The 144,179-nt window shown below is 39.0% G+C and overlaps 2 protein-coding genes and 1 pseudogene across 2 annotated transcripts in view; 2 read left to right on the forward strand and 1 right to left on the reverse strand.

Annotated features, from left to right (window-relative positions):
• FRMD7 (FERM domain containing 7) overlaps positions 1 to 7,906 on the forward strand; it is a 24,743-nt gene extending 16,837 nt beyond the window's left edge. The window contains exons 6-10 of the mRNA XM_065916386.1: positions 1,623 to 1,718; positions 3,063 to 3,226; positions 4,622 to 4,690; positions 4,809 to 4,884; positions 5,957 to 7,906. Coding sequence (XP_065772458.1) covers positions 1,623 to 1,718; positions 3,063 to 3,226; positions 4,622 to 4,690; positions 4,809 to 4,884; positions 5,957 to 7,051 — 1,500 coding nt within the window. The 3' untranslated portion in view covers positions 7,052 to 7,906. The remainder of the gene's footprint in view (positions 1 to 1,622; positions 1,719 to 3,062; positions 3,227 to 4,621; positions 4,691 to 4,808; positions 4,885 to 5,956) is intronic.
• Positions 7,907 to 9,004: 1,098 nt separating this feature from the next.
• On the reverse strand, positions 9,005 to 78,227 carry STK26 (serine/threonine kinase 26). Its single transcript, XM_065916175.1, has 12 exons — positions 78,105 to 78,227; positions 77,852 to 78,002; positions 31,351 to 31,581; positions 21,078 to 21,134; positions 16,275 to 16,383; positions 16,031 to 16,188; positions 14,985 to 15,170; positions 13,732 to 13,880; positions 12,550 to 12,643; positions 12,091 to 12,153; positions 11,872 to 12,008; positions 9,005 to 10,791 (listed from the first exon to the last, which is right to left on the reverse strand). Exons 2-12 carry the CDS (start codon positions 77,891 to 77,893, stop codon positions 10,767 to 10,769), a joined length of 1,251 nt encoding a protein of 416 aa, XP_065772247.1. The 5' UTR covers positions 77,894 to 78,002; positions 78,105 to 78,227; the 3' UTR covers positions 9,005 to 10,766.
• A 23,689-nt stretch (positions 78,228 to 101,916) lies between these two features.
• Positions 101,917 to 101,996, forward strand: LOC136155013 (U4 spliceosomal RNA; annotated as a pseudogene).
• The last annotated feature ends 42,183 nt before the right edge of the window (positions 101,997 to 144,179 follow it).

Consider the following 144,179-nt stretch of genomic DNA (forward strand, 5'->3'; position numbering starts at 1 on the left):
ACCAGAGCTGGCAAGAAGGCTTGCATGGGGAATGAGGAGACCTATGGGGGCAGTGGGAAAGGTACAGAGTTGGATGGAAAGGTGCTTTCTGGGAGTAATGGGATCAAAGTTATAGTCAATATAAGGGCAAGAAAATCCAGCCAAAAGAGTTTCAAGTTGATGCAGGCCGTGAGTGAGGAGCTATTGAAGGTCTTAGAGTAAATGAGGTGGCAGGATAAATGGGATTTTTTAAAGCAGTTCAATCTGGAAATACAGGAAGGAGTGAGATTAGAGAAGCTATTCAGTTCAGTTCAGTCCACTCAGTTGTGTCCGACTCTGTGTGACCACATGGACTGTAGCACGCCAGGCTTTCCTGTCCATCACCAACTCCTGGACCTTGCTCAAACTCATGTCCATCGAGTCGGTGATGCCATCCAGCTATTTCATCCTCTGTTGTCCCCTTCTCCTCCTGCCTTCAATCTTTCCCAGCATCAGGGTCTTTTCCAATGAGAAGCTATTGAAATGCAGGTTTCCCCTGCTTCGAAAATAGAGCATTCCTATGAAACCTTTCCTAACTGACATGGTGTAAAGTGAAGAAGCATTAACCTGAGGACACACCTTCCTAATGGATGCAGAAGATAAATCGAGATAAAGTACTGACTGGATGCTAAGCTGCTGAGTGGAGTGTAGTTCCTGGGGAAGGAGCATAGAGATTCCACTCTTACTTCTTGGAATGTGCACTACTTTATAACACCTTGATGCAAAACAAATGCTGATTTTTATTTTTGCCTTTTTTTTTTTTTTTTTTTTTTGTAAGAGCAAAATTCCTCTTTGGATTTCTTTCAGTCAGTGAAAACAGGTAATAATGTGGGTTTTTCGTGTAATAAAAGCAAACTTTTTAAAAGCAGGGAACCCCTCAATTCAGTTCAGTCCCTCCATCGTGTCTGATTCTTTGTGACCTCATGGACTGCAGCACACCAGGCTTCCCTGTCCATCACCAACTCCCGGAGTTTACTCAAACTCATGTCCATCAAGTCGGTGATGCCATCCAACCATCTCATCCTCTGTCATCCCCTTCTCCTCCTGCCTTCAATTTTTCACAGCATCGGGGTCTTTTCCAATGAGTTAGCTCTTCACATCAGGTGGCCGAAGTATTGGAGCTTCAGCTTCAGCATCAGTCCTTCCAATGAACACCCAGTACTGATCTCCTTTAGGATGGACTGGTTGGATCTCCTTGCAGTCCAAGGGACTCTCAAGAGACTTCTCCAACACCACAGTTCAAAAGCATCGCTTCTTCAGCGCTCAGTTTCTTTATAGTCCAACTCTTACATCCATACATGACCACTGGAAAAACCATAGCTTTGACCAGACAGACCTTAGTTGCCAAAGTAGTTTTTTCTGTGACCTCCCTATTCTGGTTAGAAACCTTTCCCTTTTTACTTGCATTTCAGAGCAGGTTTGTGTCCCACCTAGAATGCCTTCTCTGGCCATAGCTTCTACCTAATACAACTGGATCAGTCTATACAAGAGATAGATCAAGGATAGCCCTGTTCATGTGATATATTTTCCAACAGGTTCACACTGTCTTACAAACCAGCCTGTGCTGATATTCATCCTGAAATCTGCCATGTGTTTTGTTATAGGGAAATACAAAGATCAATACTTTCAACTGGGCTAAAATCCGAAAATTGAGTTTTAAGAGAAAGCATTTTCTCATCAAACTTCATGCCAACATCTTGGTAAGTAGCTTTTGAATAAATTCTTTTACTTTCTACTCACTTGAGATTTCTTGGTTGTTTCTGCAAATGGTTGGATTGTGAGTGGTGAAAGCTGGCTGGCCCCAACCGGTGATGTGCTTCCTCTTTTGCCTCTATATAAATAAACCAGAGCTTTGGTCAGATTTTCACTAAAGGCAGAACACTAAGAAATCCTATTGGCAGTTCAGAATGAGTAAAGCGATAGGAAAATGGGGTGGCTGGGATGAAAGACAAGTCTCCTTGACATCATTTTTCAGGGATTTGATAAGTCAAATGAGGGTGCCCAGATCTAAGACTGTGCCCATATTCATTCAAAGTTATTTGCTTGATTTTATAAAGTATTTTCATCTTTCCTAAAGCAAAAAAAAAACAAAAACAAAAACAAAACCTACTATGTGCCAAATAACTGAACACCTACTCTTTCCCAAAGCAGGATGTGGGGATTGGGTATATATTAAGCCAAAGAAGCAATTATTGGGCAAGGCTGCATTGTACAGGGTGAGACAAAGGGGCTAGAAAGAATTTTTTTGACTATAAAGGAAATGGAAGATACGTATCAGCTACTTTTTTGACCTAAAGATAAGTCATGCTCCGGATCTTAGCCTTGGATAAAAATATTCATGTGAGCAGTTCAGAAGACTGAATCTAGTGTGAAGCTTGTGGAGAATCCCAGGGCTGTATCCAGAGACCTGGAGAGGAATGGGAGAAGGGGAGGAGCAAAGTGTATTGGGGATATATAGTAAGTCAGGGGATGTGGCAAACTTGTATTTTAGGTCTATAAGACCAAGCTCCTCTGCAGCAGATAAGGAGATGCTAAATGAGCATCACAAGAGCATCAAAGAACAAGGCAGCATAAAGAGGGAGAAATGTTTCTAGCTGGTATGTTACAAAGACTCGTGTATATGCAGTCATCCTATAAAGCCTACCATTTGTAAGAAAAATCTCCGCCCACCCCCTTTCCTGTTGGTCATTTATAACTTCTTGTCACCTTGAAAGGGTGCCCTTTGATGTTCATTTTAACCTAATTTACAACTTCATAAAATGTTCCTGGCAGAGAAGAGGGGGTAAAAGGGGGTGTGAGGTGAGGAGGGTGTGCAGAGTAAGGCTTGCTTCATAGAGAAGGCTCTGTTTTTGAGCAGTGGCCCTGTCTGTTCCTCGGAAGGTTGCCAATCATTTGATTTCAGTATGTGTGAAGCCTAAAGGGAGCCAAGTGGAAAATCAGAAGCTGGATGTGGACCCTGGACCAATAGTTTGGCAGGCGTTGGGATTTGAAGGTCTTTGATATTCTTGAAGGATGTTTTGCTTGATGGAAATTGGTTTATACAGGTGTTGTGCAAAGATACTTTGGAGTTCACCATGGCCAGCCGAGATGCCTGCAAGGCTTTCTGGAAAACCTGTGTGGAGTACCACGCTTTCTTCAGACTTTCTGAAGAGCCCAAATCAAAGCCCAAAACCCTGCTCTGCAGCAAGGGTTCCAGTTTCCGCTACAGGTAATTAAATATTGCACATAAGCAAACTAAACACACAACTTCTTTTCAATAACAGGGAAGGCAGTAGGAACAGCTTGAATTCTAGAAGCAATAAAGAATCCATTTCAATCACATAAAGGATGATATCCTTAACTGATCATTCTCTGGGTAACTCATTAAGTCAATATTTTCATACAGAGAGGTAGGGGGAGGAGTGCACCCCACTTATGGGGTTAGATTAGAATTTCTGCAAGGATAGAGGGGCATATACTGTGGAGAAAATGTAGTCAATGAACCGACTGTTTTCCTTATGTGCAACTTACATGCTAGCCATGGGAGGGCTAGTTCAACAACATCCTTTTGGTTATGGTTAGGCAAAAGCTAGGGTGAGAAAGCCCTGTAGGGCCTAAGGGATTAGAGAGGTTGAACAACATAGTAGTAGAGGCTCCATACTACACGTTAACACCTTGGAGAAAAGGAAGCGAGATCGAAATAAGAACTTGTTTTTACTTGAACCCACCAGCCTAGGAATTCTTTGAAAGACACTTTCAAACTCTTAGCTAAGATAAGAATTCTAATTCAATGCTTCCCGTAAAGGATTTTTCAAGTAGTAGAAGCCTGCCTCAGTAAAAAGTGGGATTTTTACAATGTATATATTTTTATGGAATCGTTCCAAAATGTATTCTACAAATCGCTGTCTTCTTAAACAGATGATACGAAGCATGTTTCGCCCTTTTCTTAATGACCTGAGTTATTATCAACAGTGCTTATTATCCTCTGCCAGCAGCTGCGGTACAGCGGCGACCTCAGGGCCGGGGTAGCATGTCAGAGCCTGCACCAGAGTGATAAATGGCCCTGACTTTCGGGGTTTTATTATGCTCATGATTTCTTTTTTGGTTCTTGTGTTTCTCCCAGCAGTCAGCTGGTTTTCTTTGCTAGTGTATGTCTGACTGGAGCAACTTGCTTCTACTGTTTAGTTAGGTGTTTTTCTCCTGTCATGGGTAGGGAAACCAGCATAGCCTCAATAGAAACTACGTGTAAATTTGGAGGAAGGGGAAAGGCCTTTAAAGGAAAGTATATTCGTTTTCAAGGCCAGAGTTTGTACCTATTAAATAGGCCTGTTCAGACGCTTTTAAAAATTTTCTGGCTTCTGAGTAGTTGAGGTTGCTCTGCCCGATTCTTGGATAAATGAGTATTAATAGCATACTGGTCTGGCGCGCTACAGTCCATGGGGTCGCAAAGAGTCATACATGACTGGACTGCTAGGCACAGCACAGCAACGTGGTCAGAGATTCATGACATATGTCACTCATCCAGACTCTTTTGGTTTCAACAATAAATGATGCTTTTGAGTTTTCGTAGCCTACTGGCTTATGAAGAGCATCCATAAACTAGTTTATCTCATTTTTCTCACAGTGGAAGAACCCAAAGGCAACTTTTGGAATATGGAAAAAAAGGGAGGTTGAAGAGCTTGCCATTTGAAAGGTAACCTGGTTTTGTTTCTCTCTGTGATGGTAATTTTTTAAGTTGAATTTAGAGTGTTAGAGGGGTCCTGTATTCATGTGAAGACTATTTCAGTTCCTTCTCTGTTTGGGGATTTCAGGAAACATTACCCATCCCAGTACCATGAACGACAGTGCAGGTCCTCCCCAGACCTCCTCTCTGATGTGTCAAAACAAGTAAGGTTTTTGAAAATTTCTTCTTCTTTACGTAAGTGTAATGCATCCACATTTCAAATGCTTCCAAGAATTGACTGTGCCAGAATCTCCCAGTATGTAAAAAGGTTACTGTGATCAAATAGGCTAACTTCCTGGAGTCTGTGAGCTAAATATCTCCAGCCAATAGAAGACTGTTGCGTACACTGCTGTGTGTACTGTATGGACTGACAAGATCTGGTACAACTTCATATTGCAACCTGTATTGCTAACATCTTGCAAAATGCAGATCCAAATGAATTTCTATGGCTTTGTATTTTTGAAAATAAAAGCTTTGCCTTTTTACCTATGAAAATCTTAAGGCTTAGAGAAGGCTATGAGATCTTGGGTTAAGATTTTAAAGTACTTTTGCTATGTAATTTTGTTAATTTAAGAACAAAGTGCTATTCTCTTGGAACTGTGAGATGATGGCTTCATCTGAGTTTTATAGTATGAACTATGTTCATTTTTCTTTTGCTCTCCCTAAAAAAAATCTAATTAGAGGTCTCATAAACTCTGTCTTCATTCAAGTCAGAGGCAGTTTTTATCTGAAAGGCATCACAGAGTTATAATGCTGGAAGTTACCATCAAATGTTTAACCATCTCCTGCCATTCACAGCCCTCCTCCCCACTGTTTTACAGAAGGGAGGGAGGAGGCTGGAACAGGGAGGTTAGGAGACTTACTTGAGGTCACACAGCAAGTAAAGACAGAGCCAAGCCAAGACCAAAGGGCAGAACTCCTGGCTCGAGAATATAGCTACTCAGCCATACTGCTTGAAGTACAATGCTGGGGCTCAAGTAGATAGAGAATGTGGAGGCTGGGAGTGTGATGGTGTTGAGAAAGAGTAATGTTGCATCTATTTTTCAGCACATATATTGGGATGCGGTCCAAATTAGAAGCTTTTATGTATGTATTTATCAACCCTGGCAGAGAACATGGGTTGAAATGACTTTGTGAAAAACTACCTTTGCGAAGTCAAAGGCTGATTTAGACCCCTGTCCCCACCCCAACCAAATGGCTCTTTCCTTCTTTCACCTGCCTGTCCTTTCTCTCAAGGTGGAAGATCTGAGACTAGGCTACGGCAGTGGGTACTGCAGAGCTGTGAATGGAGTGCACGCCTCTGAGCCTGTGCTGGATAGCAGGAGGAGAAACTCCGCAGTGGAGGTGACGTTTGCAGCTGAGCTGGAGCATCCCAAACCAGAGGCAGATCCCATATCATTACATCAGTCCCAAAGCAGTTCCTCGTTCCCTTTTATTTATACAGACCCAGTCTTTACCACTGATCGTGATCCTGACACTGATCCCAGAGACTACTTTGAGGAAAGGAGTCCTCTAAGCTCCTTCCAAACAAGCTCTAAGTTTGCTGACAATCCCATGAGCACATCTTCTGGTCTTACAAGCAAAGTGAGTCCAGCAAGGCAGCTTACTTACACAGATGTGCCCTATATTCCTTGTACTGGTCAGCAGGTTGATATTATGCCTCCCCAAGTCTTCTTTTATGTGGACAGACCACCCCAGGTGCCCAGGCGGTCTCCAATCATGGCAGAGGAAAGGGAAGGACCAGACAGCTGTCTACAGTCTACTGCAGTGAAGTCAGCCAAAAGAAGCCCAAGGAACATCAGAATGAAGAGCTTTCAGCAAGACTTTCAAGAACTCCAAGAAGCTATGGCCAGGACTACTGGTAGGAGCAATGTGAATGTAGATGTAGAAGAGCAAGATCCAACTATAGGAGATGCATTTGCATATAACATTCAAGAGCCAACCCCTAAACGTTCCCAGAGCCAATCAGACATGAAAACGATCCGATTTCCTTTTGGGTCAGAATTTAGACCCTTAGGGCCTTGTCCTGCTCTCAGTCGTAAAGCTGACCTGTTTACATATATGTTTGCAGAGCAGGAGTTTCCAACAGTTTTAATGGATCAGAGAGCTACAGAAAGGTATGTGCCTAGTGAATCCAGTGATTCTGAGTCAGAGATTCTTAAACCAGACTACTACTCTTTATATGACAAAGGAATAAGGTCACCCATGGCCAGAATCCGCTTGTCTTCTGGTAGTCTACAGCTAGATGAAGAAGATGAAGATGTTTCTTTTGATACATCAACTACTGAAGATAGGACTTTGCAAAAACCATGTAATTACTTTTTAGCCTAAAATGTGAACCCTATGAACATGTCCAGACCAGTTCCATGTTACTCACTTAGGTGAAACATAAGGCACTTTCTGCAAAAACCATTTTCTTTGTTACTATTCACTAGTATTAAGGGAATCTTCTAAGCTTGGGCACCTAGCTTATGAAAGATCCAGCTACTGCCTCATTCCTCAAGCCTCTCTTCTATTCCCTCTGAATCATTCTGGAACATGCCCTTTTCTCACCAGCCCTGAGGCAGAGTGAGGTGGGTATTTGTCATCTCTATTATACATTTCCCCATAGAGACATTATAAATGAAGGTCAGGCTCCTCAACACCGAAGAACAATAAGAACAGTAACAGTATGGACTGACATACAAAATTGGCTTCTGATATCATTTAGTGATAACAGACTGACTGTGTTGATCATTCTGTTCTTAAACAACACTGCAACTAAAGGTTTCAGTCCTCATTATTTGTGTGGGGCCCAGTAAAAATGGTTCTGTTTTATGTTAAAAGATGTCAATTTTTATAACATATATTAGGGGGAGCATGGCTCTCTTGTACTTCAGGAACAGAAGGAACATAGATCCTTTCAACAGAATACAAGTTTATAGTTAATCTAGGACATGGCAGAATTCTAAACCTTGGAATTCATGAACTGATCAGTTTCTAAAACCAGACATCTGCTGATGAGGACAATATGATGTTTGACTTATTCTCTATTCTTAACTAGCTATAATATGTAGTGAAAGATAAAAGTTAACATGTTGGTCTGTTAATCTAATTTCTTCTGCAAGAACTTATTTTTTTTCCCATATCTTGTTGCATGCATGTAGGCAAGGAAATGAGATGAATAGCATTTTAATAAAGAGTGATGGAAACCCATTTACTTAAAAAACAAGTTGTAAGTATGAACTTCCTTTTGTTTTAATCAATTTCAGAAGTGATTGGCTCTAGCCTATAATTAAGGGAAGGCACAGTTAGAGAACAAGGAAAAGGAGGGAAGCAGGTGAAAATGTATAGTCAGGGATGGAGAAGTGGCAGAAATGGGGTTTAAAAGAAAAAGGATAATACTCCACATGAGTTAATGAATCAAAATTCTATTCCTGACCCATTTGGGATTTCTCTATTATTCCCCCTTGGAAGGTATAGCATTCTATTTGAGAACTTTATCTTCTTTTTTGTGTTTTAATGGTCAGTACACCATATTTACAAGATAATGTTAGGTAATGACATCAAAGAAATGATGCAATTATATAAGCAAGTTATTTTTATACATGACTGAATGGATAAAAGGTAGATGGAATAGTTTTCTTACTCTCCTAGTCCTTACACCAGAAAATCCCTTTTAATAAACCTCACTTTTCTGCTTTTCAACATTCCAGCACTTTCCTTCCTGCTCCTGGAACCAAATCCAATAACTCACAATTCTACAATAGCTATTTCATAATAAGAATATATGAAGCCCAATCACTTATGTATTAATCATATACATACTCAAAACTACATTAAGTTTATCTCTGACCTTTTCTATAGGAAAAACCCAAACTCCTTTACAATTATATGCTGTTTCTCATCTCAATTTCCAGAAATCTTTGCACAATTTGTTTCCCCCAGAGAAATACAGGGTTCAAATCTGTATAAGATTTCCTAATAAAACTATATTAGGGTGACCATATAATTTACTGTCTAACCTAATAAGGACATTTTTGAGTAAAAGAGGACTCATCAAAATTAATAATTTTGTCAAGACAGGAGGCAGAAATCATGTCAGATATTCAAGCAGGACGGAAATCAGATATTCAGATTATAGTCCATTGGAGCTATAATCAATGCATAATAAAATTGTGAAGAATATCTTCTAGTTTCCAATGGAAACTCTGATGTTAAAGTTCCAACAATAAATGAAAAGAGAAAGAAGAAATAATTTGAAACAATTAAAATACCATACCCCTCAAAAAAACAAACATTAAGGACCATGAAATTTAAATATTTATTTTTAAATCCCTCTAAAACACTGAAGTATGCTTACCCACAAACAGTTTACAGGACTAATAACTAAAATGAATAAGCAATACGATTTTCTATTCATAATGCAGTTGTGCTGAAAGTTTCAAATAATCAATTTAAAAATTTGTTGATTTTACTTTTATAAAAATATTCATTTAATACATGATATGAGTTGCAAAATTATTACCAGGCCTCTACAAATTATAAACTGTGATTGAGTTTCAGTTAGTTAGCAGGTGAAAATTTTCACTGAACTATTACTTCAAAATACAATGTGTTAAAAGTAATTATTACAGTATAGGCACCAATGAAAACATTTTCTTGGCATATGACACAACAACAACTTATTCAAGTGTCTGTATTATTACAAAAGAGGAGGAGGTAATGGCCACTTTGACTAAAAACTTATTCTTCACTTGAAGAACATCTTCTAATATTTGGCAGTTATTGAGCTTTATTAAAATGACTTTTGTGCAAAACCCAAATTGTGCAGACTCAAACAATAAAACATAAACTATCAAAACTAATTAATATCAATAATTCTACAACTACTGAAATACAGCCCCACTTCAGAACTTAGGCAGGCATAATATATATACTGGGCTTATAAGAAAAGGGTATTACCCACGTAACAGTACCATAAATATAACTGAAAATTAACTGTACAATCTAAATTACCTTTGTACGGACAGAAATCATCCGGTACTATGATTATTTTCATATGAATTAGAAAATGCTTATTTAAATACCCTATCAAAAATGAACAAATGATGCTTATGTATTGGATAATTATGAAGAACAAAAATGTATAAATAGTTTATAGGACATTGTAAGACCATGACAAAAATATGCTGGTGTAAATTATATTCATACCTATTGACCAGGTATTTATAATCACATGATAATCAGCTTCTTTTAAGCTCCCCAAATTCACTCATATAATATGCGATTTGAGTTGATTTTTTAAATGAATCCTTATCCTTCCAGTATTACCAAAAATCCATCCTTGGCTAATTGGTATTGCTTTAACTTCCCAACCATGTTAAATAAGGATCAACCATCTCTTCTATAAGAGAAAGGAAATACTGCACACAAGAGGTACCTCTGTTGCTACATGTTGCCTCTAAACACTACAGAGGCAGGGCTCTCAAATGTAATCATTATTGAGCTGCCTGGAATATCATACCCACTTCGTAGAAACATCAATACTTTTCCAGGTTTCATTTCTAAGAGCTTATCAAAAACTTCTGTTTTAAGAATGTGTGACTTGTTTCTGCTTCCCCACCAATAGTCATTTTTAGAATATGCTGTGTTTAAAAAAAAAAAAGCTTTTTGAAGCTTGATGATTATAAAAGTTGAATATTTACGATGACTTTGAACAACCTGTATGTTTCATGAGTGTACAGTTAACTAAAGATCAAAACATGAAAAATATTCATCCTAGTAACTTAATTAATAATGATACCTAAAAGCAAAACTGTCTCAACATTTACTAGAATACAGGTGAAACTATAGTATTAAAAGTTACTCCATACAAAATAATCTCTTTAAAATAGAAAATGATAAACACCATCACAAAATAGTTGAATAGCTTCTTCCACATCTTCAGTGTTGCAAAGATCCAAAAGGCACATGGAGCTCATGAGTTAAGCATTGTTAAGCTTGAAGTAGCTTTGGTGGGTTTCTCTGGGTCCATATGAAATAGAAGCCAATAACGAGAAGTTTCTTAGGGGGATTCATCTGTTGAACACCTATAAAATTAGGAAAAACTTAAATGATATATAAGTATGCATGTGTCTATCTTATATCTGTATGAACTCTCCAGTGAAGGAAGTGATTCAGCAGACAAAACTGTTTTGGGTCTCATCATACAGATGCTAAAATATAAGGAAGTTTAAAAAAATCCCTTCTGTGTCTGATTTTACAACTTCCAATTGATTTGTTTGCAAATTGGAAAAGAGAAGGGAGGTTTTCATTAAAAATTAAGGGATTTTAATTAGCCTCCAATTAAAATAAATAAATAAATTAAAGAAAAACTAAGGGATTTTAAGAGGGGTTTTAGTTGATGAATATAAATAGGCTTTATCAGCTAAAAAAATCTAGGAGAGTATGTTTTACAGCTGTGTAGTTTGTTCCAACTTGATCCCAGCAGCATCACAAATACAAAGAAATATAAAGATACACCGAGAAGCCATATAATGGGATTAAGGCTAAGATTAGTATTGCTTTATAACTTGCTTGAGCTAAGAAGTTGTGTTTGTATATGCATTTTAAAAGGGAATTTAACAATTAAATGTAAGAACTTGACTGAGTGTGAACAAAGTTAAAGCAACAGTTCAAGAGACAGTATAGAAACTGAAATCAACCATAAGAACTTTTCAGAATCTTCATTTTAGTTTCTCTACCTAAAATCCTTTCCTTAACTTTTCCTATGGGGGTTAAACTTAATGAACTATAGCACTGAAACTGTGAATAGCACTGTGATAAGAGCGGCAAGAATGAAAGCATTCCTAAATGGTATTTACAAGGGTCCAAATAAGAATATGCCCCCTCACCTTTTGTCTATACTCCTACTAAAAAAAAAAAAAAAAAAGGAGAAAAACAACCAGGCCATTTCATTCAGTGGAAAACTACCTTGTAATGTGTGCAGATAATTTCAAGAGCTAACATTTCAGATGGGCAGCAAACAAAAGTTTTCAATTATATGACTACTAAGAATTGACTTTGTTAGGAATAACCAAAATAAGTAGGTAATCATATTATCACATCATAAATGAACATCCAACAGAAAATGTCAAAATAGTTTTTTAAAAATGACATTTCAAGCTTACTTTTGAAATTTTTCAATTAATTTCTTCACCATTTTATCTGTAATGCCAGGACAGGCAGCTTCGGCCACGGCAATACTTTTCTCCAGTTCTTCGATTGCCTGATTCCTGCTTGCATTATTCTCATCCTGCTGTTTGAGCTGAGAAAGATCAATAGCTATAACATTTAAAATTACTAAACTTCTTAAAATAGATAGCCAAAGCTGATGAATCTGTACTCACTTCAGCAAATGCAGGTGTTATTATCATAGACAAACAGCTCAGGGTTTGTACAAGATCTTGCTCCTTTGAACAAATATTATAGATTATATACATGAAATTAAAATAATCACTCATGTGCATTCATTGGAGTCCTCCCCAAAAAAGACCCAATATAAGGCAAGTCTCCATACTTTCTTCTCATCACTCATTCCCATCCATTGTCCAGAGGCCTCTAACTTCTAGGATTACAATTGATATGCACAGTTCTATTTTAAAACATACCAATGGTCACTTAAATGACTTCTATGACCTTTTCTTAATTAGTTTGAAATGAATGGCAAATGAAACATACTGTGGACCACAGTGAGGTAGGCAAGCATTTAGGGGTATTAAATTCTAACAATTTCTGGCCATCACACTGTCTCACTTTAAAGTTCAAAAAAGTCTACCAAAAGGAAGTGATCATCTCTGTATACATACGGCCCCATTCTGCAGTTTCTTAGGATCAGGCTTCTTTCGCACAGTGGTAAAGCTCCATTCAGGATGAGTATTATTTTCTCTGCTGGTGGACTCCCTAAAGAGATTGCCAAAGATATTTCTATAAGTTCCCAAATGATACAGCTTGGGGAAAATACCAAACCAGTGCAGACAGGTTCTGAATGGATAATTGTCCCAATGTATAAAAAAATCATTTGATCTCAGTTTCAAATACACACTGCTTTCTGCCAAAGAGTAGCAATGTACCCAGCTCTCAGTGTGTATCAGAATCACATGTGAAGGTCTCTTACTGTATATAAAGCCCTGGCCCAATCCCTTCCCACTGACTAGCTCAAGATCTCCTGTAGTGTGGCTTGTGGTTTTTTTCTTTCCCATCTTATTTTATATTGGAGTATAGTTAACTTACATTTTTAAAGGCTCCATGAGTGACTAATGGGCAGCAAAGGCCAACAACCATTAGAACAGAGCAAAGACAACTACCCTGGTACTTTCTAGACCCTTCAAAAGTTGGACAATTTCTCATAAATGCATGCAGATATTATCTGAAGAGATTTGGTTGTTGCCTTTGTGTCAGTTCAACTAGCAGAGGAGTAAATTCAGGTGTAGCCTACAGACTCTGTAGTCTAAATTAAGTTAAGGAGTTAGAAGCACAAATGTTAGTATAAATGCTGCAGTTAAAGAATAATGCAACTTTTTAGGGGGTACAAATCAGATATAAATGAATATTTCAATGTACCAGTCTGATCACAGTTTGGTACATGGCCAGGAGGTGAGAAATGTTAGTTTTCCAGAGGGGTTCTGCAGGTTCCCAGGAAAGTATGAGAAGACATTGCTCTTTATCACTTTGGGCAAGCTAATAAAACACCTTAAATGCAATCTTGTTCCAAAATTTTGTAATATACTCAAGTATCCACTAGGGGTTAGACTGAGACCATTTAAAACTAAAGAAATTCACTTCTAAGGAGGAAAAAAAAACAAACAAAACGTGTTTCCAAATTCATTGTACTTCACAGACCGCGATTTTAAAAGATTTTCACAATTTCTAAAGTCACATTTTAGAATAAGGTTTATATTTTATGTGAGAGAAAGCATATCAGCTCACAGTAAAAGATATGAAATACTGAAATGGGCTATCTACATAAAAAGTAAACAATTGGTACGTACGAATCAGATCCGTCAGAATCAGATTCATCATCGCTGTGTCCTTCTGCCTTCCATCTCTTAAATCGATCTATCAGTTCAGTCAGATAAGAAGTCTTCTTTGAATTTTTTACAATGAATTTATGTTTCAGAAGTTCTTTAGCTGTAGGACGCTAAGGAACAAAAAAGGAAGGATGCACCAATATTTCTAGGTTTTTTATGATTGCAAAGAGTGATATGAAATCATTATCAATTATTAAACTGAAAGGTATAAAAGTTTGTCTATAGATATGAAGATAACTAAAATGCCATAGGACAATAGCTAATTCTATTTCCGAAGTGGCTCAAGGCAACCAAATTAAATTCACTACTTTGGTATCAATTTGCTAAAATTCAGTGGGCAAAAGGTGGCTTAGGTACCAGCAAACAGGCAGGCAGGGCTTTCTTCAAAGCAGAGAAACACATGACAGGACTTGGATAATTAAGTAAAAATTTTAAAACAAAATTGTGCTTTAAAATACTTTTATTATATTTACTGTAAATTGGGGGAAAAAAAGGATGAAAACTAGCAAGGCTATAACTTTCTTATTATCTGCACGCATCATATGACCCCCACATTAATTCCTTCTCCATCACACATTAATTCATATTGCATCTAAATAAAAATACCGTGTGTTGTGGAGGATATTTCCTCCCTAATAATTAATTAATATTCATTAGCAACCTACAATAGTTACATCCAATTGAGATAGTTCTTGTATATTTCTAGTTTCTCACAGTTATCAGGCAGCTTTATTTTAAAAACAAAAAAACAACTGTAATCAAATTTGCCAACTCAATGAATGGAGCTCACTAGACTTCAAGAAAAGTATACAACTTCATATTGGAATTTCTGAACATTAAATAAAAAATCGTGAAACACCAACAACTTTTCATGAAAAATGAAAACAGTTGAATAAAAATCATTGTACATAGTTATACTTTCTTAATGACATCCTAGAAAATGAACTTTATTTCCCCTTGAAATAGGAAACGATCAACAGAATGAGGAAGATGCTAGGGAACATAGCAAAAAGAGAAGATGCAGAGGAAGGAGAGAAGGAACTACGGATCTTGTCAACAACTGAAAAAAATTAATGACACCGACGGGACAGTCAGGTTCCTGGATGGTCTGTAGACAGTTTCCACAGGCATTGTATTCCTTACTGTTGAACAAACCACATTGGCTCTATGTATATCTGATCACAGAAAACAACGGTCATAGCACATATACTCACAAATGATGGATCTTTGTTCAGGCAAGCATCAATAAACTCCTTAAAGGATTTCGTAAAGTCTCCGACAAGAGTTGGAGGATTGTTTTTTGGAATAAGAAACAGAACTCTCATTGGATGCATGTCGGAGTTAGGTGGCTCTCCCTTGGCTAGTTCAATAGCAGTAATTCCCAGTGACCAAATGTCAGCCTAAGGTAAGGAGGAAAGAACAATTACCTTGAAATTTCATTCTAACATTCTGCCACAAAATAACTTGTGGAGTCTAATGGTCATACAATGTTAAAATGTCTCAAGAAATGTGGTGCTAATAAATTTTTGATAGAATTCATTTTTTTAGAAAATTATCAAATTCCCTACTTTGTGCCAGGCATTGCTTTCCAAGCACTGAGAATTCGGATGGTGACTAAACCAGACAAAAATTCCTGCTCTCAAGAGGCTTATGTTCTAGTAGAAGAGAAAGATAAATGAGTAAACAATAAGATGTCAGATGGTATTAAGTTCTGTGAAGAAAATACAAAATCAGGATAATGGAAAAATGAATGATAAGTTAAAAGGGCTGCAAATTTATATGGGATGGCGAGGGAAGACTATTCTGTGTCCCTAATGTTTAAGCAGAGACCTGATTGAGAGGAAAGTTATTCCAGTTAGAGGGAGAGGCAAGTGCAAAGGTCCTGAGGCCAGAGGGGATTTGCTGTTTTTATGGACCAGTAAAGAGGCCACTGTGGCCGAAATGGGTAGAAAATGGAGGAGAGTGGTAGGAGATGAGGAAGAGGTAGTCAAGGGCCAGACAGTAGAGAGCCATGTATGTGATAGTAAGGACTTTGGGTTGTATTCCAAGTAGGATGGAAGGTCATTGAAGGGAAGAAAAGATCCAAATATTCAGTATTACCAGCATCTAGGGAACTTATGATTTAGCAGCAAAATTTGACATGACTCTAGTTTTAGAAATACTCTTTAAGAGGAAGAAGAATTATGGCAGTTTATTAAATAGGATAGGATGCTATGCAAAACAATATTAAAAACAAAATAGTTTATAGGTAACACTTCACTTTTGAGTCATAAGCTGACTGCTGGATAACTTCAGGAGCCATCCAAAATGGTGTTCCCACAAAGGTATTTCTTTTAATTTGTGTATCCGTCAGCTGGCCAGCCACTCCAAAGTCAGCGAGTTTCACATCTCCTTGCTCTGAGAGCAAGACGTTGGCAGCTAGGAGGGAAAAGGAAACAAACAAAACCCTCAGCTTCCTCAGAATGCATCTGTTTTTCCCAGGTTCATATTAGACTCCTGTATACCTTTTATGTCTCGGTGAATTTTCTTTTCAGAATGCAGGTAGTCCAGACCTTTCAAAATTTCCTTTAGCATGGTAGCGATCTGGAACTCATCAAATGGACCAGCTCGCAGCTTAGGGGGAAAACACAAACACACACACACATGTAAAAGTTTGGAACAATGAAGTTCAAACTTAACATTATCTTTGAAATAAAGATAGCATTATCTTTGAAATATATATTGCTTATATATAATGAAGCAGTTCTATTTATTAAGCCAGTATTTAAACAATGAGAAAATTCTTAAGGGTGAAAAGAGTTAAGTCAAAGGGCTTTCAATGATTAGATTTTAATGATTAGATTTAATCTTGAAAGATAACATAACTATATATTAGCTTCAAATCTTGAGGTTCTTAAATATTTACATTAAAGATCTAAGGAATATGCTTAAGTAATGACAGATAGGAAAAATATATCAACTACTTAAATTTTGGCATTTGCTGTTTAAAACATTAAATATTTACACTGAACTGATTTTTAGATCAGATGGTCCATAAGATTTCTGCAGCAACCCAATTTGATCATATGGGTCAGCTGTAGCACAGTTCTTAACATTTACATATTTCAAAAACACTGTAAAGCATAGAGCCTTTTTGGAGACTCAGATTTAAGTTTTAGCTAGGAATATAATAATTAAACTATTCAAACTTTCATTGTAAAAAGAAATTCAAATCATGGAAGGATACAGTTTTTCAAATAAACGGAACACATTTCCCTTTCTTCCCCCATCCCTGTACTAAAGCCAGTGGTTTCAACTGCAATACAAGGAAAGCAATGATTAAGTTTCAGGAGAATTTGTAATGGAATATCTGAAAATCTCTCTTTAAAATAAATGGTTATTTTAAAATTCTGGTACCTCATAAAGCACAAACAGTGGACTGTATAATATTATTACAGGAAAGGGTGGGAATCTAAAGTCAGAGCTGAGGTAGAGTTCTGTTTGCTGGAAGGAGGGAAGAGGTGGTGAAAATCAAATATTGCCCACTCTGCCTCACACTGGGAGGGATTCACAGCTCTTTGGCACCTTCTGTATTTCATCTTTCATGAATGCCATATTTATTCTGAATAAAGGGCACTTTCATGTTGAAATTTAACAGCTTAAAATAGAACCCATACTTCGGTCTCACTATTTAATATTAACTATGCTCTGGATATATAGTATACTTCAGGGATGTTTATAGTTCAGTAGGTGCCTTTCCTAGGTAACATTATCTATTTACTTTCAAATGTATCAACTTCCACCCCAAAGTATCTATTTAAACACCAGTGATTAAAGTCATCTAAAAGGTGAAAATGGCATAATATTTTATTGATTGCTGGTAATGAAATTCTGAGGTACTATCAAACAACTTAAATGTCAAGTAATACTACTTAAGACTAGTACTTTAGTATCATTGATTATAATGTTGACAGGGCCAGAGGAGGTATATTCTCAGTCATTTAGAAAATTGGGCAAGGTCCATATAAAAGGTACTAGCTATCATTCTGAAGGATTTCTAAAAGTGGTCTGAATAATATAGAATTTTAAAAATATACTTAAGTAAAAACAAATGGGAAAGTGGTCCTGCAGACACATTAGCTTATCTGGTATACTTAGGTCCAGTTTAAAATTAAATGCACTCTCACTTAACTGGGTACTGGAGGAGGATGGGAAGGGCATTTCCGTGGCAGGGAAATGGGAGTAGGGTGGTGGCAGAGTTGGGTTTTTCTTGTTCATGTCAGACAGAAAACTATCCCAAACCTTGTGGTTATAATGTTTCCTTAGCCATGATGATAATGATCAGAAAAGGAGAAAAAAGGGAACTGGAAAGAGAAGGAAAGTAAATAGATGGAATAGAGGTTGCTTTTTAAAAATTTCCAATGCAGCCTTGGGAGAGATGATGCCAAGATCTTGGTCCACTGTCCTTGGAGTGTACAATGGAGCTTCTCTCCAAAGACTGAAGACGTTACCATGTCTCTAATAGCTAACACGTCTACCCCAGGGCAGGGTGCTGGCGTTGTATGATTTGCTTTGTTGTCAACTGAGGATACTCAAGAGAGGGACATTTGCAGGCTTGGGGGTGTTCTCCCACACTCCTTTGACTTCCAGCCAGTCCCTAATGCAGCATGTTTTGCTATGCTTTCTCTTACGGTTAGCATATTGTTTCCAACTTTTTCCCCTGGTACTCATGTTTTATTCTCTTAACCTTATTATATATGTTTTTGTTGTAAGTCACTTCAATTTTTATTGGAAACAAGTGAGGTATAATCAATTCAATAAAATAACGTACAGTATGCTCAAAGTCTGTTCACACACAACTAGTTTTTTTTAAGAATGGGAGGGAATCTTGAGGTATATATTGTTGTTTTCAGTTGCTAAGGCGTGTCTTATTCTTTGCATCCCCATGGACTGCAGCCTGCCAGACTCCTCTGTCCATGGGATTCTCCAGGCAAGAATACTGGAGTAGGTTGCTGTTTCCTTCACCAGGGGATCTTCCTGACTCAGGGATTGAACCCGCATCTCTTGTATCTTCTATATTGGCAGGCTGGTTCTTTACCAGCTAAGCGTTGGGGGAAAGTCCATATACTATATAGTGTTGAACTTAATTACTGGTCATAATCACATTACACTAGTCAGGCACCAGTTTAATGGGATGAACACTTTTTGCCCAGCATTCCTTTTAATTTCTATTGTCCCTGGTAGCAGTGCCCTCCTCTAATCCTGATCCTTTCTTATATTCCTCCAAACAATAGCACTCTCCTAAATGAAGAATAGTGCATTCTCATCATTTGCTCTTCCAAGTCGAGCCAATGAGGTTTATAATTAAATCACAATAGTATTTAGTGTTAAGGCTAGAAAAAGAAAACTAGAGAGATTACTCATCTAATTTCTTATTTGAACATTTGAGGCACAGGTTAAATAGTCTGCCCAATATGAGCCAGTTAGTCAATGGCAGAACTGGGAATAGGATCTAAGTCTCTTGATTTTTAGCCACTACACAGCTAAGAAAATCTTAAGTTCATTGAATTTATGCTAATTGTTATTTTTTGACTTAGGCAGAGCTTAGAATGAGATTAAGATCTCACAATCATTTCATTCAGAGGTTTCATAAAACTGCCCCAACTACTCTTGGGGGATACAGATTGTATTAGTTAGGGCTGGGCCATTGTCCAATGCTTCCCGTCACTATCAGAGATCCTGATGAAAGCAGTGCACTTGTCTTGCCAATGCCTACAAAACAGGGAAGTGACATGGTAAACATTTTGGGGGGCCAGTTAAGGTAACTGTGATAAATTTGGAAATGACTCTTAATATTTAAAAAGTAGGAGGAGGCTCCTAGAGCAATTGTGAGGCTTCTTGTGGAACTAATGAATAAACTATTGTTTAATCAAACTACATGACAAGACAAATAGAGCTGAGATCATTTAATAGTGAGAATGAGACCTGACTCCATATGCATGAAGGACTATTAGCCAAAGAAACACCAGTTATGTTCTCTCACTAGACAGGAGCGAGAAAGAAAAAAAAATGAAATGGAGCTTTAGGATGTAAGAATTAGATTAGACACAAAGAAGGATGGCCTAGCTCAGCAACTGATTAAGCTGAGATGAATTCCTAGAAGATAAGGCTCTCCATCAAGTTTAATTACCATTTCTTTTGAATGGTTTAAATATGGTTCTGTCTAAAGGAAAGAAAAATCGCTTATGGTCATTTCTGTTCGTAGGATTATTTGAAACCTTGGAGGTACTGGCAGTCAATATTAAAGCCTTTAAAAAATATTTGATCACTTTCAGTCAGAAAAATTCATCTCTACTTTAAAAAAAAATAAGAATTAAAACATTACTCGGTGATCTTAATCATCAAAACATTTTATTTTTAGAAACAGCAGACTCCAATTTCAAAGGCAGAGCATATTATATAAAAGTCATATAATATTAAAGATGGAAGAAAACTTTGTGCAACTTCTTTGTTTTATAGGACGTCAAAGCCCAAGGAATTTATGTGTCTGGCTTACAGTCACAGACTTAGTTATAAACAGAAGCAGCCCTAGAAACTCAAACTCCCATAAGCCAGTCCAGCAGTCATTCTATTACACAAAGTTGTCTCTAGTCATTCACATTGCATTTTAAATACAATGTCATATTAATAAAAAATTTAAAGGGGGAGGGACAACACTGATAGAATCAAACCACATGGGGGAAAACAACCAGTGTTTCTCAATAACATTTTGTGCACAAACACATCTTCATTGATTAGAACTTTTCCCTCACACTGCAGGATTTTAGCAGCCTGGCCTGCTAAAATGGCTGTGGCATTTCCAAGTCATTTTGACAAAAATGCCATCACATTTCCAAGTCACTTATAGAGAGGCAGAGAGAACTCTGCAGAGAGCTGGGTCTGTAGGGCTTCTTGGTCAAAACCCAAGAACCACATTTAGAAACAGTTATCTGGATGATATCTCTTCAAAAATCTAAGAACATTCAGTTTTCTCAGGGATAAGCATGTAAAGTAAAACATGAAACTGATGGCAGCTCTCACACACTCATTCCTCATTTGGGGGGAATTTTATTAAGCTGTTTGCATTTCTTATATACTTTAAGAATGCCAGCAATGTGCAGAACCTGCAATACAGCTGAATTGATGTTAAGAGTAGCAGTCCTGAAGATAGAGTGAACATGTTAACGAAAACAACCACCTAGCTTGCCCAAAAGCCAATGCTCACTCCAATTAAAAGAAAAAAGTGAAAGTATGGATGTGTGTGTGTGTAATTGTTTAAAAATACTTACAAGATCCAGCGCTGAACCGCCACCCAGGTATTCCATTATTATCCATAATTTTGAACCCTGTGAAAACCATGAAATAATTTAATAATTATAAACTTGAGACAAATAACATACTAGCATAAATGTTCAATCTGACATACTAATGTACTAGTTCTAAAATAAAGGTTTAAAATTAGTTGTTTGAAACTCAATATATTTTTCCATAGAATATTACAAATGACAGTCAAGTCCTAAGTCTTGACTCTCCCTGAAACCTATTGAATGTATGATAGCTAAATACTATAAATGACACATTATTGTTGCTTATTGTTGAACTATTAGCAACTTCAACAAAAGTTAGGAAAAAACCATAGCTTTAAATTATTATTTGAATGATGATACTGAAAGGAAATGAATGAGGAGGTAAATGGAGACTTGTAGAAGTTTTGAATGGGACTTCTGAGTGCTTCCCATGTGATTTGAGAGTTTGAGGACACTGGATACTGTACCTTATTTTGGTTTTTGTTTTAATCTACTTTACAACTTTTATCAGCCATGATTAATGGGCATTTTTTGTACAAATGTAGAAACTAGTAAGAACACTGTAGCCCCCTCTCCCCCAAGGTAAATGGATAAGAGAAAGGGAATGTGTAGCTTGAAAAGCATGATGATTAATCCAGGTAGAATTAACTTCACTGTAAGTTGTACGAGAGGAAATGGAGCTCATAGAGGGAACACACATATTTGAATTACAAAACAGGTGTATACACACACACTATTCAGCTGTATCAGACAAAATTTGGAAAACATTAAATTTTCTTTCAGCTACAGTTTGAAATACTGGAGACATCTGTCTCTTTCCATACATTTCATGAGTGGTATTCTCTGAATTTTTTTAGGACCACAGAATTGACTGGAAGCATAATGGTTGGTTTTATTATACTGGCAAATAGCCAAGCTGTGAATGGATTGTATTCTAAAAGTCCATTTTTTTAAGAAACATGTTTGGGATTTGGAAAGCAAGCATTTTGCCATAAAAATAATGCCTAGATTCCTGGAGCTGCCGCTGCTGCTGCAAAGTCACTTCAGTCGTGTCCAACTCTGTGTGACCCCACAGACGGCAGCCCACCAGGCTCCCCCGTCCCTGGGATTCTCCAGTCAAGAACACTGGAGTGGGTTGCCATTTCCTTCTCCAATGCATGAAATTTCCCTTTTCGGGAAATTGAAGTCACTCAGTCGTGTCCGACTCGTAGTGACCCCATGGACTGCAGCCCACCAGGCTCCTCCGTCCATGGGATTTTCTAGGCAAGAGTACTGGAGTGGCTTGCCATTGCCTTCTCCTGTTTCCTGGAGCAGTCCCCTCCAAAAGACAATTTAACACAAAGGTATCCAGAGTATACCTGAAAGAACACCAGAGAAACTACTGTTTATACCATAACAACGTTTCTAGGGGAAAAATGGATTCAGTGTCATGCCTCATGTTGGGATTCCGGGAACACATTTCTCACCTTTACAGTCCCAGCTGCAGGATAGAGATTCTCAAGCTATTGCTGGTAGTCCTGAAACTCTCAAATCCTTGGGAAGGAGGAGTTCCATTCAAAATTTCCAAATGTCTCTGTGAGGCTGGGGCTTTATGATGGCAGAGAATGGACTCCAGTAAAATGATGATGGGTGTTTAGGGGACACTGTCGTGGGGGGAATAGGCTGTGGTCAAGAGTTAGGGACTGGGGAGGGGAGGTTCCACTAAATTAAGGTGCTGACACTACGTAGGACGTCCGAGAGAGAGGAACAATGCCCTCTGCCCATCTTGACACCTGCTCTCTCCTGTCACAACAAGCTAGCTTGAGCTTAGGAGAGAGAGTGGCATCTATAGTAGGAACGAGAGAAAATAAATCCCCATAACAGTGAGAGGGCAGAAGAGTTCCAGTATAGAAATTAGACACTCAGAACATGAGAACTGTGGACTGTTCCTCACAATGCCATACAGCCTGAGAAGCTTGTCTTTTGCCACAGTTTGTTTCTAATAAGTACTGTATTCTACCTCAAGAATTCAGAATGCTTTCCATGCATGTGACATTTCAAAGAAAAATTAAAAGATCTTACAAAACATGTTTATCTGTTTTGCAGTTCTGCATGAATGAGAGCACCTGTTTTCCAAGTTAAAAACAAGGTGTGGCTTTTTTTTGGGGGGGGTACCAATTGAAAACAGAAACTTAGCAACTGACTGCTCGTCACTAAAAAGTATTCATAGAAAGCTTAAAAATGTCATTAACGTTATGACTAAGCAACTTCCAGGTCTGAAATGCTTCCTCTTTGCAAGCGAGCTATTTGGTGGAACTAGGATTCTTCCGAAACAGGCAGGGAACCAGAGCTGTCTGATAGGTTTTCTGGGTGCTTCCTTCTGACCGTCACTTCTGCAGACAAGTGTCGCTGGAGGACGGTTATATGTCTGGACATTCAGACGGCTGTGAGGCAGGCAGAGGAACTGAAGCAAAGTGCGACTGGGCACAGGCAGGAATGGCACGCCGGCGGGGCTCCTGCCTACTCACAGATGCTTAATCCACAGGCTCTTACTCGTTCCTTGTCCACAGTGGGTCTTAATGAAAACACCAATCACAAACCAAACCCGACCAAAACTCCCAGATCCTGGGTTTGTATTCTTTTGGGGAACTATAACTATTACCTTTGATTTCTGGTAAAAAACGTTTGCGTTTGAGAATGCAAATATTTGGTCTATTCTTAAATAATTTAAAAGCCTAAGATGATATCTACATACTGGTTTACAAATCCAAAAGAGCCAAGTGGCTCTAAACGATAACCATATCTCCGGTACATTTAAGCATAGGAAGACCCTGCAGGGAAAATGCCACTTTTCTAATTATAAAACGGCCCACACGTTTTAGCAATGGGTTGGAAGGAGTAAGGGTAAAGCCCTGCATCAACATGGGTGGTAAGTTAGGGGTCAGGAAATGGCTCTCTGTTTCAAAATGCAGAAAACCTAAAGAGTAAGTACTTCAGAGTTATACTGTTTACCAGGGAGAAGTTGGAGTCTACTTTTAACAAATCACTGGTATCTGGAGTATCAACTCCATCATCCCATGTGACCTTTGACCCCACTGTGTGCCACTAAAGCAGACATTTGGCCAAAGGGGGCAGAAATGCTACTGTGGACCTTGGGATTCATTTGTTCACAGAAAAACAAAAATTTAAAAGAAAAGAACATGTAAAATACCCATGATATGTATTTTCAAGATAACAGATCATACATCAAGTTCATATACATGAACATAGATCAAGTATATTTTGAACTAAGCAGGTTGGTCTATGAAGCAAATAGCCAAATATAACACTGACCACATAAACCAGCATATGCAAGTAAGATAAACAAGTCACCACTGGGCAAATGTTGTATGAGCCCACTGATCTGAGGAGTCTAGGGTAGGGAAACCAAAAACAGAAATTAGAATGGTGGTTACCAAGGACTATGCTGAGGAGAGAATGGGGAGTTACAGATTAACGGGTACAGAGTATCGGTTGAGGAAGGTGAAAGCATTCTGGAGATGAATGGTAGAGATGGCTGCACAGTCACTTGAGTTTATGAAATGCCACAGGACTGTACATTTAAAAGGGTTAAAATGATAGCTTTTGTGATGCATATTCTACTACAGTAAAAAAAAAGAGACAGAATGTAAAATTTTATAGAACTGCAAGGAATACTAGAGATCACCGTGCCAGAACTTTACCACTTGAGAGTAACTTTTTTCCAGTCAAGAATGCCTTGTCTATACCCTAGTCTCATATCCCAGTTCAGTTCAGTTCAGTTCAGTTGCTTAGCCATGTCCGACTCTTTGCAACCCCATGGACTGCAGCACGCCAGGCTTCCCTGGCCATCACCAACTCCCAGAGCCCACTCAAACTCATGTCCTTTGAGTCTGTGATGCCATCCAACCATCTCATCCTCTGTCATTGCCTTCTCCTCCCGCTTTCAATCTGTCCCAGCATCAGGGTCTTTTCCAGTGAATCAGTTCTTTGCATCAGGTGGCCAAAGTACTGGAGTTTCAGCTTCAGCATCAGTCCTTCCAATGAATATTCAGGACTGATTCCCTTTAGGATAGATTTGTGGGATCTCCTTGCTGTCCAAGGGAATCTCAAGAGTCTTCTCCAACACCACAGTTCAAAAGCATCAATTCTCCTGCACTCAGCTTTCTTTATAGTCCAACTCTCACATCCATATGTGACTACTGGAAAAACCAAAGCTTTAACTAGATGGACCTTTGTTGGAAAAGTAATGTTTCTGCTTTCTAATATGCTGTCTAGGTTGGTCATAACTTCTTCCAAGCAGCAAGCATCTTTTAATTTCATGGCTGTAATCACCATCTGCAGTGACTTTGGAGCCCAAAGAAATAGTTTGTCACTGTTTCCATTGTTTCCTGATCTATTTGCCATAAAGTGATGGGACCAGATGCCATGCTCTTAATTTTCTGAATGTTGAGTTTTAAGCCAACTTTTTCACTCTCCTCTTTCACTTTCATTAAGAGGCTCTTTAGTTCTTTGCTTTCTGCCATTAAGTGTGCTGTCATTTGCATATCTGAGGTTATTGATATTTCTCCTGGCAATCTTGATTCCAGCTTGTGCTTCATCCAGCCCAGTATTTCTCATGATGTACTCTGCATATAAGTTAAATAACCAGGGTGACAATATACAGTCTTGACATACTCCTTTCCCAGCTTGGAACCAGTCTATTGTTTCACGTCCAGTCCTAAGTGTTGCTTCTTGACCTGCATACAGATTTCTCAGGAAGCAGGTCAAGTGGTCTGGTATGCCCATCTCTTTAAGAATTTTCCAGTTTGTTGTGATCCACACAGTCAAAGGCTTTGGCATAGTTAATAAAGCAGAAGTAGATGTTTTTCTGGAACTCTCTCACTTCTTTGATGATCCAACAGATGTTGACAATTTGATCTCTGGTTCCTCTGCCTTTTCTAAAACCAGCTTGAACATCTGGAAGTTCATGGTCCACATGAATTTTGAGCATTACTTTGCTAGCATGTGAGATGGGAATGGTAAATCACTTCAGTATTCTTGCCTTGAGAACCCCATGAACAGTATGAAATTGCAAAAATATAGGATACTGAAAGATGAACTCCCCAGGTCGGTAGATGCCCAATATGCTACTGGAGATCAGTGGAGAAATGATAACTCCAGAAAGAATGAAGAGACGGAACCAAAGCAAATACAATGCCCAGTTCTGGATGTGACTGGTGATGGAAGTAAAGTCCGATTCTGTAAAGAACAATATTGCATAGGAACCTGGAATGTTAGGTCCATGAATCAAGGCAAATTGGAAGTGGTCAAACAAGAGATGGCAAGAGTGAATGTCAACATTTTAGGAATCAGTGAACTAGAATGGACTGGAATGGGTGAATTTAACTCAGATGACCATTACATCTACTACTGTGGGCAAGAATCCCTTAGAAGAAATGGAGTAGCCATCATAGTCAACAAAAAGAGTCCAAAATGAAGTGCTTGGATGCAATCTCAAAAGCAACAGAATGATCTCTGTTCATTTCCAAGGCAAACCATTCAGTATTACAGTAATTCAAGTCTATGCCCCGACCAGTAATGCTGAAGAAGTTGGACGGTTCTCTGAAGACCTACAAAACCTTCTAGAACTAACACCCAAAAAAGATGTCCTTTTCATTAAAGGGGACTGGAATGCAAAAGTAGGAAGTCAAGAAATACCTGGAGTAACAGGCAAATTTGGCCTTGGAGTACAGAATGAAGCAGGGCAAAGGCTAATAGAGTTTTGCCAAGAGAACGCACTGGTCATAGTAAACACCCTCCTCCAATGACATAAGACAAGACTCTACACATGGACATCACGAGATGGTCAATACTGAAATCAGATTGACTACATTTTCATATCCCTACCCCTATCAAAATCATATTCAAGACCCATTTTAAATGCTACTCCCCAGTTTGGGGGTTAGCGTACTTGATAAACCTACTCACAGATAAGTGGGAGATATGAGGGAAGTAAGATCCACCTATCTGGAGCTAAAGAGAGAGGCTGAAACCAGAGACAGGAATTTAAAAACCTCCAGAATAAAGTAGACGAGACGGACGAGGGTGAACATGCAGAGTGAAAGGAAGACACAGAGGAGGTACCCAATAAATAAATATCTGCTGCATTGAATCTAATATGAGGCTTCTTATAGGTGTATTATAGGAAATTTAAAGCAATTCTTATTTTGAGTGAAAAAAAAAACACTGAAAAAGGAGGAAATATTTCCCTCTCAATTTCCTTCAAGTTGCACAAAAAACCTTAATTTAGAAAATTCCAGAAATATTCTAGAAACATTCACCATACATTGGAAATAAGCACACACAAAAGTCTCAGGAAAAATAACGAGAAAGTTGCACAGATCCTATTCTGGAATGTTTTACTTCAATCACTCAGTTCTTTTTTAAAAAATAAATATCAGGAGTTGTGGTATATGGAGGGGGGCATATATCCTCAACATAAACAGAAATCTAAAAGCAATTTTCGACAGCACATAAAGGCATGATTCAAATTTTACTCAATGCCTGAGTGACCTTCATTTTAAGATTTACATCGAACTAGAAAAATATTTAAAGATTATAAAAGATTCTTCCAATATTATGAGATCAGAAGGGAAGGGTTTGCTTATTTTAGCACTCTTCATAAAGACTAACTTTGTCTGTCAAGAAAATCTGCACTGAACTAAAATTAAAGGAAAATACTGTGGTCATACTGATGTGTTTATCTGGTTTTTACTCTTGTTTTTAAAAACAAAGTTATACAGTGAGCTCAGTCAAAATGAATACCCAGTACATTTTTGCAAGTCTCAAGAAAAGCACTACAACTATATACAGTTTCAGAGAGCATATAATTTTCTCTCAAATGCAATAACTTTTCCTCCAGCTTACAGTGAGGTCCTGGTTATATCCTGTATTAGGACAACCTGAGAAGAGCTCAATATACTACTTTACTATATACAGTTTCAGAGAGCATATAATTTTCTCTCAAATGCAATAACTTTTCCTCCAGCTTACAGTGAGGTCCTGGTTATATCCTGTATTAGGACAACCTGAGAAGAGCTCAATATACTACTTTACTCAATTAGCTTGACTCACAAAATCCCTATGTTATCTGAAATGCAAGGATGGGCCACAACAAGAACAGAAGTCAATTGATGATGCAGTTCTCCAATGGTTCTTAGAGGATGTAGCCTTGAGTTACACTGACTACACCAAGCCAAACCCTGTTATATTTGATACGATTTTAGCTAAAAAAAGGAAGCTTGAAAAGTCACACTATGTTTTAATATAAATGGAAAATAAACAAGGGGTTGATTTAAGAAAGTAATTTAAATACACAGTATTAAAGAGTTATAAAATTATATTTCTTTTTCTCTCTGCGTATATACGTATGCCCATATTGAAACAGTACACGTGTATGTGTGTGTACAAATAATCCAGATACAAATAGTCAATATCAGCCATTTGAATTTCTACAATTTTATCATGAAGTAACATGTTCTTCAAAGTAGTCTTTCTCATAATGTACTTTAAGGATCAGTTAAAGAAATAAAAATAATGCAGTTTAATTCTTTAAGAAGACATCTTGGATAAGAGTTCTGTATCCTCAACTGGCCTAAAAATATTCTGCAATCAAGATTTGGAGAAAACAAACTATCAATTATATTTGTTAAAAGATTAAGTATTTGGGGGATGACTGCTATGTGTATACCATGAGGGAAATTTTTTAAAATGTGAAATATTAGGAACAAATAATGCAAACAGAGTAACTCTGTTACAATTCATTTTCCATGGGAGTATTGAATACAAATAAAGGTTGTAAGCAACCAATAGGGCTTCCCTGGTAGCTCAGCTTGTAATAAATCCGCCTGCAATGCAGGAGACCCAGGTTCGATTTCTGGGTTGGAAAGATCCCCTGGAGAAGGGCATGGCAAGTCACTCCAGTATTCTTGCCTGGAAAATCCCATGGACAGAGGAGTCTGGTGGGCTATAATCCATGGGGAAACAGTCAGACACAATCGAGTGAGTAAGCACAGCAAAAGCAACCAGTAAAAGTCAATACCATGTCAGTACACATTTTAAAGAGGGCTTACTTAATATTTTGAGTCAGTTACCAAAATTAGTTTATCTGGTACAGATGCCTAAAAATAGCAAGTGTTCAAATTCGCTCCAGAGTGGATCTGAAATTATAAGGATTCAATCCAGAAAGAGTAAACCAGAATGAGCGTACGCGTGCACACACACATACACCACCACCACCACCACCAAATTTCCTGGGCTGCCTACAACCACGGGAATTAGAAGGGGGACCTAAAACTACTGAGACTGAAGGCCACCCATAGGATACTGAAAAGAGCAATCTGACCTGCTAAATAAGTTTTTTAAAAGGAAAGAATGTGAAAGCAAAGTACACCACAAAGAATCAAGTAATTATGTATACAGTAAAACAGAGTAATGGCTAACACTCCAAAGTATATTGGATATGAGTTACTAGCAGTATTACTTCCTCCTGTGAGTCTTTCCTTCATACCATAATGGGAAAAAAATGATAGAAGTGACCATTTGCTTATTTATGCAAATGGTACCTTGTACCTTGTATGCATTCAATCACAAAATCTATACCATTGTAGTGCAAAATGGGATTGTAAGCTCTTGAAGGCAGGAGCTGTTCACTTTTACATCTCCATAACCTAGTACAGTGTGACACACAGTGACTTGCTATTTAATGATTCATTCTACTATGTGTTAATTCCACAGTCACCTAATTTACATACTCTTAGACTAAATTAGCCTCTGTTGGGAATTCCCTGGCAGTTCAGTGGTTAGGACTCTGTACTTCTACTGACAGGGGCTGGGGTACAATCCTGCAAGCCACACAGCTTGACCAAAAACAAAAAAAATTAGGCTCTATAAAAAGCCAGGGAAATTGATAATGAATATCTATATGAGTATTAACTAATACAGTTTATCCCAGGGTATATTTGATCAGCAGAACGTAAAAGGATAAAAAAACAGCATTAACTTTTTTTTTTAGCATTAACTTTTGTGCAGGCCAACAGTCTAATGGGTTATAAACACATGCTTCTGAGAGAATGGCATTGAAACATGTTTATTATCAACTGTGAAACAGAGCGCCAGTTCACGCTGGATGCATGAGACAAGTGCTCGGGGCTGGTGCACTGGAATGACCCAGAGGGATGGGATGGGGAGGGAGGTGGGAGGGGGGATCAGGATGGGGAACACATGTAAATCCATGGCTGATTCATGTCAATGTATGACAAAAACCACTACAATATTGTAAAGTAATCAGCCTCCAACTAATAAAAATAAATGAAAAATAAATAAACAAATACACCCTTCTGGCCTTGAGATAGACAAGCAAATAAACAAGAAAAAACCATTCCCTCTTGTAAGCCCTGAAAATCAAAGATTTAACTAATACTGCCTTCCTTTGAAAAATATCAATATGGGGATACATTTTTAAATTTTAAAATAATTTAAACTCTAATCTAAGCTAGATTTTTCTAATTATTTATTGTTTATATTTCAATAGACACAAATCTTGACTCTAACTCTGGAACCCAAGAACTCTTTAGGTTATAGCCACCAAAGAGTTTTCTGTGATGCAGGAATACCTCCATCTGCTGGAACTTTAGGTGTCTGTTAATTGTATAATCCTGGAAACTAAAAATCCAACTTTTTTTGGTGGTGTGGTTAGATATTTTTCTATTTAATTACATTTCAACAAATATTTATCATGTGCTTAAGATGCACCATGCCCTGTGCTATGTGATGTGAAAACCATGACAGGTTGAACTAAACTCCCTGACATCAAGAAGCTCACAATCTAGAGGGAGGGAGAGATGTGTAAATAACTACTATAACTCAAGGGAACAAGTGACATACTTACAATACATATGCCATCATTTCTGAGGTTGAGACAGACTGGGCCATTGAGAATAATGTGTGAAAGGTTATGTGTCAAGGCTCAGCTGCCTTTCTGCTCCTCCATCAACCCAAAGGTTCAGGTGTGGAAAAATGGTGCAGCTGAGTACTGGACGCATTCAGGATACAGCTGCTAAATCTAAATCTATTTTGGCCCTACAAATGGAGCTGGAATTTACCTGAAGACTGCCAAATTCTAATTTAAGACATTGCCTTTCAAAAAACAGAATTAAAAAAAAAATACTCATAATGAAAGTACCTTATGACCTAAATGATCCAGTGCACATATTACCTTTAAATATGATCCATAGTATTTCGTTACATATGAGCTGTCACACTGACTCAAAACCGTTATTTCTTGCTGAATGTCTTCAATTTCATCTTCAGCTTCCTCGAGGTCTATGATTTTAATAGCAACCACTTGCTGGGTACGGTTATCAATTCCTTTGAAAACTTCTCCAAAGGAGCCTTTTCCAATGCGTTCTAATTTCGTGAAGAGCTCTTCTGGATCGGCTATATTATTCTGAGGGGGCAGGGAGAGAAGAAAGGGAAGAACACAAACATTTTGTATCAAGGTTTTAAATGAAGGAAAATAAATCACATAAGACAATACCACATTTATCTAAAAGAAAGCATACATATTCCCTTGACTCTCCACATGTGCTTTGTTAGAACAACTGTAACCCAAACGGTCAGCTAGTCCATATTCTATTGGATCACCCACATTAAATGGGCTTAGCTGATCCTGCTATCGGAAACAATCTCATACAGCAAATGTCTCTGGTGCATGCCAAGGGGCCAGACACTTTTTAGAATAAAGCAGCTTACTATACACAATTTGCATATTAGTGCAATGGTAGTGATAGTGAGAGAATACCTAACGTACTGTAGGTAGGTGCGTCATTAAAATTCTTACATTCCACCAGCAAAATATTACCTTTAAACTCGCTGACTTGGACAACCCAATCACAGCACCTGTACTTGAAAACCACTCTGTAAACAGCACAGAACACAAAAGACCCAAGAATCTACAAGTCTTTTTTTTCTTCTTCTTTATTTGGGATCCTATCTGTATGTGTGGCTCAGATGGTAAAGAATCTGCCTGCAATGCAGAAGGTCTGGGTTTAATTCCTGGGTCGGGAAGATCCCCTGGAGAAGGGAATGGCTACCTACTTCAGTATTCTTGCCTGGAACATCCCATGGACAGAGAAGCCTGGTGGGCTATAGTCCATGGGGTTGTACAGAGTAGGATATATGACTGAGCAACTAACACTTTCAACTTTCATCTGTATCTAATGCTCTCATCAATGGCTGAAAGTAAAATTCCAGAATAAGTCAATACTTTGCTACAGCAAAATCTGAATCAAGCATAACTTTTTCGGTTAACAAATGTATTGGGGAGACTTAGATTTTATAACCTCACTGTCCTTCCGTGACTCAGAAATATCCTTTATCTAATAGTGCACAATTTTTATTTCCAATTTGACTCCCACAGGATAACCCTTAACCTTCCTTAAATTCATATTGCTGAATATATACTGCTGATCAAGTAGAAAAAAGGATTTCCGAATCTTATTTCCAAACCAAAGGGCATGTTACTAAGTAATTTTACTTTTTCATGGAATGGCATTTTATTTTAAATATAATAGCAGTGTATACATGTCAATCTAATTTATACTTAACTACCTTATTAGTCTACATCTAAAACTTAATACTTTGAGTTCCTTCAAAATATAGAAGAATGTAATATAGTTCTAACTTGTCTATGTTTAATTTGTTAATTGCACATAGATTATCTGTTCATTTATTACAATTTAACCTGGTCATCATCAATTTCAGGAGGCAAATTATAGAGTTATTAGCATATTCCCCTAATATCTTTTTTATTAGACAAATAGATCATTAACATTATTTTTCTCTCAAGTTCATTGTACCATCATCACCAAATAGACCCAGTAAACTGCCCGTTCTTTAATAACTTAAAAACTTATGACTGATTTTATTTATTTTTCATTTATTTTTATTAGTTGGAGGCTAATTACTTTACAATATTGTAGTGGTTTTTGCCATACATTGACATGAATCAGCCATGGATTTACATATGACTGATTTTAAAGAATTTCACCAATTTTTCTCTTTTTGACCTGCCTAAAAGACAGTTTACACATGACCTGCTTAGTTTATAAGCTTCCCCATTCTCCTTGGTTGGGCTTTTTCCATTTTTAAAAGACAACTTTCCATGTATGCCACAGTCTCTTTGGTACGGCAAGCTACTTGTTATTTCCACCCATCTCCAGTATTCACATGGGATAAATACATCTTCAGCTGCCCATATGGGCTTTAAAAAATAGTTTAGACTTCTGTAAAGTGCAAATGTTTCTTTAATGCCAACATTTTGTTATAATACCTTCTACAAAACTTGAGTACCATCATTATTGATTAACTTGGTGCTTAATTTCTTACCAAGACAATGTGATTACTATCACATAATAGCTAACCCACAAGTTACTTCTTCCTACTTTTGGTAATGTTTCTTTTCTTTCTAGTAGCTTGTGGCAAAAATACTCACCAAATAGCTCAGTGATAGGTTCATCACCTTACAGTTTCCTAAATTCAGCAAATTTGGAAAAATATAAAGAGCAAATCTTTCAGGTTTTCTGATGTAACTACAAAATACTCTAAAAGTTATAAATATACCATTGGTTACAAAGTAGACAATATGTATTTTCTGATAACACATTCTGGACTACAAGGTATGTTAACTGCATAATGAGATTTTTTTTTGTTCTTGGAAGAAACAAAGATTAAATCCTAATCTTCCTAATTCATGTTTTAAAAGGATTTGACTGAAACAGTCACCCCGAGGGAGAACACAGCTGTTCTTGCTTTCTATAATAAATGGGTTCCTGAAAGTATGTAAATCAAAGATTTAAAAATCAAGTCACATTTTGAATTTTAAACATGCTCTGAAGTGAATCCTAATTCATCAGTGTAATTTAAGATTTTAAATCAAGGAATACAAAGTTGGAAAAAGAGAAAGATCTATCATTTATACATTTATACAACATTTGCATTTCCCAATCTTTCATTGGGGGACTAAAATATTACTGTTTGGGGGTTTTCTCATACAAAACCCCAACTTTCAGAGTGAAGGAAATCTTGAAAACAAGTTTTCACTAGTTATACCCTCACCTCCCTGACTTCCTAAATCTGGAATAGACAATACCTAAGTTCTAATTCCCCATTCACCACATCACCAGCTTCTTAAACCAAAGTATCCTAAGTCTTTATTAAGACATATTTCTTTCCGGCTTTTCAGGCAAGGGCAAAAGTCAAGTAAATAAATGGTAAACACTCCAAGCAATGTAATTTTAAAACCACCTTATAAAGATGCTGGTTTGCCCAATCATTCACATTCACTCTTCTTTAGAGCCTCTAAGAAAATCAAGTCAGCTCCCTCTCAACCCAAATCAAATATTCTTTTAAGAATATTAAAATGTTTAAATCTATCTCTACTGCAAATGAATTTATTGCAATATCTGTGTTTGCATTGCCTTCTCAAAGCCATAGCCCAGGAAGAAGTTCTAAGTTCTGCAACAGCAAAAAGGATGAATGGCTAGATTCATGTCACATTTACTCACAACTAATGGTAGGTGATTTATACATCCTGCACAAAAATGGGTCTGTGAAAATGAAAACCTCAGAGATCCACCTCAGGACATTCTCGTTATTCCCTGACCTTCATCACCTGTCCTTTGCTTGGATTTGAACTCTTCAGCTATAGATACATTGTTGCAAATTGAAGTCTTAGACAGAGGGTATGATCACCACTAAAACAACAATGATAACAACAACCTTTTACTATGGAAATATTCTTAGAAAGTCCAAAGGGAAAAAAATGGAGGATGATCATCTTGTCTCTCATGGAAAGTCAGGGGCAGATGGGTGGGAGATCAAGATGGCAGAGTATGAGGATGCTGAGTTCACCTTCTTCCACGAACACATCGAAAGACATCTACACGTGAAACAACTCTTGTTGAAAACAATCTGGAACCTTTATGGCTCTTCTACAACCAAAGTTACAAACAAAGAATGCACAGAGTTGGGTAGGGAAGGGAGGAAATGCAATCTGGCCAGGACAAGTGCCTACAGTAAGGGACACACAAGAGGAGGGGGATTTCACAGTCTCAGGGATCCTCCCTGGGGAATGATGGGTTAAAGACACATCTTGGGCATGACTCTGGGAAGACAGCCCCCTTAGCCGGTTTGAAAACCACTGGGACTTACCAGAGGGCTGCAAGAAACCAACACTCTGCTCGTGAAGCACATGCACACGCTTGCTTACTCTCACGGAACAAGGCAGAGCAAACAGACTGAAAACTACCTGGGCTCCTGGCTGCTTTCCCACAACTGCCACAGCCTGTTCCCCAGCCTGGCCGGGTGCCCGCTCCAGCTCCTCTCACTCCAGTGCAGCGCACTGCTGCAAACACTGCCGCCAAGAAGAGTGTTCACTCTCAGAGAGAAGGAAGCTGCCTTGGGCACATCCCTGCCTCTGAACAGGGAGAAGGAAGCCATTACCAGCATGCACGCCAGGAAACAGCCTGAAAATTGCCTGGGGCTCTGACGAACTTGCGACGGCCTCGGCACTTACCCTGGCCTGTCCCGCAGGCCTCTGCTAGTCCCTGTTGTTCCACTGCTGCTCCCCACTAGGGCAGAGGTGCCACTGCCAGGGGGGATGTGCACACTTGAAACGGAATCAGCTAGGACCGCATCCTCAGGGCTTCTGCTCCAGTACCTGGAGCACCAACTCTGCCCCCAGTGGGGAGGTGATGGCCATGAGCACAGGAGAAGCCCTGGCTCTAGCCAATCCATCTCTAGCCCCACCTTCTACCACGGTGATAGCTGCCAGCACACCCTGGGGGAAGGTGCGACTCCTGCTCACGTCAGACTCAGCTCTCCAACCAAAGCCACGGGGTACATGGAGACTGCACAGGGATGCTCCCACACAAGCAACTTTATAGAGACAGAGATGTTAGGGGAAGAGGATTAAAAAATGTAGATATTTTAGAATGCGGTTGACCTTATATGGCTACCAGTTTAAAACAAGTAGATATAGTAATAGGTCAACATATAGGAACCTGATGGTAACCACCTATCAAAAATCTACCACAGATTAAAAAAAAAATAAAACTAAAAAGAAAGGACCATACCACTAAAGAAAATCATCAATCAACAAGGGAAGAAACAGAAGAAATGAACAGATAACTACCAAAACAACTGGAAAAGAAGTAATAAAACAGCAATAATGACATACCTATAAGTAATTACTTTAAATGCCAATGGAATAAATGCTCCAATCAAATAGCGTGCCCACTGTATAGCACAGGGAACTCTTCTCAATACTCTGTAATGACCTATATGGCAAAAAAATCTAGAGCAGGTATTTATTTATACATAACTAATTCACTTTGCCGTACCGCAGAAACTAACACAACATTGTAATTCAACTAGACTCCAGTAAAAAGAAAAAAAAAGATAAAGAGTAGCTAATTGGATAAGATAACGAGACCCATATATATGCTATACAAGAGACTCACCTCAGCTAAAGACACACACAGATTGGAAGTGAGAGGGTAGAAAAAGATATTTCTTGCAAATGGAAATGACAAGAAAGGAAGGATATCACTACACATATCAGACAAATAGACTTTAAAACAAAGCCTATAACAAAAGACAAAGAAGGGCATTATATAATGATAAACAGATCAATACAAGAAGATATTATATTCATTTAGATATATGTACCCAATACAGGAGAACCTAAATAATATAAAGCAAATATTAACAGACTTAAAAGGAGAAACTGATAGTAATACAACAATAGTAGGGAACTTTTGACACTGCAATTACGTCAATGAACATATCATCCAAACAAAAAAATCAATAAGGCAACAACGGTCTTAAATGACACAATAGACAAGTTGGATTTAATAGGTATTGACTTATAGGACATTCCATCCCCAGACAGTAGAAAACACATACTTTTCAAGTGTACAGGAAACATTCTCCAGGATAGATCACAAGGCCACAAAACAAGTCTCTCAACAAATTTAAGAGAACAAAAATTACATTAAGCATTTTTTTCCAATTACAATGGTATAAAACTAGGAATGAATTACAAAAGAAAAACGGGAAAAGCACGAAGAGGTGGAGACTAAACAATACACTATTAAAAGACCAATGGATCAATGAAGAAATCAAAAAGGATATCAGAAAATACTTCAAGACAAATGAAAATGGAAACGCAACTTTCAAAAATCTATGGGAAGCAGCAAATGCAGGTCTAAGAGGGAAGTTTACAGTAGTGATACAGGCCTCCCTCAATAAAAAAATCTCAAACAGACTAACCTACTGTCTAAAGAAACAGAAAAAGAACAAAGCTGAGAGTCACCAGAAGGAAGGAAATAATAAAGATCAGAGAAGAAATAAATAGAGACTAAAGAACAATAGAAAAAAATCAATGAAACCAGGACTTGTTTTTTGAAAGCATAAACAAAACTGAAAACCCCTAAATAGGCTCACCAAGAAGAAAGAGGATCCAAAAGAACAAATAAGAAATGAAAGAGGAGAGATTACAAGCAATATCACAAAGATACAAAAAATCGTAAAGAGAGTACTAAAAACAATTATATGCCAATAAATTGGATACCTAGAAGAAATGGACAAATTTTTAGAGACATGCAACCTGCAAAGACTGAATTAAGAAGAAATAGATAATTAACAGCCTGATCACCACTAATGAAACTGAATTTGTAATAATAATAAAAACTCCCAGCAAAAAAAAAATCCAGGACTGGATGGCTTCACAAGGGAATTCAACCAAACATATAAAGAAGAGCTAATGCCTGTCCTCAAACTATTCCAAAAAACTGAACAGAATGGAACATTCCTAAATTCATTCTGTAGGTCACCACAACTGTGATACCAAAACCAGACAAATATACTGCAAGAAAAGAAAATTTCAGGCCAATATCTTTGATGAATAGATTAAAAAATTCTCAACAAAATATTAGCAAACTTCATATACCATGATCAAGTAGGATTTATTCCAGGGATGCAAAATTGGTTCAATAGTCACAAATCAATCACTTAATATACCACATTAAGAGAAGGAATGATAAAAATCACATGATCATCTCAACAGATGCAGAGAAAGCATCTGTTGACAAAGTTCAACTTTTGACAAAGTTCAACATCCATTTACAATAAAAACTCTCATCAAAGGTGGTACGAGGGAACACGTATCATCATCATAAGGGTAATTTACGACAAGCTCACGTAAATAACAAAGGTTATTTACGACAAGCTAAAATCATACTCAATGATAAAAGATTCAAAATTTTTCCTCCAAAATCAGGAATCAATTTAGTTCAGTTGCTCAGTCATGTCCGACTCTTTGCAACTCCATAGACTGCAGTACGCCAGGCTTCCCCGTCCATCAGCAACTCTTGGACCTTGCTCAAACTCAGGTCCATCAAGTCGGTGGTGCCATACAACTATCTAGGATAATCACTCTCACCACTTCTATCTAACATTATATTGGAAGTCTTAGCCACAGCAATCAAATAAGTAAAAGAAATAAAAGACATCTAAACTGGAAGGAAAGAAGTAAAACTGTTACTATTTGCAAATGACATGATACTTTATATAGAAAACTCTAAAGTCTCCACTAAAAACAGAGAATAAATAACATAGTAAAGTTACAGGATACAAGATTATATACAGAAATTTGTTGTTTTCATTTTTTGACTAATTTTATTTTTTAATTGGTGGAAAATTGCTTTACAATATTGTCTTGGTTTCTGCTGTACAACAATGTAAATCTGCCATAATTACATTACACTACTAATGAACTATCAAAAAAGAAATTTTAAAATACCATTTAAAATTGCAGCAAAAAGAATAAAATATTCCAGAAAAAATTTAACCAAGGAGGTGAAACGTCTATACTCTGAAAACTATAAAACACTGACAAAGGAAACTGAAGATGATACAAATAAATGGAAACTTATCTTTAGTGTTCATGGGTTGGAAGAATTGATATTATTAAAAATGTCTATATTACCAATAGTAATCTACAGATTTACTACAATCCCTATAAAAATATCCATGACTATTTTTATAGAACTAGAATAAATAATTGTACACTTTATGTGGAACCACAAAAGACCCTGAATAGCCAAGGCAATCTTGAGAAAAAAATAAGAAACCTGGAGGTATGCTACCTGACTTCAAACTACTACAAGTCTATAGTAATCAAATCAGTTTGGTACTGGCACAAAAACAGACACACAGATCAATGGAACAGAAAAGAGGGCTCAGAAATAGGCTTCCACATTTATGGTCAATTAGTCTATCAAATTAATCTATGCCAGTTTTCATTCCAATCCCAAAGAAAGGGAATCCCAAAGAATGCTCAAACTACTACACAATAGCACTCATCTCACACGCTAGTAAAGTAATGCTCAAAATTCTCCAAGCCAGGCCTCAGCAATATGTGAACCGTGAACTTCCAGATGTTCAAGCTGGTTTTAGAAAAGGCAGAGGAACCAGCGATCAAATTGCCAACATCTGCTGGATCATCAAAAAAGCAAGAGAGTTCCAGAAAAACATCTATTTCTGTTTTACTGACTATGCCAAAGCCTTTGACTGTGTGGATCACAATAAACTGTGGAAAATTCTGAAAGAGATGGGAATACCAGACCACCTGACCTGCCTCTTGAGAAACCTATATGCAGGTCAGGAAGCAACAGTTAGAACTGGGCATGGAACAACAGACTGGTTCCAAATAGGAAAAGGAGTACGTCAAGGCTGTATATTGTCACCCTGCTTATTTAACTTATATGCAGAGTACATCACGAGAAATGCTGGGCTGGAAGAAGTACAAGTTGCAATCAAGATTGCCGGGAGAAATATCAATACCCTCAGAGATGCAGATGACACCACCCTTATGGCAGAAAGTGAAGAGGAACTAAAAAGACTCTTGATGAAAGCAAAAGAGGAGAGTGAAAAAGTTGGCTTAAAGCTCAACATTCAGAAAACTAAGATCATGGCATCCGGTCCCATCACTTCATGGGAAATACGTGGGGAAACAGCGGAAGCAGTGTCAGACTTTATTTTGGGGGCTCCAAAATCACTGCAGATGGTGATTGCAGCCATGAAATTAAAAGATGCTTACTCCTTGGAAGGAAAGTTATGACCAACCTAGATAGCATATTAAAAATCAGAGACATTACTTTGTCAACAAAGGTCCATCTAGTCAAGGCTATGGTTTTTCCAGTGGTCATGTATGGATGTGAGAGTTGGACTGTGAAGAAAGCTGAGCGTTGAAGAATTGATGCTTTTGAACTGTGGTGTTGAAGACTCTTGAGAATCCCTTGGACTGCAAGGAGATCCAACCAATCCATCCTGAAGGAGATCAGTCCTGGGTATTCATTGGAAGGACTGATGTTGAAGCTGAAACTCCAACACTTTGGCCACCTCATGCGAAGAGTTGACTCATTGGAAAAGACCCTGATGCTGGGAGGGATTGGGGGCAGGAGGAGAAGGGGACGACAGAGGATGAGATGGCTGAATGGCATCACCGATCCGATGGACATGAGTTTGAGTAAACTTCGGGAGTTGGTGACAGACAGGGAGACCTGGTGAGCTGCGATTCGTGGGGTCGCAAAGAGTTGGACACGATGGAGCAACTGAACTGACTGACTGAATCTATGCCAAAAGAGGCAAAAATACACAATGGAGAAAAGACAGTCCCTTCAATAAGTGGTGCTGGGACAATTGGACAGTTACATGTAAAACAATGAAATTAGGAGAACAAGATGGCAGAGAAGTAGGTGGAGGTGGAGTACATCTCTCTCCACAGACACATCAGGAATACACCTTCGGACACCAAAGTGCATGCAGAACAGCAGCTGAGAGCAGACAGGAGTGCCTGACCAGTGGAAAAGAATATATAGAACCACGCAAAGCTCGGCAGGATGAAGGAACTAGGGGGAAAAACAGAGGTGTTAGTAAGACTGGACCTACCTTTGGTGAGTGTGGGAACTGAAGCAGGAGTCGAATCCCCACAGTGGGGCAATTGTCTGAGTCAGAGGAGAAACACTTAAGGCTGAGAGTGAAGCAGCTGATCTGTGGCCGCCTAAATGGAATGAGAATCAGACAGCGCTTGCCACAGCCATTCATACCCTGGACAGGGACGCAGGTCCCCTAGAAGGCACAGCGGCTGGGAGCTGGAGCTTAGGGACTGTGGAGCAATCCCCAGGTGAGGGCTTCTGCTGACTGTGGAGAGACGGATCGAGGGGACATGAGGGAGCAGACTGTGGTGGGAAATGCCTATGGAGGAAAGCCAGGCAGCCATGGAAGCAAGGCAGTAGTGGTGAGTCACATGGAGGGGGTGGGGCCGTCACCACAGCCTCTCTCTCCCCACACGCCAGCATCCGCAGCTGAACAACAGAGAGGCTGGCCCATCAAGTATCCGATACACAGAACTACAGAGCAGGACCCCACCCAGGGTGCCCCTTTAAGCGATTGATGCACTGATCTACAAGTAGGGCCCCAGCCAGGGGCCCCTCTATGTGCCTGATGTGCCAAACAACAGAGAAGGACCCCAGGCAAGGGAGCCCTCTAAATGCCTAAAGCGGCACAGCTACGGAGAAAGAGTAGCCAAAGAGGCCTTCCGAATGCCAGCTACCACCGAATGCCAGCTACCAGAAGCCCAAAAAAAGGATCCGATAGGGCCATGACTCCTGTGGCTGAGGTGGTCTGTGTCCTGCACACGTGGGGCCACCAGGGTCCCCGGAAGCCAAGCAGCTGAGCCACGTTCACACTCAACCCTCACTGGGGTAGAGATGCCACAGGCAAAAAAAAGTCTTGCGTCTATGCACGCAGGGTCACTTTGGTCATGTTCAACTTTTTGTGACCCTGTGGACTGTGGTCTACCAGGCTTCTCTGTCAGGGGGGGTTCTCCAGGCAAGAAGACTGGAGCGTACTGGCCAATACTGGCTGCCATACTCTTCTAGAGCACAAGATTTCCTGCTGCCCTAGCTGCCAACTCCCCTGAGTACCCAGTGCTGCCAGAACCCCTGTGACCCAAGAAGCTGCACCACCTCCACACCTGGCCCTCACTGGGGCAAACCCAAGTCCTCCAGGGCAGCCTCAGGAGCAAACCCCAGTGGATGACCCAGATGCACAGGAGGAAATAAAACCACAATTGAAACCCAGGGGCAGTGTGACTAAGGAAGAAGACCCCAAACCTTCCCACCAACTGTACAAGGTACAGGTTAAATCGACACAATCAACTAGGCAGACTCTGTGTCTACAGAATATATAAAAAGACATTGAGACTTCCCACAAAAGAAAATGCACTAGTGCAGATAGCTGTGGACATTGCAGGCAAAAACACACAGGAGTTGGACCAAATTAGAATCTGAGCAGCCCCCACGGCAGGTCCAGAGACCAGCACGCTGTCGGAGGACATCCTAGGGAGGTGAGGTGGACTGTGACTCCCAGCAAGGGAAAGGACCCTAACAGCAGTGACTCAAGAAAAACATTTATTATTCTTATGTTTTTATCTGTTCTCTAGTTTCTTTTGGATATTTCCCCCCCCCCCCCGCACTGTTGTAGTTGTTGATTTTATTGGCACTATGAAATCTAATTAAGCTTTTGAGTTTTTTTTAAATCACACTTTTTATTGTTGTTACAAACCTCTGCCTCTTTTCTTCTCTTTTTTTAATTTTAAATTTTAACTTTTTTAAGCCTATTATTTTTTTTTACATTTATTCCTTTGTTTGCTTTCCCTATTGTTCTTTCCCCCTTCCAGTTAATCTTTAGTGCATATAAATCTTCTTTATCTACCTCTATTTAACTTTGAATATCTATTCTTCCTTTCTTTCCCTTCCTCTCAACATATTTGTTAGTTTTGTTTTCATTGCTTTATTCCCTACTTGGCACCTTGCTTTAGTTTTGTTTTCCAGTTTGTGCTTTAGTTAGTTTTGTTCTTAACTGGTAGATATAATTTTTGATTTCCTTTGTTCACCGGGTCAATCTACTTTACTTTACTTTTGTTGGACTGTTTTGAGTTTGCTTATTGGTGTATATGTGTATACTCTGTTATTTTAATTATTATTTGCCTGATTTTGTAACTGCCATCTGTTTGGGGTTTGTCTTTAGTTGCTCATTTTTGGGTATTGGTTTTAATCTTACTTAATTCCATAACAAACCACTTGTGGAATCTTTGTTCCTGACCAGAGATCAAGACCTGAGCCTCTGGAGTGGGAGCACTGACTCCAAGACCCTATACTACCACAAAACTAACCCTAGGGAGTATCAAATAGTAAGAACTCACACAAAGGAAACCACTTGAATACAAGACCTGGTATCACCTAACCACCAGCAGCACCCTCCAGTAGCACCACCAGTAGCAACCACCAGTAGCACCAGTAGCAGGATGCCTCGTCCAAACAACAAAGAAAACAAAAATACAAACACAATCATCAGAAGACAGGATTACCACTTCACTCAGGCTTGCCCATCAGAGGAAAGAACAAAAGAAAACTCAGCACAAATCTCACCCTATATGAAGCTTACACAAACCACTGCACCAATCTTAGGAGGGCAGAAACCAAAATGAAAGAATTCAACCTTGCAGCCTGGGAAAAGGAGACCTCAAACACAATAAGTTGAAAATCAATAATGAAAAGGCAGAGAAATACTGCACAAATGAAGGAACAAACTAGAAACACAGAAGTCCAAATAACTGAAGAGGAAATAGGCAAACTACCTGAAAAAGAATTCAGAATGATAGTAAAGATGATCAAAAACCTTGAAAACAGAAAGGAGAAAATGCAAGAATCAATTAACAAAGACCTAGAAGAATTAAAGAATAAACATACAGAGACAAACAACACAAATACTGAAATTGAAAATACCCTAGAAGGAATCAATAGCAGAATATCTGAAGCAGAAGAACAAATCAGTGAGCTGGAAGATAAAATGGTGGAAATAACTTCTGAAGAGCAGAATATAGTAAAAAGAATGAAAAGAACTGAGGATAGTCTCAGAGACCTCTGGGAGCATATCAAACATACCAACATTCGAATTATATGGGTCCCAGAAGAAGAAGAGAAAAATAAAGGTTATGAGAAAATCTTAAGAGATTATAGTTGAAAATTTCCCCATATGGAAAAGAAAATAGTCAATCAAGTCCAAGAGACACAAAGAGTCCCATACAGGATAAACCAAAGGAGAAACACGCCAAGACACATACTATTCAAACTAACAAAGAATAAACACAAAGAAAAAAATATTAAAAGCAGCAAGGGAAAAGCAACAAGTAACATACAAGGGAAAGCCCATATGTTTAATAGCTGATCTTTCAGCAGAAACTCTACAGGCCAGAAGGGAATAACAGGATATATTTAAAGTAATGAAAGGGAAAAATCTACAACCAAGATTACTGTACCCAGCAAGGATCTCATTCAAAATTGATGGAGAAATCAAAAGCTTTTCAGACAAGCCAAAGTTAAGAGAATTCAGTACCACCAAAGCAACTTTACAACAAATGTTGAGGGAGGAGCCAAGATGGCGGAGGATTAGGACGGGGAGACCACTTTCTCTCCTACAAATTCATCAAAAGAATAACTGAACGCAGGGCAAACTTCACAAAACAACTTCTGATCGCTAGCTGAGGTCATCAGGCGCGCAGAAAAGCAGCCCATTGTCTTCGACAGGAGGTAGAACAAAATATAAAAGATAAAAAGTGAGACAAAATAGCTAAGGACGGAGATCCGTCCCGGGAAGGGAGTCTTAATAGAGGACGTTCCTAGACACCGGGAAACCCTCGCACTGGCGGGCCTGGGGGAAGTGTTTGAATCTCAGAGGGCAACCTGACTGGGAGAGAAACAATAAATAAAACCCACAGATTACGAGCCTAAAAGCCACTCCCAGCAGAAAAGTTCCCCAGACACCCGCATCCGCCACCAGCAAGTGGGGGCGGAAGGGAGAGGAGCGGGCGGCATTGCTCCGGGTCCGGGCCTGAGTGCCCTGAGGACAATCGGAGGGAGCTTCTGTGAGTTCCCAACTTGAACTGTGGGAGAGCAAAAGAGAGAGAGAAAATTAACCGGCCCGAACACACTGCCGGCCATTCGCAGAACAAAGGGACCGAGATTCTGGGCGACCGAAGTCCGCCGGGAGGGTCGCGGCGAGGCACAGGGCGCAGGCACCCGACCGGCGCGGGCAGGGACTGGGGCTGGGGACCCGGAGGGCAGAGGGCGCACGCACCGGACTGGCGCCAGCGGAAACTGAGACTGGGACCGCGGAAGGGAGTGGGCGCTCACACCCGGAGAGAGTGCGCCCGTCAAGCGTCAAGCCCCTGGCTGTCTGGATCGCTCTGACGGGGAGGGCACAGGGAGCAGGCGCAGCTTTCTGTTCCGACCTTTTGCGGAACACCCGAGGGCTGGAACCGCGCGCAGTGCGTGCTCCATATAGAGCAGCCAGGAGCCTGAGCAGCGCAGACAGGGAAAGAGCGCCAGCCCCTCCCCGCAGCGCGACGGAACTAGCTACCTGAGTAAGAGTCCACCTCCACCCGCCTGTGTCAGGGCGGAAATGAGGCCCTGAAGAGACCGGCAAACAGAAGCCAAATAAACAAAGGGAACCGCTTCAGAAGGGACCAGTGAAACAGATTAAAATCCCTGTAGAAAACACTTGACTACACCGGAAGGGGCCTGTAGATATCGAGAAGTGTAAGCTGGAACGAGGAGCTATCTGAAACTGAGCCGAACCCACACTGACCGCAACAGCTCCAGAGAAATTCCTAGATATATTTTTACTTTTTTTAAATAAGAAAAAAAATTTTTTTTAATTTTTTCTATTTTTTTCTCTTTTATTTTCCTTTAAAATTCCCTATTACCCCCCCATTACTCCTTAACTTTCATTTTCATAAATTTTTACGTTTTTTTTTAATTAGGGAAAAATTTTTTTCTCTTTTTTTCCTTTTTCTCTTCTATTTTCTATTTTTCTTTTTCTCTTATTTCTTTTAAAGTCCTCTAGTACTCCTCTACTACTCCATAATTTTCATTTTCAATACACTATAACCTTACAAAAAAAAGAAAAAAAAAGAAGAGAAGCCCTATTTTTAAACCAAACCTCATATATATTTCTAAAATTTTTGGGGGGGTGTTTTGGTTTTTGTTTTTAATATAATATTTTTAAGAGTCTAACCTCTACTCTAGATTTTTAATTTTTGTTTTTCAGTATATGATATAAACTGTGAACATTTAAGAATCCAATATTCAGTTCCCATTTTTATTCAGGAGTGTGTTGATTATTCTCTCCCAATCTTGACACTCTGTTTTCTACCTCAGAACACTTCTATTTCCTCCTTTCCCCTTCTCTTCTCAATCCAATTCTGTGAATCTTTGTGGGTGCCTGGGCTATGGAGAACACTCTGGGAACAGACAACTGCGTAGATCTGTCTCTTTCCTCTTGAGTCCCCCTTTTTCTCCTCCTGCTCATCTCTATCTCCCTCCTCCCTCTCCTCTTCTTCATGTAACTCTGTGAACCTCTCTGGGAGTCCCTAACGGGGGAGAATCTTTTCACCATTAACCTAGAAGTTTTATTATCAGTGCTGTATGGTTGGAGAAGTCCTGAGACTACAGGAAGAATAAAACTGAAATCCAGAGGCAGGAGACTTAAGCCCAAAACCTGAGAACACCAGAAAACTCCTGACTACATGGGACTTTAAGTAATAAGAGACTGTCCAAAAGCCTCCATACAACAAATGTTATCAAGACTTATATAGTCAAGAAATAAAAGAGAAGAAAAAGATCTACAAAATCAAATCCCAAACAATTAAGAAAATGGCAATAGGAACATATATACCAATAATTACTTTAAATGTAAATGGATTAAATGAGCCAAAAGACACAGACTGGCTGAATGGATACAAAAACAAGACCCATATATATGCCGTCTACAAGAAACCCACTTCAGACCTCAAGACACATGTAGATTGAAAGTGAGAGCATGGAAAAATATATTGCATGCAAATGGGAAGCAAAAGAAATCTGGAGTATAAATCCTCATATCATACAAAATAGACCTTAAAGAAAATTACAATAGGTAAGGAAGGATACTACATAATGATCAAGGGATCAATCCAAGAGGAAGACATAACAATTGTAAATATACATGCACCCAACGTAGGAGCACCTCAATACATAAGACAAACACTATCAGACATAAAAGGAGAAATTGACAGTAATAAAATAATAGTATGAGACTTTAACTCCCCACTGACACCAATGGACAGATCATCAAAAGAGAAAATTAATAAGGAAACACAAGTCTTAAATGATACATTAGATGAGAAGGATCTCATTGATATCTTCAGGACATTCCATCCAAATGCAGAAGAATACACTTTCTTCCCAAGTGCACATGGAACATTCTCCAGGATAGACCACATCTTGGGTCACAAATCAAACCTCAGTAAATTTAAGAAAACTGAAATCATATCAAGCATCTTCTCCGACCATAGCACTATGAGACTAGATATCAATTACAAGGAAAAAAACTGTAAGAAATAAAAGCACATGTAAATTAAATAATACATTTCTAAATAACCAACAGGTTACTGAAGAATTCAAAAGGGAAATCAAAAAATTTCAAGAAACAAATGACAATGAAAACATTACAACCCAAAACCTATGGGATGCAGTAAAAGCAGTTGTAAGAGGGAAGTTTATAGCAATACAATCCTACTTCAAGAAACAAGAAAAACATCAAATAACCTAACTTTACACCTAAAACAACTGGAAAAAGAACAAAAAAACCCAAAATCAGTAGATGGAAACAAATCATAAAGATCCGAGCAGAAATAAATGAAAAAGAAATGAAAGAAACAATAGTAAAGATTAATAAAACTAAAAGCTGGTTCTTTGAGACAACAAACAAAATTGACAAACCTTTAGCCAGACTCATTAATAAAAAAAGAGAGAAGAATCAAAGCAAGAAAATTAGAAATGAAAAATGAGAGGTTACAACAGACAATGCAGAAACACAAAGGATTATATAAGACTATTATGAACAATTATATGGCCATAAAATGGATAACCTGGAAGAAATGGACAGATTCTTAGTTCAATCTTCCAAGACTAAACCAGGAAGAAATAGAAATTATGAACGACCCAATTACAAGCACTGAAATTGAAGCTGTAATAAAAAATCTCCCGAAAAACAAAACCCAGGACCAAATGACTTCACAGGAGAATTCTATCAAACATTTAGAGAAGAGCTAATGCCTATCTTTATAAAACTCTTTCCAAAAATTGCAGAGGAAGGAACACTTCCAAACTCATTCTACGAGGCCACCATGACCCTGATACCAAAACCAGACAAAGACAACACAAAAAAAGAGAACTACAAGCCAATATCACTGATAAACATAGATACAAAAATCCTCAACAAAATTTTAGCAAACATAATTCAACAACACATTAAAAAGCTCATACACCATGATACAAGTTGGGTTTATCCCAGGAATGCAAGGATTCTTTAATATACGGAAATCAATGTGATGCACTATATTAACAAATTGAAAGATAAAAACCATATGATAATCTCAATAGATGTAAAAAAAAAGTCTTTGACAAAATTCAGCACCCATTTATGATTAAAACTCTTCAGAAAATGGGCATAGAAGGAACCTACCTCAACATAGTAAAAGCCATATATGATAAGCCTACAGCAAACATTATTCTCAATGGTGAAAAACAGAAAGCATTCCTCCTAAGATCAGGAACAAGACAAGGGTGTCCACTGTCACTACTATTACTCAACATAGTTTTGGAAGTCCTAGCTACAGCAATAAGAGAAGAAAAATAAAGAAAAGTAATCCAGTTCAGAAAAGAAGAAATAAAGCTCTCACTGTTTGCAGATGACATGATACTGTACATCGAAAACCCTAAAGATAACTGTCAGAAAATTACTAGAGCTAATCAGTGAATTTAGCAAAGTTGCAGGATACAAAATCAACACACAGAAATCACTTGCATTTCTATACACTAACAATGAAAAATCAGAAAGAGAAATTAAGGAATCAATCCCATTCACCACTGCAACAAAAAGAATTAAATATCTAGGAATAAACTTACCTAAGGAAACAAAATAACTGTACACAGAAAATTATAAGACACTGATAAAAGAAATCAAAGATGACATAAACAGATGGAGAGATATTCCATGTTCCTGGGTAGGAAGAATCGATACTGTGAAAATGACTATACTACCAAATGAAATCTACAGATTTAATGGAATCCCCATTAAATCTTTTGCCACTTTTCACAGAACTAGAAGAAAAAATTTCACAATTCATAATGGAAACACAAAAGACCCTGAAGAATGGAGTTGGAGGAATCACCCTTCCTGACTTCAGATTATACTACAAAGCTACAGTCATCAAGACAGTATGGTACTAACACAAAACAGAAATACAGACCAATGGAACAAGATAGAAAGCCCAGAAATAAATCCATGCACCTATAGGTACCTTATTTTTGACAAAGGAGGCAAGAATATACAATGGGCAAAGACAGCTTCTTCAATAAATGGTGATGGGAAAACTGAACAGCTACATGTAAAAGAATGAAATTACAACACTTCCTAACACCATACACAAAGATAAACTCAAAATGGATTAAATACCTAAATGTAAGACCAGAAATTACAAAACTCTTATTAGAGGAAAACATAGGCTGAGCACTTGCTGACACAAATCAAATCCTCTATGACCCATTTCCTAGTGTAATGGAAATAAAAACAAAAGTAAACAAGTGGGACCAGACTAAACTTTAAAGCTTTTGCACAGCAAAGAAAACTATAAGTGAGGTGAAAAGAAAACCCTCAGAATGGGAGAAAATAATAGCAAATGAAACAACTTACAAAGGATTAATTTCCAAAATATACAAGCAGCTCATACAACTCAATACCAGAAAAACAAACAACTCAATCAAAAAGTGGGAAAAAGACCTAAATAGACATTTCTCCAAGGAAGACATACAGATGGCTAACAAACATGAAAAGATGCTCACGTCGCTCATTATTAGAGAAATGCAAATCAAAACTACAGTGAGATATCATCTCACACAGGTTAGAATGGCCATCATTAAAAAGTCTACAAACAATAAATGCTAGAGAGGGTGTGGAGAAAAGGGAACGCTCTTGCACTGTTGGTGGGAATGTAAATTGATACAGCCACTATGGAAGATGGTATGGAGACTCCTTAAAAAACTAGGAGGAAAACCACCATATGACCCAGCAATCCCACTCCTAGGCATATACCCTGAGAAAACCAAAATTGAAAAAGATACATGTATCCTATTGTTCATTGCAGCACTATTTACAACAGCTAGAACATGGAAGCAACCTAGATGCCCATCGACAGATCAATGGACAATGAAGTTGTGGTACATATACACAAAGGAATATTACTCAGCCATAAAAAGGGATGCATTTAAGTCAGTTCTAATGAGGTGGATGAACCTAGAGCCTATTACACAGAATGAAGTAAGTCAGAAAGAGAAAGGTAAATATCATATACCAACGCATATATATGGAATCTAGAAAAACAGTGAAAGTGGAAGTCACTCAGTCATGTCTGACTCTTTACAACTCCATGGACTTTACAGTCCATGGAATTCCCCAGGTCAGAATACTGGAGTGGGTAGTTCTTCCCTTCTCCAGGGATCTTCCTAACCCACGGATTGAATCCAGGTCTCCCATATTGCAGGTGGATTCTTTACCAGCTGAGCCACAAGGGAAGCCCAAGAATACTAGAGTGGGTAGCCTATCCCTTCTCCAGTGGATCTTCCCAACCCAGGAATTGAGCCAGGGTCTCCTGCATTGCAGGTGGATTCTTTACCAACTGAGCTATTAGGGAAGCCCAGAAAAATGGTACTGAAGAATTTATTTGCAGGGCAGCAATGTAGAAACAGACATAGAAAATAGACTTTACGGACATGGGGAGAGGGGAGGAGAGGGTGAGATGCATGGAGAGAGTAACATGGAAATTTTATTATCATATGTAAAATAGATAGCCAACGGGAATTGGCTGTATGTCTCAAGAAACTCAAATAGGGGTTCTGTATTAACCTAGAGGGGTGAGGTAGGGAGGGAGATGGGAAGGAGGTTCAAAAGGCAAGGAATATATGTATACCTATGACTGATGATTGATGTTGAGGTTTGACAGAAAACAACAAAATTCTGTAAAGCAATTATCCTTCTCTTAAAAAATAAATAAATTTTAAAAAAGAATGAAATTAGAACATTTTTCTCACACCACATACAAAAAGAAACTCAAATGTATTAAATACCTAAATATAAGACTGGAAACTATAAAACTCACAGAAGAAAATATAGCAGATAACTCTTTGACACAAATGTAGCAATAGTTTTTTTAGATCTGTCTTCTCGGGCAAAGACAATAAAAGCAAAAAATAAACACGACATAATTAAATTTAAAAACTTTAGCCCAGCAAAGGAAACCACTGACAAAATGAAAAGGCGATCTACTAAGTGGGAGAAAATATCTGTAAATGATATACCTGACAAGTGGTTGGTATCCAAAATATATCAACATCTCATCAACTCAATATTAAAAAAGCAAACAATTTAATTTAAAAATGGGGAGAGGACCTGAATATACATTTTTCCAAAGAAGACATACAGATGGCCAACAGATACATGAAAAGATGCTCAACATCACTAATCATTTGAGAAATGCAAATCAAAACAACAATGAGATATTACCTCACACTGTCAGAAGGGCTACCATCAAAAAACCCACAAATAACAAATGTTGGGCAGGATGTTGAGAAAATGGAACCCTTGTACAATGTTGATGGGAATGTAAACTGGTGCAGCTACTATGTAAATAGTATGGAAGTTCTTCAAAAAACTAAAAATAGAACTACAATATGATCCAGCAATCCCACTCTTGAGTATATATCCAAAGATAATGAAGACATCAATTGAAAAAAGGTATGTGTACTCCATAGTTCACAGTAGTTTTATTTAAAATAGCCAAGATATGGAAACAACCCAAGTATCCATCAATAGATAAATGGATAAAGAAGAAGTGGTATGTGTATACTATGGAATATTACTCGGCCATCAAAAAGAGTGAAGATTTTCCATTTGCAACAACATGGATGAACCAAGAAGGTATAATGCTTAGTGAAATAAGTCAGAGAAAGATAGTGTATTAAAGTTATCACTTATATGTAAAATATAAAATACAAAACAATATATATAACAAAACAGAAACAGACTCAAAGATATAGAGAACAAACAGTGAGGAGATGGGCTTGGGACAGGCAAGATAAGGGTAGGAGATTAATAAGTACAAACTACTAGGTATAAGCAACAAGGATATACAGTATAGTGCAGGGAATTATAGCCATTATTTTGTATTAACTTTAAATGGAGTACAGTCTATAAAAATATTGGGTCACCATGTTGTATATCTGAAACTAATATACTATTGTAATTAACTATAATTTAAGTAAAGAAAAACAGGCAAGTCAGGGGCAGATGAAAGGCTTCTTACATACTTAAGTCACAGAATTAAGAGGGCTGGAAGAACTCTCTTAAGGTCTTTCAAAGTGATCTCCAGTCCTCGCTACATATCAGAATCACGAGTACAACTTTTAAAATGCAGATACACAGGCCTCATCCCAAAATTACTGATTCAGAATCTCTGAGACTGGGGCCCAGGAATCAGTATTTTTTTAAAAAAAAAAACCACTCCAAACTATTACCTATGTAGTTATTTTGCCACCAATCTTAAAATGAGCATCCAGGAACCACTGGGCAAACAGATCTGAAAATGGTATCCTTCATTATAGGGAACTCATTTCCCCTATTTTTCCCAGGCAAGCATATAGCGCTTTTCTAACTCTGCACACTAAATGTGGACAACTTGGAGCTTAAAATAAAACCAAGAGATCTTTGGTATTTATATATACATACCTATATTTTAAAAATTGAGTCTGTTACACTTCTTCTAAGGAAGGACACTTCAAATAAGACTATAAATGTAATGTTCAGCAAAACACATGCAACATATCCCATATTCCTTATGTATGTATTCTTGAACAATTTGTACCCAGTACAGTCTGTGTAATAGTAGGATACATAATAAGTTAAGATTTAATTGATGACTGTTTTGAACCAACAGTCAACACTGACAAAGAGTAAAAGTTTAGTTCTAGGTAGCTTATAGAAAATGGGTACAAACAGTGCAGCGGGGTGCAGGGGCAAAAAAAAATTTCTCTCAGTCCTGTTAGGGTCTCTGGCTAGCTTTAAAAATTAAACTAAGACAGATGAACAGAAGAAATGAATGTAATTTTATAAGTTTTAACCTCCGTGAGGAAACTAAGATTGAAAGAAATGGCTAAACCTGTGTGGTTTTATGCTAAGTTTGATGAAGAGTGGAGAGTGGAACATCATGGAAAGAGTGATTGGGCAAAGGGTATGTGCTCAACACAGCAAAATGTGGGAAACTTAGCAACACCTGTTTGTTCCGATGCTTTTTGGCATCCCATTGTTTTTGGAGATAAAGATGCCCCTTCCATCTGGGTATGGGGAGAGGACCTCTCAAACGAAGGTTTCATAAAACCATCATTTGAGAGGTCCTCTCCCCATCTTTAAGGCAGCAGGGGAGGGGGAGTCTTTCTGCAACTCCTTCAAGTTAAAATATTCAACATGTCAAGGTGCTATATTTTGGGGTTACTGTGCCCTGAACACCATCAGGGGACGTTAGGTGATTAGAAGAAACAAGAAAATTGCAGGCAGAATTAAAATTTGTTTTGAAGTTCTAGCAGTATGAAGATCTGGAAAGCCAAAGGTGGGTAAGAACCAAAGCTGAAGAATCTAGTTTCTTTAAATCTGATGTAGCTGTGTAAGCCCTCTAGTCTGGAACTGAAAGTGAAAACATAATAGACTTAGGAAAATGAAGATACATTTCTCTGAAGTTTTGACCAGGAAGGGTTGAGTTCAGGTGAAAGAACCTTCAGAAACCAAGCAGTAAGCAAGGCTGACCTCAAACTACGTTTTGCACTTGCCTCCCAACCTTAGTAAAATCTATACTATGAGTATTCTTGGCTATAAGATACTTCTTGCACTTTACAAAGAAAGATCTGTGTGTAGGCTTACCGGTGACTCACTAATGGGGAGGGGTACACAGGAAATTATGCAAAGAATGTGCTAATGCTATCCAGGCTTAGAAAGGAGTATCTCTTACTCTCTTCAACTTCTCAAGTGGTAACAACCAGAAGGAATGGACAGTGAACCACAGAGAGTAACTAAAAACATTAACAATGTACTAAAAACTGGAGATACACTCTTTAAATTGCTCAGATTAGTTCTCCTAAGCTAAAGAGGAAATATTTTTCAAGATTACTTTCTCGTCTATACTATTACATGTCGTTTAACAATACAGAATGCACAGAAATGTAAGTCTTTCTCTAGGGATTCCAAAAGCCTCAAATTCAATTTGTTTTATTATTATTATGTTAAGATTTTTCAATTGCCCTATGAACACTGCTTCAAAAGTTTGTTGTATGCTTCCTAACCAAGAATTTGTTTATTTTGACCACATTTAAAAATTGTCACTGTTACATTTAAAATAGATAAACAATAAATTCCTAATGTATAGCACAGGGAACTATTCAATACATTCAATATTATGTGATAAATTATAACAGAAAAGAATACAAATAAAGAATGCATGTATATGTATGACAGGGTTACTTCGCTGTACAGCAGAAATTGGCACAAAATTGTTAATCAATGATACTTCTATAAAATTTTTTTAAATAAAAATGATATTGCCAGAAGAAAAAAAAGAAAGATTAAAAGTCAACAGTCATCTACCCCTTAGCACTGCTTGAGTTCAATACCACAGGACATCATTTGTTTTAAGTGCTATAATGATCTAAGCACAATAGACTTCTCTTTGGATAGAACAATAACAGTCACAGGCTTTTAGAGCTGGAAGGAAATGGTCATTTAATGCAACTCCTTATCACCACTATCAGCAACAAGCATTTATTGTATGCCTTCTGTGTCCTAGGTTAATACCACCAAACAGAAGATACGAAATTTAAGGCCATTTATGTCAAAATGATGGTAGACATGCACTGTGTTAAGTCGCTTTCAGTCTGTCCGACTCTTTGCAACCCCACGGACTGTAGCCCACCAGGCTCTGTCTGTCCATAGGATTTTCCAGCCAAGAATACTGGAGTGGGTTGCATTTCCTTCTCCAGGGGATCTTCCCAACACAGGGGTTGAACCCGCGTCTCTTATGTTTCCTGCATTGGCAGATGGGTTCTATATCACTAGCACCACCTGGGAAGTCACGATGGTAGACAGGGAGAAGTTAAAAAAGGAAACAAATCCTGGAATTAAAAGAATTATAGAGTCTCTGGGATGAACAGGAATTTGGCAAGGAAAGAATTTAGCAAGATAAAAGGAATTTAGAGTGATCCAAAACGTATTTTTACAGGGAGAAAAACTGTAGTCTAGCGAGGTTATATATTGTTCAATGACATAAGGCATAACTAGTGGCAAAGCTCAAACTTGAAGTCAAGTCCTCTGATTCTTAAGTATAAGGTTCTTTCACTACAGCTTGGATTAATTTGTAACCTAAACTCTACTCTTTGGCTATAAAACCAAATTTTTTTTTCCATCATGCACAGATCACACAACTATCCAATATCTGCGTAATAATTTCCCTACATTCAAAGAATCTGAAAAAAACATTTTAATCTTAAAAGAATTTGAAAATCTTAAAATAGAACTTTCCTATTCTTTGAGACAAGACTTCTTAAAAGGTCTGAACCACTGTGCAACTGATTGATCTCTGTATATATGCACAATTACCAAACAGTTCATATTACAATCTTACAGAGATGTGTCTCATATGTAATCTTGACTTTCTGGCCCATTTTTTTCCCAAGTCAGTAACTAGCCTTTAAAGTGTGGGAGGCAAGGTAGCGATGGTATGCCATACCATGATTCCCAGAGGACCCAATGTCTGGAAGCCAACAACTCCAATTCCAGCTTTATCAGTGATTTATTGTAGACTTCAGTAACCATTAGCACGATGGCTTTCAGCTCTGTTCAGTGTGTGAGACCCTCAAATTGATGAAATTATCTAAGAATAAAGACAATACTTTTGTGCTAGGTTTTATACAGGCATAGAATTGTTCAAATGACCATGTGAGTACTCAGATTATTTTAATAATGAGAAGGATAAAACAAGCTCCTCATAAATTTTTCTTAATTTCTGAAGAATGTGATGTTAGCAGAGTACTTCTCTATCTTATCTCAGGTTCATATTACAAGTACCTGATAAAATTTTATGGAATTCTTGAGACTTCTGTGATTTATATTTCTGAAGCAAAATATTTAGCTTCACTACATTTTGCATATAACAGAATAAGAACTAAGATAAAAAAAATTAAGTATGTCTGTATGTGTTTCAAATTGAACATGAAGAATTGGGCTTGAAGTCAAATCTCTTGAGGTGGTCAGTCATTTGAGTTTGTATTTCTATATTTGTGACAGCTCAAAATATATAAGTGCATAAGGGAGAATGTTTTTGGTTAACCTACTTTTATGGAATATTCACATCTTTCAAAGGTAATTATAACCTGCTTTTGTAACATAAACTAGAAGTAAAATTGTTATATTTTATGTATATATAATGACAATTGAAATGTAGTCAGAGATATAGTTAAAACAACCCTGGGCTTCCTTGTGGTCATCAGACCACATTTTATATACTCACAGTTGAGTTCCTGTCTTTAGTCACCCACTTAAAAGGCAGTTTTGAGATGAATGAGGTAGCAACAAGGCAGTCCTGGTCTTAATAGCAAAGCACAAAGTCAAAAGTCTCACATAGTATTATTTTGTACTCTTAAGGCAACAATTTAAACTTTCAGCCATACTGTGCACAGCAACAAGAAAAATATGTTCATAAGGCAGAAATAAAGTTAACTTTATAAGTACTTTTTCATCTTCCCTTTATTTTATTGTTCTTAAGTGTATCTCATTAGTGAAAATACTTGGAATGCAAATATTTTAGTAAAGGATAACTTTGTTAAAATTATTACAAAAGATTTTGACACAACTCTATGAATAACATAGCAGTTTGAGGAGTTTCTTCTGATTAATAATTTTGAGTCTACTTCATCTTTAAGAACAAAAGCATAATTGATAATATTCCTTCATCTTAATTCCTCCTACTCAAGAGAGGATAAGAGAAGAGCTTCCTCTGCCTCCTAACTTGCATTCTTCTTTTCACCCAAGCTCAGATCAGAGGAAAAGAACAATGAAGTAAGCAGGACACATTTTGGGATTTGAAGAATGCAGTTCTTTACATCTGTTTGTAAGACAGTTCAATTTATACTGAGTAAAGAAGAATGAAACATTTCTTTGATTCTATTGTCACTTTACCACATGCCACATTTTTCTTAAGAAAAGTGAACTACAGAAAGAATGAGAAGAAATTTAATTGTAACTTCCCCCATCTTATAAATCCTCAAGTAAGAAACAAAGGCATAACAAGCAGCATATTTATTAGCTCCATTTCCCAGACCTTTAAATTCTTATTGTTTTAATTGAGAGTAGAAATGTCAGATTATTTTGTTCAGCCAGGTAAATCATCTTTGGATCTAAGACCTCTTAAATTAAAGGAAATAACTAATCTTGTCTTTTTTACTAGCTCTGTGGGAGTGGAAGTTCCTTAAATCTTTAACTACATCCATAGGTAAAGGGAAGGAAACATCCTGCAAACAATCACATTCTTCTTTCAATAACCAAAGTCAAGGTTGTCATCATAATAAGTGCTGGATGCAGATTCCACTGCATCATTTAGCTCATTTCTCTGTGATGTTACAGCCATTCTAAGGGAAAAAAGATCTGGTTTCTTAGAAGTATTACAGAGGTAAAGAGCAGAGAGGCCAGGCAAAATTGGCATAATTGTGCTTACCCCAGAAATTACAAGAAATCGGCAATTAAATGTCAGTTTCACCATCCGTATAATGAGAGAGAGGTGGGCCCAGTGATCGGTTAAGTCCCTACTGTTCTGACACTAAATTAGTGACGTTCTAGAAGCCAAATCCCTTTGTTCCCCTCTTCTATCACTTACAGATCGCAACTCTAATTTTTTTTTAAATAAATTTTAATTTTATTTATTACTATTTATTTATTCTCTGTGTGCTGGGTCTTCGTTGCTGTGTGAAGGCTTTCTCTAGTTGCAGAGAGCAGAGGCTACTCTCTAGTTGTGGTGCTTGGGCTTCTCACTGCAGTATCTTCTCTTGTTATGGAGCATGGGCTCTAGGCACGTGGGCTTCAGTAGTTGCGGCATGTGGGCTCTAGAGCGCGAGCTTTGTAGGTGTGGCATACAGGCTTAGTTGCCCCCTGGCATGTGGAATTTTAGTTCCCCGACCAGGGATAGAACCCACGTCCCCTGTATTAGCAGGCAGATTCTTTACCACTGAAACACCAGGAAAGTCTCCGAACTCTACTTTTGAAGCAATCATTAAAGTAAGGGATGAACTAGCATTGGCCACATGGCCAATTCTACAGTAATATACTCAACTGAAAGTATAAACTATCCCACTGTGGCAGCAGGAAATTCAGAATTACTAGTAGGCTGCATTCAAATTCCAACGCTCTGATACTATAATGAAGCAGGCTCAGAAGCCAAGGATGAATGGACAAAGAGTAGCAGAGTGAACTACTCTCCAGACTGACCTCCCGCCCCCTCACACTAGCCGTGCCCCATTATACATGAGTGACTGCTCCAAAGAAGTCAAGGGGAACCAGGAGTTCAGCTCATACAGGACCTAAGGTTACATTAGTCTTCCTCTCTTTTCATTGTAAGTTTATTCGCAAAGTAAAGAAGCACACAGAAACTAATGAAATTATTTATATCTGCCCATACACAGAATCAGAACATCCAACAAAAGTAAATGCCCAAAGGGGAACAATTCTATTAATACTTTCTAACATTTGAGCCTTTGAGTCATGCCATTTTCACAGTCAACAATACCCTAACCTCTCCTCTGGATATCTGAATCTCTAATTAAAACAAACAAACAAACAAACAAACAGAAAACTACATTCCAAACTCCCCAGGGGAATCTGATCACCCAAACTGAATCAACTGTCTCACTGTCCGCCCTCCCACAGCCCTTTGCTTCAGCCGCCAACAGCAGCATTTCATTATCTTTGCATTCTCTTTCATTGCCATGACCTTTCTATTTTCTCATGAGTAAACACATGAAGGATGGGGCTCTGTCTCACTAAGCACCAGGTGCCCTCACAGCACCCAGAAGAGTATTTTGTATACTGAAGCTCTTGGATGTTTTCAGGGTGCTTACCTGTGGGCCCTCCTATGATGAAATCTTTGGCAGGAAGTTATCCTCCCATTTGTATTTGATTTCTGACTTTTAGCACAAGAAGATAACATTTACTCAACTGAAGGATGTTAAAGCAGGTACGAGATTGTAAGTCAATTCCTATTCCCACATGTGACTGACATGACAAAAACTTTGCAAAGTTACAACTTTTGAGTTTTTTCCTTTCTACTGGGCAGCTCTTTGGGTAGCAAAAAAAGCAATTCTTAAAATAATATGGAACTGTACTCAAAGAAAAGTTGTCAGGAACCATACACAAAAGGATGCATACTAGTGGCATATGCAAATCTGATTCTGGAAGCACATCTGTAATCACTATCAAACGGAGTCACAGGACTACTGTCTGTCCTGGAGAGTTTCGCATGATATCATACACTAATGTAAAGATTAGAGGCCTCAAAGAGCCACAGTCTGTGTCTCATTCTGCTGAACACTGCTTTTAATTTAGTTGGGCTGAACACATATAGAAAGAAATGCACAATTCAATCAAGGATCAGGTTTAACCATAAGCATTAAGATTAAAACTAAAGAGATTATTACTGAATAGACAGTATGTTATATAAATATGCTCTGGGATTGATAACAAGTTCTAACTATAAAATATTCATTTGGAAAGGGGGACCAGGCCATACAGTGAAAAGAAGACAAAGATTCTGCTAATATATAAATGATAAAACAGGGCATTATTTAATCAAATCCACACAGGGCACTTTAACATGATGAACGCTGAGAGCCTCATTTTATGCTATCCATACTGGAGGCAAAATTAAAGGATGTCATTCTAGCACTTTCAGAAATAAACACTTTGGGATAGAATCTAAGGTAGAGGCCCCTTAGAGCAAATATCGAACTATCATGGATAATGTTATGGTGAATCTTCAACACACTTATTAAAATGCATTGGATTAAAATAAAATTGATTTGCTCACTGTCTATCTTCCTTCTTGATGCAGAACTCCAATTAAAATCAATAGGTTTGAAGCTTGTAAGCACAGCACTAAATTATTAATACCATGAGTTCTTTTAGAAAATTAACACTGATTGAAAAAGTGTAATTTTACATAGACTTACCTTTTCATTCTTAATGAGAAAGTGGCTGCAGTATAATTTCCCTCCAACATTTCTCTCTTTAATCAAACCTATACTTTGAACGAATTTAATCAAATAGTATTTGCAGGGAGTTACCCAGCGGAATCTTAGGGCTAAGGAAATTTATCTCTTGGGTCCTACTGGCTTTAACATTCTTTGATCCCAAGAAAATGATACCAATGGCATGCTGGTGTCAATAGCCAACAATTTTAATCTTGTCAAACCCTTTGAATGGACCAGAGAGGAGATTATAGAATACTCTAAAAGAATGGTCTCCAGTTTTTCAACAATTCATTTCCCACTTTTCATTTCCCCAAAGTGAAAAATATCATGGTGTGTTTTTGTGTGTGTGGGGGGTGGGGTGGGTGCATGGCTAAAAGAAAAATGTTTATTGTTTTTTATGTCCCATCTACTTCTTTAAAATAATTGTAGCAGTGTATTAATAAATAGGAATACACTCAAAACTAAGTAAATTTGGATGTATGGGTGTAACAGTTATACATGAAAACCTAAGCTAAGAAAAAAGTGACATTCACTCAGTCATGTCTGACTCTTTGCAGTCCATGGACTGTTAGCCTGCCAAGCCCTTCTGTCCATGGAAATTCTCCATGCAAGAATACTGGAGTATGTAGCCATTCCCTTCTCCAGGGGATCGTCCCAATCCAGAGACTGAACCTGGGTCTCCTGCATTGCTCCCTGGGGGCCCGGAGGGTAAAGAATTTGTGTGCAATGCAGGAGAAACAGGTTCAATCCCTGGGTCAGGAAGATCCCCTGGTGGAATGCATGGCAACCCACTCCAGTATTCTTGCCTGGAGAATTCCAGGGACAGAAGAGCCTGGCGGGCTATACAGTCCATGGGATTGCAAAGAGTCGGACATGACTGAGTGACTAACACTTTCACTTTCTCCTTCATTGCAGGCAGATTCTTTACCATCTGAGCCACCAGAGAAAGCCAAACTACCATAAATGAGCATAAAAGTGAGCCCTGTGCCTCGCACCCTGATACACTCAACATATATAAGAAATCACCTTGCATCACCAAATTTGTTACATTAACAAAACAGGGGCTAGATTTCAACATCCTCACTGATGATGATTTTATTATCATTATTCCCTTTCCTCTGTATAGGAAGTACCAGCTTATTTGGAAAAAACAAAAAAATAAAGCCCTACATGTTGCCATATTTCCATTTTCCCAAAGAATTTCAGCTTAGAGGACTCGTCTTCTTTTTGTTATAAATTAGTATCTTCTCAAAGTTAATCAGCTTTCCCTGAACTAAAGTTTCTCAACCCAACCTCTATCCTGCCCCACTGTCAACAGCATTTGTGAATGTTCTAATCCCTACCCCTAAAGGTACAGATTCACCAGTCAGTTTTTAATCCCCATTGATCTGTGTTGACGTCACTGAAATCTATTCATGTTACCAAAGCACAATATTAGAAAAAATAATTTTCAAGTAAAGGGGTAAATGCTACTGAAATCAAGAGATATCTACTAATATGAGTTGAATTTTTTAATTTTTAAGAAATACTACTATAAATATAAGGCTGTCTACATATTCTCCATACCACTATGGCAAGGATAATATATTTTATTAGTTGAAACATATGGTCCTGTTCATTTTGCAATCAACAAAACTGTAATTCTCCAACAAAGATAATCAGTATCCAGTACGAAATCTGAATACATGTATAGAATTTGCATACATGTACAAAATCAGATTTTTTTTCCTCCAAAAAAATACACTATGTGATCTTTTTAGGAACTTTAGAGGATCACAGGATTTTAGAACTGAAAGTGATCTTTATAAAATACTTGTCTTTATTACTTTATAATGAGAGTTTTCTAGCTGGGGATGGGGTGGGGAGGGCAATGACAAACAAGTAACCTCAGGATGGAGACAAATGGCAACGTTCCTTAATTAGTTTTTGAATTGCCATAGCCAAAATAAGCTTGATGAGCAATTCAAAGTAATTAAAATGCTTTGAACAGTACGCTACCCGAAAAGATCTGTGATCTACAACTTGAGCTGACTTGTACCCTATCATTTTACAGCCCTAACCAGAGATAAAGTACCGTTCACCAAACAAATCTTCACCGCCCACCCCAAAAGGACCCATAAAAGATTTTGGAAAACACAGCCTTAGAAGTTCCTTTGTCTTTTCTTGTCTTGTCTAATTTCATTTCCTTCCTTTCCTTTCCTTCTAGCCATCCAGTCTTAAAGCAAGCTCAGCCACCCAGTGAAGCTGTTCCTGATCATCCCAGCAGCCTCGTTTGACTCACCCATCCTGGGAATTTCTGAGCAGGTTAGCAGTGAGCTACGGAATGCATTCAGCAGATGAGTAAAAAAATAAAGTCTGTGTTTCAGGTAGTTCCATTATGTCTGCACACTGCCTCAAGTGTACTTAGTGACAAGAGGCCAGGATGGCTTGATAAGAGAAGGGATGATGTCTGACATTTTCCAAGAAGAAAACACTGCTAAAAACTTCACGATTAACTGAATACGGGAATAAAGGAAATCAGCAGCAAATTACAAAGAATGCCTGCTGGTCTTTTTCTCCCTTGGTAATTTTGTGATTTACCAATGTATGTTTTATGGCTGATGGCACCTCCCCCACTAAATCAAGTAGTTAAGTGGCATTTGGTGCAGCCTGATTATTTCATATGCTATGATCTAATAATTTGAATGCATTTTTGATTAAGTACTATTCTTCTTACTACTGACAAGGTACCTGAGATGTTAATTGTAGGGTGAAGACCCTTATTCAGTACAAGGAGGAAACAAATGTGATTATATCTGACACTTAACACTCTCTATTCACTTTCCTTCTCTAATAGATATAGTCCCTTAATTTAAAATAGTGATAAAAGCAATCACTGCCTTCCCTTATAGTCCTTTAAAATTCACTTGTATTTCTTGTAGAAACTAAGAAAAACACTAAAATATATTTTTATATACTCATACATAATTATTCATTATTGTTTCCAACACAACTTTCCACATCATTCAACTATTAAATATAATTTTTGTCTAGAAAACAAGAACACATCTCCCTATTTACTATGATCTGGAGTCCTTCCTTGAATTAAGCATTATAGTAATGAGACCAATATACAAGTCAGTTACCTCAACAAAGAGAAACTTTCCTAATATCTTGCTGTATCCCTAATCCCAGAGAAAGCACTATAAATTGCTTCCTTCCAGCAATTCTCAATGAGGTTCCATGCCCTAAGACAGGGTTTGGCAAACTTTTTCTATAAAGGACCATGTCATAAATATCTTAAGGTTTTGTGGGCTAGGTACAGTCTGTGATCTCTGTCACATATTCGTTTTAAAGAACGCTTTAAAAATGTAAAAAAAGAATCTTTTTTAGCCTTCAGCCTACACACAGACAGACTGCACTCAGGATTTGGCCCTTGGCTATAGTTTACAACTGTTGCTCTACCAAATCTACTGTGTGTAATAAATAAACTCCTCTCTAGTGCATCTAGGATGGTTCGAGTTGTGTCCTTCTTGGCAGAATTGAGAAAACATTCGCTCATATCATTGTCTCTGTTTTATGGTTCAGAATGACAGTCCCAATGCAGAAAGGTTGCATTAGATTAACAAAACTCTGGAAACACTACTGGAAGAAGGTGATCATTATTATTGTTTAAAAAATACAGGCATTCAAAAATATTTACAAGGGAGAATGAAAAATTCACAATTTCAAGGAAACTTCATTTTGTACAAAACAGAAGTCAAACATTATAGCCCCGCTCGCTACCTCTTACAAATTTAATTACACATAGTACAAAAGTAACTACACATTAGTTGCCTCAGTAGAAAATTAATTACATCCAATTCAGAATTTGCTTGAATACATGATCTCATATCTTTTATAAATAATAACCTAGTCCAGACTCCTGAGCAGAAGCCACAAGGCTCACAGTTTTACATTTGAGGAGATGCATGCAGGCATTATTTCATGCTATAAAGGAACAGAACATACCATACTCTTCATTCTAGTAGTTAGAAAACAATTTAGTGTCCTACTAGAAAAAAAGGAATTAAATTCTCAAGCTCTGGTATCACGTGGCCATATTAAATAAGAATATCCTTTCACAATATATGGATCATCTTTTGAGCTAAAGGGGTTTTTTAAAAAATCATCTACAACTGTGCTTGCTCTTTCAATCAGGATCATGCCTACACTCTGACGGTACGATGCACTATTAAAAAATAACACCCAGAAGTAATCATATCAAAATGCTTCTATTCATACAGATGGAATCTCCCAAAACACCCAGGCACGTGGATGGACAACAAGAGAAAGCTGTCTCCACCCTGAACGTGGGGAGGGGCCTGCAATCTCTGGGCAGAATAGAATGTTTTTGTTTTGTTTTTTAAGTATGAAGACATTTACACCTTTTAAGTTACTGGAGAGTTAAAAGGCAACAATAACGCAGTATTTGGTATCCATCAGTCTTCTCAGAAAAAAGTAATGGACTACATGCTTCTCTAGAAATCTTCTCTCAGCCAAGACATAAATCAGCTGGTGCTAAAAAGTCATTAGGCAAACTTATTTTAAAGTAAATCTGAGATGCTACACAGCCTTGAAATGCTCCCCCAAAAACTGTTTTAATCATTCCCTAAGGGAGAATTTTAAGGTCAGAACCCACTGGAGAAGTAACAATAATATCAATTCCAGTCATTGGAAAGAAAGGTTTCTTCTCTTCAGCCTCCCCTCCCCCATCCCCAAATAACAGCCCAAATTAGTCAAACAGAATCCACTGATAATCTAGCACTTTTCCTTGTTAATGAAAAGTATTCATTTTGCCTTCAGAGGTGGGAAAAGGCCACCCAAAATTACTCCAAGTGTCTAGAAACAATTTATTGGCCCAGTACGAACGTCACCAAAATTGCACATCTTAAACCGAAAAGCAGCTGAAACCACCACCTATGATGTCAGCTCTTTCCCCTGGTCTTTCACAAGCTTTCTCCCAACCAAAAGACTCTACATTTCTTGCCATAACAAATCAATTATGTAAATGTAACTTTTTATCACAGAACTCATAAGCAACAAGAAAGAAATGAATTACTATTACCTCCCCAATTTCCTTTTCTGATAGCTTTTTCTCCTCTCTGCAGAAAGTGGAGAAATTTCCCATTCTAAAAAAATATAGAGAGAATTCTCAATCTTTAAAGGAAAAGACTACTTTTTCCCTTCCTAGGAAATATTGTTTCTCTTCTTCCAGAGTCCAACACCTTTTCCCTCACCTACATTTTCTGTTTGCTCATGAGGCAGCAGTAATCCTCTGGTATTATGAAATTCTACCTTCCCTAAGCAGGGTTTACACTGCAGCTTCCAAAACGATGCCTGAACCTCAGCAGATAGAAGATCCATAGCAACAGCGGTAATAGTTTTTTTCACTTGCTATTACCAGAAATCACAGTCCAAAAAGACGACGATGGAGGTGTCACCTATGCTAAAACCTCAAAATTGATTCATTATTTAACTAGTCAAATCCCACGTTTTCATTTTATGTGCCCTTTGGAAAGCCTGTGACAGAGAACTAAAAAAAAAAAAAGATCTTTCAGTGACAGTCACCATTTTCATGAAGAGATAAATAGTTTTTTTTTTTAAAGCAGCTCTCCTATACAAGATTTTGTCACTGAAACAGAATTCAATGCCCTATCCCCTCCATTCCCTATCACCCTAAAATCTAGTGTAAAGTACCATAACAATTATAACTTCAAAATAAGAGCTTAGACAATGATCACAAGTTCCTGTTAACCAGAAGTTATTTGTATACTACTCATATGCCTCTGATTTTACTAATAGGCAAACAGATTTATACTTATCAAAAGCAGTTCCTTTGATGCAACGATTCTTTACAAGCCTATTCTATGGGGGAAATTAAGCAGAGAATTGGGAATCTTGATAATACCATCCTATGTAATGTTCAATTCAATTCTAATTCACTAAAACAGATTAACATTGGTACTAAATTTCATTAAAAGTTGTTTACCATGATCTGTTTCCTATACGCTGTGAGTCCATTTTCTTTAAGAACATTAATAGTTTAAATATTAAATACAGCAAAAAGAACTAGTCATGATAAAACTGCAACATGTGTAAAATCCTGGTAACCCTGTTGTGTGTGTAGACATAGGTACATATAGACATATGTATTATTTTTATAAATCTTTTTAAAGGTGATAAAGAATTCTATATATTTTCTATATAATAAAAATACTTAGCAACTCCATGGATACTGTAATTTCTACTGAGTACATACATTTTACATCAATTTTACTGAATTTCTTTTATATGCAGACTGTCTTACATGACATTGCCAAATCATAATTTTCTGCTTCTTGGACTTAGTGACCATCCTTTTACTCATTTTTATTTTGATAATGCACTTTTCTACTTTAAATAGTTATGTCTAAAATTGGTACAGATGACTAATTACTGGCCAAAGTTGAACCTTATTTTCTTGAACAGATTTTGAAGATTTTTTCAAACACAAAATATACTCCACGTATGATATACAATGCATGTGCATATACACATGGCCCCCACAGATTTTTCCCAATAAAAGCATAATCTACCATCCAGAGTAATGAAAAATGGATCACAAAAGTAATTAAGTATCCTGGAAAAGAAACAGCTACCCCATAAGAGATGTGAGGAATAAGGTACAGCTAGAATTTTAAACTCAAACAAATTATATTCCTTAAAGGGGGAGAGAGCCCTTAAGGAACTTACTTTAATGGTAACTAAACATCACCTAAAATGTGTTTGTTTAAAGGCTCATTTCTACACGTTTTTGAACATCCTCATTGGTGTCAAATCTTTGATTCTCAAGGATAATTTTGGTTTGGTTGGTTGTATGTTCATTTTAGATATTGAAAACTGACTTAGGTTCAAAGCTGGTCAATGAAGTGGAGGATCAAGTTTGGTCACATTGTTTGGTGTTGGCAAACTCATTAAATAGACTCATTTGCTTCTCTTATTTTCAGTTCTAATCCTTTGTTTGTAGCTCAGTCAGTAAAGAATCTGCCTGCAGTGCAGGAGACCTGGGTTCGATCCCTGGGTTGGGAAGATCCCCTGGAGAAGGAAACGACAACCCACTCCAGTATCCTTGCCTGGAAAATCTCATGGACAGAGGAACCTGGTGGGCTGCAGTCCATGGGGTCGCAAAGAGTCAAGCACAGCTGAGCAACTAATACTTACTTACTTACTTACTCCTTTGTTTAAACTGAGCTCTAGGCTTTCCTGCAGGATACCTGTTGGCAGATGGTAATAGATTAATCTGACAGGTACAGAGAATATTTTAGAGGGTAGAAGATGGAGTCAGAAAGGCCATTTAGGAAGTGGTTTGATATTTCCTTAATGATTCTGAAGTAACTTCCTCTCCCCTCCAAGAATTTCCATATGTAAACACAAGTTGGCTTTGGAATGTGATGACTGAATGGGTATTTTTGACATAATAGCAGCTCAGAGTTAATATTTCCAGGTTTTTTTTTTTTTGGGAGGTGGGGTGAGGGTGGATAATAGAGTGAGGGAAAAGAGTTCTGTACCAAAAAAATGATGAGGTGTATAAAAATTGGAAAAAGTTTTTTAAATGTCTATCTTTGGGGTAAATAGTGCCATTTACTGGCATTTAGGAAAGTGGCATTTTATTTCTCTTTAGCCAATTTGCATTTTCACAAGTATAAGCATAAATAGATTTCATGTACTTAAGAGAAGTGCTTACATTTGAAGGTAAGAGCATTTACTGAACTGTCAAACCTACCTGGATCAAGGGACACAGAAGTGATGGGTGACAGTGAGATTTTGGAAGCTATAAAAATTAACACAAAATTGAGTTCAGCTTCTTGGAAAGATGACTGAAAATCATGTTATTTTGATTTCTCACAATTTCATCTACTCTCTCTCTCTCCAGGTAGCACTCTGCATCATCCTCTTCATTCCTGAACTAACCTGTTACTACTTGCTTCTGCTTGGTTGTGTGGCCAGTGCTACAAATTCAACAGTTTTAAAAATAAACCCATTTTCTCCCAAACTCAGTCATATCTTTGAGTCTTTACTGTCATGTTTTCCCCCTTCCCATGTCCAATCAATCACCAAGGTCTGGCAGTCTTCCTTGAGTGGTACTCAGAGTGGTCTCCAGACCAGCAGAGCAGCTGGGATCTCATTAGAAATGCAAACTCGTGGCCACTGCAGACCTACTTGAATCAGAAACATTGGAGCTGGGGCCTGGCAATCTGTATTTTAAAAAGCCTCCAGGTAGTTCTGCTACATGCTCAAGCTTGACCATCACTGCCCTAGATCACACCCTGAACAACTAAAGCCTGGGCTATTACAATATCCACTTATTATATCTAGCCTTTCTCCAACCCAGCCTGTTAGGTTACAAGCCTAATCTTCCAAAACCAAACAATAAACCACTGCCTTGTTCAATTCACTTTCTTGATTAAAAAAAAAAAAGAACACCTTGTTGTAGATTGAGTTAAAAATAACTGGCTCAGTCAGGCATTCAAAGAAAGTGAAAGTTGCTCTGTCATGTCCAATTCTTTGCAACCCCATGGAATTCTCCATGCCAGAACACTGGAGTGGGTAGCCCTTCCTTTTACTGCAGGTGTATTCTTTACCAGTTGAACCAGGGAAGCCCTCTGGCATTCAAAGCCTTTCATAATTTGGTCTTGACATAGTTCATGGCAACCTCTGTTATAGAAGGAACTCTGTATGTGCCCCTTTATGCCTGTTCTCCTGCCAGTCTCCCACTCTCCTTTAAGGGTCTGTTCAGGGCTGCTTTGCCTAGAAGCAATGTAGTGCAGTGGCAAAAACACATGTGCCTAACATAAAGGCGCTGTAGAAGTGATAGTTCCCTTCCTTAATTTGATATTCCTTGGAGTGCTACTATGTCCATTTCTATCTCATTTGGGATTCATAACTACTGCCTGGAGAATTCCAAGGACAGAGGAGCTCGGCAGGCTATAATCCATGGGGTCACAAAGAGTGGGACATGACCGAGCAACTAACACTATGACTATATGACTGACTATCGCTTTTCATTGTTAGATCTTTAAATGTGCAGATGTCTAATCTTTTAAGTTACGGGATAAACTTCTTGACTTCTTTACACTTTGTGTGTCTCAGAGATAGGTATCAAGCACTATGTCCTACATCACATAGGCCTTCCAAACTTTGCGGCTAATAATTTTCCAGCTTAAATCACCCCTTGGTGTTTCATGAAGACTAAGCGTGTAAAAACATTAAACCTGGATCACCAGTATCCAACTTGGGAAGTCTACTATATTACCATGAACTGACAGAGGAGCACATCGGAAGGCTCAGAGCAAAGTTCAGACAGAGGATCTGAGATAAGGCTACAGAAACAAACAGGACCCTAAATAATGAATTTGCTAACTGTTCTTCTCATGGGGTCAGAAGCACTTAAAAAGCACACAGTTGAAGTACGCTTTTTTCCCCGAGGCCGCTAGACTCACTGACTATAACCCCCTTAACCACAAGAGGTCAAAGTTCTATTTTCTATCCCTACACTTTGTAGTGTGTGTGCACGCTTTGCTGGTTGGTTTCTTTTATGCTTCTACTTAAAGTTAAGACAGGCAGCAGGAAATTGTGACTAGGGGGTCCAGAAACTTTTCCAGCTCTAGGGGGCAACAATAATGATGAACTAGGTTCTAGGAAGAAATTATGACCTCATGGTTTCTACTGGCTCAGCTGCCCCAACTTTTCTTGCATTAAAAGCAACTTATGCCCCACCTGATTATCTATGTTGCCCATCCCTTCTCCACCACCCACTGCTGTGTTATTTATACTATAGTGCAGCAAGCAGTTAAATCCTAGCTTAATATAACATACTGTAAAGTGATATGTCCCAAAGCCAATGGTTTAATGGAAAGTTGGGGGAGGGGGGTAAAAAGGCACTCACAGAGCGACGCAAAAATGCATTTTCAAAGAAAAATCTGGATGCATCTAGATGTCCTTGAAGTCTTTCCTCCACCTGCCAAAAATTCACTCCTTGGATTGTGTTACCAGACTCTACTGAAATCTGGTAGAGTAATTCACTAGTGTGCTCAGAAATTCCCTAACATATCTACTGTGGTATGGATTTCAAATCCAGTAGGCAATTTCTATGATTCAAAGCAACTGTTATTCTTCAGCTACACACACCATTCTTCTGTAATAAACAAATTTTTCAGTCCTTCGCATTTTAAATTGATAAGGTTTTACAGATTTTTCCTCACTTAAAAAAAAAGTGAAAGGGGGAGAGGGGGAAAATACCACTAAGAACACCATCTCTTGTTACAAGGATCTTACGAAACATTGAAAAGTTTTTTCTGTAAATGTTTTCCATGAGAAAAAGATAAAAACACAGTGCCTTGGATTTCCTCAGCAGTGCATTCATGAAATTACTTGATCACAAAGGAAAAAGGGGATGTTTAAAAAAAGATAATTAGAATATTTTTAACTTGTAGACCTAAGCTGTCTACAATTTTGTTTACTCTAGTCCCCAGGAAGGGGGAACCATGGTTTTGTTCATATTTTGCTAGAATATCCAAAGCTGTTGTACCAATGGCTAATCTGGTATTTTAGGATGTGGGTCATTCTACTCCATGACCATATGATAAATGAAGGGAAAAGAAAGCTCAGTGGGTCACTGTCAGATATGCTGGAATGAGTCCAGAAGAGGCTGACAGGGAGTACAACTCTATTCTTGGGGAGAGGTGATGGTGAGAGACAAGCAGGAACAGAGAAGGATGGGATCTGCTTGGCCCTAGGTCTGCTGGCTTCTCTGAATGTGCATTTCAGAAGATCTGCTTGAATTATGTGGGATTTGCGGGAGGGACATCATCCATGGGAGAGGTCACACAGTGAGGATTAATCAAAGACACCTCACTATCAGTGAAATGTATCAGATTCTTTCTAATATGACAGCTGGGACAGAGAAGTAAAGAGGTTTTATTTGTTTGTATTTTTTTGGGGGGGAGACACAGGCAAGGGACAAAAGGTTATTTTTCTCAAAGACATAAATTTGTCTGAAATCAGCCCTAGTTACTAGGAGAGCAATGAGGGCTGCTCTTTCTCTCAAAGGTCTTGGAAGATGAGAATAAGAGTTTCAGTGTGTGGACAGCTGATTAGTTACCAGTATATTTTGTTAGACCGATCATGTATAATGCATTTTAGTAAGTAGAAAATGTCTTCAGTGTGCACACATAAATTAGCCTTCCCGATCTACAAGAATTCAAGCATCACACAATATATTTACAAAAACAGAATGGAAAAAGTCAGAAACTTCTAGTCTATATGTACTGTACTCACTAACCAACACTTTTACACATAGTTCATACCTAATGTAAAAGAGAAGTAAAATAGATGGTCCCTGCCTTTAAGAAATTTACAACCTAGTTTGAGAGACAAGTATAACATATATAATTAGGAAAAACCTAAGGCAGTATATAAACCAAGGACTGGACTGTCTGCTACTGACAAGGGATATAATAGGTGCTGGCAAATGGGAGTGATTACTGTAGTCTGGAATGTTCAGAGAAAGTTCATGGAGAAAGTAAGATGGAGACCTTGAAAATCAGGTAGGGTCTGGCTATTTAGTGATTACGGAATTGTACCTGGCATGGTAGAACAAAACAGATTTCTTGTTGGGGAGTAGAAATAACTAAGTATAGATCTGTAGAGAGGAGCCAGATAACAGGAAGTCTGCAAAGCTGAGCAGAAGACTTCAGGTCTGGTGGTCTTGTATTTGTGTGGGTGTTTTGGGGTGGGGGTGGGAGACTGGATTTCAGTAGGAAAACACAGGTTTCCAAGCAAGAGTGAGGAGAGATAATGACAGTGTTTTCATGTGATTAGTCTAGCATTGTTTTGCAGAATGAACTGCCCATATACATCATAACACCTTTGATGAAGGAGTTCAAAATATACTCCACAGATGATAGTTAATTCACCCTAATAACATCTCATTGAGGCAAAGGAAACACAGCTTTTATTAGTCCCCATTTTGTAGATGGTGTGTTCAAGGTCACTGAATAAATGAAAGGCAGAATAAAAAAAACACAGTATGACAATATTCAATGGTTTCTAGGTGCCAGCTAAATTATATTCTCTTATTTGCTATGACTCAGGCAACGGAGGTACCTGATGGACCTTTGTCCTCTTGTGCCATTTTTAGACCCTCCTAGTGTTCGAGGTACATGTCCTACCATGAGCAACTCCTGTTTACTCACTGTTCAGCCCCTAGCCTGCTTACCCCACACCTTGCAACTACCTCCAACTCTCCCAGCTAAGAACTGTCTTTGATCATTCTGATTCAGCTGGTCTTCTCCCAGCATGAGCAACATAGTCAACATCTCTGTATCAATCACCTACCAACAAGGACAAAGGTTTGGCTTTACGTATTAGTGCAAGCACTGCTTTCTACCTCTTTCTATCTCAAATTGCAAAGCTGATTAGTCCCTTCAGTAGGTGGAAGGAAGGTAAGAGTCTCCATACTAGATTCTGACACCAAGCTGAATTCCTTCTCCAAATGAGGTTTCATGAGGAGAGTTAAATAAAGAATTCCTCCCCCATCCCCAGTTAACTCCTTCCTGATCCTGACGCATTTTCTCATCCCCGCATGCATCTTAAGTCACCATTCCTTTTCTTACAAGCCAATCCTCCACCTTAGCTTCCTGCCTCATGAGGGCCCTCACTCCAACATGCTGACATTATGTCCTCTCCCTCCTTCCTGGCTCCCATCCTTCAGTTTCAAGTAAAGAAATCGGCCAAAAGTAAATGCTCAGTAAATGTCTTATGAATGACTAAAGCTCCAGATCTATCTCTTCAAGTATTCGCTGAACATTTTTAAAACTGGCTTTACTGAGGCATGCTGACATACAAAAAATTGTACATACTTAATGTATACAATTTGATGTGTTTGCACATATACATATACCTTTGAAACCATCACCACAGTCAAGGTAACAGACATACAGCTCTACATTTTTGTCATTCTGCTGTTACCTCAAACTTCTCAAGCCTACAACAGAAATCATTAATATTCTACCAGATCTGGCTCTTCTCCCTGACTTTCCAGCTTTTTTTGGATGTACCATAATTGTCCTAGTTCCCCATATTCAACATCACAATGGCTTCGATGCTTTCTTCTGTAACTGGCTAATTTTAAGTCTAGTGATTATATTTTCTACCTCATAGTACAAGGCATATGGAAGGCAATCAGTCAATGCAAGGTTCATTGCATCTGTACAGATATGACCCCCTCATTGAAGTAGCCTCAGTTGGTCAAACTACCTGAAGTCTCTCAATCCTCCACTTCATCCATTCATCCAATCTTAAGATTTCTCGTCCTATATATAACTTTGCTCATTAAGCCTTCCTTATTTAGCAATAGTGGCTAGTCAGAAGGCCAAACCCTTCCCCAGCATTCAAGAACTGCCACAATCTGGACCCAATCAAGTCTTCTAATCTCACCCCCTACTATTTCTCTATTGCAATTCCTCATCATAATCCAAGTGATTTTTATCCCATGAACCAAGATTGTGTGCATACACACACTTGCTCAGGGTATTTCCCTGCTTGGAAATACCCTTCAAATATGGACCCTAACAATCTTTTGGGGGCAAGACTTCGACTCTTCCAGTCAAAAACCTCTATTACAGAGTAAGTATCATAGATTTTGCATTATTTCATGTTTCATGTACTAGATTTAATTCCCCAACAACATTTTAAGATCTTTAAGGGCAGACATTAATAGTATACTTCTGTATTCTTCCCAGAACCCAGTAACTAGGTTTACCAATGCCAGGAAAAGTCTTCCACCTCTTGGATAAACGTCTTCAATAATGTGTTCATTAAGTCTTACCCTTCATTTCCATCTCAGATCTCAAAGAACAACTATTTAAAAACTGTACCACCTTGATCATATTTAAAGATACATGAAGGCTAATGTTTAAATTCTTTAGCAGGAAGTTTAAAAAAATTCTCTCACAAGAGGCATAACAATAACACTTAGTACTCTAATTCAACATTTCACTTCATCTCTCACCCACACTTTATGAAAGATTTAACACCCAATTTAGAACACTTGTCTTCATAAATACTCATGCAGTTTCTAAGGGGAAATATCTTAAACTTAAGTATGATTTACAACTGTGAACTTCAAAGAAAAAACATGTTTTAAATCATTAAAGAGTAAATATTTGAGTGGAAAGAAACAGGCTTATTGTGTTTATTTTGTTTAAGTTGTGCTTTAAATATTTTTTCAAGAGTTCAGCTCCTGGTATGGAAAATTCCTTTAGTGATATACTACAAAAGCAAGCACAAATTAACCATCAAAAAATTCATATCCTTCACATTTGGTGTAATATGGTAAAAATTTCATTACCACAATATTAAGAAATATCAACAATATGAGTCTGAATAACTAATTCATAAGGAAGGGTTTTAACTGAACCAAATCCTGGGTTTTCTTTCGTCACTCCAAGTTTCTTTTCTATTTTAAACTAGAGGCAACAGAAATTTCTTTGTTTCCAGGAATGCTGGAAATCTTAAGTGATAGAACAGGTAGCTCGACTTCACGTCTCTCCTCAGGGGGAGAAAAACACTGCGGATAAAGTAATTTTGTTTTTATTTCTGGAAAAATCATTTTTCCATCAATCTTCATAATTCCCTAAAATAAACTGTTAAAAAGTTACTGGCCGGTCGACCGCTTCACCCTGATTTGTGGAAATACTATACATTAATTTCAGGAACACATGGCTAACTCAAGTTTTCTCACTACTGTGAAGATCTAAAAGTTGCTCCTAACTCTTGCAGAAAACTCGAGGAAAAATTTACAAGCTCGTGATATATTCCTGCATCTCATCTTCACCACTTCTAAACAAAAGAATAGTCACAGTAGTCTAGGCACAAGAGTCACGCGGCAAATCATCAAATTTGTTTTTAGGATACCCCATAATTTTAACTGTGGAAAACTTTTTTGTTGACCCAAATGCTTAAGAACCACATCTACAGAGAGTATGGAAATAAGAAGGTAAGAATTTACCATTTCATTCAGACAGAGACAGTGACAACTATTCCTCTCTTCTTTGCTAATTATGAGATGACTGCCCTTCCCCAAGTCATCACAACTTCGGGTAGGCATAAAGTGAAAGGCAGAATTTATCATTTAAAATATGAGACTCACATTCTAACCCACCTTAATGAAGATTTAAAAAAAATTTAAAAATTCAAAAGATAGGGAACTCAGATAATGAAACAAAGCAAGGAGCCAGAAGAAATACTGAACAGGCAGGAGTTCCTAAAACATGTAAATCAAATAAAGACAAATCAAATAAGGACCAGAAACCATATAAATCAAATAAAGTCAAGACAAATGAAATAAAGACCAGAAACCATTCTCTCCTCAGCACGCAGGGTTTCCCAAAATCAAACTTGATCGGGAGCTGCTCACTCTGCACACGCACGCACGCACGCACGCACCGCGTGCACACAAAGGAACGAGGAGTACTGAGCCACTCCGAGACGAACTTCACAGGCGGACTGCTCTACTCCCCGACGGAAAGGAGAGCACGGTGGGAAAGTCTTCCCACTTTCTTCCACATCAGACAGAGCAACACTGTAGTTGATAAGGAAAACTACTAATTCTCTGGATATAATCAAAGGCAGAACTGAATGAATGGGGTGAGGGGCAGTGGCTGGGGGGAAGGAGGGGGTGGCGTGAGAAGAAGGAAGTTTGAGGCATCTTGTAAAGCTTGAATGGATTAACCTTTCCCTTTTGCTTCCTTTTCTTTTTTTTTTTTTTATTAACTACACATCGATTTCCTGGGACTCAACCCAGACTTGTCCTATATTTAGCTGAAAGGCCTGGTGCTTAGGACACACATAAGTCCTACGTTAGATATATGTCCGATACAAACAGTCCTTTGGGGGGAAAGCATTTTAAAAATCACTTTTTTCGTGTGATCATGCATCAAATATAACCAACTGTTTTTTTTTTTAAAGATGAATTCCATGCATTATTTAGTAAATTGAGGCCCCAATCCATGGCGCTTTGATTTCTACTAGCAACATAAGCTATTTACTAAACATTTTTTCTGAACTTAGAAAACGTTTGCTTTCACATTTTTAGAAGATAATGAGGCTTAAGTGTTTCTAGTCTTTTACCTGTTCATAAGTAGGGGTGTTTAGGCTGTCTAGCAAAGGAATAAAAATAAATAAATAAAACGTGAATGCTTAAAAGCTACTCAACTTGGATAACAGTAGATAGCTTGAAATGCACCGATTTAAAAACTTAACAATGTAGAAAGTTTGTGGACATTGCTTGTTTCTGCTTTAATAAAATGAAAATGTAAGGGGGGAGAGCTGGTCAGATGTAAAAGGTTAAAAGTTAGGTCCCAGGCCGTAATATCTTGTCGTCCAGGACAAAAAGCTTTGCAACGACCACACTGCCACAGCCCTCCGGTGGGAAAGGCAGGGGGCGGGGGCGGGAGCGTCATCACCTCCGCTGCTCTAACTTAGGACGGTGCGTTTCTCACACCCCACTGCGGGCTGGGCCCGGTGGGGGGAGCGAGACACAACTTGGCCCCGAAGCAGCAGCCCCAAAAGGGGAAAAAAGTCACCTCGCTCTTTGCTCTACGCACACAGGAAGAGCCCAATTCAAAGCCGCCACCACCGACACCCCCTTGCCTTGCTCCGCCCCAACTTGTGTCGTGTGTGTGTGTGTGTGTGAGTGTGAGTGTGTGTGTGTAAGCACCACTTGCGTTTTACCCCACCAATTCCGAAACACCTCCATCTCTCCCAAGTGAAGTGCTTCCATTCCCACCCCCAAGCGCACCAGCTCAGCCGGCGCAGGTGTCCCGCCCCCGCCTGTTTTAGCGCCCCCCCAGCCCCCGGCATCCCCACCGAGCCGCGCGCCCCAGTGCCTCCGCGCCCGGCCGGCGCCCTGCACCGCCTAGCTTACACGCCGGGAAACACCGAGAGCTCTCCGCCCGGGTCACCTGGCCGGAGCGCCCGGCCCGGCTTCGCTCGGGGGAGCCCCGGGCCGCCTCTCGTCGCCGGCGCCCAGCGTGGAGCGCGCCTCGGGCTCCCGGGCAGTCACGTGGCCGGCGGGGGCGGCCCGGGCGTCCTCACCTGCATCCCTGGCACTTGGACCGCCACCGGTGAGTGGGCCATGAAGGCGAAAGCGGCTCCGCGCGGCGGCTGCGGCGGCGGCGCCTCGGGCTCCGACTGGCTCCTCCTCCGGGGGTAGGTCGGCGGCCCGCTCAGGCTCTTCGACCGGGGCCTGGAAGGACACACACGAGTGGGCTGACGGGGCAGGGGGCGCGCGCGGCCCGGGGCCGGGAGGGGGGCGGTCCGCCGCGAGGCTCCCCGGGACTCAGTCTACCTTTCCGGCGCCCGCCCGCCGCTCTGGCCGCCGCCTCCGCTGCCGCCTCTGTTGCTCCTGAGCGCCGGGCGCCGTGTGTGGCAGTGGCCGGGACCTGGGCTCCAGTGATGCCGCTCGTCTGCGCCTCGCCGCTTTAGGAAGAGGAGGTGGAGGCGCCCCAGCCACCCGCCCGCTCGCCGGGCCGGGGAGGCGGTTGGGGGCGGTTCCGCCGCTGGCCCTGCCCCCGCCCCGCCGCCGGGCGGTGTCAGGGGAGCTAGGGCTCCGCGCTGCGAAGGGGCTCGGCTGGGACTCCGGGAGCCCGGGAAGACGGAGGCTCTCCTGGCCCACGGAGAGAACTCGGGGGCTGGGGGGCGTGCAGCACGGCCCGGCCTGTAGAGAGAAGGGAAGAGTCCGGTGACCCGCGGGGTCCGAGGGCGTCCCGGACGCGGCCACGTTGCAGGCAGGCGCGCGAGGGCTCGGGCGGCGCAGCCTCGGAGAAGGGTTGAGTTGAAACTTGGCGGGTGTCGGAATTCCTTCTGGAGTCCTCGACGTGGTCGAGGGCGGGGGCGCAGAGAGCCGAGTCGGCGGACCCCCGCTCTCTCCCGCGGTTCGGTGTCCCCGCTGGGCGGGGGCCGTGGCCGCTCTCCTCTTTCCGGGTTCCCCGCCCCCCGTCAGGCTTCAGGTGCCTTAGAACTGGGGTTACCCCTACCTCTTGGGCTACCAGTTGGGGGGTTGTGGGGGAGGGCGACCAGACTGGGGCTTCTCCTCATCACAAGCACGTGTAAGAGAGACGGGAGCTGGAAAACAGATGGCACCTCTGCAGAAAAATGAATGAGGAAATAGAGGCCTGGGAAATGAGATTGGGTCATTCGCAGGACGCATTATTGAACTCAGCATACACGGCAGTGGTTTCGGCAAGTCCCTGCCTCCACCCCATTTGAAGTTCCACTCCAGCAGGGAGGCAGGCTCTTCGGAGAGTAACCTAACAGTAACGAGGTTAAAAATAATAATAGCAGTTGCAGTCATCTCATTAGGAAGGCACCTTTGGGAAACCACAAGTGCCAGTTTAAAGTGAGAATGGAGTTCCCTAACTTGCAGGTTATTGTAGGACTGTACCCACCATGGTGTTGGGGCTCTGGCAAACGAGAAATGTTTGTCTTGTTCCTTTTGAATCTGCTCAAAAGATAGCATATCATTGTTATCAATATATTTAGCTATCGTTAATGAGTTCCATTTTCTTTCTGTCAGGGACCTCTAAGTGATATATATGTATATATGTTACCTTACTGAATCTTTACAAGGGCGCTTCCATTTTACTGAAATGCAAAAAAAGGCTCAGTGAGCTTGAATAATTTGACCCAAATGTCACATAATTAAGAAATGGGAGGGCTGGGAATTCAAACTCAGGTCCTTCTGACTTTTAAGATTTGCTCTCTTAGCAACTGTCAAGTATACAAAACAGTATTGTTAACTATAAGTCACCATGCCATACAACACATCCCCAGAAGGTAACAATTTTCTAACTGGAAATTTGAGCCCTTTGACTACCTTCACCTGTTTCCCCCATCACCCTCCCCTGGCAACCACCAATTTACCCTCTGTTTCTGTAAGTTTGGTATTTTTTTTAGATTCCCCATATAAGTGAGATCATACAGTATTTGTCTTTCTCTGACATTTCACTTAGCATAACGCCCACAAAGTCCATCCACATTGTCGCAAATGGCAGGATTTCCTTCTTATAGCTAGATAATATTCCTTTGCATGTATATACAGCACATTTTCTTTTATCCATTCAGATGATAAAGGATATCCTCAATTCCAGGCCCTCAGTATTTCCAACCTGACGATAGGCCTCAATCCAGTCTGTATTTCCCACCAGCCCAGTTCACACTTAATGCCAGCCTGACCAGAAACCTACAGTGCCATGTAAACTTCAGTGTCCATAGCAGTTTCCTGGGATTCTTTTTAAAGTGCAGATTTTGATTTAGCAAGCTTGGAGTGGGTCCAAGATTCTGCATTGCTAACGGGTCCCTGGGTGCTACGATAGTGCTGATTCTTAGACCACACCTTGAGTAGCAAGGGTCTGAATCAAGCCCCATCATTTGAGGCTCATCTCATGTCCCACCCCCACTGATTCTTTCGCATTGCTTCAAGCCTTCCTTCAGACTTCCTATTGCATGTTAGTGGGAGCAGCACTCACATTGTAGTTCTTCTCTCTTATATCATGCATTTCATTTGCTTCTCTTACATAAGAATTACTTGGATAGAATGTCAGCTTTTTGAGGGCAAGATTTTTGTTGGTTATGTTCATTGCTGTATCCTCAGAGCCTAGAACAATGTATGGCACACAGGAAACCCTCAGTAGATATTCATTGAATGAATGAATTTCTTTTCAATTCTTCACTGAGTTTGGTATAGTGCTAGTTGGTATAGTGTTTTATTGATAGCCTGGTTCAACTCTTTCATTTTTCTGTCTCCTAAATTCTTTTCTGTTGCTTTAATTTCACAACTACTTAAAAGGGCAAGTTGTATAATTTTAATAAATAAGGTAAACATATCTAAGAAGTGACTTTTCCTGACATGATTTTGTGCTAGAGTTATATAACCATGTGGAAGACTGAATGCTACATTTTGAGACCTGAACTATCAAGACATTTCCTTAAAAACACTGCAGTTTGAGATCTTGCTGAACTTTCTACCTTTCTCTAGCTTTTGTGCTATTAAACAAACTATTTGTTATTATTATTGATAGAGATCTCTTGGGTTTTTACATGGAGTTACTTGTAATTTGCTTATGCTTTTTCTTGTGTCTATTAATTTAAACAAAATGACAAGAAATTCAAGGATGCTTTTGTTATCCCCCACACAAAAGGGCACTTCAATATTTTTACTCCAAAATGTCAGCCTAGAATCTAATAATATATTACAGTGTATTCCCACAGCTTGAAGGGAGATACCATATCTTACGTTCTGAGTAGCCCTAGAGGGTGTGACATAGTGTCTGAGATCGGATTTGGTACATGCTTGATTGATGTGATCTGAGTGGCTATGAATACTTAATAGCCATATAAATAAAGTAAAATTATATACTAATTATATGCTTAATTATATATTAAGCAAAGTCAGTGAATTCCAAGTTAGACTGTGTCCTTGAGCCCAACAGAAGTTAATAATTAAAATTAACAACCTGTGGCCTCAGTTTCTTGACATTTGTCATGCCCCCAATATTAAATATTTGACTTTTCCTATGTTTATAAATATTTACTGAGTGGACTAGGCCCATAGCTAAAGTGCAGATAGACAAAAGTGGCCAAACTTTAATGTAGGCAATAATGGGGTCATGCATTAGGACCATGGTTGTCAACCAGGGGAAAATTTGCTTACTGGAGATGTTTTTGGTTGTCAGAAATTAGGGGGTGGGAAAGGTGCTACTGGTAGTGGGTAGAGGTCAGAGATGCTACTAACCATAGTCTGATGCACAGGACTGCCCTTATAACTCAGGATTAGCCAGCCCTAAATGTCAATGGTGCCTGCGTTTGAAACACCATGCTCTATACTCTTTGTATTAGGGGTTACTAACCAGATAACAGACCTAAGAATCCCTATTCCCTGAATATTTCAGTTCAGTGTGGTGGGTGGGTTAAAACAAACAAACAATCCCACACAATACTGGGCCACATCAAGGGAGTACTGGAAACAAAGCAGTATTTTTAAACTACCTTTGTATAAACTATAGATCATCTGCCAGAAACGAGTGACTACTACTTAGTGAAAACTACTATTGAACAGAAAGTAACTTTAGGAAAAATTTAATGATTTGTGTTTTAAAAATTTTATCATGTTGAGCATCTTTTCATGTGTTTGTTAGCCATCTGTATGTCTTCTTTGGAGAAATGTCTGTTTAGTTCTTTGGCCCATTTTTTGATTGGGTCGTTTATTTTTCTGGAATTGAGCTTCAGGAGTTGCTTGTATATTTTTGAGATTAATCCTTTGTCTGTTTCCTCATTTGTTATTATTTTCTCCCACTCTGAGGGCTGTCTTTTCACCTTACTTATAGTTTCCTTTGTTGTGCAAAAGCTTTTAATTTTCATTAGGTCCCATTTGTTTATTTTTGCTTTTATTTCCAATATTCTGGGAGGTGGGTCATAGAAGATCTTGCTGTGATTTATGTCGGAGAGTGTTTTGCCTATGTTCTCCTCTAGGAGTTTTATAGTTTCTGGTCTTACATTTAGATCTTTAATCCATTTTGAGTTTATTTTTGTGTATGGTGTTAGAAAGTGTTCTAGAAAAGGGAACCCTCTTACACTGTTGGTGGGAATGCAAACTAGTACAGCCACTATGGAAAACAGTGTGGAGATTCCTTAAAAAACTGGAAATAGTACTGCCATATGACCCAGCAATACCACTTCTAGGCATACACACTGAGGAATCCAGATCTGAAAGAGACACGTGCACCCCAATGTTCATCGCAGCACTGTTTATAATAGCCAGGACATGGAAGCAACCCAGATGCCCATCAACAGATGAATGGATAAGGAAGCTGTGGTACATATACACCATGGAATATTACTCAGCCGTTAAAAAGAATTCATTTGAATCAGTTCTAATGAGATGGATGAAACTGGAGCCCATTATACAGAGTGAAGTAAGCCAGAAAGATAAAGAACATTACAGTATACTAACACATATATACGGAATTTAGATAGATGGTGGCGATAACCCTATATGCAAAACAGAAAAAGAGACACAGAAGTACAGAACAGACTTTTGAACTCTGGGGGAGAACGTGAGGGTGGGATGTTTTGAAAGAACAGCATGTATACTATCTATGGTGAAACGGACCACCAGCCCAGGTGGGATACATGAGTCAGGTGCTCGGGCCTGGTGCACTGGGAGGACCCTGAGGAGTCGGGTGGGGAGGGAGGTGGGAGGGGGGATCGGGATGGGGAATACGTGTAACTATATGGCTGATTCATGCCAATGTATGACAAAACCCACTGAAATGTTGTAAAGTGATTGGCCTCCAACTAATAAAATAATATTAAAAAAAAAAAAAAAAAAATTTTATCATGGGTCATGTTATAATGTACAAGGCATTACCTGGAAGCCTTCAAATATATTACCTCATTGAGATAAATTTGACCTCTTACACCACTTTATCAAATTTAAAGGCAGGGTTTCACATTGTGGACTATCACATTTTGAGACTAATGACTACATTAAAATGGATAAAGTTCATTAGTGTCTGAAGTGTAAGAGAAGTTGATACAAGTATCTGAATTTCTTTCAATTATCTGAGTATTTGAAACTACAGGAAATTATCTGGGTAATTCTAGAACCTCGCCATCCAGTGATAGGAATATTTTGATGTAAGCTACTAGACTCTGTTAATATTTGGAAATATACCATTCACTGGTTCTTTTTCTTTTTTTTTTTTCTAAAAGTGTACGTGATACCATAACCCTCTTTACTCTCTGTGGGTATCAAATTGGAAACCACAAAATAATAATAGTTCTTGCAGATGTTGTAACCTCGCTATTGTTCCAGCAAAGCATCCCAATGAAAAACATACTGAATCAATTCTTGGTCAAGGGGAATTAAACCTGTGTAATTGCTTAATTCTCCTGAATAACCTTGCACCTTTGGGGGCTCACACAGTACTCTGCCATAGTAACAGCACAGCTGACTTTTCTTGCTAGCTTTACTTCCTGATGCTACTGAGGGGAGTAGAGCAACAGAGGAGGTGGGTGGAAGCAGATGCTTTTAAGCGGTTTCCTGCTTAGAACATTTCTTTACATATATGCTTTGAAATATTTGCATTTAGATATGAAAAGAATTGAGCTCATTATTTCTTGCCTTTACCAACTGGTTCCAAAACTGAGAGGTAGACGTGACCCGAACAATTTTATTCACATGTAGAGATAGAAGTCGAAAGATAGAAGGATAAGAAATACCTTCCTGGTTCCAGTTTTGCTGCATGCCTAACTCAACACAGTCTCACTGTTGATCATCAGAGGCCTTGGACCAAGGTGAAAGGCCTCAGAAGTTTGCCACCCTTCACTTACGGTCTCCTCAATGATGCCAGACTACTGCTTGTTGTACCATTCATCCTATAATTGTATTTTTGTATTGCTATAGGGTACATGAGGAGACTGGGGAGTTTCTTAGAAGAGATTCTTTGGGAGACTAGGCTCTTTGTAATGAAGTCAGGTAACTTCTTTGTACTCTCCAGAGTGCATATTTTAGTCACAGGAGAACCATTCATGGGTTACCATGAAACGATGCTAGACAACCAATTTGGGTGATACTTTCCCCCTTGGAATTAACTTTTTTTGAAATGTATTGAATTGACCACTTGTTCTTTAATTTGTAGGTTTCTTGAGAAAACAGTTCTAGTCAAAGGTGGCAGTTAAAAACAGAAAAAAAAAAAACCTGGCAGTTGAGACCGAATAGGAAGTGACTATGCCATCAGCTCATGCTGAGGAAAAGGAAGTTGTCACCAGGACCTCTAAGAAAGGCAGCTGTGTAAAAATTACCCTTCAACTTGCTCACTGAGGTTCTGTCAACCTGTGGTAGAAGCTGCCATGGTTTTATTGCTTCTGTACTCAGAGATCATGAACAGAACTGGAGAATAGCAGGCAGTCTTTACAGGACCGTTATCAAGGACTACCAGTAATTTCTGGGGCAGAAACTCAACATTGTAGACAAGCAAAGCTCCCACTCTACTCATTTGTTTTTCTGTACCAAATCGATATTTTAAGATTAGTTAGAATTTACTATGTTCCACCACGAGGCGCATTACAAGAGTCCAACTATAGACTGCAACAGGGGATTTTCGCTGAGAAATGGAAGATGGAAATTTTTTTTATATACTTTCACTTGGGCCCCAGAGCTAGTCTAGGCTACACCATCTTTCCCTTTTTCCTTTCTCTTCTCTTCCCTTCTTTGCTTTCTCACATACTTCTTGAGCACAATGCCAGTAACTGTGCTAAGTGCTTGGAGTAGAAAGAAATGCAGAGTTTGCTTTCTTTCAAGAAATACCACACACGTGCACACAAAAAACAAGGAACACTCAGTAACCTTTAAAAAGTGTATAAAATACTTAAATGTAAAAAACCAAGGAGCACTCAAAGTGATACAGAATGATAGTAGCAATTAATTTAAAAAAGATTACAGCAACAGGCACCAGAGAGCAATTCATTTAATTTGTGTAGATCCGGGAAGACTTCTCAAAAAAGGTGATACTTGCACTATGCCTTGAAAAATGGATAGGAGGTAGCTATGTAGAGAAATAGGGAAAGGGACTGGAGAAGAAAGAGCATTCCAGATAGAAGGAACAGTATGAACAAATGCCTGAGTGAGGCGTGTGTATTCCCATCACCTGGTGACCTAGTTACATTACAGATACTGGGCTCTGTTTGTACAGATTTTGATTTTGTAGGTTTGGGATGAAGAAAGGGTATTTGTATTTTATTTAAAAAAAACAACACTCCCAAGCTAAGATTATGATATGTCCTCTTGGTTATAAACCACTAGCTCAGAGGAATTACAAGCTCTCTTTGAGGACGATCTGGTAGTTTGGTTTAACAGGCAGAGGCCTGTTACATGAGACATCCCAGCAATGAGGTTGGGAGGAGGAGTGAGGGGCAGACTGTAAGCCTCATCTGCCATGCCAAAAACTTTGAACTTGATCCCATAGGCTCCTAGGAGCACCAAGTGGTTTCAGGGAAGAGGGGAATTTGCTCCAGATTTGTATTTTCAAAAAAAAAAAAAAAAAAAAAACCATGCTCTATTTAGTATATATAGGATAAACTGGATATAGGAGACACTGGAAGCAGAGGGACCTATTATAAGTCTATTAGGAAGCCATTGTAAAAGTACAGGAGAAGGATTGAACTAAATTAATGGCTGTGAGAGTGAAGAGGAGGGGATAGATTCCAGTAGCAATTTGGAGGTGAAACCAACAGCATTCGGTTGATTGGATGTAGACAAGACCAGGGGGAGAATTTTAAAATGCCAGAGACAAAAGAAAACTACAGGCCAATATCACTGATGAACATAGATGCAAAAATCCTTAACAAAATTCTAGCAAACAGAATCCAACAACATATTAAAAAGATCATACATCATGACCAAGTGGGCTTTATCCCAGGGATGCAAGGATTCTTCAATGTCTGCAAATCAATCAATGTAATACACCACATTAACAAATTGAAAAATAAAAACCATATGATTATCTCAACAGATGTAGAGAAAGCCTTTGACAAAATTCAACATCCATTTATGATAAAAATCCCTCCAGAAAGCAGGAATAGAAAGAACATACCTCAACATAATAAAAGCTATATATGACAAACCCACAGCAAACATTATCCTCAATGGTGAAAAATTGAAAGCATTTCCCTTAAAGTCAGGAACAAGGCAAAGGTGCCCACTCTCACCACTACTATTCAGCATAGTCTTGGAAGTTTTGGCCACAGCAGTCAGAGCAGAAAAAGAAATAAAGCGAATCCAGATTGGAAAAGAAGAAGTAAAACTCTCACTGTTTGCAGATGACATGATCTTCTACATAGAAAACCCTAAAGACTCCACCAGAAAAATACTAGAGCTAATCAATGAATATAGTAAAGTTGCAGGATATAAAATCAACACACAGAAATCCCTTGCATTCCTAACACTAACAGTGAGAAAACAGAAAGAGAAATTAAGAAAACAATTCCATTCACCATTGCAATGAAAACAATAAAATACTTAGGAATATATCTACCTAAAGAAACAAAAGACCTATATATAGAAGACTATAAGACACTGGTGAAAGAAATCAAAGAGGACACAAATAAATGGAGAAATATACCGTGTTCATGGATCAGAAAAATCAATATAGTGAAAATGAGTATACTACCCAAAGCAATCTATAGATTCAATGCAGTCCCTATTAAGCTACAGAACTTCACAGAACTAGAACAAATAATTTCACAATTTGTATGGAAATAAAAAAACCTTGATTAGCCAAAGTGATCTTGAGCAAGAAGAATGGAACTGGAGGAATAAACCTACCTGACTTCAGTCTCTACTACGAAACCACAGTCATCAAGACAGTATGGTACTGGCACAAAGACAGAAATATAGATCAATGGAACAAAATAGAAAGCCCAGAGATAAATCCACGTACCTATGGACACCTTATCTTCGACAAAGGAGGCAAGAATATACAATGGAAAAAAGATAATCTCTTTAACAAGTGGTGCTGGGAAAACTGGTCAACTACTTGTAAAAGAATGAAACTAGAACACTTTCTAACACCTTACACAAAAATAAACTCAAACTGGATTAAAGATCTAAATGTAAGACCAGAAACTATAAAACTCCTAGAGGAGAACATAGGCAAAACACTCTCTGACATAAATCACAGCAGGATCCTCTATGACCCACCTCCCAGAATAATGGAAATAAAAGCAAAAGTAAACAAATGGAACCTAATTAAAATTAAAAGCTTTTGCACAACAAAGGAAACTATAAGCAAGGTGAAAAGACAGCCTTCAGAACGAGAGAAAATAATAGCAAATGAAGCAACTGACAAAGGATTAATCTCAAAAATATACAAGCAAATCCTGCAGCTCAATTCCACAAAAATAAATGACCCAACCAAAAAATGGCCAAAGAACTAAACAGACATTTCTCCAAAGAAGACATACAGATGGCTAGCAAACACATGAAAAGATGCTCAACATCACTCATTATCAAAGAAATGCAAATCAAAACCACAATGAGATACAATTTCACGCCAGTCAGAATGTCTCCTATCCAAAAGTCCACAAGCAATAAATGCTGGAAAGGGTGCGGAGAAAAGGGAACCCTCTTACACTGTTGGTGGGAATGCAAACTAGTACAGCCACTATAGAGAACAGTGTGGAGATTCCTTAAAAATCTGGAAATAGAACTGCCATCCACCCTAGCAATCCCACTGCTGGGCATACACATCGAGGAAACCAGAATTGAAAGGGACACGTGTACCCCAATGTTCGTCGCAGCACTGTTTATAATAGCCAGGACATGGAAGCAACCTAGATGCCCATCAGCAGACAAATGGATAAGAAAGCTGTGGTACATATACACAATGGAATATTACTCAGCCATTAAAAAGAATGCATTTGAATCAGTTCTAATGAGGTGGATGAAACTGGAGCCTATTTTACAGAGTGAAGTAAGCCAGAGAGAAAAACACCAATACAGTATACTAATGCATATATATGGAATTTAGAACAATGGTAACAATAACCCTGTATGCGAGACAGCAAAAGAGACACAGATGTATAGAACAGTCTTTTGGACTCTGTGGGAGAGGGCGAGGGTGGGATGATTTGGGAGAATGGCATTGAAACATGTATATTTTCATATGTGAAATGAATCGCCAGTCCAGGTTTGATGCATGAGACAGGGTGCTCAGGGCTGGTGCACTGAGATGACCCAGAGGGATGGGATGGGGAGGGAGGTGAGAGGGGGTTCAGGATGGGGAACACATGTAAATCCATGGCATTCATGTCAATGTATGACAAAATCAATACAATATTGTAATTAGCCTCCAATTAAAATAAATTTATATAAAATAATAATAAAATAAAATGCCCGATACACCAAGCTTAGGGAAATGGGTAAATGTATATGCCAGGGCACCCAGCAGGAGGACCAGGTTTAAAGGAAAGATAAAGATTTTAGTTTGGGGACACTGAATTTGAGGTGCCTGTATGACGTCTAAGTGGAGATGTCTAGAAGGCTGTTGAAAATAAAAAGAGGTCAGATTGCAGATACACATCTGAGAATTGCAAAGAGAAATGCTTTGTAACCTCATGGCAAGAAGTCAATACAGGGTATAAAAAATAGAAATCAAGTTGGGACCATTCACTTCCTATTTAGAAAATCACTTCTTGAATAATTATTCTATGTTTTGGTCCAGTCAAATGCTGTCATGCCTACTGACATAATATCTATCTGAAAAAACTATACACTTTTCTTCAAAGTAATGATTGTTAATCTCATGTCCATAAGATGATATTGCTAAATATTTGTGCTGTGTCCCTGCATACATAGATTGCCCTTTGAATGCATGATAGTGACAATAAAGAAAGGAATGAGCAAAGGACAGAAATGATGTGAAGAGATCTGAATGCTATGTTGCCAACTTTTGGGGGATGGTTTTCTTGCATGCAACTGTAAAATAGATTATTGTGCGCCAGAACAGTTTGTATTATATTTCCCCTCCTACACTCAAAAGAAAATGAGGTGGGAGATGACATGCATGCCTGGTTTCATGAAGCCAAGTTAGTGTCTTCTACAATGAAAAGAAAAACAGGAACAATTTATTGCAATCTAAAGCACAGATTACTGGCAAAATCATGATGTTTGCCTGCTGTGAAAGTGCACAGCAACTTTAGTTAATATTTCTTCAGTTTTTCAGAATCATTCATACCATTCTGGTTCTTCCATTTTTTTCTGTGCTATTGACCTTTTATGAAACTTCACACATCCCTATAGTTTACCATATGTGAAGGTAAGCATTCAAGTGGCCAAATGCCAACTTGAAATTAACACAGATAAATCATGCTTTTCATATAAATTGTGAAAATAGTGGTAGACATTTACAATCTGAGATCATGAAAGCAGATACAAATAGATTACATTTTAAATGTTTTGTACAATGCATTTTATTATGTGTTTGGGTTTTTCTCAGGTGTTACAAGAAACTGAAATATACCAGCTCTTAAATTTTAAAGTAACTTTTGCATCAACAGTATACAGAATCCTTCTATGCAAATATGGAGAAATGCGTGCTTAGTATGTTGTGAAGGATGGATTTAGTTCATGAAACATATGCTAAAAAGAGATTATTTTTTCTTTTTTTACCAGACTCTCGAAACATAAAAGGTTACTGCTGTATGGAAAGGTCATTAGTATGAACAATAACAGAAGAAACCGTGTCTGGTTTGTAAAATGCTGGGCTATTTATTGAATATGTTTCCTAGTTAAGAAAAGAGTAAGGTATTCAGTGTGAGTATGCATAACAATATACTTCAGGATCACTCTTCTACTTTGGTTCTGCACATAGTAAATTATGTATAAAGTAGTTCTTTCGTTGTCCTTTTAAAAGCAAGAAGCTCAAGTCAAACTCATATTAATGTAAATAGAGGAGTCAAATCTATTATTTATATAGTGCTTACTCTGTGTCAGGCATGGTTGCAATTAACATTTATCCTCACCACAGTCCATGAGCTAGGTACTACTATCATAATATCGTTCCCATTTTACAGTTGATGAAACTGAGGCACAGAGAGATTAGGTAACTCATCCAAGGTAGGGTTGTCAGATAAATTACAGGATGCCCTATTGAATTTAATTTTTAATAAGTGATGAATAATTCTACATGAGACATATACTTTTCAAATATTGTTTTCTGAAATTCAGATTTGACTGACTGTCCAGCATTTTTATTTGCTAAATCTGACAACCCTACAAGCAAAGGTCATATAGTTATTAAGAAGTGGAGCCAGAATTTGAACCCAGGGAGTGTGACATGAGAATTCATGCTTGTATTGACATGCATACACTATCAAAAGTAAAATAGATAGCTGGTGAGAAGTTGCTATATCACACAGGGAGTCCAGCCTGGTGCTCTGTGATGACCTTGAGAGGTGGGATGGGTTGAGGGGAGGGAGGTTCAAGAGGGAGCTGATATATGTGTAATTATGATTACACATTTGCATTGTTGTATAGCATCTGCATTGTTGTATAGCAGAAAGCAACACAACACTGTAATCTTCCTCGAATTAAAAAATAAATAAAAACATATAAAAAAAGAATTCATGCTTGTAACCACTCTGCTTTTACTGATCATAAGGAACAAAGGGTAGAGTGCTTTATTACCTATATATGGAATATTGAAAAATATTATGACTCGTGAATACCTCATGGACAGTATAGATTTATAAGTTTGAATTTATTTAATTTACTCTCATTTGTACTATTGTTTGAACACAGTATTTATAGTGAGAATTTTTGTTTAAAAACTAATAAGATCCATAACATTTTTGAACTAATTTTTTTCTTCAGTGCTCTCCAAGGAAAGAGACTGAAGAAAAAGTGTGATTTAATGTGATGAGTGGAATTAACTGATCAGTATTATTGTTCCAAACACCTTTCTCATCCTTCAAAAAGCAGTTTTGTGTTGTGTATAAAGAGTAAGAGCATTCTCTTAGTAAGCGCTTTTTAAAAGAAAAATATGTCATATATTTACTCACACCATTTTCTTCTCTCTTTCTTTGATAGTTTTACTTGAGAACAGGCAAAGGGACATCAGCTTTTTGAAAGGTAATGGAATGGAATGGAAAAACATGAGCTTTGGAGCCAGACAGAGTTTATTAATGGTGTGAACTTGTCTGAGCCTCATTTTCCTCATCTACAAAATGGGGATTATGAATGCCTCTTACAAATGGTGATGATAAGGATTAACTGAGCTAATGAACATAAACTTCTCTAATGTGATCCAATACAGAACTGACACTTGCACAAATAGTGGTAGTTCCTTCCTCCTGTACATTTGCCCCTTCCCCTGGGCCTCCAGTACTCTTCAGCAACCCTTGTGAATCTTTGAAAATCTTCTGCTTCTTTATGAAAGTCTTTTGACTTGCCCAGAGGTTACATAGCAATCAGAGGTAGAGTCAGTTGGAATCCTGAGTGCCTAAGATGTTTTTCTTCCTTTTGTGATTTTTTTTTTGGAATCCCTAAAATGTTTAGGTTAAAACAGAAAACTGCAGTGTGATTTCTGCTCTTAGAGATTAGTTGTGAGGATTTGGGAGGTGTTTTGTTCCCCCTACATTGAGAATGTTCTTAGAATTTCAGGTAGGGGTTTATATACTTCAGTTTCATGGAGAAATTCACCATGGATATTTCTGAGGGACATAGAAAGGCACAAAAACAAATGGCAAGAGCAGGGATATTATGTCATTAAAGCATTTTCCTGTGTATATGTGTGTGCACGTGCATGTATGTTGTTGAAACAAGAGGTGGTGATGTATGATGAGGGAAAATACAAAAGTTACTATAATAAAATAAAATGCAGTTATGGTCAAATACAAAGTCATTATAATATTAGAAAGCAAATAACTTTGCTATTGAAAAAAAAATCAATCCAGGAAAGTGGTATATAGTGTACTAAGTAAGAACATGGACTGTGGAGTCAGACTGCTGCTGCTGCTGCTAAGTTATTTCAGTCGTGTCCGACTCTGTGCGACCCCATACATGGCAGCCCACCAGACTCCCCCATCCCTGGGATTCTCCAGGCAAGAACACTGGAGTGGGTTGTCATTTCCTTCTCCAGTGCATGAAAGTGAAAAGTGAAAGTAGAAGTCGCTCAGTTGTGTCCGACTCTTAGCGACCTCATGAACTGCAGCCTACCAGGCTCCTCTGTCCATGGGATTTTCCAGGCAAGAGTACTGGAGTGGGGTGCCATTGCCTTCTCCAGTGGAGTCAGACTACTTAAGTTCAAATCCCAGTCTTGTTTACACACTAGCTCTGTGATCTTCTGTAAGTTCTTTAGTTCTCTGTATTTCAGTTTCCTCATCTGTCAAATGTGGGTAATAATAATAATACCTATCTAATCGAGTTGACTTAAGGTCCATAATGTATGTTAGTTTTTCCTTTAAATTTTATTGAAGTATGCCATACATACAGAAAGTTACACAGATCATGTGCCAAACAGCTCAGTGAATTTCACAAAGTTAGCACATTCCTGTATGTCACCCCAATCAAGAAACAGAACACTGCTTACACCCCAGAAGTCTTCTTGATGCCCTCATCCAGTCATTACCTCCTCCAGCCCAAACATATCCACTTCTTGTCTTCGAGCACTGTGGATTCCTGTTGTCTACCTTTGAACTTTAAATGAAGATCTATGTGATATGCTTAGAACAATGCCTAGTACTAGTGCTTAGTTGCTTTCAGTCATGTCCAACTCTTTGCAAGCCCATGGACTGTAGCCCACCAGGCTCTGTCTGTCCATGGTGTTTCCAGGCAAGAATACAGGAGTGGGTTGCCATTTCCTTCTCCAGGGTATCTTCCCGACCCAGGGATCGAACCCTTGTCTCTTATGTCTCCTACATTGGCAGGCGAGTTCTTTACCACTAACTCCACCTGGGAAGGAAGCCCTGGCACACAGTAACACAATATAAGCTATCCAAAGTGATTTTAACTATAACAAGAAAGAAGGTATGTTTGGGGAGTAGAATTCTTAATAGGAATAATGCAATTAAAAGCAAATCTGTGAGCTAAAGGAAATGCCAACGGTTAAATATTAGACATTAAGCTTCTCTTAAAAATATTAGAGTTCTTGAGAACATTTTGTTTCTATAAATTATATTTATTGTATATTCCCTGATAAGAAAAATGCATTCCATTTGAGACATCAGAGAAAATATATGCCCAAATATTTTAACACAATCTAGAATAAGCATTTTATTCAAATTGTTAAAAGACTAATAAATGAAAAATTAGTTTGGCAGGAGGCTTTTCAGGCCTCAATTTCCTCGTTGTAAAATGGAGAGAATTGGTCCATCTCTAAGGTTCCTTCCAGCACTGACATTTAATGATTATATTTAAAAAGTTTCTTAAAAAGCGAAATCTGGTAATCTCTGAGTCATTGTTTTATAGCCAAATAATAAATCTAGAGTCACAGTCAAGCATGACCTTTTGGAAGAAAAACAGCAGGGTTTCTGTGAGAGAAAATCATGTCTGACTGATCTATTAGTAAATAACATATTGACAAAGAGAAACCAGGAGATAGAGTTTACATAGACTTTTAAAAAAGCTTTTGACAAGCTTCCATACTGTTGACATTTTTGTTGCTCTTAAATGAGTTGTTATGGGACTTGGGGAAACATTTTGCTATGAAAGGTGAACTAACTTACAGAATGAAATGGAAAATCGGAAAAAGTGGGTGCTTCTCTGGATAGAGAGGTGTCAGCATTAAGATTCCCATGGTCCCTGCCTTACTTAAATGTTATAAGTCGTGTAAAATAAGGTATACACAGTGGTGTTGCTGTGTTTGTAGCTGGCACTAAGCTCTTCTCAGTAGTGAAGTGGTAAGCTGGCACAGGATAAATTGCAAGCAAACCTCTCAAAATTGAGGAAGTAGGGCAAAGGTACAATACATTACCTCAGCAAGGTAAAACATTTATTTAAAAAAATCCTACTATACAATACCTATAATAAGATCTGTTGTTACTTATGGCTCTGGAAAGAGACTTAGGAGTTGTAGATATTTCTAGAACAATTTCAGCTGACTGTGCCATTTTGGCTGGTAAGGTCAACAAGATGCTGTATGTCAATAGAAAACAGAGTAACTCAATGGCTGATTCGTGTCAATGTATGACAAAACCCACTGAAATGTTGTGAAGTAATTGGCCTCCAACTAATAAAATAAAATTAAAAAAAAAAAATAAAATAAAATAGGAAACACCATGAAAAAAAAAAAAAGAAAGAAAACAGACTAGAAACAGAATACCATACTATCCTATTTTTGAAAAAACAATTAAACCTCATACAGCCATGTCTGGAACAGAATGTTTAATTCTGGGGGTTTTAATTTATGAAAGGGAAAATGTACCTCAAGAATGGAGTGAGAAGGTGCTGTTCTGAGACAGCCTCAGTGTTAGGATTCTTTAACCCAGGAAAGTGAAGATAGAGGCAATGGCCAAAGTTCACTAATAATTAGTGCTAATTTAGTACTCACTCTGTGCCTGGCACAGGTCTAAGCACTTGACGTGTATTGAATCTTTCAATACCTATTACCCCTATAAGGTAGGTCACACTCGTATCCGCGTTATGAAAACACCATAAAGGGTATGTACAGAGTAAATAGTGATCAGAACCATTCACTGGCTGGAGCTCGGAATAGACCTTAAAAGTCGAAAGAGTCAAATCCAAGACAAACAAAAGGAAGTGAGACTTTACACAGTAGGCAGAAAAACCTAGGGAACTCACCACCTAAAGCAACAGTACACGTTGAGCTGAAAAGAGATTCCAAGAAGGATTTAGACTATGTTGGTAGAAGATAAAACCAAAATAGCTTGGGAAGAGAATCTTGTGAAATGTACGTAATCTTTGAGGCTGTCATTAATGAGAACCACCACACCCTTTCCACTCCTACTGCCAAAATGTCTCTGAGTCCCCCTGTACAAATTCTGGGCTGGATGGGCCAGAAATTTGGCCAAGTGTGGCTTTTCCTTTTAATTATGACATAAGTAGGGAATAGTACATGAATTCCCTGTGGGCATTTCAAGATGGTTGTAATTTATGCTATACTTCAATGTCTTCATTGATACACAGAATCCTATTTTAAGCAAAGCTTAGCCCTGTAGAAATGAATCTTTTTCCAAACATTACTTGCAGAAGAGTGAATTGCCACACAGAGAGCAGGTAGAGGGGGTTTGCTTTAATATCCAGCCTCTATTCAGTATTTATTTGGGATTATTTCATGCTCATATTTCTTTCAGAAATTACATTTCAGAGAAAATAAATTTCATACAAGGAAAAAAAAAGCTTAAAAGAATACTCCTGTGTAAAAACCATCATATGAAAACTTACATGATACCTTCTCTGTCAGATCAATCTTTATGAAACTCAAGCGCAGACCATCCAGCGTTGCTGAGGGCTTCTTGGGTCTTGTTGGTATAACACTGCTGGATTCCACAGAATGCACCAACTTCCTCCCTTGTCTTTCTGACCTCTACCTTTTTGAAACATTGTATGTGCTCTGCCAATACTGTGAAAAAGAAACAGAGTAGAAAGTCTTGGAGTGAATGTCTAGTTACAGAGAACCTTATCTGTCGGAAGGAAGTATGAAAAGAAAAAAAGAAAAAACTTGGAAAGCTGACATACAAAGGAATGGGAAAGGGACAAATGAAGAGAGAAGATTGTTCTGAAGTATATTATACAACAATGAGAAATTGTTTGGGGACTTTCTTGGTAGCCTAGTGGTTAGGATTCTGGGCTTTCAGCACTGTGACCCAGGTTCAGTCCCTGGTCAGGGAACTGATATCACACAAGTGCAGTGCAGCCAACAACAAAAATAATAAAAATTAAAAATCTCTTTAAAATTTGTTTTCCTTTTTTCCATCTTTAAAAAAAAAATTATTTACTTTTAATTGCAGGCTAATTGCTAAATGTGGATCTAAATGGTAAAATGGATAATTGGGCCATCAGCAAAATGGCGAACCTGCCCAATCCTTCAAGCTGTCCTACTTTTCATAGCAGAGACTCTATGCTCTCTTCACTCCCCTCACTCTGACCCTATGTCCTCTGGCTACCCAAAGCTTATTTCAACAGCTAGTGGCTAAGCCAGTACTTCCTCACAGTGCCTCAGTTCTAGGCCATTCTCATCTCTCTTGGTCAAAAGGTATCTGTTTGATACCCTGACCTGAGAATATTTTCATCTTATTCATCTTAAAAAGAATATTTATGAAATGTGGCTGTCTCTCTACTTGGAGTTGCAAGTAGAGATATTTTGGGAGCAGAGGCCTCCTCACACCCTCAAATATCTGGTGGAAAGCCAACAGTTTTTGTCTAAATCAGGTAACCACAGTGACCTTACATTTCCTCATCTGTAGAATGGAGCTAATAATACCCTTCATTTCTGTTACAATTGACAACACTCACACACATTTACCTGTTTGGTCCTCAAAGCCACTCTCTGAGGTAAGGGTTATTTCTCCAGCCTACAGACAAGGGAACTGAAGCTCAGTGAGGTGAAGTAACTTGTCCTGGTATAATTTATGAAAAGGCTAGTGCGGAAGGAGAGGAGTCAGCTAGCAGAGACAGTGAATTGATATGTAATGACAGAAGCTGCCCAGACTGTGGTGCCTGGTGGAGGAGCCACATAGCTGTGTGGAGGCAGTATGAAATCAAGGATGTACATATGGGCTTTGGAGTCATAGACACATAGGTATGAAATCTTGGCCCTGCCTCATTTTACCTGGCATCCCTTCAGCAGGTCACCTTCTCTGAGTCTACAATGCCTCATTTGGAAGATGCAGATTCTTCCTTTAAGGAGATATTGTGAGGATTAAGTGAAACACTGAGTGTACTGTGCTTAATACAGTGTAGAGAACACGAGAAACAAGCAAAAAAATCTGGAATCTTCTGGAATGATTAGTGGTAGTAATACTTGGTACACGTGCTAGCCCACCACATGAAGTCCACTGGCAGAAAAGTAGAGTCAGCTGCTAGTAAGCAGGCTGTAGGCAAACAGAACCAAACATAGTTGACACAAGGAAAGAAAGAGAAGTCTGGTCAAGGCTACCTAGGACTAGGTTGCAGTTTCCTTAGTACAGCAGTTCTCAAGCTTGAGCCTATACTAGAATTACCTGAGGGACTTGTTAAATGACAGAGTGCTAGGCCTTATTCCCTGAGTGTCTGATTCAGAAGTTGAGGATGGGGCCTGAGAGCTGTCGTTTCTAATGAGTTCCCTGACCTTGGAAGCCCACTTTGAGAATCATTGTCAAAGAACGAAGAATCCTGTCCAGTTCTAAGCATCCGAGTCTCCTTGCTTTTGTCTCCACTTTCTGTCTTAATGAAAAATTCACCTGAAAATTGCCACCCTTATTCTGGTAGACCAAAGGGAATTGCCCGCAACTGAGGGCTTAGGCAATCAGAGAACTGTTGGAAACCAGGGATGGTGGTGGCAACGACCGCCCCAGACGGGATGGAGAGAACGCTTACAGCAGAACAAAGGTCAAGACTCAGATGAAAAAGAATCAGGGACAGCTGTGATTACAGAGCCATTCCCAGCTTGGATTTTCCCTCACAAGCTTTTTCTTGCCTAAGCTTTTTATCCCTTTTGTAACTACAACTGTATTGGGAGGAATGAGGAAAGAGTCACTGTATTTTTTTTCCTGAGCATTTCCTACTCCCTTGTTTTATTCTTTGTCGACCACAAGGCCAATATGAACTTGGAGAGCCTAGAGCAGCATGCACAGATCGTGGCAGCCAGAGCAAGAAGTTTGACAAAATTAGAGATCTCTCTTGAAGTAAAATATGTGCTATGTGCTCTGTATCATGTTACAGCAAATTCAAAGACCAAGGGCTGTGTTCCAACTGCCTGGCAGTTGTCAGTAACAAAGCCTCTGCTACCTGTTAAACACAGTTAATGAAGTAGTCTGTATTTATAAATCAGAGGATTTGTCTTTGAAAATAGTAACCTAATAGAACGAAAAAGATAGATAGCCTTGGATTTAGACTTCTGAATTACAAATCATCTGTCCCATGAGTTTGAAGGAGGTGTAAGAAACTTGTGCTCTTACATATTGAGAATACATATTTCTCCTGCAAATCTTAGGAAAATGAAACAGGAATAGGAACCTCTGCTAGAATTCTAAGAATGTAAGTTTCTTCAGCTGTTGATGCAGAGACTAGGGATTCCATATACAGTGTCTGGGCCTGTTCAGTGCCTTAAGCTATCAAGTATTTGCCTGTACCAGCCTACCCACATTGCATGAAAACAGGCCTCCCTCATTCTTTCAGAATTCATGGCTGCTGTCCTGAACCATTCACCCCAGCTTATCTCATACTCATTCCTGCCTCTTCCTCAGTCCGCTCTAATGTCTGACCTCATGATTCCTCTTTCTTCTTCTTGCCTTGCCTCACCCTAGGGACTGGCACTTGGTATACTTCTCCAACTCGAACCTTTTTGGAGTCCTCTTTGGCCAATTACCAGCTTTGCGACCTCATGGACTGTAGCCCACCAGGCTCCTCTGTCCATGGGATTCTCCAGGCAAGAATACTGGAGTGAGTTGCCATTTCCTTCTCCAGGGGAATCTTCCCAAACCAGGGATCGAACCCTGGTCCTCCCGCGTTGCAGGCAGATTCTTTACTGTCTGAGCCACCAGAGAAGCTCTGACTAACGCTTGGTCAATTAGCAGATTCTCTACTTGACTAGACTGCTCTTGGCATTCATGAATGAGTGCTGTGTGGGGACCAACCCCTTCCATAGGACGTTTATCCAGGCCCCCATGAAAGGTACCCCTATGCCATACACTACATCCGGGGAACAAAACTCAGATGTGAGAGATTTGCAACTCCTTGATACTGCTCTCAGAAGGAACAGAAAACAAATGGAAGGGAAAGAATTTGATTGCCCAATCATTAGATACAGAAGAACCAACTGAATTTCTCTATTATTTTCAGTACATGAGAAAGAAAAGTGATGGTTTATAGTATAAACTATTTAATAGTTCTGACTTCTCAGATGTGAAGGATTACTATTTCCCCCTTCTTCATACTCACCCCTCCACAACAACCCACCTATGGATTGATTGCCAAAACTTACTGATTCACTCTCTATGATGTCTCTTGAATCCATCATCTCTTGCCTGAGCTATTTGCAACAGTATTCTAATGACTGGTCTCCCTGCGGCCAATGTTTCTTTCTCTCCTGGTTCCACTCTCCCATGCCCTTCATCCCCTGCCAATCCATTCTCCACACTTCTGTCAAAGTAACCTTTCTAAAAACACAGATCTGATCCTGTTACTCCTCTTCTTAACACTTCCATTCCCGTATATGTATCTGATTGTTATTATATACTTTTGATTCTAGTTTTCTATAATAGAAGATAGGCTCTTCTAATTATGACAATAATATTGGTCTACCATGTATTGTGCTTTAGAGTGTTTTCACAACTATTACATAATTTTTGAAAATTAATCCTATGATTTAGGTATTATTTTATTTCTATATTTGAGGAGAAAGTATAACTTTTTATATATCATCAGTGGTGCATAGTATGCAGTGGACATATTAAAAGTTAAATATGTATTGGATCTATTTGGTTGAGTTGACCAGGTGCTTTTAAAGAAAAGTCAAACTTTCAGTTCCAGAAAATGAATTTGTTAAGTCTTATTCAGATGCTGACAAATCTCAGTTGTTTAGAACATGCAATTACTGAGGTCAAAGTTGACAGTTCAATTCCCATTTGTTTAAGTTAGCCTCATTCAGTTTCATGGACATAGTCTGTAACCCTAACCTCAGCCAACTATTTCACAATTGCAGGTCCCAATGGAACACGAGTAACAGAATACAGATAAATCTACATGTAAATCTAACTCTAGCCCTGTTACTTGAAAACAAATATAATGGTAACTCCTCAGGGTTATATAGATTTTTGTATATGCAGTTATACAAAGAAATTTTAGTTATAATCATCTAGACAAAGAGACAGTATGATTTTCCCAAATGATACTTCGAGAACCCTAGAGGATGCTCCATAAATATCTCATTCTGATAGTAGTTTTCTAATTATACAATTCCTGTCTAAATGCTAGTTTCATCTCTACTGATGACTCAGGTAACAATTATTAATGTAACCTCAGATAAACCCTGTAATAATTCTACTTATTAATTTCTGTATTCTCTCTGGAGTGAATAGCAAAATATTGTACATATCATATCAGCTTTCTCATTCACAGAGAGGTGATGAGCATCAGGCTCAACCTTCTGTACCTGTGACATCACAAACTACCTATGTGGTAGCATTATGGAGACCCTGATCTGTAATTTTCTTGTTTCCTCTTATTTACTCTGGGTTAAGGCACAAATCCATTGTTAATAAACAAATATCTGAGAGAAGTAATAAATTGTTGTCAGTCATTAGCACCCAGGTATGAATTAATTTATCAGATCCTTTCCACTAACATGTAATTAAAAGAGATGCCTTAAGAAAGACACCTGACTGGTATATTTTGATGGGAAGATAGTAGTTCATATCCCAAGGAACAGGATGGGACACACAGGGGTGAAGTAGGGATGGTCCAAGAAGAGAAAAGGGAACAGTACTGTAAGACAAGTCTATCTTAACATCCGCATTTGGCTTTTAGTCAGCAATAATAAGAATACATGAAATGGTATTATATAAACAGCATCCCATAGTGATTCAGAAACCAAGTTCTGATATCAGACAGACTTGGGTTCAAATTATAATTCTGCCATTTTCCAGTTGTGTGGCCTTAGGCAAGTTTCCTAATTATTCTGAGCTTCAAGTTGCTGATCTATGAAGGTAACAATAGTACATATCATACAAGGTTGCCTTGAGAATTAAATGGGATAATTCATGTAAAGCACTTAGTGGAATTTCTGAGACATACTAATGATCAAGAAATGTTGGCTATTACTATACATAAATTAAAAATTAAGGTTGCTTATTCTCATGTATGATATATTCTCAGTTGGAAGACTACTTTTAGTGGAGTCAGATTTATGCCACCTCAAAATAAAAACTATATAAAATTTCTCTGATGCTAGAAAGAAATAAACCTGATTAAAATGACACAAGAAATAGGCCCAAGAAATACATGAAGACAGGAGGATTCCTATGTTCCAAAAGAGACTTGAAAGCTATACTTTAGAAAGATGAGGTCTAATCCAATGTATAGACTTGACCCCGGAATTAGTACCAGGAGAACTCAGAGCAGGTTAGAAGGACAGCAGATGTAACAAAGCTGGGAACAGAAGCCAATGTTACTTATTCACCTAGAAACTGTGTAAGTTATCTGGTCAAACTGTAAAAAACAGGATGTAGTTTCCCTCAAAAACACAATTTAGAAGAAGAGAATGAAGGTATAATTCCTTTCCAAGATAGGAGTTTGAGGGCAAGACATCACTGATGATCAATTGAAAGGTCATGCTTATTGTTACTTAGTAAACTTTTAATTGACAGTTCAGAGAAAATAACATTTATGTTTGTGTCCTCCTTGAGCCGGAGGACGGTGCTTCTTGTTCAAAATCTGCTGATTAAGCCTTGCGCAGTGGCAGTATCGTAGCCAATGAGGTTTATCCGAGGCGCGATTATTGCTAATCAAAATCTGCTGATTAGCTGGCATATACAAATCTCAAATCGCCAAGTTACAGCTGTTGCTTTTTTAGGACATAAACAAAGAGTCCTTACCTATGTGACTGAAAGCAGACCAAAGTACTAGGTTTGATGGAATGTTAAAAGTATGGCTGTTAACTGTCCCCTGCATAATAACTCCTGACAGCCATTTCCTGCTTGGCAGCATGGGGGGAGGGTGCTGGAGAGTGTGGATGATTGACTTATCATCTTGACTCGTCATTATGACTTGAATAATCCCTTCTGCCTACCTGTCCTGAACAAGCAACACTTTCTTTCATTATGGAGACAGTGTCAGTATCTGGTTCTAAGGGGAAAGGTCATGATTTCGTTTTGTTGGATTCAAGAAATGTGAGTTTTTGAGTCAACAGAAGAACAAGTAATATTTGTATATGGTGCCTTTCAGCATATAAAGCATATTTTCATACATGACTTTAATTCCTATAATAGGTATATGAGGCAAGTCATAGCTATTTTTGCTTCTACTGTGACAACACTGAGTTTCTAGGGTAAAGAGACTTATCCTAAAACTCATAGCTGTTAAGTGACAAACATTTCAACATTGATTCCAACTTCTAGACTCTTGACATCCCACCCTAATTTTCATTAACACTATCTCCATCTACCAGGGTTCCTGGTCTATAATCCTTGTGTCTGACTTTTCCTTAAAACCCTTTCTTTGACTAGTCATGAGCTGCTATTAATTTTACCTCCATAGTGCTTCTCAAATCTATCCACTATTGAAATTCCTATCCCCACTTCTATGGCCCTAGCCCAAGCCACCATTGCTTTTTATCTGAATTATTGCAGTAGTCTCCTAACTGGTCTGATTGTGATTTTCTGCTCTGTCCTACATATTGCTGCTAAAGTGGGCTGTTTAACAGGGGGACAGATGGGGAAAGGAATAGTTAAGGAGTTTGGGATGGACATGTACACACTGGTATATTTAAAATGTATAACCAACAAGGATCTACTGTAGAGCACAGTGAATTCTGTTCAATGTCATGTGGCAGCCTGGATGGGAGGGGAGTTTGAGGGAGAATGGATACATGGATATGTGTGGCTGAATCCTTTTGTTATACACCTGAAACCATTACCACATTGTTAATCTGCTATACTCCAATATGAAATAAAAAGTCTCTAAAAAAATAAAATAAAGTGGAGTGGACTATTTAAAAATGTCAATCTGAATATGATACTCATTTGATCAACACTCATCAATGGCTCCTCACCTTCAGAATGAAATCTGAATTCCTTAACTTGGCCCTGCCTCACCCTTTTCCTTCTCTCCTTTTCATATACCCTATGCTCTGGCTAGAACTAGCTCTCTTCTCCTTCTTCTCCTCCTTGAATCTCTCATGACCTTTCTTATTTCTGGGTTTTTCATTTTATTGGGAAAATCTCTTCCTCCTGTTGCCTACTTTATTATGTAACAAATGTCTCCAGTGACATTTTCTAACCCTGACATGGTCCTTCTGTTCACCTTCATATAAACTCCTGTTATGGCATTTAACAACTTTAGTAATCATTGATTTACATGTTCATCTGACCCGCTGGACTCTGAAATAAGGGCCAATGACTTGTCCTGTGAAACATATACCCAGCTTTTTTGCTTTCCACAGTGTTTGGAACATAGTAGGGAGTAAAAAAAATTGCTTTTTTTAAAACATGAAACTCATAATCAATGATTAATTATATACCATATGCACAACTCTGTGACATGTGGGAAGGTACTAGGACCAAGCCTTACTGAAAAGAGGAGAATTACACAATTCATTTTGCCAAGGAGCAACATAAGACATTTTATAATTGAGATATTGTGTGGCACTGACTAAAAGTCTCCAGCAGTTTAGAAGAAGATTTGAAACTAGGGAGGCACCCCTTTCCTGTAGAAATGATGATTACTTATGAAGGGCCAATAGCAATTGAATATTTGCCATCTGGCAACTGTCACAGTACTCATTGTAAATCAGATTTAATAAACCCAAGTCCTTTTAAAGGTGAAGGTGTTTTGTGTTATTTAAGGAGAAATATCATCCCCCGGGAGACTGACTCAAGGAAAGTACTCAGAAACTGAAACTAAATTCCTCCAAGTGTTAGGAGGCAGAATTCTACCTGTCTGGGATGTGACATGGTTGGAATACCTTCTTTAAGGCAATTCAGATTCATTCTTTTCATTGAAGAGAAGAAAGCACATTTGCTTTTCATTTAATCAGTCAAAGTTTGAATAAATCAGGGTGGACATTTGGTGTTGCCCATTGGGCACCCCTTCCTAGGTTAGCCCTGGAAAGTCTCCACTCACACTCAAACAGAAAGTGATGCCAGTGGTTTTCCTGTCTATGGCTTGTACCCTCTGTAATACTCTGGCATAGACTGCATAAATGTTTCCCTCCATTATCAGTTAGCTAACTGCAAAGCCTCATGTCTTCCCCCAAGAGTGATCTTGAACAGCCCCCAACCACCACTGCATAGAGTAGGAAATTGTTTCCATCGATAAATGTGGGGCCTTAAGCGTTTTCCCAGTAAAATTGAAGTAAATCCAAATTTTGTTTAAAACATGTGCATTGTGGAACTCTAAATGAGAGACGTTAATCAAGAAAACCAAATCAATAAGCTTCATTGATTATTTGATATTTGTAAAGCCCTGTGCTTATTGCTGTATGGGACATGTGGATGCATAGACCAGATTCCTTGCCCTTAAGTTGTTTAGTTAGGTGGTCGAGGGACCCCTTAGCTAGATCATGAATGGTAATAAGAGGTGAAGTTGACCCTTAGTTGGTATGTTATGAAGTTATTAATTGAGGCATTTAAAGAAAACTTACAGAGCAGACAAGCTATGGTAGGAGAATGTATGCCAGGGGGAAGAGATTGGCTAAAGAATTAAGTAAGGAAAAAGGAAGATTCAAAGTGAGGATCCTAGAGGCATAATGGTGAGTAACGCCAGGCAGAGTCTCCTAAGACAGAAAAGTGCATGGGACAGTTCATGGAGAGAGCAAGGCCTGCATTGTGGGCTGGATGGAGTAGGAGGTAAAAAGCAAAATTCATAGAGCAGAGTAGTCAGAGTGTGCCAGTTGTGTTGGTGATGAAGGCAGAGACTGCATACATAGAAGTGGGTTCTACCAGAAGAAAATAGGTTCCATATAAAATAGCCCTACAGACCTCCAGAAGCCAGAAGGAGAACCAAAGGTAATAGCTCCACCCTGGACTGGTGGGTGGAAGTAAAGTGAACCAACCTGAATCCCATCACACTATGAAAAGGCCTACGGATTAGAAAAAAATGCTAGGTGATGGATTTGAATAGAGTCCACCTGTGCCTTATATCTGTTCAAACTGAGCCATGTGAATTGTACCTGGGAGAAACTTGACAGGTATAAAGTATAGAGCTTGGAATGTCTTTATATTGGAGGGAGTCTGAGTTATAAATTACTTGTGCTGGTCCACAGTGGATAAGATGAGCAGAAGAATAGTACTGGAAAACCTGGACAGTCTGGAGAAAATGGGGAACTTACAACTCCAGGTAAAGAAATCTCCAGCCCCATTACACATGGCATCTTAAGAATATGAGCTATGTCAAAGTGGGGGAAGCATGCCTGAGATTCTAAAATTCCCACCACTAGATTCTATCTTTCATGGCCTTGAGGAAACAGGGTTTTTCCCACTGAACTAAAATATTGTTACCTTGGGAAAAAAAATATTGTTACCTTGGAGTGGTTGTTGTTCAGTCACTAAGTTGTGTCCAACTCTTTGTGACCCCATGGACTGCAGCACACCAGGCTTCCCCGTCCTTCACTATCTCCTGGAGTTTGCTCAGATTCGTGTCCCTTCAGTCAGTGATGCTATCTAACCATCTCATCCTTATACCTTGGAGGGATAACCTTTATCTGATTCATTCGTTTTGTCTCCATTCTTTCAACAAACATCGAGGGCCTGATACAATGCTAGGAGTACACATATTTATAAAACCTAATCCCCCTTCCAAGAAGCTCACAGTTTAGCTGTGCTTAGGGCCTTGTGTGAGGATGGTGCAGGGAAGTTCATTTCATGAAGAGGTTAGGTAGGATGAGGTTACATGAGAAAGTGGGAATGGGGGTGGGGAGGGGAGAGAGACAGAAAGAATGTGCAGGCAGCTAGTAAAAGTTCAGGGCCTGGAGCTCCGTGGGGGGTAAAAACCAAAGCATCTGGGGAGGAAGGAGAGGATCAAAGCAGAAGATAGGCTGGGATGGGAGAATGGTAAATTCTGTGGATGGAAAACAGATAACAAAACCTGTTAAGGAGAGAGAGAACCAAGCCAAAACTGAAACTAGAAGAAACTAAGTTTTCTAAGTTTTTGATGGATAGAATGTCTGTTATTTCAATATAATGCCTCTAGAGTGTGTGTGTGCATGTGAAAAAGAGAGAGAGACAGACAGACAGACAAGGAGACATAGACCAAGAGAGAACTTGAGATTCTGTCAAACCTTTTAACCATTGGTACAGGGTGGAGACTGTAACCACTAAAACAAAAGCAACTAGACCAGTGAGCCTAAATTGAACTTTAAAAAAGAGGAAGTGAGGAAAGTTTGTTTGTGAGCTCTGGTGGCAGGAAATCCTGTGACTAACCTTATTTCACACATCTCAGATTATTCAAAGGGATCTGAACTCTCTTAAGATCAGTAACTTAAAATGGAAGGGACTGTCTCAGAGGCTCTGATGTCTGAGAAGAGCTGACCCCTTGCTAAGCAAAGTAATCCAATTTAAGTTGCTCTTTACTGTGTGAAGAGAGGCTTCAGGGAACATGCCTCCCTGGTCTTTCCAATCAATAGTGCAATGCAGCATTAACAAATGGAATTCAGCTCTATTGGAAAAAACGCCAATATATTGGAAACAAAATCAACAGGTTACCCTCTTTTTACTTGTAGAAATATTTTTCTAGGGCTGAAATCAACCACCATGTACGTGCTCTAATAATTTTCTGTAGCACTGGTGGAAGTTTTGACTGTGATGAGGGCTGCGGGGGGAGGGGGACGGTGAAGAGTTGGTGAGGAGGGGAAAGGCTGATGGTCAGGGTGAGGCAATTACAAAACAACAAGCATCCAGGCAAGTGACGACATGTCCTTCTGCAAGGGCACACTAATAGGAAGGAGCTCCTCTGCTGGGCTGGGCCATTAGCAGGGAGAGTAAGGGTTCCAACCACCTGGAGCTTTCATTTCTAGCTGAAGGTGCAAGTAGCGAGTACTTCCTGCTGAAGTAGCAAGAAGGGGGTCTCAGACTTATCTTTCATCAGCCACAAGTGAAAATGTACCTCAGGCAAACACTGAAGCCCTTGGCTATTTTGCATTCCAGAATAGTACACAAAGCATGCTCAGTTTTCAGAAGACAATAAAAAAAATTAAAGTGTGCAAATTGTTGACAACATATGCTGAGGGCTGCCACGGAGCATTTTTCTAAATCCAGTGGACCCTCGTTACAACGCATCATATCACTGCTCTCCCCTTGGAGTCCCCAGGATTCTCACCAAGAGTCTAGGCCCGCTTTCAAACAGCATGTCTCCAGAGGAGCACAAACCATGTCAATACTCATCTTCCCAACCTCCCGTCCGGGCTCTGTAGCTCTGTGGGGGATGTGCCTGTCTCTACAGGCAGCTGAGCCTTAGTAAAGGTCAGAATCCTATTTACAGGCCTGACTTGCCATCTCACTCATGGACTGATGAGGGCAGGGTTCTTTCTGCGCTGTCTGAAATCATTTGGGGGAACCTGCTGTGTTCAAAGAACTCAAACAAAAGGCAGGATGAATAAAGAAGTTAGATATTTACAGGCACATGCTGGAAAGCAGGCCTCCGGCTGACAGACATACTGGTAGACACCTCTCGGGGCCCTCTGCCTCCTTATTAGGTTCACGCTGGCCGGCCACCAGATCTGAGGGGCCAGGTCAAGGTTGGAGACCCCAGTAGGCTGAAGTGAGTACTCCCAGCTGGTCTGGAGCGCACACCTCGAGGCTGGGGCTGGACTTACATCTGCACCCGGTTCAGGCAAGTTTCAGGAATCTGAGACAAGAGCCAGGCAGAAGCCAAGATGTGGGGGAGGGGGTATCCCAGACCAAGGGGAAACTGAACAACAGCAAAGGGGCTGGAAGGCACGGAGCACTTCTGAAAACAGGGAGGATCTTTTGTCAGTGCCCAGAACTTTAGGAACCTGAGGATCTAGAAATGAAATCAAGCTCCAGGACCTAGGAGAACACCTTGAAAATTGTCCAGGACTTTAAGGTGATGGGGTGGGGGTGGGGAGGGGGAGTGTTAGAGGGCGGGGAGGTCAAAGAAAGAGCTTCTCATCGCTGACTTCAGAGGGAAGAAACCAATGGCCTCAAATCCTGGTGACTGGGTTGATTATAGTTTTAAACTTAGGAAAAGGCCTTGGGCCTGGAAACTAGTAAAGAAAACTTGGAACTCAATTCAGTCCATTTATTGAAAGCCTACTACGTGCAAGGCCCTCTGCTAGGTTCCGAATCAGGAATGTGACAATTTGGAACTCAATAGCCGTGTCAAAAGTGTAAACCATGTCCGACTTGATAGTGTCAAAAAGCCAAGTATAGGGCTTCCCTGGTGGTGCAGAGGATAAGAATCTGCCTGCCAATACAGGAGATATGGGTTCGATCCCTGATCTGGGAAGATCCCACAGGCCGCAGAGCAACTGAACCTCTGTGCCACAATGATTGACCCTGCGCTCTTAAGCCCAGAAGCCACAACTACTGAGCCCTATACTGCAACTACTGAGTCCATGAGTTCTAGAGCCTGTGCTCCACAACAAGAGAAACCACCACAATGAGAAGCCCATGCACCACAGCTAGAGATTAACCCTGCTCACCATAGAGAGAAAAGCCCACACAGCAATGCAGACCAAGCACAGCCAAAAAAAGTAAATATAATATTGACTTTTTAAAAAGCCCAGTATATGGAACGTACAGACCTGATTGGGCATATGATGTGCTTTTGACTCATTGTGAATATGACAGCTATAATTTCTGATTCCCAGCTCAGACACATGACCTAAGGATTTTGTCTCATGACTGAATTTATTTACATAAAGTTGTTATAAATTATTCTAAGGTTGAAATATTAAATCACATTTAGTTCTGCATTTTATAATTGATTATTATTTAAAGTAATAAACACATGAAGAGAAATATAATAGACAGAAATAAAAATGTGTATGTGTGAGAAGCAAAGAGGTAAATTAGAAAATGCAAACACTTTGGAATAGAAAGACATGATTTCAAATCCTGTCTGTACCATTTACTAGCTTCTGACCTTGGAAGCATTATTCAACCTTTCCGAGCCTCATTTTTTCTCATGGGTAAAATGGGAATAAAAAATAATACCTATAAGCATTATTGTGAGGATTAAATGAAATAATGTGCATATAACATTTAGCAAACTGTCTATATGTAAGTACTAAAAAATGATGGTTTTTATTTTTGTTGTTGATTTTGTCATTCAGATATTGTTGAAACTGTTACAATGTATTTAGCTTGTTTCAGAAATATTCAACCTTAATACTTAAAAAAAATTTTTCAAACAAATCATGTCAAGCATTTCTGCATTCATTTGGATTATTCAGAGAAAGTTTATGTTTTTAGTCATTAGGGATGGCTTTTTCTCATTCCCTTAATTTGAAATATTTCATTCTCAATATTTGAAATATATCTCATTCCCAATATTTGAAAATGACCCTTGATCCCACCATTCCCACTTCATAGTAAAATGAAGATTTTTCACATTTCTTACATTTAGAAGATTAATATTCTCAAGAGGAAATTATTTAAGTACATTATACTATATCAGATCTATAGTTACTTTCTCTATATCCCATTTGGCTGATAAGTACTCAAAAGTACTTATGACATAAAATCCAAAGGTTCATTATATAAATTATTATAACATAAAATAGAAAAAACACTTTGGGAAAGATTCTGTCTCATTTATGGTTCTTTATCGACTGACTCAAGGATAATCATGGAATCTTAGCTTAGTTTCTCTAGGAATCAGATCCTGAGACAAGGAATTGAATGAAAATGGTTTGTTTGGAATTGCAGGTAACAATGGTAAGGGAATGGGATAGTTGTAAAAAAAAAAGGCAGTCAATAAAGAGTATACTGTTGATTAGCAATATTGTTAGTTTCAGGTGTTCAGTGATATATGAATATATATATATATATATATATATATATATATATATATATAATCTTCTTTTTCAGATTATTTTCCCATGTAGATTATTATCAAATATTGTAAATCAACTATACATCAATAAATTTTTTTTCGAAAAAGAGTATGCTATTAAGCTAGCTAACATAGTGGTGGACTAATACTTAATCATATAGGGAACCTCTGGAAAATGGTGCAACACATTTACCTCAGAATTATCCCACCCAAGAGGCAAGAGAGCTGAAGTAGTTATACACCAATTTACGGGCCACATCTTTCCTCTCCTGGAATTCACTGGCTTTTTAAAATTATTGCACGTATAGGCAGCATAGAGATCTATAGTTCTGGGGAAGAGCCCTCAAGCAGTCATGCAAATACTGGCAGTTGGAACTCAACGCAAACACATGAAAAGGACTGAGGGGCATAGGAGGAGCTCTAACAACACCTGTTTATCAAGGGACACTCACAGCTCAAATAGACTTTTATTCCATGAGATGCAAGGCTGCTGGGCTAAGGTATGGTCTAAGCTCTGACTCTGATTCTGGCTATCTTACTCTGTTGCCTTAATCTTTTAATCTGCTTCCCACTGACTGACGTGTGTTTTCTTGCTACCAGAGTAAATATCTAACAACTGAGGATGAAAGGACTCAAATGAGAGAGAGACGAGGGAGAGAAAGAGAATAGAGCTAATACCTGTCTAGCCTCATGGAAGCAAGCGATTGCCTGGAGAAGAGATCCCGTGAGAGAGTCAGACTCTTGAACTCCTAAGACAGTGTCCTAATATGTGAGGATTCTCTTGCTAGGCTACTTTTCTTCAGTGTGGAAGGGGGGTGCTGGGAGAAGGGAGAAGTTGGTCAACATTTATTAGGATTTGTCTTCCTAGGATCTAGGTTGGTAGCTTTCACGCTGCACTCCTGGGTATAGCAGACATTTGCCATAGTCTGGCTATCAGCAGCCTCTTGATAGTTCTCCAGCCTCCTCTTGAGGAATTTCTCATTGTGTGTGGTCCCAGTAGCAAGCAGTGTGTGCCTTTCATTGTAGTATCCCAAGGGCCAGAACCTTGTTCATCACAGCCCTTTGGAGCCATGGGGGCAGACATGTAACTGTCAGAAAAGCCCTAGAATTATTTCGTACAACTATGGAAGACTTGGGGCATATGATAGCAACTGAAGTGAAATCAGAAGTTGAAAGAAGCTTCTTTCCTTCCATGGATTTTATAAGTAGAATGTTTCAGAGTTGAACAGTGAGGGTTATCTGGACAGTTTCATCACACCAGAAAAAGGAATGGTGGTGGTGGTGGTGGTGGTGACGGCTACTAGTTACTGAATCCCTACTCTGGGCCACACACCTCACATGGGTAATATTTATCTTTACCAATTCTGTGGTCTCAGTGCTACTATTACCTCTCTGTTTTTCAGAAAATGGAAACTGAGGCTGGGGGAAATTATGTAACTTGCCAAAGATCATAGAGTGGCATGTGGGGTTTAATTCCAGTTCTGTCTGACTCCAGAGCTGGAGCTCTTTACCGTCATGCTGGGCTGCTACTGCCCGTAGCCAGGAATTCAAATATGTAGTTGGAATGGACTTTGCTGAAACATGAACAGAAGTAGTGAGGAGGGCACTATTAAATTAGTTGACCGCAGAATGTGTGACCTGGGAAGGGAGGCTGTTGTGATCAAATCATATGGTCATAATTCAAATGAAATGGGAGGTACTGAGTAATTCGAGGTTGCAGGGAGGGTGAAGAACCAGTTAACTGACTACAAGGAGTGATGGAGACAGTATGGAAGACTGATGTGATTAGAGACGGAGAGTGCTGTTTCAGTAGTAGTGTGTGCTGTTCTATGACTTATGTGGATTTAAAAGAGATAGCTTCTCTATCTACTGCTATTATCTTCTTCATTATTCTGTTGACTTCCTGATTTTATAAAACCCACTGGAATCTTGACTTCATAGCTTTGTTCTCCTCCTAGTTACTCACATACAATTTACACTATGCTTAAATCTCTGTTGTTACACATCCTCATAATTATGCCTTCCTGATAATTCTGATAATGATTTGGAGTGTGTGTGTGTATATGTGTGTGTGGTGTTTGTTTATATACACGTGTCCATGCTTGCTTGCATAGTATGTTCCATTTTATTTTTCTTTCATTTCATGTAATCGCTATGATAGGAAAGTTCCATCCAAGAATGCTCAGTTCAAATATAAAAGATATTGCATGCTTGAGGAACTCGAATAATGATGAATTACAACATAAAAAGTGTATAAGAATTTCTGAGGGTTTAGAGGAGCTATTTTTGAGTGTACAATAAGAACATGAGAATTACAGCTTTATGCTGGGTTGTGCAAGTGCGTGTGTGTGCATGCACACACTCATGCGTGAATACATGTGTGTATGCTTCTCCCCATCACTGTGCTTTGCTGTGATTGAAACATCGCAGAGTAATCACCAGCACAATGCTGGCAGATACCCTGAGGGCTACTAGTAGCATGATATTCTCAGAGCTGTGAAAAAGAAACTTGAGAAATCATATTGAAAAAACTGTTTTTTTCATCTCCTTCGGCCTTAGGGGTTATAATAATAGGGACAGATATAAAATTCACGTAGGTGTCTAACCTTGGCATAAATTGAAGAGGAGAGATTCAATATTCCTCCCTCACACATACTCCTTACAACACTTCCCAGGATCCCTTGTTTACATTAGTTGTTGGGGAAATGTGTTTTCACATGCGAACAGGGAGAGTTGGAGAACGAGTGTGTGTTCAGGTGTCTGAACAGCTGTGTGAGGGACATACTTGTTTGTGGAAGTCAGTTGTTCGCCAAGGTCCAAGACCCCTATGTATATCTAACTATACCTCCAATCTACACTGTGGGGAGACCCCAGACTGATGAGAGTGACCCTTGCAGGCTTGCAGACTGGCTAAACCCCAAATCAGAGGTTCATTATTGTTGAAAGAAACCATAGGGTTTATCCAAATTACTGAGACAAGGCTCACGATGGGGACCAAATCCAGTTTTTGATTTCAGGAACTTTGTGATGAGAAGGGTAAGCTACCAGCAGTCTTATTTGCATAAGGACATGAAGGCCTCCTGGAATGAGTGGTGAAGGCTCTCAGCCCAGCAGGATTAAAAATGTCAACCAAACGGGGGAGACAAAGACTGTTGCAACAAGGGGCCTGTCAAGTTGACAGGAAATCACTTGAAAATAGGAAAGAAGAGAGATCCTTGGGCTTATTCTTGGGACACTGGCTTTGAAGCATTGAGAAATGCACTAATGGGACTCTGGAAGGTGACCCTCACATGCTGTCTGACTGATCCTTCAGACCTTATGGCACAGCCAAGAACAAAACCCAGAGTAGTCAGGATACTTTGCCTCACACACAATCGTATGTGTTAGAGAACAGATCAGGTTCGGCTGGTCCAGAGAGTGTTACTGAAGAAAGTATGGTATGTATGTACAATGGAATATCACTCTGCCATCTGCAGCAACATGGGTGGACCTGGAGATTGCCATACTGAATAAAGTAAGTTAAAAAAGGAGAAATATCGTATGACACCTGTTATATGAAGAATCTGAAAAGAAATGATGCAAAGGAACTGATGTACAAAATAGAAACAGACTCACAGGCTTAGAGAATGAACTTATGGTTGTCAGGTGGGAGAAGGATGGGGGAAGAGGTAGGGAATTTGTTGTACCTACATATACACACTGCTATATCTTAAATGAATAACCAACAAGGACCTACTGTATAGCACAGGGAACTCTGTTCAATGTTATGTGCTAGCCTGGATGGGAGGGGAGTTTGAGGGAGAATGGATATATGTATATGTAAGGCTGAGTCACTTTGCTGTTACCTGAAACTATCACAACACTGTTAGTCAACTATACTCCAATGTAAAAATTTTTTTATAAGTTTTTCAAAAAAAGAGTGTTACTGAAAGGAAAATATGCTTCACATTGGGGACTCCTGTAGCAGTTGTGGTGGTAGCAGCAGCGGCAATAGAGTTGTGACAATTGCATCAACAGAGTGCTGGGAGTAGTTAATGGTCTGCCACTAATATTGAAAGCAATCACACCGCTTCTTGAGGCTTACTATTTGTCAGACCACTTTCATACTTTATAATAATCCCATGCAGTAGTTACTAGCTCATCTCCAACTTACACAGGAGAAAACAGAGTCAGATAGGGTATCTGGCACAGGGTCATGTTACTGTTGAGTGGCAGCCTAAATGCAAAGATTTTAACTTCAAACCCCATGCTTTTAATCACTGAGCTATAAGGTCACAAGAGTTACCAAAAAGAACATGCACTTCCTGGTACTATCCTTGGAGTTCCAGATCATTTCTGATTGGAAACTCGAAGCAGAGTTCATTGCAAGGCTGCTGTGACCCACAGAAGAAAGGCGGCATGATTGGATACTTCCTTTCTCTGGGATTGGCTTTGCCCATGTGGGAACTGAAGCCAGCGCAGAGCAGAGGTTCTCAGCAGGGCTTGTACAGCCCTCTAGAAGAGGTTTTGAAAGTTTGCTAGGAAAAAAAAAAAGAAAGTTTGCTGGGACAGGTTTGTTTTCTTACATATTTCTACCCAAGTCTTTACATATAGAAATAAATATTGTTTTAGAATAAATAATTTCCCCCTTTTTCCCTCTTTTTATCACAGGATGTTATTTTTTATTTTTTAAACACATATGTAGATGGGTTGAATCACCTATGTTTTCTACTTCAGGATAACGGGAGGAGTAAATTGTTTTTCTTATTAGAAAGAAGCATTAAGTTAAGAACCACTGTTGTGGATGGTTTATAATGGTCCCCCCAATTGTAGTAGTCTATGTTCAAAATCAGTGTTGGGGCAAGTAGTCATAGAATGCCCAATATCAGTAGTATTGAGATGACCTGACAGCCAAGACCTGCCTCCCTGATATAGACGTACCTGGATTGCCTACACCTCAGGCACCCTGCTGATATCCTTCTCTTGCCACAATCTGAGGTCACAGAAGTTGCTCCATGAGAGATCACATCGCTTTGGACTTTGGCCTCTTTGTTTTTCTCTCCAGTACAAGCCTGTGTGTATATCTCGAGGCTACAGGGAAGACAATCTTCTTTGCTACTTTGGGCCAAAGGGAAGGTCTAACAGAGGAAATCCATTTAAACGTGACAAGTGGGTCTTCTGAATCCTCTCAGTGTAGCTCAGGTCGCACTGATTAGGTTCAGACCATAGATTCTCTGTGTTACTCGCTCTGCCCCTCTCACCCATAATGATGGGCTGTTCCTTACTCCTCATTTATGGGACTTTGCTTCCTTTCATCCTTTCAGCCCCAGCCGTAATCTTTGAGTTTCAGTCTGACTGCTCACTGGGCAGGCTGCTAAACTCAACCCCTCAGTTGTGTCATTCCCAGGCTTCTGCTAGCATCTCTTCACGGGTCTCTCTTAGCCTGCCAGAGTCACCTACAAAGCCACTTCATCTCTGAAGGCCTTTCTGAACTACCCCTAGCTCGCTGCTTTCCCCCCAGTCCTTCCAACTTGATCCAGTGAATCAAGATGTGACCTCTGTTTCTCTACACAGCATGTTTCTCTCTGATCTGGTCTCCACTGAGTTCAGTCATCCTATCTCCATCATCCTCTGAAACGGGGGTCTTCTTAGTTGTCTTACAGGTGATGAACTTGCTATCCAGGAAGTTTCACAAGAATAGGGGTATGTCTGTGATATTCGCTGTCATATAACCCTAACCTGCTAGCACAGATCCTGACACCGAGGGGGCACTCAATAAATGTATTTCAAGTCACCGGCTGACTGTGAAGTCCATATGTGCTCTTCACATTAAATGTAATGGGAGGGGTGATTTTCCCTGGCAGTCCAGGGGTTAGGATTTAGTGCTTCCTCTGCATGGGTTTGCTATCTGGTCAAGGAAATAAGACTCAGCATGCCATGCAGCGTGGCCAAAAAGTGAAAATAAAAAAATTAAAAGTTTTTAAAAAAAGGTAATAGGGACCATGGTCTCTGCCTGGTCCCCAAATAACTATTGAATTTAGGATTTTCTATAAGGAGCCAAGGATACTGATCAACACTAGGACCTAGTCTGGTTCCCAAAAGGAGCCTAAAAATCTCATGGCCTAAATCCACAAAATTTTTTTTAATTTAAATATTATTTTATTAGTTGGAGGCCAATCACTTTACAACATTTCAGTGGGTTTTGTCATACATTGACATGAATCAGCCATATAGTTACATGTATTCCCCATCCCGATCCCCCCTCCCACCTCCCTCTCCACCCGACTCCTCAGGGTCCTCCCAGTGCACCAGGCCCGAGCACCTGACTCATGTATCCCACCTGGGCTGGTGGTCCGTTTCACCATAGATAATATACATGCTGTTCTTTCATAACATCCCACCCTCAACACCATGGAATATTACTCAGCCATTAAAAAGAATTCATTTGAATCAGTTCTAATGAGATGGATGAAACTGGAGCCCATTATACAGAGTGAAGTAAGTCAGAAAGATAAAGAACATTACAGTATACTAACACATATATACGGAATTTAGATAGATGGTGGCGATAACCCTATATGCAAAACAGAAAAAGAGACACAGAAATAAATCCACAAAATTTTTATCCTACATCCATTTCTAGAAAGTTCCACTCTTCTAAGGAATAGTTTGGTAAGGCCCACACCAAGCATTTTCAAGAAACAACTTGACTTAATGGAGTCAGTGAGAAGGGGCACTCCCCCACTTCCACTCCTATTTCTCCCAGGCTGGGAGTGAAGACGCTTAGATGTTCACTGCCCCAGTCTTTCAGGGCTGCCCACAGCTTGGAATTCAGTTTCAGTAGGACTCTCTAGTTAAAATTTGGTTCAAGTCACACAGTGTCTTTTTCTCCTCAGAAAATGGGAAAATAAGACTGGCTTATGTGTCACAGATGGAAAATATTCATCACGATGCTGTGAATACCTATTTCCAAAGGTTGTCCAGGCTCTGCCGTCATTTCCACTCTTCCCCAGTGGCTGAGGAGGGTGACATGCGCCCTCTGAAGGGTACAGCAAGCTTTCCTCCTGCCCAAGGCCCTGCTGGGATTGGTGGCGTCCCCCTCACTCTGCTTCCTTGCAGCATACCTACAGGAAAATTAGGGAAACTGGTGGCCTTGGGCAAGGTAATTCGTGCTCTGGGCCTCAACTTTTGCATTTTTAAAATTAAAAAAGTGGACCTACTGAGGTCACAGCTCCTTCAAAGAGACAGTCTTGAGAACATGTGAGCTTTGAAACAGATAAAAGCAGATTTCATTCATATTTCTGCTACTTGGTGGCTGTGCAACCCTGAGCGAATCAATTAACATCTCAGCCTCAGTTTCCTTATTTGTAAATTAGAGAGCAAACGTTATTTTGGCAAATGAAAGAGCATGAAAGAAAACACCTACCACAGGGCTTCTTGTTGTTGTTGTCAGTCACTCAGTTGTGTCTGACTCTTTTGCGACCCCTTTGGACTGTAGCCCACCAGGCTCCTCAGTCCATGGGATTCTCTGGGCAAGAATACTGAAGTGGGTTGCCATTCCCTTCTCCAGGGGATCTTCCCGACCCCAGGGATCGAACCTGTGTCTCCTGTGTCTCCTGCATTGGCAGGCGGGTTCTTTACCACTGAACCACCAGGGAAACCCAGCACAGTACCAGAATGCAGCAATTACTAGTTTCCTCCTCATCTCCCTTCCTTCTGTTGTCCCTTCTCTGGCCATTAATTACTGTCAATGGAATGTTTGGAACAAACATGGTGATGCCACCTCCCTGTGCAATGTCTAGACGCTTAGAGTAAGGCTGCTTCCATTCTTGGTGGAAAGTGAAGAGGGAAGTACATGTTCCAGGTCACAAGGAGATTGTCTTTTAGGAGCATCTGGTCGTGGAACCCGAAGCATTAGCAGGATTCCTATCTCACTAAATATGCTTTCTCAGATACAGTATAATATATCCTCCTTTTAGGTGATCAAACCATAGTCTTTCAGTCACTGGCATATATAGATTTGGGAGATTAGGATTCGCTTTATTGACTGAAGGTGAGCGAAGTCTCCCTTAAATCCATTTCAAGAATTTCGATTTCTGGACTGATCCAACCAGGAAGTAGAAAGTGAGCGTCAGCAAATATGCTCACATAGTCTCATTACCCATGGAATGTACATTCTTGTTGCTTAGAGTAGATTATGGTTGCCTTAAAAAAAAACAGGGCTTTTTTCTATGGATTTTAGTAATTCCCCATGGTATGTGCTTTGGTGCTTTTGCTATAAATAGGATGCATATATTCTGCTTAATTTCGGGCTATGGGGTAGTATAATTTAATGGTTAAGAAGGCAGTTCTAGAATCAGATCTTCTAAGCTGTCTGATCTTAGCCAAGTTATTAATAATTAACTTTGCCTTGTTCCCTTCACCTCTAACATAGAAATGATAATAGTACCTGCCTCATATAGTTGCTATGGGAATTAAATGAAATAATCCATATGAATGACTGAAAACAGTGCATAGCATAAAGCAAACACTCAGTATGTTAGGTTACATTAGGACTATCATTAGCATCAGATCAGCATCGTTATTATTATGAGGGCCCTTTGTGAGGGTGTAACTAATTCACTGTTTATTAGACTCCAACCTGTTTTCTAAAGTGGAGTTGTGGGGAAATGCTTTACAATCTTTATTTGCAACAAAATTTTTAGTAATGAAATAAAAATTTGCCCCCCAATTTTGTTTTCATAGCTAGAATGAGGCTTGTAGTAAATCTTGGCCTAGTTGGACTGTTGTCCCTACCTCTCTAATCTACAAAATCCACAAAATCCATTCAGTATATATTTCTGAATGAGCACTTGCTGCTCATTTTCAGGCAGGGTTGTAATTTTCTACTTCATCATATAGTTGTATCACGTGTGCATGCATGCTCAGTCATGTCCCATGGACTGTAACCCACCAGACTCCTCTGTCCATGGAATTTTCCAGGCAAGAATACTGGAATGGGTTGCCATTTCCTCCTCAAGGGAATTTTCCCAACCCAGGGATTGAAACCACGTCTCCTGAAGCTCCTGCATTGGCAGGCAGATTCTTTAGCACTGCGCCACCAGGGAAGTCCCATATAGTTGTATAGTTTTACAGTATATGGTTCTACTGCCCGTCACATTAAATAATCAGTTTTGTTTTGAACAATGTAAGTCTCTCTCTTGGGATTTGAGATAACTAATAAATACCCGTATGCTTTCTATCTGAGGTTAGAATCAAGGTGGAGGGGGAGAGAGAGCAAAGGTCAGGCAAATGACCATCAAAACAGTTGACTTTACTTCTCCTATGTTGATGAGAGAACCTAACTTAGGTTTGAGGACCTCACCAAGACTACCTTCCTTGCTTTTAATTGAGACGGTCCCTCACTTTCCTATGGGAAAGTGGAGCAATATCAGAAAGGGCCTTCCTGTGCAGGCAGGCAGATCCCAAAGGAGAAGAGAGGAGGATGCCAAGGCAGAGATTCCCAGGTTATTCATCCATGCTCGCCAATTAATTATATCCCTTCTCTGACACGGATCATTGGGCAAGAAATGAGGAAAGAGGCCAGGAGTAGTTAAGGAATCTCCTCCTGTGGAGCCCTGAAGGGTGGGAGATCGTGTTCACCCAACTTTCCTAGTGTTTTGTCACCTTAACCACTGCATATGGCCAACCAGGGATACAGCTCCCTCCTCTGGAAAGGAGATCAGTGACTTATTCTGATTCTCTGACTCATGAAGCCGCTGTCCCAATACCACTTCTTACTGGGAATGTCTTACAGAGATGAATGGTGGGTGATGTTGATGTTTTTGCTTCTGGAAAAGATTAAGAATTGTACATTATTTATATTAATATGGAGCCTGAAACCTGGGTGAACATGGCTGAAGAAATACACAACCCTGGGGAGTTATCTCAAGTTCTGTTCATGGTAATGAACCTTAAAGCAAGCCCTAACTACTGCTGACAATTAGAATACATTTCCCCATTACACGCCAGTCAGGATGGCTGCTATCCAAAAGTCTACAAGCAATAAATGCTGGAGAGGGTGTGGAGAAAAGGGAGCCCTCTTACACTGTTGGTGAGAATGCAAACTAGTACAGCCACTATGGAGAACAGTGTGGAGATTTCTTAAAAAACTGGAAATAGAACTGCTATATGACCCAGCAATCCCACTCCTGGGCATACACACCGAGGAAACCAGATCTGAAAGAGACACGTGCACCCCAATGTTCACCGCAGCACTGTTTATAATAGCCAGGACATGGAAGCAACCTAGATGCCCATCAGCAGATGAATGGATAAGGAAGCTGTGGTACATATACACCATGGAATATTACTCAGCCGTTAAAAAGAATTCATTTGAATCAGTTCTAATGAGATGGATGAAACTGGAGCCCATTATACAGAGTGAAGTAAGGCAGAAAGATAAAGAACATTACAGCATACTAACACATATATATGGAATTTGGAAAGATGGTAACGATGGCCCTATATGCAAGTCAGAAAAAGAGACGCAGAAGTACAGAACAGACTTTTGAACTCTGTGGGAGAAGGTGAGGGTGGGATGTTTCGAAAGAACAGCATGTATATTATCTGTGGTGAAACAGACCACCAGCCCAGGTGGGATGCATGAGTCAAGTGCTCGGGCCTGGTGGGCTGGGAAGACCCAGAGGAATCGGGTGGAGAGGGAGGTGGGATGGGGGACCGGGATGGGGAATACGTGTAACTCTATGGCTGATTCATATCAATGTATGACAAAACCCACTGAAAAATTAAAAAAAAAAAAGAATACATTTCCCTAGTACATTCATTATCCCTTTCTCCTAGACAGCTTTTTCACACCAGTTCCTCTTTCCTCAAACTCCAACATCTTCTTTCCCACTCTTACTCTCAGCTGATGGTCTTGGTTGTTATTTTACTGAGGAAATAGAAGCACTCGTAAGAGATTTTTTTATAAGCTCATATCACTAGATTTACCCCCCTACTGGCATCTGTGCCCATTGTACTCTAAGAGGCTTCTTTCCTATTACTTTGGATGCACTGCCCCTGCTCCTAGCAAAGGCTCTCTTTCTAAACCAGAGCCAATGCCCTGTCTGTGATTTAGGGACATAATTCCAACAAATTTTCATGCTCCTATGTCATCATTTTTTTCTTTACTGAGTTTTCCCATACTCAAACAGTTATCCTATCCTAAAAACAAAGCACAACAAAACCCCTCAAAATCCTCTCTCCACTTCCTCCCTCTATGTACTCTCTCTCTCTCCCTCTGTCTTTCTCTGTCCTGTTTACAGAAAAGCTACTTGCAAGAGTTATCTACATTCTGTGTCTCCAATTCCTCTCCTCCTATTCACTCATGAACCCACTCTAATTACTCTTTTGCCTGTGTTCCTCCACCAAAACTGTCCTTATCAAATCCATCTATGACTTCCTTATTGCCAAATCCAATGATTGATTCCTGGTTCTCATGTTATTTATCTTGTTGGCAGCATTTGACATAATTTATTTTTTTTTTCCTGTTGAACTCTCTCTTCACTTGATTTTCAGGACACCATATTCTCCCTCTCTGGCTGTTCTGTCTCAAACATCTTTGCTATCTTCACCTTATCTTCCTGACCCCTAAACATTGGAGTATCACAGGGCTCAGTCTTGGGACCTCTTCTCTTTAATAAGTGCTCCACTCATGCTGAGAACTCTTACATTTATAACTTCAACTGGGAACTCCACACTCATATATCCAACCACTTACTAGATCTCTCCACTTGGATGTATAGTTGACAACTCTAACTCAAGATGTCAGAACTCCTTATCTACTGCCCTAAAAACTCCTTTTCCTATTCTTCTCTCAATAATAGCAATCTATTGCTATCGCAATAATAGCAACTCCATTCTTATAACTGTTTAGGCTCTTGGAACCTTGAAGTTATCCTTGAATCCTATGTTTCTTTTACAATCTTAAAAACAAAGCAGGTTCATCAGCAAACCTTATTGACTCTACCTTCAAAAGGTATCCTCACCTTACCACCTCATCTTACTACCTCTACAGCTCTTTCTCTAGCAGAAGGCACCCCCATTTATTTCCTGCATTACTGCCATAGCCTATTAGCTGCTCTATATGCCTTCTCTCTTGCCCCTAGAGTTTATTTCCAGATAGTGGCCAAAGTTATCTTGCTAAAACTTAAGTGACACAATTCACTCCTCTGCTCAAATGGCTTTCCATCACCCTCAGAGTAAATGACAAAGAAAGGCAAAGCCATCTGTCCACTTCAAGGCCTGCATGATCTGCTTCCCTGTTATTTCTCTACCTTCATTTCCTACTGCTCCTTTCTTTGCTCACTTCTCTCCATGAACATAGGACACATTGCTGTTCCTCAGACCCCCAAGGCCTTACCTCAGGGTCTTTGCACTTGCTATTCCTTCCGCCTGAGTCATTCTTCTGTCAGTTATCTTTATGGCTTGCTTTCTCAATTCCTTCAGATCTTTGCTCAAGTATCACTTGCTCAGTGAGTCTTTCCCTGATCACCCTGTTGAAAATGCAACCACGTTCCCCGCCTTATTTGCTTCTGCTGAGCACTGATGACAGTCTGACTCACTGTATATTTTACTCATTTGTCTTATTAACATTCTGTCTCCTCTTCCCAAATATAAGTTACTCAACGTGGGGCAGGATAGTAGATACTTAATAAATATATGGTTTATGAGTTAACTCAAGGCTTAAAACCTTGGGAATTCAACCTCTGATCAAGATGGAGTAAAAGGATTCAGATTTACCCTCCTCCTTGAGAAAACTAAAAGGCCACACAAAATATGTAAAATCATTGTTTTCAGCACACATAGTATCAGATCTCAGAGATCCCTGAGATATGGGAAACAAGTGAAGTTAGCCACATGATAGCCCTAACTCAACACCCTGAGAAAGATTCCAGATGGTGCAAGAAGGAGGAACACAGCCAGAGCCTGACAGGCTCCCTTAATTAAGGAAATGGAGCTTAGAGTCCTGGGAGACCAAGATGGCAGAGCAGAATACTGGAGATGGCAGAGCTGGAGAGGCAGAGAGAACCATGGAGATCTTCAGAGGATCTCACCCATGTATTCAGAGGTATTCCTATCAGCACATGCATATTTGAAAATAACTGAGGTCAAGGAAAGAACCACTTGAAAGGATTAGAAGTAACAATGCTTGGTGCTCACACAGGGCCTGGATGGTGCCTGTTCCCACCCAGTTAGACTGGAAAACTTCATAATTCACAGGTCATTGAGTACTCAAAAGGGTCTTGCCTCTACAGTGGAAAAGAATTAGCTCTAGACTAAACACTGCTGTGAACCTGCCCAACAAATCATAAAAGCAAGACCCAAAAGGATGAAACTGTTCCCAAGTAACTTAACAGTGTCCCAGAACAAAGTTCAAGAATATTTATAGGAATACAAAAATATACAGCACCCAACAAGGTAAAATTCACAATGTCTGGCATGCAATCAAATATTACCAGGTGTGCAAAGAAGCAAGAAAATTCAACCTACACTGAGGGAAAAATCCATCAATCAAAATCAACTCAGAACTGACACTATAAGAAATGTTAAAGAATTTCCTTCAGGCAGAAGGGGAAATGATACCAGATGGAAATATGGGTCTTTACAAAGGAATGAGGAGTACCCGAAAGGTAACTACATGGATAAATACTCAAGAATTTTTTTTTAAGAATTTTTATTTTCTTATTATTGAAACTCTTTAAAAGATATTTGGTGGTTAAAATGAAATAATAACAATGTAAAATGGGATGGATGACATATGTAGAAGTGAAATGAATGACAGTAGCACAAAAGCCAGAAGAGGATAAATGAAAATTCAAATAGAAGAAATTTCCCATGATGGTATTAACTATGGTACTACTTTTACCTAAGATTTTGAAGATTACAGGCTTTGAATGTTTTTCTGCAGTAATGGAATATGCTCCAAGTGTTCCATCTCCCTCTCTAATTTCTTCTGAAAGGTTCAGCTAAGTTTATAACAGCTCAATTTCCTCCTTAAGTTTTTCCTCCTTTGCTTTTCTATGTGCTAGATCCTTCCTTTTACTTTTTATTTGCATTTTGACTTAGAATTTTTTTTAATATACTCTTCTAGGTTCTTCCTGTGAGATCTCCCTTAGTGAGATATATGGAACATAAATTATCGTTCTTCCAAATGCATACCCTGTTCAGAGAAATATTGTCCACTTTTATCTCCTTAAATTGCATAGTCCCACTCAGGAGACATATTCCCATCAAAACCAAGCTCTGTTACTACCCTTGACTGGATCCCCTGGTTCATCTTTGCTTTGCCTTTCCTTAGAGCCATAGTCCATAAATTTCACTAGCATGTTTCTTTAGGATACAGACAGTTACTTCTTCTTATCTACAAAACCTCTGTCATCCTGAAATTTACACAGCAATTCCTGGGATATTTGATGCTGATCCTCCTTGTCTTTTCTTCTCAAGTCAGCCCAGATTTTTTCAAATCACTTCCTAGAATTGCCTTTCTCTTCAATGGTGTCTCACAATTCTTTAATGATTGTCATGCAAGTCTCTAGTTGCAAGTTGCTGCAGCACTAACAACACATATTGTAGCCATTATAGGATTTATCAGGAATATAACTTACATGCAAAGGAGTAGCAGAACCCACAGGACCCCCATATGTATCACATAACTATGGAATATCTATTGCACTGAAAGATGTGCTTGAGTACACAAGAGCTGGCAGACACCAGTAGAGGACACTCTCCTGTCATGGAGCCAAGAATATACAATGGGGAACAGACCATCTCTGATAAATATTGGGAAAACTGGACAGCTACATGCAAAGGAATGAAACTGGCCACTTTCTTAAACCATATAAAAAATAAACTCAAAATGGATTAAATACTGAAATCATAAAGCTTTTGATGAAAAAAACATAGGCAATATGCACTCTGAAATCAATCTTAGCAATAGTTTTTGTATATATCTCCTCAGGCAAGGGAAACAAAACAAAAATAAACAAATGGGACTACATCAAATTAAAAAGGTTTTGCACAGCAAAGGAAACTATCAACAAAAGAAAAAATCCACCTGCTGACTGGGAGAAGATATTTGCACATGATACGACTGATAAGGGGTTCATATCCAAAATATACAGAGAACTCATATAATTCAACATCAAGAAAGCAAGCAACCCAATTAAAGAATGGACACAGGATCTGAATAGACATTTTTTCAAAAAAGACATACAGATGGCTAATAGGCATCTGAGAAAATGCTCAAAATCACTAATCATCAGCGAAATACAAGTCAAAACTACAATGAGTTATCACCTCACACTTGTCAGAATGGCTGTTATCAAAAAGTCAATTAACCAGTGTTGGCAAGGATGTGGAGGAAAAGGAAATGCTCATACACTCTTGATGAGAATGTAAATTAGTGTAGCCACTATAGGAAACAATATGGAGATTCCTCAGAAAATTTAAAATAGAACTACTGTATGATCCAGCAATTCTATTTCTGAACATTTATCTGAAGGAAACAAAAACACTAATTAGAAAAAAATATACACCCCTATGTTAATTGCAGAATTATTTACAATAGCCAAGGCATGGAAGCAATCTAAGCCCTCATTAATTGATGAATAGATAAAGAAAATGTAAACACACACACATGTGTATATACACAATGGTATATTACTCAGCCTTAGAAAGGAACATCTTGCCATTTCCAACAACATGGATGGGCGTAGAGGATATTGTGCTACGTGAAATAAGTCAGACAAAGACAAATACTATATGATTTCACTTATATGTGGAATCTAAAAGCCAAATGAACAAAGTTAACAAAACAGAAAGTGAGTTAGAGATTCAGAGAACAAACAAATAGTGACTAGAGTGGAGAGGACAGAAATAAGTGAGGGAGATTAAGATGTACAAACTTCCAGGTGCAAAATAAATGTGCAATGTGGGGAATAGTCAATAACCATGTCATATCTTTGTATTGTGACAGATGATAACTAGACTTATCATGGTGATTATTTTCAAACATATAGAAATATAAAACCACTGTACTGTATAATGGAAACGAACATAGTGTTGTAGGTCAATTATATTTCAAAAAAAAATCAGCTCATAAAGAGATCAGATTTATGGTTACCAGCAGTGGGCAGTGAGGGGAGGGGAAACTGAATAAAGGAAGTCAAAAGGGATAAACAAAATAAATGAGTACTAGGAATGTAATGGGAGAAGGCAATGGCACCCCACTCCAGTACTCTTGCCTGGAAAATCCCATGGACGGAGGAGCCTGGTAGGCTGCAATCCATGGAGTCGCAAAGAGTCGGACACGGCTGAGCAACTTCACTTTCACTTTTCACTTTCACACATTGGAGAAGGAACTGGCAACCCACTCCAGTGTTCTTGCCTGGAGAATCCCAGGGACAGGGGAGCCTGGTGGACTGCCGTCTATGGGATCACATGGAGTCGGACACGACTGAAGTGACTTAGCAGCAGCAGCAGCAGCAGCAGCATGAATGTAATGTGTATTTCCCAGTTGTCTCAATGGGTAAAAAATCCACCTGCAATGCAGGAGACACTGGTTTGATCCCTGTGTTGGGAAGATCCCCTGGAGGAGGGCATGGCAACCCACTCCAGTATTCTTTTTTTTTTAATATATATATATTTGTTCATTTTAATTGAAGGCTAATTACTTTACAATATTGTAGTGGTTTTTGCCATACATTGACATGAATCAGCCATGGATTTACATGTGTTCCCCATCCTGAACCCCCCTCCCACCTCCCTCTCCATCCCATCCTTCTGGGTCATCCCAGTGCACCAGCCCTGAGCACCCTGTCTCATGCATCAAACCTGGACTGGCGATCCGTTTCACATAAGATAATATACATGTTTCAGTGCCATTCTCCCAAATCATCCCACCCTCACCCTCTCCCACAGAGTCCAAAAGACTGTTCTATACATCTGTGCCTCTTTTGCTGTCTCGCATATAGGGTTATTGTTACTATCTTTCTAAATTCCATATATATGCGTTAGTATACTATATTGATGTTTTTCTTTCTGGCTTACTTCACTCTGTATAATAGGCTCCAGTTTCATCCACCTCATTAGAACTGATTCAAATGCATTCTTTTTAATGGCTGAGTAATATTCCATTGTGTCTATGTACCACAGCTTTCTTATCCATTTGTCTGCTGATGGGCATCTAGGTTGCTTCCATGACCTGGCTATTATAAACAGTGCTGTGATGAACGTTGGGGTACATGTGTCCCTTTCAATTCTGGTTTCCTCGGCGTGTATGCCCAGCAGTGGAATTGCTGCGTCATATGGCAGTTCTATTTCCAGTTTTTTAAGGAGTCTCCACACTGTTCTCCATAGTGGCTGTACTAGTTTGCATTCCCACAAACAGTGTAAGAGGGTTCCCTTTTCTCCGCACCCTCTCCAGCATTTATTGTTTGTAGACTTTTGGATAGCAGCCATCCTGACCAGCGTGAAATGGTACCTCATTGTGGTTTTGATTTGCATTTCTCTGATAATGCCACTCCAGTATGCTTTTTTTTTTTTTTTTCATTTATTTTTATTGGTTGGAGGCTAATTACTTTAAAATATTGTAGTGGGTTTTGCCACACACTGACATGAATCAGCCATGGATTTACATGTATTCCACATCCAGACCCCCCCTCCCACCTCCCTCCCCACCCCATCCCTCTGGGTCTTCCCAGTGCACCAGCCCTGAGCACTTGTCTCATGCATCCAACCTGGACTGGTGATCTGTTTCACCCTAGATAATATACATGTTTTGATGCTGTTCTCTCAGAACATCCCACCCTCGACTTCTCCTGCAGAGTCCAAAAGACTGTTCTGTACATCTGTGTCTCTTTTTCTGTTTTGCATATAGGGTTATATTACCACCTTTCTAAATTCCATATATATGTGTTAGCATATGGTATTGGTCTTTATCTTTCTGACTTACTTCACTCTGTATAATGGGCTCCAGCTTCATCCATCTCAATAGAACTGAGTCAAATGAATTATTTTTAATGGCTGAGTAATATTCCATTGTGTATATGTACCACAGCTTCCTTATCCATTCATCTGCTGATAGGCATCTAGGTTGCTTCCATGTCCTGGCTATTATAAACAGTGCTGCGATGAACATGTCCTGGCTATTATAAACAGTGCTGCGACGAACATTGGGGTGCACATGTCTCTTTCAGATCTGGTTTCCTTGGTGTGTATGCCCAGAAGTGGGATTGCTGGGTCATATGGCAGTTCTATTTCCAGTTTTTTAAGGAATCTCCACACTGTTCTCCATAGCGGCTGTACTAGTTTGCATTCGCACCAACAGTGTAAGAGGGTTCCCTTTTCTCCACACCCTCTCCAGCATTTATTGCTTGTAGACTTTTGGATAGCAGCCATCCTGACTGGCGTATAATGGTACCTCATTATGGTTTTGATTTGCATTACTCTGGTAATGAGTGATGTTGAACATCTTTTCATGTGTTTGTTAGCCATCTGTATGTCTTTGGAGAAATGTCTGTTTAGATCTTTGGCCCATTTTTGATTGGGTCATTTATTTTTCTGGAATTGAGCTGCAGGAGTTGCTTGTATATTTTTGAGATTAATCCTTTGTCTGTTGCTTCATTTGCTATTATTTTCTCCCATTCTGAAGGCTGTCTTTTCACCTTGCTTATAGTTTCCTTTGTTGTGCAAAACAAAGGAAAACAAAAGCTTTTAACTTTCATCAGGTTCCATTTGTTTATTTTTGCTTTTATTTCCAATATTCTGGGAGGTGGGTTGTAGAGGATCCTGCTGTGATTTGTGTCGGAGAGTGTTTTGCCTATGTTCTCCTCTAGGAGTTTTATAGTTTCTGGTCTTACATTTAGATCTTTAATCCATTTTGAGTTTATTTTTGTGTATGGTGTTAGAAAGTGTTCTAGTTTCATTCTTTTACAATGACCAGTTTGACCAGTTTTCCCAGCACCACTTGTTAAAGAGTCCTTTTTTCCATTGTATATCCTTGCCTCCTTTGTTGAAGATAAGGTCTCCAAAGGCACGTGGATTTATCTCTGGGCTTTCTATTTTGTTCCATTGATCTTTATTTCTGTCTTTGTGCCAGTACCATACTGTCTTGATGACTGTGGCTTTGTAGTAGAGCCTGAAGTCAGGCAGGTTGCTTCCTCCAGTTCCATTCTTCTTTCTCAAGATTGCTTTGGCTATTTGAGGTTTTTTGTATTTCCATACAAATTGTGAAATGATTTGTTCTAGTTCTGTGAAGAATACCATTGGTAGCTTGATAGGGATTGCATTGAATCTATAGATTGCTTTGGGTACTATAGTCATTTTGACAATATTGATTCTTCCAATCCATGAACATGGTATATTTCTCCATCTGTTTGTGTCCTCTTTGATTTCTTTCATCAGTGTTTTATAGTTTTTTATGTATAGGTCTTTTGTTTCTTTAGGTAGATATATTCCCAAGTATTTTATTCTTTTTGTTGCAATGGTGAATGGTATTATTTCCTTAATTTCTCTTTCTGTTTTCTCATTGTTAGTGTATAGGAATGCAAGGGATTTCTGTGTGTTAATTTTATATCCTGCAACTTTATTATATTCATTGATTAGCTCTAGTAATTTTCCGGTAGAGTCTTTAGGGTTTTCTATGTAGAGGATCATGTCGTCTGCAAACAGTGGGAGTTTTCCTTCTTCTTTTCCTATCTGGATTCCTTTTATTTCTTTTTCTGCTCTGATTGCTGTGGCCAAAACTTCCAAACTATGTTGAATAGTAGTGGTGAGAGTGGGCACCCTTGTCTTGTTCCTGATTTTAGGGGAAATGCTTTCAATTTTTCACCATTGAGGGTAATGCTTGCTGTGGGTTTGTCATATATAGCTTTTATTATGTTGAGGTATGTTCCTTCTGTTCCTGCTTTCTGGAGAATTTTAATCATAAATGGATGTTGAGTTTTGTCAAAGGTTTTTTCCGCATCTCTTGAGATAATCATATGGTTTTTATCTTTTAATTTGTTAATGTGGTGTATTACATTGATTGATTTGTGGATATTAAAGAATCCTTGCATTCCTGGAATAAAGCCCACTTGGTCATGATGTATGATTTTTTTAATATGTTGTTGGATTCTGTTTGCTAGAATTTTGTTAAGGATTTTTGCATCTATGTTCGTCGGTGATATTGGCCTGTAGTTTTCTTTTTTTGTGGCATCTTTGTCTGGTTTTGGAATTAGGGTGATGGTGGCCTCATAGAACAAGTTTGGAAGTTTGCCTTCTTCTGCAGTTTTCTGGAAGAGTTTGAGTAAGATTGGTGTTAGCTCTTCTTTAAATTTTTGGTAGAATTCAGCTGTGAAGCCATCTGGTCCTGGGCTTTTGTTTGCTGGAAGATTTCTGATTACAGTTTCGATTTCCTTGCTTGTGATGAGTCTGTTAAGATCTTCTATTTCTTCTTGGTTCAGTTTTGGAAAGTTATACTTTTCTAAGAATTTGTCCATTTCTTCCAAGTTGTCCATTTTATTGGCATAGAGCTGCTGGTAGTAGTCTCTTATGATCCTTTGTATTTCAGTGTTGTCTGTTGTGATCTCTCCATTTTCATTTCTAATTTTGTTGATTTGGTTCTTCTCCCTTTGTTTCTTAATGAGTCTTGCTAACAGTTTGTCAATTTTCTTTATTTTTTCAAAAAAACAGCTTTTAGCTTTGTTGATTTTTGCTATGGTCTCTTTAGTTTCTTTTGCATTTATTTCTGCCCTAATTTTTAAGATTTCTTTCCTTCTACTAACCCTGCACTCCAGTATTCTTGTCTGGAGAATCCCATGAACAGAGGAGCCTGGCAGCCTACAATAGGGTCGCAAAAGAGTCAGACACAACTGAAGCTACTGATAATGCATGCATGCAGGGATGTAATGTACAACATGATAACTATAATTACCACTGTTATATGTGAAAGTTGTTAAGACAGTAAATCCTAAGACTTCTCATTACAAGATTTTTTTAAAATGTCTTTAATTTTGTGCCTATATGAGATGATTGCTATTCAGTAAACTTCTTGTGATCATCACTTAATTATGTATGTAAGTCAAATCATTACCTCATATACCTTAAATTTATATAATGCCATATGTCAATTATATCTCAGTAAAACTGCAAGAAAATCAAGGCTAGTTCAACTGACAACTCAAACAAATGCAAAATGCTTTTTCTTGACTCAGTTATTGCTTTAACACCTATCAGAAGTACATTCTGTACACCTCCCATTTTGTCATGCAGAATATTAAGTAAAAATGTGCGTTCAAGAGTTGATATTTTTAAAAATTAACTGCTTCATCGAGGACATTCTTAAGTGAAACTGACATTTTAATCTTTCAAGTGCACGGTGGTAAAGAATACAGTTACTAATTCGTACAGTTTGGTGCTACTGCCCTGATTGGTAGTTTTGCCCACTATTGCTTTCGTACCATTGGTGTGAATGTAAACACAGTAAAAAAGGAAAATGAGTTTTTATAATTTTTATGAAAAGCATCTTGACCTTGTGGATCTCTGAAAGAATCTAAAGAACTAACAGAGATCTATAGACCACACTTTGAGTACCACTACTCTAGTATTGAGTAACATTAAGAATAATGAGTGTACAACTAACAAACTGATATATGGGTAAAGAGAAATAATTTTTAAATAAATAAGGCAATAAAAGAGAGAGAAATGAATGTACATAGATAGAGCATGTGATAACAATGGTATATTTAAACTCTTAAGGTCACTTTTTTCCTTGATCTCCAATACAAGTAGAATGTAACAGGTACTTTAAATCATTCTCCCAATATTTCCAGATAGACTTGCATCCTTGGGTAAGTGCAGTTTAGCTTTATTCTGAGACTTCTGCTTCAAATGAGTGGAATGAACAATGAGAACTAAGACCACTAAAGTTATTTGAGCCACAAATTTAGAAAGAAATATGATAGAAAATAATCCCTACTCTGCTAAATGAAGATAGCAATTCATACCAATTTACTTGAGAATGTAGATTCAACCCTGCCAATGAAGATCTAAGATGCACATGGAGTATGTCAAAGAAAGGAGCATCAGTTGAATACATAGTCCTTCAAGCTTCAGGAGAATTTTGTGATTGGCATACTCATTTGCTTTCTGTTTAGAAGCAAATTCAAGGACAAACAAGATGAGGTAAGGAGGCATTCTCTAGACCCCTTCCCCAAAGACAAACTGTCTAGTTCATTGAGTTGGACACTGCTAGGGATTTATCAATAGTATCTTCACTGTCCATTTCCATTGTACAGGTGTGTCTATCTCATTGATTGGTTGTCCATCAAATCTGAATCTAATCTATCTCATTGACAGGCCTTGTCTCTCACAATATACCTTCTTTAGTGTGCTGAGAGGTGTTTGTCATTTATTTTGAGTCAAATCACAGATCCATCATAGAATTATAACATGAAAGAGTTGAAAGTAACCTTTGCAGTCATTTCTTCTAACCTCTTACTTGATAGAGAAATATCCCCTACAGTAGCCACGTCTAGATGTCATTCAGCGGGTTCTTAAGTACTTCTGATAACAGGGAGCTCACTAACTTGTGAAGCAGGCCATTTGCATATAGTCAGCCCCAGTTCTTAAGTTCTTCCTTATACCGGAGCAAGACTTCCTAGAATTTTCATCTCAGCCTAGGCACCCACTCAGCGTTCACAGAATAAGAATAAGCTTACTGCTTTTTTTCCAGAGAGCCTGCTATTTTGGTGTTAATATTATAATTCTTTGTTTTTTATCCAATATTTAGATCTTCTTTGGAAAACTGGATACTGATGCTTTTGGTAAGTGACATTAAAGAGTCTGTGTAGGGCATAGGGAAGAGGGAAACATGTGCCTTTATATAATAATATCATTGTAGTGGACATATTTGGATAGCTACCTAGTGCTCATGCTCCATATTCATATTTTATAACAGACTACTGATTTTATTCAGATGTCTGTCATCTACTCCCCAGTCACACTAACCTGAGGAGATAGTGACCTTTTCCTTAGCTCTAGTAGTGGGTCTTGATTATTTCAGTCAATGGAGGTAATGCAAACCTCCTTCCTAGTGATTAGTTCAGAAATAAAAATTAAGCTAATAAATGCATGGTATACGCCTAGCAGCTATTATTAATATAGAAGTGGGCTTGTAACTTTGATTCAGTCAGTTTGAAGGGAAGTACTTTTTATTTTATGATCAGGGGAAAGATTTTTCTGTCTCTGTCATTGAACATGAACAAGTGAAGAGGAACTAAAGAGCCTCTTGATTAATGTGAAAGAGGAGAGTGAAAAAGCTGACTTAAAAGTCAACATTCAAAAAACTAAGATCATGGCATACAGTATCATCCCCTCTTGTCAAACAGAAGAGGGGAAACGTGAAAGCAGTGACAGATTTTATTTTATTGGGCTCCAAAATCACTGAGGACAGTGACTGCAGCCATGAAACTAAAAGATGCTTGCTCCTTGGAAGGAAAACTATGACAAACCTAGACAGCATATTAAAAAAGCAGAGACATCACTTTACCAACAGAAGTCCATATAGTCAAAGCAATGGTTTTTCCAGTAGTCATGAACAGATGTGAGAGTTGGACCATAAAGAAGGCTGAGCACTGAAGAATTGATGCTTTCAAATTGTGGTGCTGGAGAAAACTCTTGAGAGTCCCTTGGACAGCAAGAAGATCAAACCAGTCAATCCTAAAGGAAATCAACCCTGAATATTCATTGGAAGGACTGATGCTGAAACTGAAGCTGCAATATTTTGGCCACCTGACGCAAAGAGCCAACTCATTGGAAAAGACCCTGATGCTGGGAAAGATTGAAGGCAGGAGGAGAAGGGGATGACAGAGGATATGATGGTTATATAACATCACCTACTCAATGGACATGAATTTGAGCAATCTCCAGGAGATAATGAAGGACAGAGGAGCCTGGTGTGCTGCAGTTCATGGAGTCAGACACAACTTAACAACTGAACAGCAACAAAATTCCCCAAGGCATTCCTGTAGTGGGGCACAGACAACTTCTAGCTTCACTTGGTGTCTGTATGATCATTAAAGACCTGGAAGTTGAATATATCTGTTTGGCAAAAACACCCTGTTCTATCTTGAGTTGCACCCACAGCACACATTTTAGCAATTGCTTCTTTTACCACCAAGTCTTGCCTTACATGACACTCTATACCTAAGATTTGTAAGTAATTTTGGACATGATGAAGAAAAAAGTTTCCTGTATTGTGAATGGGACTGAGTGACTGATTTGATGCTCAGTGTTTGTTTTCCTGCCAAATTTATATAGTGTCTTCAGGTATCAAAGCCTTCTGCCAGTTTATTGACCCCAGTTTATCAACCACTTCTCTTCCCCTCTAAAGAAAAATGGAGTGCTTCCCTGATGATAAAGGATGGTTTAACTGTGGTCTCTACACAATATCTGATCATTCTACTTGTAACTATTAATCTTCATGGATAAACTTCATGAAGCATTGATCTTTGAAAATTTAAATATTAATGTCTTTATGATATTGCTTTTAAGTGGTGATGATAAACCCATGCTAATAAAGAGAAAATAATGATTTAGTGTGCTCCAGTGGAATTCCTTGGCTATCTTTTGCCCAGTCAAGACATCTTATGATGATATGTCCTAGAGGATCTACAATGAGAAACTCCCATGTAAATCAGAAATGTTTATCACTTCCTGGAATCCATTGAGTAGTACTGTAAACAAACACTTCCTCCCCATTCCTGAGGCCATGGAACACAGAATTTCTATCAACTATTCTACCTTTCAAAGATAGTTTAGGGGAAGGAAATTCTGCCCCATTTATTCTGCCCATTCATTACTTGCTTCTGCCTGATGAAGGAAGGATAACTAGCATGATTGGTGATTGCTTGACATTCACTGAGTCACACTCAACAAATGGATAAAGTAACAATAATTCCAAAACAGAATTAGTATTACTCTTTCTCTCTTTTTCTTTACTCTTTCCTTATTCTTAACTGCCTTACTCATAGACTGGTAAATGTGTAAGCAGTTACCTGCGTGCATGTATGCAGGGCCTATAATGTGTCCTCTATATGGAAACTTGGTCAGCATCTCTCTCTCTCTCTCTCTCTCTCTCTCTCTCACACACACACACACACACTCACACACACACACACACACACACACACACACACAAGCATGCACGCATATGCTTTTGTTTGTGCTCTTGTTGGTAATTATGGTAACTATATATGTAAAGCAGATCTGGGTCCTTAGAAATGACTTTGTAAGCCTGGACTTACCATATACATACGACTCTGTGAACAGACAGGTCCTAAAGTCTGGTTTCAGCAAGGTAAAAAAAATATGCTGTTGTAATCTCAAGATACAGCTACATTCCCTTATCTGGCTTTAGTGAGAAAGCCATATGTTTTGGGGGTTATTGAGCACTTGCCCTGTTGAGTAGTAAAGTTGATACTCTCTGATCCCTTTATGACTATCAATGTACCATATTGTATATATATATTTTTGTATTAGACAGAACTCAGAATGGAGAAACTTTAGTTCTTACCTCCAGAACTTAAAAGTTACTAGTAATTCATTCTACAATTCTCTGTTTTTAGAGCCATAGTAAGCAACTTACTAAAAAGAGTAAAAGAGTGAAATAGCAAGTCTTCAAGTTCCTTTACCTTTGGCTAATTCCCTAACCTTGATCTAATATGGCTTTATACCAATAAAATAAAATGAATTTAACATTGTGATGGGGCTTGGTCTTGTCCTAACAAGACTCTGACTCCAGCAACCTCTACCCCAGGGCCTGATTCAGTCAGATCCTATATAACTGGTAAACAAACCTGATAGAGGATATGGTCTTATCTGGAAAGAACTTTATAATGATAAGGAAGATCATACACAGCCGTACTCCCAGCGGAGAAGAGCTATGCCCATGAACCTATGGCACAATACCACCACTGTGGTCCTTTCAAAATAGTGGCTAAGCTTACCAAGACTTTTAGCAGTCTCATATTTTAAATAATCAGAAACAGAATGGGGTGACCCAAGAGATCATTGTACCCCTTCCTCATTCCTCTTCAAGGTCAATCCAGTTTTTATCTCCAACATGTCTCATTCACACAGTCTTGGCATTTTTCCAGCAGTGATAGATATTCTCCTCATAACGTATTTTATATCTTGCATCTGTCTTCCATAGTATCTGCATTACGAGATGCTGTAACAAATTACCACAAAATTGGTGGCTTAGAAAAACACAAATTTACTCTCTCACAGTTCTGGTTTGGCTAGAAGTCTGAAGTCAAAGTGACAGCAAAACCACATTCCCTCCAGAGACCCTATGAGAGAATCCTTTGTTGCCTCTTCCAGTTTCTAGTGGTTCCAGGCATTCCTTAGCTTGTGGCAGCATAACCCCAATCTCTACCTCCATATCCACATGGTCTTCTCCTCTCTGTCTCCCTCTGTGTCTCCCTTTTTGTTTATTTTGACACTTATCATTAGATTTAGGGCCCACCATAATCCAAGATGACCTCGTGTCAAAATCCTTACTTTCATTACATCTACAAAGACCCTTATTCTAAGTAAATTATATTCTGATATTGAGATGGACATATATTTGAGAGGACACCATTCAACCCCCCTATAGCAACCAGGTACCATCTTGTATTTGCACACACTTTTCCTATTAATGGAGCCCCTGGTTTGTGCTCTGATTTTTCTAGGGTGCTCTTTCCCATTTATAGTTATACTCAACTCTGAGATTTACCACTTCACACTATTTTTCTGGTGGCTTCCCCAGTGGCTCAGACAGTAAAGACTCTGCCTGCAAGTGTAGGAGACCCAGGTTCAATCTCTGGGTCAGGATAATGCCCTGGAGAAGGAAATGGCAACCCACTCCAGTATTCTTGCCTGGGAGAATTCCATGGACAGAGGAGTCTGGCAGGCTACAGTCCATGGGGGTGCAAAGAATTGGAAAAGCCTGAGTGACTAACACTTTCACTTTTGCTATTTTTCTAGCTTTAATCTTTGGCTTCTGTATCAAGATTCATTTGACTACAAACATAGATGATGTAAACAAGAAAGGAGGAACTTATTGGGATAATAATGTCTTCAATTGTAACTTGTTACAGAGGCTCAAGTGATAATATTAGGGCCAGTTTCTATGAATATCTTGGCATTACTTTTTCTCTCTGCTGGTTTTTTCAGGTTGCCTCCTTTCTTGATAACAAGATGACTGAAGCAGCCCCGAATTTAATATTCTCATAAAGCCAAAATCAATGGAACAGGAAAGTACTTCTACCTCTCAGAAACCTCAATAAAGGGTTCATGACTTCTCATTGGTTCTGATTTAGTCACATGGCAATCCCTAAGATAATCACTATGACCAGGGATGTGCTTATTTGCTTTGGCCAAATAAAGCCTCCTCCTGGAGCTGAGCATGGAGGTCAGTTCCAACCAAATCAAATGGATTGAAAGTTGGGCAAAGTATATCATCAAGCAAAAGATGAGATTATATTTCTGGAAGAGTGGGGCCTGAGTATCGTAGGGATATATCAGTGTCCACTATAGCTTCCCTCTTAATCATGACTTGGGTTCTCTGTTTGGCTAAGCTATCATTTGCAGCCCTGGATAAATACATCATTTCAATCCATGATCTCATGGTGTCTTAAAGAAGCTGAGTCCAGAGATTTACCTAGGCTTTCTGCCAAAAGCATTGCCTATGGGCCATACAGTCAGTAGGGCTTTCTGAGTCCCCAAAATATTAGGCAAGTAGGAAGAGAATACCTGGTAGAAGAACTTTTCTGCTGTCCTCTGCTCAATAGATAGGACCTTTCTACTGTCCCGTGTCCAAAGACACCTCTGGCTTTGCTAAAAGTGAGAATTGAGTAGATGTTCATTGCTAGTCCACTGTGTAGCAGTATGTCATTTGACTTTGTTTGTAGATGTAATTCTGAGATGAGCATTAACACAAAGAACCTTCTATCTGGGTTAGTATGGATCCCTAAAAACCCAAAGGTCAAAATCCTCATTTCACAGCTGATCCTCAAAAATCAAGTGCCACAGTCATAGTCATGAGACAAGATGGTTCCTCCAAGCTTTTAATATTGCCATATGTTGTGTGAGCAATTCCTGCCTGCATCTATTTCAACCACAAACAGCTTCCATAATAAGCATGCACTCAGGCCCAGATATGTTTCCCAGGGATTCTCTTGCACAAAACGATGGCTCATTGTGTTGCACTGAAGGTTCTCTCTCTCCGTTCAGTAAGGATAAAGTAGATTACAGTGGGCCAGGGTGGTGGTGGAAGAGTTGAAGAGCATCCAGAGTTATTGAAATGCCACAGTTGCTGCTGGCATCAAAAGACAGAAATGTCCCCTTACTTATTTGGTTGGATAGGTGAGGGATGAGATAAATCAGTATTGGGTAATAACTATTTGTTGTTTAGTAGCAAAGTCGTGTCTGACTTTTTTGCCACCCCATGAACTGTGGCCTGCCAAGTTTTTCTGTCCATGGGATTACTCAACTAGGCATTATACTAAGTATGTACACTATCCCGTTTAATTTTCATAGCAACCCTTTATGATGTGATTATGATTATTATCTGCTAGCCTGGACTGATAAATTAAGGAAGAATGACTTTGAAACAGAGCATGGATATCAAGGCCAGAGAAGACAAGGCCTCAGAGGGCCCAGATGAGAGAGCATTGAGCCATAGAGGGTTACTCGTAGGCCTTGAATCCTACTGTGTTATGAACTTCTTTTAGATCACTAATCCCTTTATTGATTCTATTTTCTCCCTTTCAGAATGGGAATATCTGTCCTGTGGGTGTCCAGTCATTGTATTTTGAAAGCAGATAACTTCTTTTCTAGTTTCACAGGTCTGTGGACAGAGAGGGATTTTGTCTCAGGATGGACTATACACAATGTCTCACCCATACTTGATTTAGGTGATGAGAGCTGGAATTTTTATAAGCTGATGATATTCAGATGAGATTTAGATTTATAGTTAATGCTAGAGTGGGTTAAGACTTTTGGAGATGTTGGAAGGAGGGTTAAGGTATTTTGAACGTGGAAGGACATGAATTCTGTCAGGACCAGGGGGCAGAATGTACTAGGTTGAAAAGCACTTCCCTCAAGTGAGGGAATTCATATTCACCCAGAAACCGTGAATATAATCTTATTTGAAAATTGAGTCTTTCAGTATGGTACTGGCACAAATACAGAAATATAGATCAATGGAACAAGATAGAAAGCCCAGAGATGAACCCACGCACCTATGAACAAAGGAGGCAAGAATATACAATGGGGGAAAGACAATCTCTTTAACAAGTGGTGCTGGGAAAACTGGTCAACCACTTGTAAAAGAATGAAACTAGAACACTTTCTAACACCATACACAAAAATGAACTCAAAATGGATTAAAGATCTAAATGTAAGACCAGAAACTATAAAACTCCTAGAGGAAAACATAGGCAAAACATTCTCTGACATAAGTCACAGCAGGATCCTCTATGACCCACCTCCCAGAATATTAGAAATAAAAGCAAAAATAAACAAATGGGGCCTAATTAAACTTAAAAGCTCTTGTACAACGAAGGAAACTATAAGCAAGGTGAAAAGACAGCCTTCAGAATGGGAGAAAATAATAGCAAACGAAGCAACTGACAAAGAATTAATCTCAAAAATATACAAGCAGCTCCTGCAGCTCAATTCCAGAAAAATAAACGACCCAATCAAAAAATGGGCCAAAGAACTAAACAGACATTTCTCCAAAGAAGACATACAGATGGCTAACAAACACATGAAAAGATGACTAACAAACACATGAAAAGATGCTTAACATCACTCATTATCAGAGAAATGCAAATCAAAACCACAGTGAAGTACCACCTCACGCCAGTCAGAATGGCTGCTATCAAAAATTCTACAAACAATAAATGCTGAAGAGGGTGCAGAGAAAAGGGAACCCTCTTTACACTGTTGGTGGGAATGCAAACTAGTACAGCCAATATAGAGTATGGTGTGGAGATTCCTTAAAAAGACTGGAAATAGAACTGCCATATGACCCAGCAATCCCACTGCTGGGCATATACACCGAGGAAACCAGATCTGAAAGAGACACGTGCACCCCAATGTTCATCACAGCACTGTTTACAATAGCCAGGACATGGAAGCAACCTGGATGCCCATCAGCAGACGAATGGATAAGAAAGCTATGGTACATATACACAATGGAATATTACTCAGCCATTAAAAAGAATGCATTTGAATCGGTTCTGAGGTGGATGAAACTGGAGCCTATTATACAGAGTGAAGTAGGTCAGAAAGAAAAACAACAATACAGTATACTAATGCATATATATGGAATTTAGAAAGATGATAATGATGACCCTATATGCAAGATAGCAAAAGAGACACAGACATAAAGAACAGACTTTTGGGCTCTGTGGGAGAAGGTGAGAGTGGGATGATTTGAGAGAATAGCAGTGAAACATATATATTACCATATGTGAAACAGATTGCCAGTCCAGGTTTGATGCATGAGACAGGGTGCTCAGGGCTGGTGCACTGGGATGACCCTGAGCGATGGGATGGGGAGGGAGGTGGGAGGGGGTTCAGGATGCGGAACACATGTACACCCATGGCTGATTCATGACAATGTATGGCAAAAACCACTGCAATATTGTAAAGTAATTAGACTCTAATAAAAATAAATACATTTTAAAAAAAGAAAAGAAAATTGGGTCTTTGCAGATGTAATAAAGGTAGGATGAGGTCATGCTGGATTAGGCATCACTCTAAGACGAGGGAAATTTGGACACAGAATCAGAGCTATACATGTTAGAAGACCATGTGGAGATGGAGGCAGAGGTTGGCACAGCACATCTCTAAGCCAAGGAATACCAAGGATTTCTGGGAACCACCAGTAGATAGAAGAGGTAAGAAAGGATTCTTTCCTAGAGACTTTGGAGGGAGCATAGTACTGATGGCACCTTGATTTTTGGCTTCTAGCCTCCAGAACTATGAGAGAATAAGTTTCTGCTGTTTTGCCCACCTAGTTCTTATTACTTTGTTACTGCAGCTCTGGAAAACTAATACAGAAAGCATGTATCCACTTTCTCAGGTAGATTTCTGGGGAGTTGGCAAGAATGCATAGAAGAAGCAACTATATAGTGCATCTTGACAGAAGAGACCTTCGATGCTCTGTGAGTTCTTTGTGCATGGGGATGACCTCCCTGAACGTGGGAATAGCACAGAACTTGGGGAAGTGTGGTATGTTTACAAAGTCGTGAACTTCAGATAGCACCATAGTTTCCCATCCTTGATCATTGGAACCACAAAATAATTCTCAGGTATTGGAGAGGCGAAAGAAGCAACAGTAACAGTTGGCAGATCCAGGGGTTTTTATGGACAGAGTATCAGTCAGTTCAGCAGGACTCATGTGACAAATGACAGAGGACCAGAGAGGGTGGTCAACATGTATATGATGCCAGGTAATACACTGAAAGATTATACTGAATATTTAAGATCCCTGCTCTATCTCCCACCCTAATGCCTTTGTATCTGTACATCTGGTTCCATCACTTCATGGCAGATAGATGGGGAATCAGTGGAAACAGTGGCTGACTTTATTTTTCTGAGCTCCAAAATCATTGCAGATGGTGATTGCAGCCATGAATTTAAAAGACGCTTACTCCTTGGAAGGAAAGTTATGACCAACATAGACAGCATATTAAAAACCAGAGACATTACTTGCCAACAAAGGTCCGTCTAGTCAAGGCTATGGTTTTTCCAGTGGTCATGTATGTATGTGAGAGTTGGACTATAAAGAAAGCTGAGCACCGAAGAATTGATGCTTTTGAACTGTGGTGCTGGAGAAGACTCTTGAGAGTCCCTTGGACTGCAGGGAGATTCAACCAGTCCATCCTAAAGGAGATCAGTCCTGGGTGTTCATTGGAAGGACTGATGTTGAAGCTGAAACTCCAATACTTTGGCCACCTGATACAAAGAGCTGACTCATTGGAAAAGACCCTGATGCTGGGAGGGATTGGGGGTAGGAGGAGAAGGGGACGACAGAGGATGAGATGGTTGGATGGCATCACCGACTCAATGGACATGGGTTTGGGTGGACTCTGGGAGTTGGTGATGGACAAGGAGGCCTGGTGTGTTGCGATTCATGGGGTCGCAAAGAGTTGGACACAACTGAACAACTGAACTGAACTGAACTGAACCCCTCTAAACTTGACCTTTTGTTAAGAGGGAGGATACTCTACATATGTTCACTTTGTGGATTAAGGTCCATTTATGTATTTATTTTCAGTACATGGGATAGCCTGAAGAAAGATTGCAATGTGCCTCAGAGCATGTAAAGGAGGAATACTCATGATATTCCACACTGAACTCATATTATTTATAGGTTTTTTGTACAGTTGCTGTAAAAGGTGGTGAGAGGCACACATTGTACCATGAAAATTATGATTCATTGTTTCTGATTATTCAGATGAAATGTAAATGTGTGGGATATGAGTGAGTTCAGAGGGTGGATATAAGGAATTGAGCGCTATATGTAAAGAAATGAGGGGTTGGAAGTAGAAGACGGTAGGTATTATAACCCCCTTGACTTGAAATGGTCCTGGGACTGTTATTTGAGTTTCCTGCAGGGTCAGAAAACTTAGTTGATGGTTTACCTTGGGAAACAGTACTTAGAATGATCCCCAGTCTAACTCAAGGTCATTCTATAGACCTTATAGTTCCTCTTGATACAGAACAGTGTCTGATATCGTAGTGGTGCTGGCTAATGCAGAAATACAGAGGTGAAATTCCTAATTAGTTTGAAAGAGGCAGCTCCTGGTAGGCAAGTGCAGGGAAATTTATGTGTCCTTCAGGTACTCTGTTCACTTCACATGCTTCCTCAAATCCCTCATGGATGTGTAGATTTGAATTTGGAGGGTCTTAAAAGTTTACCGTTCAAGTCAGGATAATTTAATGTGGTCCAACCTGATGCAATTGCTAGTCCAGGGAGAAATAGCCTAAATATAAAAGGGATTATAAGACCTAATGAATATGTACAAGCAGGAACCAGGATTATTACATGTGAATTGAAGGGTTAAGATCAATATGTGACAGAATGTAAGTCTGGGAAAGAATTCATTGTCATGGGGAATTAATATATGGATTGGATCACATAAAATCTTTTAGTTTGACATAATTTCAGACTTAAGAAAGTTGAAAAATTGTACAAAGAACCTTAATTTCCTCCAATGTTAATATTTTCCCACTTATACTTTATGCCTGCCCCCCATTTCCTTACTTCCTTCCTTTTCCTCTTCCTTCCCTCCTTTCCCTTCTCCCCATCACACATACATACATACTAATTAGTTCTGAAATACTTGAGAGTAAAAGTAATCTAGAGATATTTTGGGACTTCCCTGGTAGCTCAGCAGGTAAAGAACCTGCCTGTCAATGCAGGATATACAAAGACATGTGGGTTTGAACCCTGGGTCAGGAAAATCCCCTTGAGAAGGAAATGGCAACCCATTCCAGTATTCTTGCCTGGGAAATCTCATGGACAGAGGAGCCTGGTGAGCTACAGTCCATGGGGTTGCAAAGAGTTAAACACAACTGAGCGCGCGCACACACACTCACTAGAGATATTTTGCCCTTTAACCCTAAATACTTCAATGTATATTTCCTAAAATCAAAAACATTCTCATACAACTTCAGTAAATTATCAAAGTGAAGAAATGAGCAATAATGCACTATTTTTAGCTAATATAATTAACTTCATTCAAAGTTACTTTGCTGTATACCTGAAATGAACACACCATTGTTAATCAACTGTATTCCAATAGAAAATAAACATTTTTAAAAACAAAAAACAAAGTATGACAATTGTCCAAATAGTGTCCTTTTAAAATTAATTAATGTATTTTAATTGGAAGATGATTACAATATTGT

This window comes from Muntiacus reevesi, chromosome X (genome assembly GCF_963930625.1).
Source record: "Muntiacus reevesi chromosome X, mMunRee1.1, whole genome shotgun sequence".
Classification (NCBI taxonomy): Eukaryota; Metazoa; Chordata; class Mammalia; order Artiodactyla; family Cervidae; genus Muntiacus; species Muntiacus reevesi.

Bases quoted from the DNA above. Each gene is read 5' to 3' on its own strand.
- STK26 (XM_065916175.1), bottom strand. From the start codon at position 77,893: ATGGCCCACTCACCGGTGGCGGTCCAAGTGCCAGGGATGCAG. The intron at 16,384-21,077 runs GTAAGTATTTTT...TTTCCCCCTAAG, and splicing joins GCGGTTCAGCGCTGGATCTT to CTGCGAGCTGGTCCATTTGA. The intron at 16,189-16,274 runs GTATACAGGAGT...TTTCCCTCCTAG, and splicing joins AATTCACCGAGACATAAAAG to CTGCCAACGTCTTGCTCTCA.